Source organism: Schistocerca gregaria, chromosome 2 (assembly GCF_023897955.1).
Source record: "Schistocerca gregaria isolate iqSchGreg1 chromosome 2, iqSchGreg1.2, whole genome shotgun sequence".
Taxonomy (NCBI): Eukaryota; Metazoa; Arthropoda; class Insecta; order Orthoptera; family Acrididae; genus Schistocerca; species Schistocerca gregaria.
Genome location: NC_064921.1, coordinates 740,437,096 through 740,581,274, shown reverse-complemented (window position 1 = coordinate 740,581,274; position 144,179 = coordinate 740,437,096). Strand labels below are relative to the sequence as shown.

General features: G+C 40.0%; 1 protein-coding gene and 1 non-coding gene across 2 annotated transcripts; one reads left to right on the top strand and one right to left on the bottom strand.

Annotated features, from left to right (window-relative positions):
• Positions 1–52,786: 52,786 nt before the first annotated feature.
• Positions 52,787–126,553, top strand: LOC126334910 (uncharacterized). Its single transcript, XM_049997624.1, has 5 exons — positions 52,787–53,079; positions 74,044–74,211; positions 80,312–80,441; positions 107,335–107,425; positions 125,103–126,553. Exons 1-3 carry the CDS (start codon positions 53,013–53,015, stop codon positions 80,437–80,439), a joined length of 363 nt encoding a protein of 120 aa, XP_049853581.1. The 5' UTR covers positions 52,787–53,012; the 3' UTR covers positions 80,440–80,441; positions 107,335–107,425; positions 125,103–126,553.
• A 17,103-nt stretch (positions 126,554–143,656) lies between these two features.
• On the bottom strand, positions 143,657–143,811 carry LOC126337463 (5.8S ribosomal RNA). The gene has a single exon (XR_007565046.1). It is a non-coding gene; the product is annotated as a 5.8S ribosomal RNA (ribosomal RNA).
• Between the last annotated feature and the right edge of the window lie 368 nt (positions 143,812–144,179).

Sequence of the window (144,179 nt, the reverse complement as noted above, 5' to 3'; positions counted from 1 at the left end):
AATTTCCTCAGTAGCGATTCACGAAATGAACGCCTCCTTTCCTGTAGGGACTCCCACCCGAGTTACTGAAGCATTTCCGTAACACTCGCGTGATGATCAAACCTACCAGTAACAAATCTAGTAGCCCGTCTCTGAATTGCTTCTATGTCCTCCCTCAGTCGGACCTGATAGGGATCCCAAACGCTCGAGCAGTGCTCAAGAATAGGTCGTATTAGTGTTTTGTAAGCGGTCTCCTTTACAGATGAACCACATTTCCCAAAATTCTACCAATGAACCGAAGACGACTATCCGCCTTCCCCACAACTGCCATTGCCTTACATTACACCTACCTTCGCCGTTTACAAGAACCTGAAAATTATTTTTGTAGAAAGTCAGAAAGCGTTGGAGAACATACTGACCATAATTTCCTGTCTGCAAGTACACATTACTCATTGTGCTCACTGAAAGAAAAAGTTAAAAAAAATGTTCAAATGTGTGAAATCTTATGGGACGTAACTGCTAAGGTCATCGGTCCCTAAGCTTACACACTACTTAACCTAAATTATCCTAATGACAAACACACACACCCATGCCCGAGGGAGGACTTGAACCTCCGCCGGGACCAGCCGCACAGTCCACGACAGCAGCGCCGAGACCGCTCGGCTAATTCCGCGCGGCAAAGAAAAAGTTCCAAGTTGCTATTTACTCAGCGAAATCGGGAACACTGGTTAAAGTTTTGAGTTTTGACTGATATATGCAGAAAAGCTCACACACACACAAAATATAATAACATTCCTAATAATAATAATAATAATGTCCCTGTCGGCAACAGCGCTATTAATAACTGAGAGGCGACCTCTACGGGAAGTTCCAGGTAAAATGGTCTATCGTCCTGACTTCTAATCACCAAAAGTTAACTGCTCACCTTAAAAATGGAACATAATCTCGCCACGTGCCACGCGATTTTTTCAACATTACGGGCGGCACACAGACAGTTACTTCCGTGAAATCTAAGCGATCCAGGATGGTGTACAGTCCTCGTGAGTTCATTTCTTATTTTCACCGCAAACCCTTTTAAAAGGTGCCTAACTCTGACGTCATCCGAGGCACAGCGCATGCAGGCTTTTGACTGACTAGTGCAATTTGATATCTCGATGCGAAGTTGGGTTGGATTGTTTTGGGGAAAGAGACCAGACAGCGAGGTCATCGGTCTCATCGGATTAGGGAAGGACGGGGAAGGAAGTCAGCCGTGCCCTTTGAAAGGAATAATCCGGGCATTTGCCTGGAGCGATTTAGGGAAATCACGGAAAACCTAAATCAGGATGGCCGGACGCGGGATTGAACCGTCGTCCTCCCGAATGCGAGTCCAGTCGATGCGAAGTGTCTCCCTCCTACTATCTCTCTGGCCATATTTATATATGGGCGCAGCGGAGCGCAAAATGGAACATCTTATATCCACCGCCCTTGGCACAGATAGGAGCATCTCAGTGGCCCCTTTCTCGAACACGTATTAATTAATAACCATGTCGTTTAATATTTTGCAATCTTCTTTTTCTGTATAAACAGAGTTCGTGACTGAAAAAGTTTTAGCTCAACTGCATTTAAACTTTGCCGACTAGAATTTTTAAAACGGAACCGACAATAGAACATGACCTCTGATTTGCCTCTTTAAGATTCCTTGTAAGCGTAGTTATTTACAATTAAGTCGTGAAACTTGGTACAGCTGTATTGTTTAATGAGTGTAATCAAATGATGTAATTTAATCTTTCTATTACAAATTGGCTCTGTGCACTAGGGGACTTAACATCTATGGTCATCAGTCCCCTAGAACTTAGAACTACTTAAACCTAACTGACCTAAGGACAGCACACAACACCCAGTCATCACGAGGCAGAGAAAATCCCTGACCCCGCCGGGAATCGAACCCGGGATCCCGGGCGTGGGAAGCGAGAACGCTACCGCACGACCACGACCTGCGGGCTATTACAAATTCATATGATGCTTAATCTGCCATTAATAAGGACGTTTTTGTTCCAAATTTGTTTTTTAGAATAAAATTTGAAAACCAACGGAGTTAACTTATTGGTGTCCCAGATATATGTTTTTTAGATCAAACTGAGGCTGCATAAGAATTTTCATCTTTCTGAGCCCACAACACGTAGCGTCTACGGTTTTTCGTAAAAACGCCGAATTTGACGAAAATATTGCTCTGGTCAAGATGAGACTTGTAACTTTTGATTGTGACATACCTTTGCACAGTCTGAACATTTTCAGCTTTCTGGCTTCATCATTTAGAGTCACTTATTTTTTTCTTAAAAACGATTATTTTTCCTTACATATTCATTTGACAATTCTGAGACTTCACAGTGTTAACATCAATATACTGAACCAGCCACTGACAAAGTTCAGAAAAGTTATTTTAATTTTTAATTTTACTCTTAGATTATGCCGCCCTTGTGGCCGAGTGGTTCTATGCTCTTTAGTCTGGAGCCGCGCGACCGCTACGGTCGCAGATTCGAATCCTGCGTTGGGCATGAATGTGTGTGATGTCCCTAGCTTAGTTAGGTTTAAGTAATTCTAAGTTCTAGGGGACTGATGACCTCAGATGTTAAGTCCCATAGTGCTCAGAGCCATTTGAACCATTTCTTAGATTGTGGTACAATTCCTTTTATGCACAGGCGCGTTATGATCGCGTGGCGCTGGCAGTAGTGAACTTGGGCAAGTCCCGGTAAGACGCTACGCAAAATTCGAGAAGTTTGCAATGATAAATAAGGGTTGCTAGTATTTTGCGTTGCGTGCGTGTTACACCATATGTTGCTGCGTATGAACTTTAGCTAATATGTTGAATTTTTCTTTGGACTTGAGAGGAGTTCTACTTGCATATCTACCTCCGATCCTACGGTCACAGGTTCGAATCCTGCCTCGGGCATGGATGTGTGTGATGTCCTTAGGTTAGTTAGGTTTAAGTAGTTGTAAGTTCTAGGGGACTGATGACCACAGATGTTAAGTCCCATAGTGCCGAGAGCCATTTGAACCATTTTCTACCTCCGATCTCGAGCAAATTGATCCCATGTAGCGCAATCACTTCCGATCTCACGCCCTTGAGAATGAAATATTCACATCTCCTAAACCTCTCGAGATATCGTAACTAGATTCTGGCGAATGATAACACACAAGGAGGAGGGTATTTTGCTAGCTCGTAAACACACGGAACTTTCTTACCTATGGCGATATATCAGTAGTTATACTTCCTTTTCTTATTTTTATCACTTCACTGACTGTAATTTTTCAAGAGTTGTCGACAACTAGTGAAACAAGAGTTTACTAGTATGAAAATGAAATTTCTTCTCTTATGTTACTGCAATCCGACAATATGAGGTTTTTCGTAAGCTATTGAGCTCTCTGATTGCCAATTACTTGTTTAACGAGGCATTTCGTTTCAGGATTCTGTCGCTATAGCTGCTGTGAGATGAGTTTGTGCAAATTACTCTGTGTTTTGGCAAAGGAAGTACAATTAAACCTGTCAACAAGAGAAATGTGGCCGTTAGTCAAAATGGTGATGCTTCTTCGAATGAGAAAAGGTTAAATGGGTGTGAAATCTTATGGGAGTTAAGTGCTAAGGTCATCAGTCCCTAAGCTTGCACATTACTTAACCTAAATTATCTTAAGGACAAATACACACATCCATGCCCGAGGGAGGACTCGATCCTCCTCCGGGACCAGCCGCACAGTTCATGACTGCAGCGCCTAAGACCGCTCGGCTAATCTCGCGCGGCTAAGAAAAGATTAACAATTCGTACAAAATAAATTGTCAGTTGAATCCTTGTAACCCATCGTATTTTTAACACTGAATGATTGGATTGGAAACTTACCAAAGGGTTTTATTCCTTTTTTTTATCTGAGCAATATTAAATTAATGACGAGCGTTTCCTTCAGATGGAATGATAGGCACATGCTGGTTATTCACCTATGGCTTTGCCAAACTGACAATGTGTGATTCGCGAATAAAATAGTTGTTATTGAGAAAAATAAACAACTGATCTGTCGCACAACACAATGGTCAGTGTATTGTCAGCAACTGAGAATAATGCTCGAGATAGGAATGCGGAAGCTAGGCATATGTGACTTGTGACGGGAGTTCACGTCGTTCGAAAAATGAAAGTAGATCTGCATTTGTCAGCAATACACTTCAACAAATTAAAAATATCTAATCACCACACTCTTCCAGGATAGTCATACTTTCTTAATAATACCGACCATTTTTTTTCATTTGTGTAACCTATTGTATAATTAGTTTATTAATGCTGATAATTTGTATGCAACCATTGAAACGCTTTATTTTGGCACGGCGAGCCAATTAAAACATTGTTATTTGTGAGGGCTTTTCGACTGCTTCTAGCTTGCTGTGAAAATGTCCACAAGTACATAGTATAATGTCTCTTACTGCATCCGTATCCAAGTAACGATAGTGAAACATATATACTTCATATCTTGGACGCTTTATACCGGAAGCACAAAGGGGTCATATCTGTGGAAATTACGCCTTTTAGACTTTTTGGAATAGATCGTAGGATACGTCAGCATAACAGGAAGCAAGTAGATAATCTTGTTTTACTTTTCTGCCGTGCTTCTAGATCGCGTGATTTTATAATATTCCTTACTTCCTTATTCACTACCCTCGCGATGAATTGTCTGTCCCTTCTTTACGACCTGAAAACATTGTGGAGGCAGAAAATGTAATCCCAGTGGATAATGGCTCACCAGTTATTGAAGTGTGCATTGTGCTTGACAAAAGAATAAACAAAACAACTGTACACATATATGTAACCGAAAACTATTATGTACCAACGAAAAGAGATGGAGCGCTTAAACGACGAAAACCGAAACAGTGATAATAAAATTCATTATACATTCCAGACCGTATTTTTCGAATGGGCAATACTTCCACAGCCTATATGCGCCTTGCCGAAGTGAATACAAGATTGCAGTTCAGTTCTTGAGGTTACAATTTGAATCTTTTCGCAATATACTTTCTAACAATAACAAACAAAAAATTCATTGGTTGACATATTTACAATTTTCAGATCTGTATAAGTCTACGTTCGTAACTAATGTGGAGGTACTTTTATCTTACGCAACAGTCCCAATAGTAGCAGTTACATGGATGAACAACAACAATTCTGATGGGCTTAAATTCTGATTTGGACGGCTAGCGGCAAATGAAACTTAAAAAATATTCTAGTTACAAATGTACATGGCATGCATGCGCCCACACACATACACACACACACACACACACACACACACACATTCACACACACACTCCCTTTCACTCAGTCAGGTTCACCCATCCCTTCTCACGCTACAACTGAGTAGTGTGAGTACGGGAGAGCTTCAATTCCGTCATCACAAATGATCGTTTTATCGTTATGAGGCGACAGGCCGATATTACACTGCAGCACAGTGTGCACATCGTCTCCTCTCGATCGTTTACTCGGTTTATGGTATCACATACGGCGAGTGTGCACATCGTCTCCTCTCGATCGATTACTCGGTTTATGGTATCACATGCGGCGAGTGTGCACATCGTCTCCTCTCAGTCGATTACTCGGTTTATGGTATCACATGCGGCGGTTGTGGTGCAGCACTGCGAACATCACTGTACAGGCTCCACAAATAGAGAGGGCTCTCGATGCTATACGACACACTCCCTTAGCGCACCTCTGAGTGGCATATTCCAATGTGAGATATGCATACATTTTTATTGCAGACCTACAAACTCCACAATCGGCGATCCATTCGCCTCATCTTTCATAAGGCCGATGACTTTCTTGTTCTGTGGAACAATGCTGCAAGGATTATCGGCATGTATGAGGACATGTCGAATTCATTACCGTGGTACCTCCTTACTTCATATGGATCACAATTCTTCGCCCAATAGATGAAGCTATCTGTATCCACATAAAGTAATTTAGGATCTGCGACATGAGTTTTTGCAAACTCATCATGAAAGTAGTACTTGTGGAGTTTGGATAGGTGTAGTACGCACACCCTCACATAAATAGGTTTCGTAAACTCTAATGCAGTCTTCGCCATCTCCCACAGCAGAAAAGTTCCTATTGAATATGATGACCTGCTTATAATTTGGTCTGGCAATGTATTTTCTTACACCATAACGCCCACCCCATTCGGTTCTAATGAAAATTTCACATCGTCCCCTGAAATTCTCCACTGTTTTACAGAAAATTGAATTATTCATTAATCCGCAAAAATCTTTCTCAAAGTCACACATTGCGGAATCTCTCTGTCTTGTATTCAAATCAATATACTCCTTTAACCAGCCGGCCGGAGTGGCTGAGCGGTTCTAGGCGCTTCAGTCTGGAACCGCGCGACCGCTAAGGTCGCAGGTTCGAATCCTGCCTCGGTCATGGATGTGTGTGATGTCCTTAGGTTAGTTAGGTTTAAGTAGTTCTAAGTTCTAGGGGACTGATGACCTCAGAAGTTGAGTCCCATAGTGCTCAGAACCATTTGAACCACCCTTCAACCAGGGGGAGTGCTTGAAGGAGATAGCCTGGGTGATTCCAACCAGCACCATACCTACGCTGAGACACTGCTGGAGATTATGAACATCAATAACGTAACTACGCTTATTCCCCAGCATTGTCGTCAGTTTTGAGATGGTGCCTCGCAGAACTAGTTGCTCTGGACACATCGGCAAATTGGCGTGCGCATCGTCCGAATTAATAGGGTATGTGAGTTCTGCCTCTACCACTTACCCTGCACCAGAATCAGCTGCCATACCCCCCATGATTTTTCCACCTAATCCCTTGCATTCGTCTTTGGGCACCCGTCGAAACTCACCAATCGGCAGCAGTTGCTGCACGGCGTGCCCATATAAGTTATTTACCTCCAGGTACAGTATGTAACTCGAATCAAGGGCTACGGTGAGCCTGTCACCCATATTTGGGTTATCTGCCTTGGCATGTCTATGGACACATTGGCAAAGTCCCCCACGGATCCCTCGCTCAAAGACAATAAGCATGTCAGCATCGGTCAATAGTTCGAGGGTGTGCTTCGTTTTCTTGAGCACAGTGTCCCAGGACAGCGCAGGTGCTGTGTAATAAAAGTCAGGCTCCAGAGAATATGTGGTCGTGCATAGACTCCGGAATTTCATGGAAACGTACGCAATCAAGCGCACGTCTATGTTCATGTAAAGCCGTGCATACTCTCCTAATGTGGAGATGTTGAATGCCTCTCAGACGCTCACAGCAAGCTCATACTCTGCGTCCATTATGGCATCGTTTGTAAGGCTCCTGGAGAATGCACTTACATCGGGTAGACATGTTTCATTGAGTTTTGCCACACTATCCAGGTACTCGTATTGAAAAAAAAAAAACCTTCCTAGTCACAAGTTGAAACTTTTCCTCATCAGGAAATGCTGCTCGAGTGATATACATATTGCCCTAGGTAGAATTTCAACGAGTTTCTGGGGTGGCCCTTGTATAAAATGCAGCGAGTCAAGGTAGAGGAGCATAATTCTTGGCATCATTGGTTTGGAGAATGAAATACATTTGTCAGCGCTCTCACATAGGACAGTGACCTGATTTTTCTCCAAGCCGAAATCAGCCAAGTGTCATGTCCGCTTAAATTATTGAAGAAAATGGGTATGTGCCTGATAACTGACACTTCAAACTGAATGTATTGTGAGCTTCAATCAAAATGGCTCTGAGCGCTATGGGACTTAACAGCTGTGGTCATCAGTCCCCTAGAACTTAGAACTACTTAAACCTAACTAACCTAAGGACATCACACACACCCATGCCCGAGGCAGGATTCGAACCTGCGGCCGTAGCTGACGCACGGTTCCGGACTGCGGGCCTAGAACCGCGAGACCACCGCGGCAGGTTATTGTGAGCTTCGCCACAGGATTTCCCCATAAGATGACAGTGGTCGCTGGGAGTAGTTTCCGATTTCCAGTCTAACAGTAGCCCAGAAATATGACAGTCAACCACGTTATCGTACAAATCTTCACTCTCCTTCGATTTGGTCATGGGGACGTTGTCGCTGTAAAGCTTATAATTTTCCCACTAAAGTTTTTCAACCTCAGTGAAACAAACCGCAGGATTATCCCCGACATAAGATTTGTGGCAGTTAAGACTTGAATCATAATGTGATACAATTTGGAACAGAGCCGATTATAGTACTTTTTTTTCTATAAAGATAGTAGGGGGCATTCAAAGTCAGCGTACACCACAAACAGGCATCGTTCGAGACGGTGAGCATTCGTAAACGTTATGAATTTGTTTTCCTCAATAGGCATAATAACACGTACCAGGTACTTGGAAAGGCGATCTACTAGATGCTTTGCTAAAAAATCGATTTTCGAAAAGGTATTGAGGCACCTTAAGAAAATATGCTCTTTACACTTATGTTTACTCAGTGTGGGGGCTAGAAGGCGGGACATGTCTGTGATCCAAACATAATGATGATCGCATTTCTCTTTATTTTTCTCATCTGATAAGAACAGCAAGGTTACATGCATCTTACTGGCAAATTTTGAGAAATGGAGAGGTCCGACGACTATATGCTCGTTCTGCTCATCTGACTTGCGTTTCTCCACGCCGTCAACATGGGCCGTATTGCAGTATTCTGCACCTCAAATTTAGATGTGTCCTGTATCTCGACAGGGAACCCGATACAACCAAAGGTATAACAGTTATGAATATCAAGGTATCTACTGTATTGAGATGTGCGCTATGGATGATCCCAATAATTGTAATTTCTTTCGCAAGCCAGTATTGACTATGCAAAACAAACGAGGTCGGTTTTATTGTCGACATTAAATCATGCCTTCATACCAGTTATACCCTTATGAAGCTCGATGTAGCTGGACCTTCCATTTACGGGATCACACATATACATATGGGTGTGCTTTAGCTGATCCTCTATCTGCTGTCTCAGAAAACAAGTCAGAGTAACACTCCAGGTTGACTCACGAAACCACCCGGTGATTGATATCCTCCACGTTATTACACCATTTGCTCCTTCAAAGATAGTGAAGGCTTATCTCTTCAATGCCAGAGGTCTGTTTGGGAGGGGGAGGAAGGCGGGAGGTGCGACGACAGCTTGGTTCCCAACCTAACGCTCCATTTGATGGCGGGATGCCACTGGTCATTAACAAGCTCGAAGAGAACAGCAAGGAACACTTTCAAAACCCCAGTGTCCTTCTGGTGGATTCTCGATCCTAGAGAACGAGTTTCGTTTCTCAAAGACATCCGCAATCACCGAGTATTTTAATCGCGGTATCATAAAAGAAGGCTGTACACATGGAAGAATCCTGGAGATACTAGAAGGTATCAGATAGATTATATAATGGTAAGACAGAGATTTAGGAACCAGGTTTTAAATTGTAAGACATTTCCAGGGGCAGATGTGGACTCTGTCCACAATCTGTTGGTTATGAACTGTAGATTAAAACTGAAGAAACTGCAAAAAGGTGGGAATTTAAGGAGATGGGACCTGGACTGATTAAACCAGAGGTTGTACAGAATTTCAGGGAGAGCATAAGGGAACAATTGTCACAAATGGGGAAAGAAATACAGTAGAAGAAGAATGGGTAGCTTTGAGGGATGAAGTAGTGAAGGCAGCAGAGGATCAAGTAGGTAAAAAGACGAGGGCTATTATAAATCCTTGGGTAACAGAAGAAATATTGAATTTAATTGATGAAAGGAGAAAATATAAAAATGCAGTAAATGAAGCAGGCAAAAAGGAATACAAACGTCTCAAAAATGAGATCGACAGGAAGTGCAAAATGGCTAAGCAGGGATGGCTAGAGGACAAATGTAAGGATGTAGAGGCTTATGTCACTAGGTCTAAGATAGATACAGCCTACAGGAAAATTAAAGAGACCTTTGGAGAAAAGAGAACCACTTGTTTGAATTTCAAGAGCTCAGATGGAAACCCAGTTCTAAGTAAAGAAGGGAAAGCAGAAAGGTGGAAGGAGAATATACAGGGTCTATACAAGGGCGATGTACTTGAGGACAATATTCTGGAAATGGAAGAGAATGTAGATGAAGACGAAATGGGAGATACGATACTGCGTGGAGAGTTTGACAGAGCACTGAAAGACCTGGATCGAAACAAGACCCCGGGAGTAGACAACATTCCATTAGAACTACTGATGGCCTTGGGAGAGCCAGTCCTGACAAAAGTCTACCATCTGGTGAGCAAGATGTATGAAAGAGGCGAAATACCATCAGACTTCAAGGAGAATATAATAATTCCAATCCCAAAGAAATCAGTTGTAGACAGATGTGAAAATTACCGAACTATCAGTTTAATAAGTTACTGCTGCAAAATACTAAAGAGAATTGTTTACAGACGAATGGAAAAACTGGTAGAAGCGACCTCGGGGAAGATCAGTTTGGATTCCGTAGAAATGTTGGAACACGTGAGGCAATACTGACCGTACGACTTATCTTAGAAGAAAGATTAAGATTAAGGTTTCTAGCATTTGTAGACTTAGAAAAAGCTTTTGCTATATTGACTGGAATACTCTCTTTCAAATTCTAAAGGTGGCAGGTGTAAAATACAGGGAGCGGGAAGCTATTTACAATTTGTTCAGAAACCAGATGGCAGTTGTAAGAGACGAGGGACATGAAAGCTAGCAGCGGTTGGGAAGGGAGTGAGACAGAGTTGTAGCCTCTCCCCGATGTTATTCAGTCTGTATATTGAGCAAGCAGTAAAGGAAACAAAAGAAAGATTCGGAGTAGGTATTAGAATCCATGGAGAAGAAATAAAAATTTTGAGGTTCGCCGATGACATTGTAATTCCGTCAGAGACAACACTGCATCTGGAAGAGCAGTTGAACGGAATTGACGGCGTCTTGAATGGAGGATATAAGATAAACATCAACAAAAGCAAAACGAAGATAATGGAATGTAGTCGAGTTAAGTCGGGTGATGCTGAGGGAATAAGATTAGGAAATGAGACACTTAAAGTAGTAAAGGAGTTTTGCTATTTGGGGAGCAAAATAACTGATCATGGTCGAAGTAGAAAGGATATAAAATGTAGACTGGCAATGGCAAGGAAAGCGTTTCTGAAGAAGAGAAATTTGTTAACATCGAGTATAGATTTAAGTGTCAGGAAACCGTTTCTAAAAGTATTTGTATGGAATGTAGCCATGTATGGAAGTGAAACATGGACAATAAATAGTTTGGACAAGAAGAGAATAGAAGCTTTCGAAATGTGGTGCTACAGAAGAATGCTGAAGATTAGATGGGTAGATCATATAACTAATGAGGAGTTATTGAATAGGATTGGGGAGGAGTCCGCGCGACTGCTACGGTCGCAGCTTCGAATCCTACCTCGGCCATGGATGTGTGTAATGTTCTTAGGTTAGTTAGGTTTAACTAGTTCTAAATTCTAGGGGATTGATGACCTAAGATATTAAGTCCGACAGTGCTGAGAGTCATTTGAACCATTTGAGAAGAGGAGTTTGTTGCACAACTTGACAAGAAGAAGGGATCGGTTGGTAGGACATGATCTGAGGTATCAAGGGATCAGCGTGGAGGGTAAAAATCGTAGACGGAGACCAAGAGATGAATACACTAAACAGATTATGAACGATGTAGGTTTCAGTAGGTACTGGGAGATGAAGAAGCTTGCACAGGATAGAGCAGCATGGAGAGCTGCATCAAAGCAGTCTCAGGACTGAAGACCACAATAACAACATTGCAGCTGATTGACCCCCTACGTCACCCAAGCTTAATCCCACACAGAATGGCTGGCACTTCATCAATTTTATAATCAGCATGCTGTTACAAAGATCGAAAAAAATATTCCTTGTTTATTTCCTCAGCCACGAGAGGCTGTTTCTTATCCAGAATGCGCTGGAATCATATGCTGCCTTTGAAACGTAAGGGTACCTCCTTAATTAACAAGGTCAACGCCTCTTGCTAGAACAGTCTCTAAAATATGCTGGCCACATGTAATCCTGTCAACGACGGAAAATTAGGGGAAAAATTCGTGTAGTCGCAGATTTTTATACAGTACACAGTCGTAGGATAGAGTGTATGAAGACACACTAAAAATTCAGACCCATGGGGTGTGATCGTGGGAGGTGTGGAGGGGGGGGGGGAGCTTTTGAAGATCAGTCTTTTATGTTTTCCTTGAATATCTACTGCATCTAGAAAAATGTTTCCCAGTAAAAAATCAAAGTACATTAAATTTCTTAAAAAAGGTCCCATTTATTTTTTCTCTAAGATTAATAGTTTCCGCGTTAAAGGGGATGGAAAAACCTTAAATTATTAAAAATTGTGTCCTAATGCTATAAAATTAACTTACAAGGGGAGGTCAATAAGTAATGCAAAAAAAATCGGCTACTTTCCGTTGAAAAATGCAGAATTTATTGTGGGACATCGTGGAATGTTCCCGCTTTCCAACCCCCCCCCCCCCCCCCTCCTTTACTCATAGTTTTTTGAAATTCCGATAGGTGGCGGCGCTGATGTTGCCTTCGGCATGACTTCTGTAATGGAGGTGAGTCCCAGGCAGAGAGCTGTCACTGATTTTCTATTAGTGGAAAACCAGAGAATCACAGATATTCATAGGCGCTTGCAGAATGTCTACGGAGACCTTGCAGCAAGCGAAAACACATTGAGTCGTTCGGCGAGGTCGCGCAAACCCATCCGATCTTCCGCGTGCCGGCCGGCCACACACGGCTGAGAGTCCTACAATTTTAGACCGTACGGACACTCTCATTCGAGGTGATCGACGGATCGTAGACACCGCGTTGCTCAACTGGGCGTCTCTGTTGGTAGCTCTGACAAACTCGTCCAGAGTTGGGGTACTCAGAGGCGTGTGCCCGAGGAGTTCCTTGCCGCCTAACAGAAGACCGTAAACAGCAATGAGGGACCGTCTGCGCAGAGTTCCTTGCGCGTTACGTGACTAATCGTGACGATGTTGGTAGCTCTGACAAACTCGTCCAGAGTTGGGGTACTCAGAGGCGTGTGCCCGAGGAGTTCCTTGCCGCCCAACAGAAGATCGTAAACAGCAATGAGGGACCGTCTGCGCAGAGTTCCTTGCGCGTTACGTGACTGATCGTGACGATGATGTCAAACATCGTCACAGGCGATGACGAACCAGACTCAAAACGGTAATCTGTGGAGTGACGCCACACCCCCTCCTCTCTGAAGAGAAAGTTCAAAGCTGCACACTCAGTCGTAATGTAATAGCGATGGTCTTCGGGGACTCTAACAGATTACTCTGTTTGATGTCCTCCATCATGGTGCAACGATCAACTCTGAAGTGTATTGTGCTACCCTCAGGAAACTGTAGAAAATACTTCATCGTCTCAGAAACGTTTCCTTCTCCACAACAACGCAAGGCGTACAGAATTTACACAAAAGGATGGTGTACGCTTTGAGTATGGTAAAATGGCCGCTTTGGAGAAACACTATGAAAAAGCGAAGAACTTTTCTACACTTCAACATTATGATATTACTGATGAATTTAAGTTTTTTGGGAACAAATGTGCTTCTGTAATTATTAATAAAATTGTAACCTATGTGTATCGGGTTAATGTTAGGATTGAAAGGCTAACACTTGATGACAAAGCTAACAAAAAGACATTTGAAGATCAGGGTGCGTTGGAAAGAGTTCGTTTAGCATGTAGTAATAAGATGGGTGCCTTTGATTTGAACCCACAAAGGTCAACCGGTGTACCCTGACGTAAATACACTAGAACGAATAGATTTAAGTTTGTAACGTATTATAAGCCCGATTAAAGTGCCGATTTTTTATTTTTTTCATTTTTTTTCTTCTCGCGCCTGTAGCACGAATCCTAGGGCTAATTTCACGCGCGAATCGTAAGTAAGCAGTGAATTGAACTTATAGGTAAACGTTTCCAGTTGGTATAAGTATAATTAAGTGTTGTTACATTAGTGGAAGTGTTAGTGAAGTGTTAAAGAAGTCGCAGGTTCGAATCCTGCCTCGGGCATGGATGTGTGTTATGTCCTTAGGTTAGTTAGGTTTAAGTAGTTCTAAGTTCTAGGGGACTGATGACCACAGATGTTAAGTCCCATAGTGCTCAGAGCCATTTTTTTGGTTAAAGAAGATTAAACGGGCTAAGAAGTTTATTTTCCTTCTCGCGCCTATAGCACGGATTTTAGGCTTAATTTCACACGCGCGTATCGTAAGACAACATTGACTTAAACTTATATGCAATCACCAGTTTTTTTATTTAGTACTCTTTCAATTTATTTATATCTGTCTTAATAGTTTCTAGGGTCCTGTGTTTACGTTTTAGTCAGTTTTTAAATCAGTTTATACGATTTCTGTTTTTACCATGAGTGAGAAGTGTGTGACATGCCGTAGGATCGTTAGTTCCGGGATATGGTGTGATGGGTGCTGTAGATTCTTTCATTGGGGCGAATGTAGTGGCGTGGGAAATGCGGACATAAATGAGGCTCACCAGTGGTATTGTAGGATCGGCAGTAGAGATAGGAAAATACTGGAACAGGAAGGGAAAATTGCAGCTCTTCAAGCTGACCTAGACAAGGCAAGGGAGGATCTGGACACGTTAAAGAGGGAGGAGGGTGAACAGAGGTGGGAAGTGGCAACAGGTAATAGGGGGAACAGGCAAAGGAGAGCATCAGACAGATTTGTCATAGATCTTGGAAATAGATTTGACCTGTTGCCTCAGTCAGAATCGGATGAGCCTCATGTAGCTGAAGCTGTAGAAAGGACACAACAACCTTTCAAGGACTTGAAAAAGGTAGGGAAATTTGTAAAGAGAAAGAAAGTTCTGTTGTTACGTAGAGGTGTCGGCCAACTACTGCAGGAAAATCTGGGTCCAGAGTACCAGGTCACAAACTTTTTCAGCCTAGTGCAGACCTGGGTCAGGTAACATAGGATGTAGGTTCTTTATGCTAGGATTTCACAAAGGAGGATGCCGTGGTTATATTGGGTGGTCCGGGAAATAGCATTGACAGAGACTCTGAATATTCCATAGAGAGTGACCTGGTGAAGATAGCGTCAGCAACGAAGCATACGAGTGTGGGATTTGTGTCTGTGTTGAGACACCATGATCGGCCTCATTTGAACTCATCCGTAGGGAGGGTGAACTTGGAGTTGGTGTGGCTGCTTAGGACGGATATAGGGTCCCATATTGTTTTGATTCCTGTGGATGCTATCGATAGGTGGGACTACAGAAGACATAGAAAATTACCGGCCCATTTCCCTGCTGTCAGCATTCTCAAAAATAATACAAGCAATTATGAAAGACAGATTAATGAATTATCTGAATAAATACAATCTTTTAAGCAAATCACAGTTTGGTTTTCGAAGTGGCAAAAATACGGAGTCAGCCATAGTAGAATTCACAAAAGTTGTACTTAATGCTCTTGATAAAGATGAGTGTGTCACAGGCATATTTTTGGATCTTTCTAAGGCTTTTGATACAGTCGACCACAAGATTCTATTAAATAAATTAGAAGCATTAGGAATAAGAGGGGTAGCTAATGACTGGTTTCGATCATACCTAACAGATAGGGTACAAAGAGTAGAGATAACACATACTTCAAATAGATCTACACATTTAGTAAAATACTTATCAGAACCAAAACATATTAATATAGGGGTTCCACAAGGTAGCATATTAGGACCAATACTATTCCTGATATACATCAATGACTTTCCCAGTAGTGTTACTCATGGTGAGAAAATTCTCTTCGCTGATGACAGCAATATTATAGTCACTGAGAGAACAAGAGAACTCCTTACCGAGAAAGCAAATGAAACTCTCAAGGAAGTTTACGATTGGTCAATAAGCAACAAATTGACATTAAACATAAAGAAAACTAATGCCATGAACTTTAGTTTGAAGAGGAAAAATGACAATGTTAAATTAAATGTAGATGGCACCGCTATAGACTGTGTAACAAATGCAAAATTTCTAGGAATGAATATTGACTCTCAGCTGAAGTGGTGCGAACACACAAAGGTACTTGCAAACAGAATGTCATCAGCATGTTATGCCCTTAGAATTCTATCATCTGTGTGTAACATGCAGTGTCTTTTAGTTACATATTATTCATATGTACACTCAATTCTTAGCTATGGCATTCTTTTTTGGGGAACAAATCCACAAAATATGAACACAATTTTCAAACTCCAGAAAAGAGCCATAAGAATAATAACCAGAAATAGTAGTCGAACTCATTGTAAAGATCTGTTCCAAACACTGGGAATTTTAACTGCTCCATGTGAACACATTTACCAGTCAGTTGTACACATCAAAAGTAACATTGGCAATTACTGCACAAACAGCTCTGTCCATGCAACAAGAGATAGACTCAACTTACATTTACCAAGAAAAAATAAACATAAAACTCAAAACAGCATTTTCTACCAAGGAATAAAACTGTACAATAAATTACCAAAAGAGATTAAAGAAATTTCAAAAATACACTTATTTAAGAAGGCAGCTAAAAAGTACCTGTTATGCAATACATTTTATACATTGAAGGATTACTTGGATAAAGCAGAGTAGGGGTTTGATAAAAAAATGTTATACAAACAAATAATAATAATAATGATGATTATAAAACATCCAATATTCCACATAACACCTTCACTTTATTATTTTTCTTCTTTTTTCCTTTCTAGAGACACTCTCCCCTCAAGCTATGCATAGCACAATACTAATACCTCTTCCTCTTTCTGAGCTCAACATCTAATTCATTATGAAGGGATGCTGACTCAGTTTTTCAGGATAGCAAATGGGAACTTGCAGTACAGAAAATGGCCCAAGGATCACCTGTGTGTGTGTGTGTGTGTGTGTGTGTGCGTGTGTGTGTGTGTGTGTGTGTGTGTGTGTGTGTGTGTGTGTGTGTATGTAGTGAGTGAAGTGTTATGAAACAATCTGTGCATAGTGTGTGCAGTGACTGATAGTGAAATATGAGTGAATAGTGTGGCATTACATTATTTAATGAGTTATTTGTAAATAAATTATTGTATACCAGGAGTAAAATCTAATGATTGTCTCTAACTAGAAGTCTGTAAATATATGTGTATACGAATTAGCTTATTGTAAATTGATCTAAGCTTGTAAATACTTTGACATGTCCTATATCCTTGTAAAAAGAGATCTACGGATGAATAAAACTACTACTACTACTACTACTACTACACTACACATGGCCTTCACCTCAATAGGAAAGGGAAGGGAAAACTGTTCGGGTTGATTGCAGAAAACTTAAGGGGGGACACTGTCACAAGTGGTAAAATACCAGTGGTCACAGGTGTCAGAGAGATTCCTTTTTTAGCATAGGGAAGGGGGAAAGAAAACGAGCTTTAAGTGAGATTGGCAGACACACTCAGTTTGAGAAAACAGATGAACAGGAGTCAGATTTTAGCATACAGCCTCCATTTAAACAATATTTAACAGAAAGTAATCAGAAACAGCCAGTTCATCTTCGCCAAAGCAGTTATAATCCCATTAGTATGCAGTATCAGCTATCTTTATTACACCAGAACATTCCGGGACTTAGAAATAAAGTTGATGAACTACTCATTTGTATCGATGAAATGAATTTATCTAACCAAATTTACATAATCTGCCTCTCTGAACATCAAGTGACCACTGGTATAGATATGTTTGACATTTCAGGATTTAAGCTAGCTTCCTGCTTCTGCAGAGTAGATATGGATGGAGGAGAAGTTGCCACATTTATTAAATACTGCCATAAATTCAAGAACATAGACATTAATAAATTCTGTTTAGAGCAGCATCTAGAAGCATGTGAAACAGAAGCAGAGGTCCATAACAGATAATATGATAGTAACTATTTACCGATCACCTGCAGGAAATTATAATCTATTCATAAATAATCTAGAAGCTCTTTTGGGTTATTTAACAGGAAGAAACAAAGAAATTTTGATTGCTCGTGACTTTAATACAGATTTTCTAATGCAATCTTCCAGTAAACATTTACTGCAGTTAGTAATGTTTTCTTTCAATCTAACTCACACTGTAAACTTTCCAACTAGGATCACTAAATCCTCAAGGACAGCCATTGATAACATTTTTATAGACAAATCAAAGGAACAAAATCATATCATAAATCCTGTTATAAATGGACTATCAGATCATGACATGCAGCTCCTTGTTTTAGATTTAAATTCTAAGCAGATTGTCAAGACTGCTTAATCTGAGTACAGGAGAGTAGTCAATCAACCAAAAATTGAGTGTTTTAGAAAACTGCTCAAATATATGAACTGGAAAGATGTTTACAGTGCTCATGACATGAATGAAAAATATAACACATGCAAGAACAATGTCAGTACCATGTTTGAAAACTGTTCTCCTCTAAAAGCTACTCAAATTAAACGGAAGTCTATAATAAAACCATGGATTACACAAGGAATAAATATTTCCTGTAAGACAAAAAGGAAAATGTATCTGTAGACCAAGAATAGTTCCAATGGTGATGATTTACCTAAATACAAGGAATACTGTAAAATATTTAAAAAAGTAATTCAGACATCTAAACAAATGCACTACGAGAAGAAGATAGCAATGTCAGGGAACAAAATAAAAACAATATGGGATATAGTGAAAGAGGAGACTGGTAGAACCAGAAAGGAACAGGAGCAAATAGCACTAAGGGTAGATGACACATTAGTAACCGATGGGCATAGTGTGGCAAATCTATTTAACAAGTACTTTATATCCGTTACTGATAGAATGGGATTGTCAGGATCATTAAATAATGCCCTTGAATATCTGAATCTAGCTTTTACAAATAGCTTCAGGTACATGAATATTTCACTCACTTCACAAAAAGAAGTAACTTCCATAATAAAATCTTTAAAAACAAAGTATTCTAGTGGTTGCGATGAAATATCAACAAAGTTAATTAAGGCATGTCCTTGTGAGTTTAGTACAATTCTAAGTTACTTGTGTAACCAGTCAATTATAACTGGGACATTTTCTGACTGGCTAAAATATGCAGATGTTAAGCCTCTATTCAAGAAAGGGGATAAAGAGATCCCATCAAACTACAGACCGATTTCACTTTTGCCAGCATTCTCAAAAATTTTAGAAAAAGTAATGTACAGGCAGCTTCTCAACCATCTGACCATAAATAACATATTATCAAGAACACAGTTTGGATTTCTGAAGGATTCTGATATATTTAAGGCTATTTACACCTACAGTGAAAATGTACTTAATTCATTAAATAACAAGTTACAAGCAGCAGGTATTTTCTGTGATCTGTCAAAGGCATTCGACTGTGTGAACCACAACATCCTTTTAAATAAATTAGAATTCTGTGGTGTCATGGGCAGTGCTGCAAAATGGTTCAAGTCATACCTTGGTAACAGGAAACAAAGGGTGTCAATGCAAGGGACTAGTGAATTAAGTCATCAGTAATCATCAGAATGGGAAGAAATTACATGTGGTATCCCACAAGGATCTACCTTAGGGCCATTGCTTTTTCTTGTGTACATTAATGATCTCTCATCTGTTACACTATCAGAAACAGAGTTCGTTTTTTTGCAGATGACACAAGTATTGCAATAAATGGTATGTCGAGTGTAGTTCTAGAAAGATCTGCTAATGATATCTTCATGGATATTAATAAATGTTTTAAAGCCAAATCACTGATATTAAACTTCAAAAAGACTCACTATATGCAACGCAGAACCTGTAAGAGGTTTCCACCCAGCATATGCATAAAGTATGAAGAAGAGCAGATAGAAGAGCTTGACAGTCTTAAATTCCCTGGATTAGCGGCAACTTGATAATAAATTCAGTTTTGGGGAGCACACCACAGAGCTGCAGAAACGCCTTAACAAATCTGTATTTGCAGTTCGAGTGTTAGCAGACACAGGCGACATAAAAATGAAAAAGCTTGCATACTTTGACTACTTTCATTCCATAATGTCATATGGTATAATATTTTGGGGTAACTCTTCAATTCAAACAAAAGTTTTCAGAGTCCAAAAGCGTGTAATACGTATCATTTGTGGAGTAAATTCACGGACGTCCTGTAGAAACCTCTTCAAAGAACTGTGTATATTAACTACTGCCTCTCAGTATATTTACTCCTTAATGAAATTTGTCCTAAATAATATATCTCTTTTTCCAACAAACAGCTCAGTTCATATATAAAATACCAGGAACAAAAATGATCTGCACAAGAAGTTAAAAGCACTTACTTTAGTTCAAAAAGGGGTCCACTACTCAGGAACACTCATCTTCAATAATTTGCCAACAAACATAAAAAATTTAGTTACAAATAAAGATCAGTTTAAAAGGAGCCTGAAAGACTTACTAGTGGCCAATTCCTACTCCACTGAGGAAATTTGTTGATAGAAACAAATGATGTATTGTATATAGTCAAACTATTAGTATTGTTATTTCAGCTTAAAAAAAATTGAGATGTTCCACATCCACGAGGATCTCCTCAGCACGGATCTATGGAACGAAAAACGAATCTAATCTAATCTAATCAAGGCCTCAAGCAAACTGCGTATCCGAGAGGAGCTCACAAAATTTAATTGGACTGTTCTTGCCCATCCTACAGGCTGGATATGGCACCCTCCGACTTCCCTCTGTGGCCTAATGAGGGATGTTCTACTCGGGAAGCAGCACGAGAATGATGGGAAGACTAGTGATGTAGCAAGGCGTTGGCTCCGGCGTCGGGCAGTAGAGTGGTAACCCACAGGCACACAGGCCCTCTCACTAACGTGGCGCACTGAACGGAGATTATGTTGAGAAACAGGGTTTTGTAGTCAAAGGAGTGCGAAATAAAATGGTATATTGAAATCCTGAATAAAACTGCTTGCTTTCGGAAAAAAAGTGTTGCATTACTTATTGAACATCCCTCGTATATTGTTAAATAACGTGGGAAAAGAACATATATTAAATTTTTAATCCACATCTTAGTGAACTGTATTAAGCGATAAATTGTATTCTGAAGGTCTATGGTCGCAGGTTAGAATCCTGCCTCGGGCATGGATGTGTGTGATGTCCTTAGGTTAGTTAGGTTTAACTAGTTCTAAGTTCTAGGGGACTGATGACCTCAGATGTTAAGTCCCATAGTGCTCAGAGCCATTTTTTGTTCTGAAGGTGTAGTAACTGGGTGGGAAGGCGGGGATGGATGTTAGAAGCGTGAGGGAAGGTAGACAGGCGGATTGTGGTCATGCACTTCTCCCCTTTACAGGTAGAAAGGTATGTGCTAAGATCTGATCAGGGTAGTGCCAGAAAATAAAGTCGGTAGTTGCCAACCGCAAGGTGGGATGAGTATAATACCTTCGAGCAGGAGGATCTTTGATGGTTAAGAGAGCCGCCGGACACAGCCAGTAAAAAATCGAAGTAAAAGTATCATAGATAAAATTATCTTTAAAAGTAAAAGTATCATAGATAAAATTATCTTTAAAAGTGAAGGTATCTAACCAAAAATGTTTCCTTTTTAATTAGTGAAAGTATCAAAAATAAAATTGTTCCAAAATAATTATTCAACAAACCTGCATCTAACTGCGTCTGCGAACTTGTTTCTTGCACTCCTCCATTTTGCCTGTAATGAAACATCTATTTGAATCAGCAATCAAGCTTAAGAGACTAAAGCCGTTTGTGCAATGGCATTAAGATGATACTGAAAAATTAACTTGTGGCCCTGATGTTTACTTGATGAAATTATATCTTGCCTTGACTAATGCTCTAACATGGAAATTAAACGTTTCCAGACACATGTCCACACAACATCTTTTCTTTATTTGTGTGTGAGGAATGTTTCCTGAAAGTTTGGCCGTACCTTTTTGCAACACCCTGTATATTGTTAAAAAAGTCCTACACAAAACTACCATTTCCACCATTTTTGTAGCACGAATCACTCTTACAAAAATTTTTACAAAACGCTTACTGTGTCAAAACTTGGACATACAAATCCTAACCCTGAACACTATCTAATAAAACCCATTTTTAAATCATATATCTTCTCTCATTTACGTGATAAAGTTTGCTCAGTGTAAATTGTGCAGCGCTAATCCTACCTTACAGCTGTCACCACACGTCTGCTTTCTCCGGGCACCTCGCTGCGACTCCCGAGTTCTTCACTGCACGTTCTCTGCTCTCTTAGCCATCAACGATCCTCCTACTCAAAGATATTATACTCATTCCACCTTGCGGTTGGCAACTAACGACTTTATTTTCTGGATCTACCCTGATAAGACCTTAGCACATACCTTGCATAACCCCCTGCTTAGGGCAAATGTAGTTCCAGGTTTCAGGTGAGCACTGGGGGTGCGAGCCACACGTCTTGGCGAGCTGCTCAGCACATTCATTACCCCTTATATCGATGTTGCTCGATATCCACCGGAACCAGACCGGTTCTTGCAGATCCTTTGATGTTCTACGATGTCTTATGGTGTACTGTGCTACCTAATTTGCCCTTTCCCTGAAGCTGCTTCTGCAAGGGACAACAGAGCACTCATGGAGTCGCTGCAAATCAGGACTGTGTCAACTTTTTGCTTTTTTTCGTACAAAATGACGGAAAAAATTCCAACACGAAGAAATAATTACTGTAGAGTAGTGAAATTTCCGGGTTATTGTAAGTAGGCTGTTTAGGTTTTCATGTTGGTAACGCCACGTAGCGCTCTGTATGAAAACCACTGGTTGTGCTATGTGAAGTCTGTTGCTGGTTTTCATTGTTGGAATTTGCTATTTTAGTGTTGGGCAGTTGGCTGATAACAGCGCGTAGCGTTGCGCAGTTGGAGGTGAGCCGACAGCTATGGTGGATGTGGGGAGAGAGATGGCGGAGTTTTGAGAGCGGATGATCTGGACGTGTGTCCATCAGAGACAGTAAATATATATATATATATATATATGACTTTTGAACACTATTAAGGTAAATACATTGTTTGTTTCTATCGAAATCTTTCATTATCTAACTATGCCTATCAGTAGTTAGTGCCTTCAGTAGTTAAAATCTTTTATTCAGCTAGCAGTAATGGTGCACGCTGTTTTGCAGTAGTTCGAGTAACGAAGATTTTTGTGAGGTAAGTGATTCATGAAAGGTATAGGTTATTGTTAGTCAGGGCCATTCTTTTGTAGGGATTATTGAAAGTCAGATTGCGTTGCGCTAAAAATATTGTGTGTGAGTTTACGCAGTCATGTATAATTTTTCTAAGGGGATGTTTCATAATATGTTTAACTGAGGTAACATATTTGAGAAATTAACGTTGCAAGTGCACAATGCTGGTACATTAATAATCAGTGTAACCGCCAGAATGTTCAATGCTTCATGCAAATGTGCATGCACTGTGTCGTGTTGATGCCGGATATCAGTTTGTGGGATGGACTCCCGTGCCTGTTGTACGAGGTACATTAAAGTATTAAGGCCTCCGGTTTTTTTTCTAATTAAATACTCACCCGAAATCGAATAAACTGGCGTTACTTCTCGACGTAATCGCCCTGGAGACGTACACATTTTTCACAACGCTGACGCCATGATTCCATGGCAGCGACGAAGGCTTCTTTAGGAGTCTGTTTTGACCACTGGAAAATCGCTGAGGCAATAGCAGCACGGCTGGTGAATGTGCGGCCACGGAGAGTGTCTTTCATGGTTGGAAAAAGCCAAAAGTCACTAGAAGCCAGGTCAGGTGAGTTGGGAGCATGAGGAATCACTTCAAAGTTGTTATCACGAAGAAACTGTTGCGTAACGTTAGCTCGATGTGCGGGTGCGTTGTCTTGGTGAAACAGCACACGCGCAGCCATTCCCGGTCGTTTTTGTTGCAGTGCAGGAAGGAATTTGTTCTTCAAAAATTTTCGTAGGATGCACCTGTTATCGTAGTGCCCTTTGGAACGCAATGGGTAAGGATTACGCCCTCGCTGTCCCAGAACATGGACACCATCATTTTTTCAGCACTGGCGGTTACCCGAAATTTTTTTGGTGGCGGTGAATCTGTGTGCTTCCATTGAGCTGACTAGAGCTTTGTTTCTGGATTGAGAAATGGCATCCACGTCTCATCCATTGTCACAACCGACGAAAAGAAAGTCCCATTCATGCTGTCGTTGCGCGTCAGCATTGCTTGGCAACATACTACACGGGCAGCCATGTGGTCGTCCTTCAGCATTCGTGGCACCCACCTGGATGACACTTTTCGCATTTTCAGGTCGTCATGCAGGATTGTGTGCACAGAACCCACAGAAATGCCACCTCTGGAGGCGATCTGTTCAACAGTCATTCGGTGATCCACCAAAACAATTCTCTCCACTTTTTCGATCATGTCGTCAGACCGGCTTCTGCGAGCGCGAGGTTGTTTCAGTTTGTTGTCACATGACGTTCTGCCTTCATTAAACTGTCGCACCCATGAACGCACTTTCGACACATCCATAACTCCATCACCACATGTCTTCTTCAACTGTCGATGAACTTCAAATGGTTTCACACCACGCAAATTCAGAAAACGAATGATTGCACGCTGTTCAAGTAAGGAAAACGTCGCCATTTTAAGTATTTAAAACAGTTCTCATTCTCGCCGCTGTCGGTAAAATTCCATCTGCCTACGGTGCTGCCATCTCTTGGACGTATTGACAATGATCGCGGCCTCATTTTAAAACAATGCGCATGTTTCTATCTCTTTCCAGTTCGGAGAAAAAAAATCGGAGGCCTTAGAACTTGAATCCACCTCGTACTTGGTTCGGTCATTACGGGTATGGTTAATGATGGTTCTCGATGACGCTAGACTTGCCGTCCAATGATGTCCCATACATGATGAACTGGAGAAAGATCTGGTGATAGAGCAGGCCACGACAACATGTCGACACTCTGTAGAATATGTTGAATTACAACACTGGTATGTACGCGAGCATTATCCTGTTGGAAAACACCCCCTGGAATCCAGTTCATGATTGACAGCACAACATGTCGAATCATGAGACTGACGTACAAAATTGCAATCAGGGTGCGTGGCATAACCACGAGAGTGATCCTGCTGTCATACGAAATATAACACCAGGTGTAGTTCCAGTTGTAAGTAGGCTGTTTAGGTTTTTATGTTGGTAACGCCACGTAGCGCTCTGTATGAAAATCACTGACTGTGCTGTGTGCAGTCTTTGGCTGCTTTACATTGTTGTAAATTTATAATTATATAGACACCAGTTCTTCAAATTAAATTACATTTCACTGCACACGATTGTGTTGGTCATAGTATATGCACAATATGTGAGAAGTTAAGATAGTTATTGTTTGCACGTGTGTTAATTATTCAGCAAGGGACTGGTTAACAGCATTGCTGGTTCTAAGGACAATTCCAGAAACTGTGAGTGCACAAGTGGTGGTTTATGGACTTGCTATATCGTCTGCAAGACTCTTCGATGGGGATTGTGCACCTGCACAGTCGCAACAGATGGCCGCTGGCCGTCTCTGCAAGGACTACAGTGGGTCTGTACCTTTGATGGCCCACCAATACCATACTGTCTACTAGGACTACAGTGGGTCTGCTCAGTGATGATCTACGTACCAATATTCTTCAACTTCGTCTGACTCTGCTGTGGGTTTGCTCTATTGTGGCCCATTACCGGTCTGCATGTTCAAGAGTCAGCACTGTCTTTCCGGTGGAAGGACAACAGTACTTCTTCAAGACTGCATGGAAATCCACTACTTCTATGTGCATTTTCTTTTACTGCTCTTACTTTGGAAAAAAAAACACTGCAATTTTACTGTGGTGGGTGATCAGGACTGTGAGAAAATTTTACCTTTTGACCAACATTGTATCAATAAGTGTGTGCATTTGATTTCTTTGTTATTGTAATTATGATTTTTTTTTCAAATATGTATTGGCCACTGCCCAAAACAATTTGTAAAATTTTTTGTGGGGAGCATGGGGTCTATGTAAGTAGGCTGATTAGGTTTTTATGTTGGTAACGCCACGTAGCGCTCTGTATGAAAATCACTGACTGTGCTGTGTGCAGTCTTTGGCTGCTCTGCATTGTTGGAAATTTTGCAGTTGTAGTGTTGGGCAGTTGGACGTGAACAGCGCGTAGAGTTTCGCAGTTGGAGGTGAGCCGCCAGCAGTAGTAGATGTGGGGTGTGAGATGACGGAGTTTTGAGAGCGGATGATCTGGACGTGTGTCCATCAGAAAGAGTAAATTTGTAAGACTGGATGTCATGAACTGACATATATCTTATGACTTTTGAACGCTATTAAGGTAAATACATTTTTTGTTCTCTGTCAAAATCTTTCATTTGCTGACTATGCCTATCAGTAGTTAGTGACTTCAGTAGTTAGAATCTTTTATAGCTGGCAGTAGCGGCGCTCGCTGTATTGCAGTAGTTCGAGTAACGAAGATTTTTGTGAGGTAAGTGAGTCATGAAAGTTATAGGTTATTGTTAGTCAGGGCCATTCTTTTGTAGGGATTTTTGAAAGTCAGATTGCGTTGCGCTAAAAATATTGTGTGTCAGTTTAAGCACAGTCATGTATAATTTTTCTAAGGGGACGTTTCATAATATGCTAACTGAGGTAACAAATTTGAGAAATTAACGTTCAAGTGCACAATGCTGGTACATTAATAATCGGTGTAACCGCCAGAATGTTCAATGCTTCATGCAAACGTGCATGCACTGTGTCGTGTTGATGCCGGATATCAGTTTGTGGGATGGACTCCCATGTCTGTTGCACTTGGCTCTGTCAATACGGGTATGGTTAATGCTGGTTCTCGATGACGCTAGACTTGCCGTATAATGATGTCCCATACATTCTGAACTGAAGAAAGATCTGGTGATAGCAGGATCACTCTTGTGGTTGTCCCACGCACCCTGACTGCAATTTTGTACGTCAGTTTCATGATTCGACATGTTGTGCTGTCAATCATGAACTGGATTCCAGGGGGTGTTTTCCAACAGGATAATGCTCGCGTACATACCAGTGTTGTAATACAACATATTCTACAGAGTGTCGACATGTCGTCTTGACCTACTCTGTCATACGAAGTATAACACCAGGTGTAGTTCCAGTGCGTCTAGGCGTCAGAAAGATTGGTTGCACGCACTTGTCTGGCCTCCTTGTAACCGACACACGGTCATCACTGGCATCGAGGCAGAACCGGCTTTCTTCAGAAAACACAAGAGACTCCACTCCGCCCTCCAATAAGCTCTCTTTTGACACTACTGAATTTGAAAACGGCGGTGATTTGGAGTCGGTAAAATTTAGGCTACAGGGCGTCAGACTCGCATCTGTCCTTGAAGGAACTGATTTGTAACAGTTCGTTGTGTCACTGTGGTGCCAACTGCTGCTCGAATTGCTGCTGCTGACGTTGTACGATGCGTCACAGCCACACGCCAAAAACGAAGGTCTTTCATCTCGGTAGCGCCACGTGGCCGACCGGAGCTCGTTCTGCTTGCGACCACTACTGCCAGTAATCATGTAGGGGCTACATACCTGTCAAGTCTTTCCGCAATATCACGTAAAGAACACTCAGCTTCTCGTAGATCTATTACATCACCTCTTTCCAATTTAGTGAACTTTTGATAATGGCCTTAAAGGCATTTTTAATTCACATGAAGTCACTACGTCCAACCTCAAAGGTAACTGACGCTGACGACCATTACAGCAAGTACTGAAAGCAAACCTGATATGCATAGTTCATAGTGCCACTCTTACGCGACTGGAGCAAAATTTAAATAGATGTTATCTTCCGGATGTAGAGACACGCCTACCAACTTACGTTCACATCGCACAACTCCTTCTTGATGTTGGGATTTTTTTGTTGTCAGTGTGGTATGGCCTAGAAAGAAGGATCTACCACGTCCATGTACCTCTGTGTGTATATTTATAAGGGTCTTAAGCTGTGTGATCAAATGGTTCGACTATGCGACTTAACTTCTGAGGTCATCAGTCGCCTAGAACTTAGAACTAATTAAACCTAACTAACCTAAGGACATGACACACATCCATGCCCGAGGCAGGACTCGAACCTGTGAGCGTAGCGGTCGCTCGACTCCAGGCTGTAGCGCCTAGAACCGCACGGCCACTCCGGCCGGCGCTGTGTGATCCTTATAAATGGTTACTAGTAGGTTAAACTTGAAAGACAGGTATTGTATGTGAACTGGCAAACGGAAAAATAGTTAAATGACCACGTTCACAGTACTGATGCTCAGATTTTAATATCGATGAAAGAAATTTGACGATTACTTCCTAGTGAGTACGCTATTAGTATAACCAAATGAGGGAAAGACTTCACTTCGATACAGCTCCAACGTTAGATCTCATGATAGCCGTAGCAATATCAATTCGTCTGGGTTTTTAACAGAGGACAGTGCAGGAAGCGCGCGCATTGCTTTCGGCGAGCGGCTGGCAACAGTTTACGTAAGCGCCTCGATAACCCGCGAGATCTCCCGCCGGTTTGGAGCGAAGTGACCTCAATGACTGGCCTCATCGCCTCTGCCAGTAACCGACGTCGGCTCAATTCACACCTTACCAAAATTTTAAATACGTCACAAAATTCACTTACATACATAAAAAGAATAAAGAGGAAGTAATACACAACTGGCCATTAAAGTTGCTACACCAAGAAGAAATGGGCAGATGACTACCAGGTATTCATTGGACAAAGATATTATACTAGAACTGACATGTGATTACATTTTCACGCAATTTAGGTGCATAGATCCTGAGTAATCAGTACCCAGAACAACCACCTCTGGCCATAGTAACGGCCTTTATACGCCTGAGCATTGAGTCAAACAGAGCGTGTACAGATACAGTTGCCCATGCAGCTTCAACACGATACTACAGTTCATCAAGAGTAGTGACTGGCGTATTGTGACGAGCCAATTGCTCGTCCACCATTGACCAGACGTTTTCAATTGGTGAGAGTTCTGGAGAATGTGCTGGCCAGGGCAGTAGTCGAACATCTGTATCCAGAAAGGCCCGTACAGGACTGGCAACATGCGGTCGTGCATTATCCTGGTGAAATGTAGGGTTTCTCAGGGATTGAATGAAGGGTAGAGTCACGGGTCGTAACACATCTGAAATGAAACGTCCACTGTTCAAACTGCCGTCAATGCGAACAAGAGGTGACCGAGACGTGTAACCAATGGCACCCCATACCATCACGCCGGGTGATATGCTAATATGGCGATGACGAATACACGCTTCCAATGTGCGTTCACCGCAATGTCGCCAAATACGGATGCGACCATCATGATGCTGTAAACAGAACCTGGTTTCGTCCGAAAAAATGACGTTTTGCCATTCGTGTACCCAGGGCCGTCGTTGAGTACACCATCGCAGGCGCTCCTGTCTGTGATGCAGCGTCAAGGGTAACCGCAGCCATGGTCTCCGAGCTCATAGTCCATGCTGCTGCAAACGTCGTCGACCTGTTCGTGCAGATGGTTGTTGTCTTGCAAACGTCCCCATCTGTTGACTCAGGGATCGAGACGTGGCTGCACGATCAGTTACAGCCATGCGGATAAGATGCCTGTTATATCGACTGCTAGTGATACGAGGCCGTTGGGATCCAGCACGGCGTTCCGTATTACCCTCCTGAACCCACCGAGTCCATATACTGCTAACAGTCATTGGATCTCGAACAACGCGAGCAGCAATGTCGCGCTACGATAAACCGCAATCGCGATAGGCTACAATCCGACCTTTATCAAAGTCGTAAACGTGATGGCACACATTTCTCCACCCTACACAAGGCATCACAACAACGCTTCACCAGGCAACGCCGGTCAACTGGTGTTTGTGTATGAGAAATCGGTTGGAAAATTTCCTCATGGCAGCACGTTGTAGGTGTCGCCACCGGTGCCAACCTTGTGTGAATGATCTGAAAAGCTAATCATTTGCATATCACAGCATCTTCTTCCTGTCGGTTAAATTTCGCGTCTGTAGCACATCATCTTCGTGGTGTAGCAATTTTAATGGCCAGTAGTGTATGTTTACCAAAACAGCTTCGGGCTATTACCATTTATGAGCAATTGCACCTCGCTAATATTAGATTGATGCATAAGTTCGTAGCGTTTTTGTTTTGCATGTTGGTATACCGGTTGATATGGGTTTATCTATCGATTGCCATTTTTTATTTGTAGTTCACTGTTGCTAAGTGAGTTTACGTATTGTCATTTTGTCTTTATGAGACAGTGGGGGGAAGGGGGAGGGAATCTGTGTGGGCGCTAGAAAATGGTGTGCCAAATAGAGAAATCGGAACACTTCCGATATATTCTTCTGTTTGAGTTCAGTGGAGGGTGACAGCACGCGAAGCAGCCAGAAACATCTGAGCCTTGTATAAGGATAATGCCATTAGACAGAGCACGACAAGAAAATCGTTTTCTCGTCTTAAGGAGGATTGTTTTGACATTATTGACCCTCCACGTTCAGGAAGGCCTCCGGGGTTTGATGAAGATCTTTTAAAAGCATTAATCCAAAATGATTCACGACACTGTACTCGAGAACTGACAAATGTGACGAACTGTGATCATTCCACCATCTCCCTACTTTTGTATGCAACGGGGAAGGTTCACAAATCGGGTGTGTTGCTACTCTAAGCAAAAATCACAAAAATTAACATGTGGCCATATATGCATCACTGCTTAAGTCATCCATTGGCTCGTGAACAACACCGACCATTCATATCCTGTAACGGCACTGATAACGATAAATGTTGTCCTTGTGCTAATACAGGGAAGAAATAGGAGTGGTTGACCCCAAATAAAGGAGCAACTCCCCGTAAAAAGACCTGCGTCCATCCACAGAAGATAATGGATGCATCTGGTGGATCAGTGACGCTGTGGTGTTCTACGAATTGCTTCCCCGATATGTAATAATCACTGCTGACATTTATTGTCAACAACTGACACGTCTTACCGACGCAATCCAAGAACAAGCACTTTCAATCGGCAATCTTCCATGACCATTTTGTGCACTTTTGCAATGATTTTTGGAGTAGTGACACATCTTGGCCGACCACTGCGTGGATACCAAATATAAATTCATTTGTCCACTTGACAACAGTTGAATATGAAGGAGCTCAGTCCCCCAGTGCATTCTGGAAATCAGCATGAATGTCCTTTGCTTTCATATCTTCCTTTACGAAGTACTTAATCACTGCTCGATTCACGATTTTTTTCCATCTTCGCAAATCACTACGCGGGAACAACAACAGAACCACATCGCCGCCACAGCTCTCTTCCAAAAGCACTCACATGGCACGTGTATACAGGCAACAGTCCAATGAATATCACGTCAACAACTAGTTGCGCTAGGTCTGATCTCTCGTGGATATTCAGAGAACTTTTCAAACCACCCTCGTACTATGCGTTCCAATCATGTAAAAGTCAGACGCATTGTTAAAAGTTTCTGACTCTAGGTAAACGAGCAATTCCTTTGCAATATACTAACAGCATCAGGATGGATGACACTGAAGTTGGTGAAACGTTTAACCGATTAGCTGCACTCAGTTATAACAGCTGTCTTTAATCTCACGCTAAATTTGTCTCAACATGTGAACTAAATTGCCTTACTCATTTGCTTAAAATTCCACCTCGAATATTACACCAAGAAACAATTATTACTACTTTTATAATACGAGTGGCGATCAGGAAATTCTGATCAAGTTACTTAAAACATGTAACACTATTTTCGTCTTGTCGGGTGACATAGTGTCATACAACATACAGAATGACTGCGAAGATAATGCAAAAAAAAGAAAAAACATCAATGTACACCGCAAGACGAAAAAAGACACACACGATTAAGGAATAGTCCGAATTGGACGAAAATGGGCAGCAGTGATGTACATGTACAAGCAAATAATTGATTACAATATCAGAATAATTACATGATTTATAAATAGAAGGATCTTCACAATTTGAGCAAGTCAAAAAAGCGTTTGTCCACCTCAGGCCTTTATGCATGCAGTTGTTCTGTTTAGCATTGATTGATAGAGTTGTTGGATGTCTGTCCAATTGGCGCATTAGATCGTCAAAGTACTGAACTGGTTGGACAGCCCTTCCCATAATCCTCCAAATGTTCTCAGTTGGGGAGAGAGATCCAGTGATCTTGCTGGCCAAGGTAGAGTTTGCCAAACATGAACAACCGCAAAAAAAAGACTCTCGCCATGTGCAGGTAAACGTTATCTTGCTGAAATGTAAGCCCAGGATGACTTAGCATGAACGCCAAAAAAGTAGAGCACTGAATATCGTCGACGTACCGCTGTGACAACCAAAGAGGTCCTGTTGCGAAAAGAAACGGCACTCCAGCCTACCTCTCTTGGTTGATACGCCGTATGGCAGGCGACAGCCAGGTTGGTATACCACCGCTGTCTGGGGCGTGTCCAGGCACGTCTTCGTTCTGGGATCTCATTGACTAGCGTAGGATTGTCTTCAGTGATGAGCCCCGCCTTGAACTGCGCCCTATGACCTCACAACAACGGTTCCTGATTATGCGTCCGCACAGCAACTGTCGATGGTTTCATTGACCTGGCGTAGCCTGGCAACGCATGGACCCACCTTCGGTCGCTCGTAGACACGCATTGGTCCATCAGCAGTCGAATCAGACAACAACTTTTTTTTATTATTACTATGTACAAATGAAATGAGTACAAGATTGTGCATAACAAGATCTTCAAAGAAAACTATGTGTTTGATAGACAAAGATGTACAGTGACTTTATAGATCAATTTATAGTTAGAAGACATGAAGAATTTGAACAACTCCAATACAATGTGAGACCTGAGTTTCTCCTGGCGTATACGCCAGGGGGAACTCAGGTTTCACATTGTTTACCTCTACGAGGATGAAATGTGTCGGTGTTTACGTAACTCCAATTCAGACGAATTATCTTTGTAAACGTTTAAACACCTAGATAACTTGTAAGCCCACATAAGACTTTAAGCACGGTTACCTACGTATATAAAAGGCCATGTCCTGACTGATTTATCATCCCCCCAACCCAGACCACTAAGGATAGAAACATGAAATCTAGCGACGGTGTTGATCTTATAATGTAGGCGTCGTCTAAGAAGGGACTTTCCGAAATTCTACCCCTAAGGGGGTGAAATATGCGATGAAAGGAATTTTTGGAAATATGCGGGCAATTTTTAATCTAGAACTACTAAAATTAGTATTCGGTTTATCAGTAAGAAATAAAAAATATGGTTTCAATTCTTTTGATTTTTTTAAAAAATAGACCAAGAGATGAATACACTAAGCAGATTCAGAAGGATGTAGGCTGCAGTAGGTACTGGGAGATGAATAAGCTTCCACAGGATAGAGTAGCATGGAGAGCTGCATCAAACCAGTCTCAGGACTAAAGACGACAACAACAACAAGAAACCATTTTAAAGAACTACTACAGCATTTTTAAAGCCACATCTATGAAAATAGGTATTTGACTTCTTGGTTAGAAATAAAAAGAAACGTGTTTCTGTGTTTTCGGAAACTCGCACACATCAGAAAGTGCAACAGAGGATTTTTATAAAATTATTTCATTATGAAAGTATTCTCGAAGCTAAATCCATGAAAATCTGGTCTGAAGTAAATTCGGAACAGATGTTCTTCTCTGATATTAATTAGCGTGAAAAGTTTAGGTTTCGCAAATTGTGAACATCATAAAAATTCTATTAAAGAAAAAAAATCTGTGCAGACCATACTGTATATATGGGCGAAGGAGCGCGTGCTAAGCTACTAATCTGCAAATATGTAACCTAGCATTTGTTACTTAATCGTGTAAAGAGTTAGACAACACAACAGGTTCAAATATATTGTAATGCCCCATGCTCCGATTTTTGATTGGCCCTTTTTGCGGTGAGTGGCGCCCAATTTGGGAGGGAGAGAATTTAAAGCACATTAAATGAACCAAACAGACCACTTCAGCTATTAAGTTCTCAGCACGCGCTAAAAAGTTATATCATTTTTGTTATCATTAGCTTATTTGACATCTAAGTTATCTTTCACTGATATACTACCATGGTTATAAGGTCTCTAATGATCAAACATTTGCATTCCATATTCCACAAAGTGTGGCTACTTAATAAAGGCCGATACAAATATGTTATGTTGAGAGATGATAACCCCTGCTGGTTGAATGCTTGAAGTGTATGTTGTAAGCGTGATAACTCTAAACATTCAGAGGGGCAATGGAGGGTTTCCTTTTAAACTTATTATCTTACTGACGTCCGCAGTGAGCTATCTTTTGAAGGTGGGTAAAGTACCACTAAATATATCTGATAAGATGTGTCATAATTTATAAACCAGTGACCACGTTTGTAATTCCAGTAGGCAAGTAAGCTGGGAGAATCTTTCAGAACTCTAACACATGTTAAAACAGCGTCGATGAGAAAAAGATACAGACGATTTCACTTATCTTGGCACTTTCACTTTGTCTTTCCCTTATGTTAACTTTTACGGAACAGATGTAAGCTGAAATGAGTTCAATTTTTCTGGATTGATAATTGTCTATTTCACCATAATTAGTCGAGTTCTGTCGCGAGTAGGTCGCGGATGTGAGTAGAAATGAATAAGATTGCGTAAGATGAACATGTAGGAAAGCAACCTACCGTCAGCCAGGGCGCTGGGAAGTAGGAGAGGTAGCGTTTTTGTGGCAAGGGACGCTGGAGCTACACGACCAGCTACGCCAGAATGTTCTGGAAGGACGACAGGACACGGGAGACGCGCGTGACCCCATCAGACGAGCATATATATGAGCAGGTCCGCTGGTACTGCTAGAGAGAGAGAGCAAACAATCGACACGACATGGCATCCAGGCAGGAGTACCCCAAGGAAGCATTCTAGGGCCCTTACTGTTTAACCTCTACATTAACGACCTCCCAGCTACACACAATACGACGCTGGCAATCTACGCGGATGGCACCGCCATCCTTGCGCAAGATTGGAAGCCGTCTAACATTAATTCACGACTACAGACTGCACTCAGAACGGCGGAGCCTTGGCTGGTGAAATGGCGTGTTAGAGTAAACGTCGACAAGTGCGAGGCCGTTCTGTTCACTAGAAGACCGAAGCAACTGCGCAAACATCAGCACTGCATCCCCAATAACGCTACACACACGCCCAATACGTTTCCGCGAGAAGGTCAAATACCTCGGTATCTGGCTGGACAGGAAACTACTCTGGGGGGGGGGGGGGGGGGGGACCACATTCAGCACGTGACTGATGAAGCAAACGCGAGGCTCAAACAACTCTACCCTATGCTTAACAGGAATAGGACACTGAATAGGTGGGTGTCTAGGTCCATGTACATGACCCCTGATGACGTACGCAGTCCCTGTCTGGGGATACGCTGCGCCAACTCGCCTGCGCCGTCTGCAGCTCATACAGAACAAAGTACTCAAAATCATAAGCAACGCTCTGTGCTACACACGCATCGCGGACCTTTACCGGGAATACCGACTAGATACTATCTTGCAGGTATTCCAAAAAATCTCCACACGACTGTCCAATAACACGAGACACTCGCACAACCCGTTTATCCTTTCTCTCGGTAACTACGACCACAACCATAGATGGAAGCATAACAGACCAAAGACACTACTGGCTAGGAACTAAACATCTGTGGTCCACAGCACGCTAACACGACAGTACTGGCGAGCCCCTGCAACACAGCTACTACTGGTAACCCCAGATGTTCGACCAGCCGAAAAACAGGCAACCGCAGGGAAACCGTACTGTACACAGGACGCAAACCTACCACACACACCCCCTACACTGAGAGCCGATCTATGACCGATCGCCCACTAATGTACAACGACCTTGAACTGTTGCAGGGACGCAGCAACTGCAGCAAGCCTCGCAACGAGCTTTAGCAACGAGCTCCAGCAACGACAAAGGTAACGAACGATGCACGATACCTCGCACTAACATTACCACACCTTGCATGCACTGTGCAGATAGCAAGCCACTACTGCCCTTACTACCCGTCCTACTGTCGCAGAGGTTTTTTTCCCTTTCGTCCATTTTCTATCTCCTGATGGACCATGTTAATGAGTAATCTTATCCAGACGCATGGATAACATCACAGCCCGCATCCTGTGACTCCTGATTCAAAAACTAACATGTTATACGGAGGTGACAGTAGAACTTTTGGTTTGGTCATCACGTTGGTGTGGGCGTGGAGGGGCCCCATCCTATTTTAAAAAAAAAAAAAAAAAAAGCTGCTGGAGAGATTCCTTCCACAACTGCCTCAGACGCTAGACTTGAGTTATTCTGCCCTCGGGGCGGGACTTAGTTTCTTGTGGCACTTATGTGCACAGGGCACAGGCAGGATTGCCCAACTTACATTCAATGTGTTTGTGCCCTTTAGGGTTCGACAGTGGTCTTATCCTACCTGGTGTCTCATCTCAGTTATTTCATCAGAAGTATACGTCCTTTATCCCACTGAGTTCCCTTATCTGCAAAGAATTTCCAGCTTGTTTCCCAGCACCAGGACTTCGAGTTGGACGAGGCACCTAATTACTGGATTTAGCGTCTAGCTCGAATCCTGATCCGCTCGCAGGAAACTACAGACGCGAGAGTTCATTATTTCACAAGTACATCCATCCTTTTTTCCATACCATTTATTCAATGTATATTGTATTGTTGAATGTGTTTTAGGAGAGCCTGGCGGTGGACTGTTCATAGTTGGACGACCAAACACTGTCAGTGTTCTTTCGTTAACTGCTTTACAATAGAAAATCAGAACCCACCTCCTTGGATATTTTATCGATCATTTTTGTTGCTGTATGTAACATTTTATTGTGAGAATCCCGTGGGTCTGATCAGTTACCATTTCCGAACAATATCACCGGGCAACCCAATTGAAAGAAAATTTTCCGATGATGTACCATAGTAAGGTAATGTTTCAGTTAAAGCAAGAGAAGTCTTAATGAACTGTATTGCGTGGTCTGTCTACAGAAATTGTCCGTCATCAGTGTGGGTTACCTTCATGTCGCGACTGTTAAGTTGGGCAAAATCACGTACCTTGTTAACTACTAATTAATTCAGCCCCTTTAAGAAAATTTCTCGGTGCATATCTCATTGAGAGACAGGAGGTAACGGCACAAACCGTCAGAAATAAAACAGGGTTCTGACCACTGCAGAATATCTCTGAATACCAACTGAACTGACACGAAGTATTTCAGCATGTCGTGGCCGATGACGCGAAAATTTCTATCATCGAAAAGCGTTTGGAAGGATCAGCACTCAGACTAGCATAAGTCTTACCCCTACCAAATCATCGCGAACAGTGTTACAAGAAAAAGATGGCCGCTACCCCTCCAAGCCCTTGGAGCACTCCTCCCCCGAAAATCCAAGCCTCGGAGCACTCCTCCCCCGAAAATCCAAGCCTCAATGTAAATTACTTCATACTTCCAATGTAAATTACTTCATACTATCATCAGCCTCTCTTACAACGTCTTACGTAACTAAAAATCTGTATGCGCTACGAGTTGTGTTCTAAAAATCTAAACAAAATTGATACCTCATTCTTCAATCTACATGTAGCTGTTAGCCCACAAATTAATTTTAAACAACACAAACTTTTACCAGCGGTGATCAAAAAGGTTTATGATCTTTGTACCTTTACTAATTACAGTACAGATATTTGAGGCACCTCTATCTTACAGGAATCTATCTGCTCTTTCCACTGCCACAATCAGAATTAACATTGCTGTGATCAGTTTCGAGTGAAGAGTAAAACTATTCAAATTTATAAACAGTTAATTAAATATTACAATTACAAGCATAAATCTTACAAACTTAATGTTGTACGAGGGGTGTTCATTGAGTAATGCACCACTTTTTTTTAAAAAAAAGTCGGTTGGTTTTATTCAGGGTTCGAGTAAGCCATATTATTATGCCCCACACTTGGCTACAAAACTTTTTTTTTCCAACATAATCTCCGGTCAGTTCGACAGCCTTATGCCACCTTATTGGGAGGTGGTGCATGCCCGTACGTACCACTCTACTGATCGACGTCGGAGCCAACGTCTTGCTTCATCCATAATAACCTCCCCTTCATCTATGTACCGCTTCCTGCAGAATTCATACTTCATTGGGTCAAACAGATGGAAGCTCTTTATGGTCTTCTTCATGGTCTGATGAAGAACCTCGAGGACACGCATCTTTGAGTAGTTCAACTTTTGGACGAGTGTGTCAGCGCTGCCAACAGAAACGTCGAGTTGTGCAGCGTCGTGTTTGACTGTGATAAGTCGATCACCTCGAATGAGAGTGTTCACACTTTCCAACACTGCAGGAGATCGGATGAGATCGGATGGATTTGCGCGACCCTGTTACGATGATGACAGACGCCTCACCCAACGAATCGCCGTGCATTTGTTCACTGCCAGGTCTCTTAGACAGTCTGAAGACGCCTATGAATAGCTGAGATGCTGTGGTTTCCCGCCAAAAGAAACTCAGTGACAGCTCTTTGCTTGGAACACACCTCCGTTACAGGTCATTTTGAAGGATAGTCGTGAGTGTTAAAGCGCCGCTATTCATGCACCGGCTCCTGATCGTATTATCAACGGTCAGATTAACGACGAGGGTCGGTACGCCGACCAGCCTGCATCTAGTTTTTAGGCAGTTTCTGACATCTTACCACACTCCTGGAAATTGAAATAAGAACACCGTGAATTCATTGTCCCAGGAAGGGGAAACTTTATTGACACATTCCTGGGGTCAGATACATCACATGATCACACTGACAGAACCACAGGCACATAGACACAGGCAACAGAGCATGCACAATGTCGGCACTAGTATAGTGTATATCCACCTTTCGCAGCAATGCAGGCTGCTATTCTCCCATGGAGACGATCGTAGAGATGCTGGATGTAGTCCTGTGGAAAGGCTTGCCATGCCATTTCCACCTGGCGCCTCAGTTGGACCAGCGTTCGTGCTGGACGTGCAGACCGCGTGAGACGACGCTTCATCCAGTCCCAAACATGCTCAATGGGGGACAGATCCGGAGATCTTGCTGGCCAGGGTAGTTGACTTACACCTTCTAGAGCACGTTGGGTGGCACGGGATACATGCGGACGTGCATTGTCCTGTTGGAACAGCAAGTTCCCTTGCCGGTCTAGGAATGGTAGAACGATGGGTTCGATGACGGTTTGGATGTACCGTGCACTATTCAGTGTCCCCTCGACGATCACCAGAGGTGTACGGCCAGTGTAGGAGATCGCTCCCCCCACCATGATGCCGGGTTTTGGCCCTGTGTGCCTCGGTCGTATGCAGTCCTGATTGTGGCGCTCACCTGCACGGCGCCAAACACGCATACGACCATCATTGGCACCAAGGCAGAAGCGACTCTCATCTCTGAAGACGACACGTCTCCATTCGGCCCTCCATTCACGCCTGTCGCGACACCACTGGAGGCGGGCTGCACGATGTTGGGGCGTGAGCGGAAGACGGCCTAACGGTGTGCGGGACCGTAGCCCAGCTTCATGGAGACGGTTGCGAATGGTCCTCGCCGATACCCCAGGAGCAACAGTGTCCCTAATTTGCTGGGAAGTGGCGGTGCGGTCCCCTACGGCACTGCGTAGGATCCTACGGTCTTGGCGTGCATCCGTGCGTCGTTGCGGTCCGGTCCCAGGTCGACGGGCACGTGCACCTTCCGCCGACCACTGGCGACAACATCGATGTACTGTGGAGATCTCACGCCCCACGTGTTGAGCAATTCGGCGGTACGTCCACTCGGCCTCCCACATGCCCACTATACGCCCTCGCTCATACGGTTCACGTCCACGCTGTCGCGGCATGCTACCAGTGTTAAAGACTGCGATGGAGCTCCGTATGCCACGGCAAACTGGCTGACACTGACGGCGGCGGTGCACAAATGCTGCGCAGCTAGCGCCATTCGACGGCCAACACCGCGGTTCCTGGTGTGTCCGCTGTGCCGTGCGTGTGATCATTGCTTGTACAGCCCTCTCGCAGTGTCCGGAGCAAGTATGGTGGGTCTGACACACCGGTGTCAATGTGTTCTTTTTTCCATTTCCAGGAGTGTAGATGAATACTTTGCCAGTATCGAAAGTCCACCTCAGTTATACGACTCGAAAATATTTAAAAAACTTTCTACCGCCGCACGCAGACAATTGGGATACTCATATTCAGTCCAAGAGGGCGGGGGGAAGGGGCGGTGTGGCGACAGGAAGGGCATCCGTCCACCCTTTAGATTAACCACGCCAAATCCTTTGGTAACCATGCCGATGCGGGGCAAAGGCACCATAATCAAAATATAAGGGCTCACTTGTCTAAATTGCAGTAGTCTCCATGCGTTAAATAAAAACCTTCCCGAACACTATCTCTGCTGTAGCCGTCCAGCTCTGGAATACCTGCCCTACCTCCCGCACGCAATTCAATGGCCTGTTCCTTTTAAGATGAAACTGAAGTACTTCCTTCTGTCACCCTCCCTAGCGTTTCCCCAAAAATTAATGCATATGGCCAGTTTGTCCTCTGTCAAACAGTAAATCTAATGCTCTTATATTTTTCCAGTTCCGTTCGCTTCTATTTTCCTTTCTCTAAGGGTCACGCCACTTTTTTCTCGTATCTTCATTAACTACGTGTTATCACGTTCCTCTTTCATCCCAGTCCAACGCTGCTCGCACTCGTTGGTCAAGCCTACTTTCCTATAATTTGTATTTATGGTTGCACTTATCATGAACTATTGCAAACTGTGTGTTTTTATTTGCACTACTATAAGTTCGAGAGGTATATTCTGTATTGCGACTTATGCTTGTCACAATACACTGTTAAGCCAAAACATTCTGACCACTGTCCACCGCGACGCTGATTTATGCTTGGTGGCGTTGCGGACATATGACGCAATAACAAAAGCATGTAGGCGGGGCAGACACGGACGGGGGATCACCCTAGCAAAGATATGGGCTGCAAATGGGGAAATCCATTGAAATATGCGACTTTGAAAGGGGCAAATTGTTATTACGCAGAACCTGTGAACGAGTATCTGGAAAACGGCGAAGCTGGTCGAATGTTCACGTGCTGCTGTCGTGGGCGTCAACGGAAAGAGGTAGGACAGTAAAACTACTATTAGACGCAAAATGATTGGACATCCACGACTCTTTACAGAACGTGGGGTTCGTAGGCTTGTCTGCTCTGTAAAGTAGGGTAGATGGTGATCTGTGGCATCTCTGCCGAAAGAGCACATTGCTGTTTCGAAACACACCGTTCATCGTACATTGTTGTTCATGGAGCACCACAGTAGACCACCCCTATGTGCTCACATGTTGACCCAACGACATCATCAATTACGACTGCAGTGGGCACGGAACCATTGGGATTCGACCGGTCGTCTCCACAAACGCCGTCATCGAGGTGAACGGTGCTTCTAAACATGCAGAGCGCCACGACCGCAGGCTGGTAGGAGCAGTATTGTGGTATGGGTGATATTCTCCTGCGCTTGCAAGGGACCTGTGGTAGTAATCGAAGACACGCTGACAGCCGCGAGCTATCTGCAACCTTCATGCTTGATGTCTTCCCGGACAGGGACGTCATCTTTCAGCAGTATAATTGTCCGTGTCTCAGAGCCAGAACCGAGCAACAGTGGTTTGAAAATGATTGTAGTGAACTCACGTTGATGTCTCGGCGGCAACCAAAGGGGCCCTGTTATGTAAAGAAATGGCGCTCCACACCATCAGGCACACACGGAAAGGTTAAGAACTGTGACCGTGTGAGTAGCACCCTGTAACTGTTTGATTAAAATACAGCTTGAACGGTATTCATTTCAATTAAAATAGACGATAGAATAACCGACTGGATACTCATTAACTCGGAACAAAAAAACGTACAAACATATTTTTATTTATTCCTTTTACCCAGGCAATATTAGGGCCATCACTCTCTCTCTTCTTACATCTAATCAAGCATTCTACTTTTTTTTTTTACATTCTGTATACACTGATGAGCCAAAACATTATGACCACCTCCTTAATAGCTTGTTTGTCCGTCTTTGGATCGAAATACAGGGTGAGCACAAAGTCTTGCCCTGATTATAACAATTTATTACAGAATAACCGTTTGACATAATAATTTACATTTGATGCCGTTACATAGGTTAGTGTTGCTGACATAATAATTTACATTTGATGCCGTTACATAGGTTAGTGTTGCTACCCTTGGTAGCTCGGAGAGTGTCAAGACGGTATTCCAGTTCCTGCCAGGTGTTTCGTAACATGTATTCTGTCACAGTTCCCACAGCAGCTTGTATCCTAGCCTTCACTTTGTTGACGTCAGCAATTGGCGTGACAGAGGCTCTGTCCTTGATATAGCCCCAGAAAAAAAAGTCAAGGGGCGTAATGTCTGAAGAGCGGGGTGGCCAGGGTGTTGGACCGTTCCTTCCAATCCACCGATCCAGAAATATTTGATCCAGGAAAACATGCACTATCAAAGTCCAGTGGGAGGGGGGAGGGGGGGGGTGTTCTCCTTCTTGCTGGAAAATGAAAATTACTCATGATTGATATTCTTCTAACTGTGGGGCAATGAACTGCTGCAAAACGTCTAAGTAAATATTAGCGGTAATAGATTTTTCCGCGGACCGTCCAAAACCCTTGTTATGCATGAGGCCGCACCAAACATTCACTTTTTCGCTGACTCGCTGTAACTTTACAGGACTCTGAACCCCAAATACGGACATTATGCCTACTTACTATTCCACTGACATGAAAGGTGGATTCATCGGTAAAGCATATGTGATTTAAGGTATCGTTAGCGCCATCAATCCTATTGAGAATCTCACTTGCAAATTCAGCACGTGTCAGCAAATCATCGTGTCAGAAAATCATTCGGTTGCAAGACCTGCACAATCTGCACCTTTTAAGCATGCAACCTAAGCCTTTCATGAAGAATCTTCACCACACTTGCTTGCGGTATTTGAAGTTCACGTGATGTTTGATGAGTTGATTTTGACGGACTCCGTTGAAACGATTGCCGAATGCGATCAACAGTTGCATCATTCACACGAGCGAGGCCTGCCACTTCGAGGACGATCTTCAACGTTGCCTGTTTCGATAAACTTTGCATACCATCGATTTATTGATTTAACGTCAGGAGGGCTGCGTCCATAAGAAGCCCGAAATTGACGCTGAACACTGATGGGCGATTTCGTTTCGTGAAACCAAAGCACACATTGCGCTTTCTTCTGCTTCGACGCCATTTCGCCAGTAACTAACGTTACCTAACAGACCGCGTCGTTGTTGTCGAGCACTAGCGCCATCTATTGGTCACAACAACTAGTAACAATAACCTATGTAACGGCACCAAATGTAACTTACGATGTCAAACGGTTATTCTGTTATAAATTTTTATAATCAGGGCAAGAGTTTGTGCTCAACCTGTTCATCTCTGATTCTGAATATCAGGGATCTGATAGTTTCTTGATAGGTTTGTGCAGGTATGTGGCATTAGATGTCTACGCACAGGTCATGTTATTCGCCTAAATAATGGGCTTTTGTATGAAGCATATATTCTTGGAGTACCTTACACCGTTTGACTGTGTGAAACACGTAGACCTTAAGCTAGATGTGTATTATACATGTATTTTATTGCTTCTGAGATGTGAGTGATTTCACAAACATATTAAAAGATATACTGGAATGCTGTTTATTAGACATCGGTGTATTTCATTTTCACATATATTGTACATGTCAGCAATTCGTGCTATATTCTATAAAATCTAGCTAAGTATAAGATCACTTTGATGAAATTCTTCTCTTTCGATAGTATAGTCTATCTTCTGTAACACTTGTTGGCTCAACAGTATTACTGTCGGTTCAAATGGTTCAGATGCCTCAGAGCACTATGGGACTTAACATCTGTGGTCAACAGTTCCCTAGAACTTAGAACTACTCAAACCCAACCAACCTAAGGACATCACTCACATCCATGCCCGAGGCAGGATTCGAAAAAAAATGGCTCTGAGCACTATGGGACAACATCTGTGGTCATCAGTCCCCTAGAACTTAGAGCTACTTAAACCTAACTAACCTAAGGTCACCACACACGTCCATGCCGGAGGCAGAATTCGAACATGCGACCGTAGCGGTCACGCGGTTCCAGACTGAAGCGCCTAGAATCACACGGCCACATCGGTGGGCGCAAGATTCGAACCTGTGACTGTAGCGGTCGCGCGGTTCCAGACTGAAGCGCCTTGAACCGCACAGCCACAGCACCCGGCATTACTGTCGCTTAGCCACATACACTCCTGGAAATGGAAAAAAGAACACATTGACACCGGTGTGTCAGACCCACCATACTTGCTCCGGACACTGCGAGAGGGCTGTACAAGCAATGATCACACGCACGGCACAGCGGACACACCAGGAACCGCGGTGTTGGCCGTCGAATGGCGCTAGCTGCGCAGCATTTGTGCACCGCCGCCGTCAGTGTCAGCCAGTTTGCCGTGGCATACGGAGCTCCATCGCAGTCTTTAACACTGGTAGCTTGCCGCGACAGCGGAACGTGAACCGTATGTGCAGTTGACGGACTTTGAGCGAGGGCGTATAGTGGGCATGCGGGCGGCCGGGTGGAGGTACCGCCGAATAGCTCAACACGTGGGGCGTGAGGTCTCCACAGTACATCGATGTTGTCGCCAGTGGTCGGCGGTAGGTGCACGTGCCCGTCGACCTGGGACCGGACCGCAGCGACACACGGATGCACGCCAAGACCGTAGGATCCTACGCAGTGCCGTAGGGAACCGCACCGCCACTTCCCAGCAAATTAGGGACACTGTTGCTCCTGGGGTATCGGCGAGGACCATTCGCAACCGTCTCCATGAAGCTGGGCTACGGTCCCGCACACCGTTAGGCCGTCTTCCGCTCACGCCCCAACATCGTGCAGCCCGCCTCCAGTGGTGTCGCGACAGGCGTGAATGGAGGGCCGAATGGAGACGTGTCGTCTTCAGAGATGAGAGTCGCTTCTGCCTTGGTGCCAATGATGGTCGTATGCGTGTTTGGCGCCGTGCAGGTGAGCGCCACAATCAGGACTGCATACGACCGAGGCACACAGGGCCAACACCCGGCATCATGGTGTGGGGAGCGATCTCCTACACTGGCCGTACACCTCTGGTGATCGTCGAGGGGACACTGAATAGTGCACGGTACATCCAAACCGTCATCGAACCCATCGTTCTACCATTCCTAGACCGGCAAGGGAACTTGCTGTTCCAACAGGACAATGCACGTCCGCATGTATCCCGTGCCACCCAACGTGCTCTAGAAGGTGTAAGTCAACTACCCTGGCCAGCAAGATCTCCGGATCTGTCCCCCATTGAGCATGTTTGGGACTGGATGAAGCGTCGTCTCACGCGGTCTGCACGTCCAGCACGAACGCTGGTCCAACTGAGGCGCCAGGTGGAAATGGCATGGCAAGACGTTCCACAGGACTACATCCAGCATCTCTACGATCGTCTCCATGGGAGAATAGCAGCCTGCATTGCTGCGAAAGGTGGATATACACTGTACTAGTGCCGACATTGTGCATGCTCTGTTGCCTGTGTCTATGTGCCTGTGGTTCTGCCAGTGTGATCATGTGATGTATCTGACCCCAGGAATGTGTCAATAAAGTTTCCCCTTCCTGGGACAATGAATTCACGGTGTTCTTATTTCAATTTCCAGGAGTGTATATACTGGTTGGTTATCATAGCCACTGATTGAGCTGGCTGCATCTGGCTCCCACACCTCGAGTTATGACAAAAGACTTTGGGAGCACTAAATTTTCTGTTTACATTTTCTATTTACAATTTGTACAGAAACCAGATGGCAGTCATAAGAGTCGAGGGACATAAAAGGGAAGCAGTGGTTGGGAAGGGAGTAAGACAGGGTTGTAGCCTCTCCCCGATGTTATTCAATCTGCATATTGAGCAAGCAGTAAAGGAAACAAAAGAAAAATTCGGGGTTGGTATTAAAATCCATGGAGAAGAAATAAAAACTTTGAGGTTCGCCGATGACATTGTAATTCTATCAGAGGCAGCATAGGCCTTGGAAGAGCAGTTGAATGGAATGGACAGTGTCTTGAGAGGAGTATATAAAATGAACATCAACAAAAGCAAAACGAGGATAATGGAATGCAGTTGAATTAAATCGGGTGATGCCGAGGGAATTAGATTAGGAAATGAGACACTTAAAGTAGTAAAGGAGTTTTGCTATTTGGGGAGCAAAATAACTGATGATGGTCGAAATAGAGAGGATATTAAATGTAGACTGGCAATGGCAAGGAAAGCGTTTCTGAAGAAGAGAAATTTGTTAACATCGAGTATAGATTTAAGTGTCAGGAAGTCTTTTCTGAAAGTATTTGTATGGAGTGTAGCCATGTATGGAAGTGGAACACGGACGATAAATAGTTTGGACAAGAAGAGAATAGAAGCTTTCGAAATGCGGTGCTACAGAAGAATGCTGAAGATTAGATGGGTAGATCACATAACATGAGGAAGTATTGAATAGGATTGGGGAGAAGAGAAGTTTGTGGCACAACTTGACCAGATGAATGGATCGGTTGGTAGGACATGTTCTGAGGCATCAAGGGATCACCAATTTAGTATTGGAGGGCAGCGTGGAGGGTAAAAATCGTAGAGGGAGACCAAGAGATGAATACACTAAGAAGATTCAAAAGGATGTTGGTTGCAGTTGGTACTGGGAGATGAAGAAGCTTGCACAGGATAGAGTAGCATGGAGAGCTGCATCAAACCAGTCTCAGGACTGAAGACAACAACAACAACGGTCAGTAATATTGTTATATTTTTCTGTGTTTAAAATACAGTCGTACCTTTCTCCAGTCGTAGCTTTGGATGTAATTCCCTGACATTCTGTACTTCTTGTCTTTATAATTTTTTTTCTATTTTACGAAGAGGTAATACTGATTGTTTGTTTGTTACAAGTGTATTGTTATGAATATAATTTATCTCACTTACATAATGTAAACTTACAAAAAATCATTACATTAACATCCTTTGTCTTGTTAGAGTCACGTCTGTATTATATTAGTTGGATGATAGCGCACGTGGTGGTCAGCATTCTCGTTTAGCCAGTTGGCTTACAGCTGCCACACAAACACTGCCTTGTTTCTGTTATGAACATAAGACGCGATATCTTGTTTACGTCCACTCATGGGCGATGAATGTAACTATCATAGCTGCCGATCGTTCATACACAAGCGTGGCAATATGAGCGATGTAACAATATTTTATTATTGATTGTCGTTGTCAATTTGCATAACCAACTGCGATTTTTCATTGTAGGTACGGTATTTGATATCTCTCATCATATATTTTTGCATGTTTTTATTATGTCACGACTTAATATTTTTATCGTTATGGCTATACGATTTTTTTACTTAACTAGAGCGACTTATCCCTAAGAATACAACGATGTGTAATGATTGTCACACACTGAACATTTTAGACTGGCATGTATTGCGTAATGGAAATTCAACTATTGAATACATTTTGAATGTATTTTAGATCTGACGATGGCTCGCCCGTGAGCCGGAAACGGTACTCAATAAAGAAAATTTTCGATCTTGACGTAGAAATTTTATCCACACATGTTTTAACGCCCAGAGAAGCTTTAAAAGTAGGAAACGAATGCAAACTCTGGGAGGCAACAAGGAAGCAGAGTTTGCCTCATATTTGCCGTCAAGGTAATAATCAATAAAGGAAGAATAAAATGGGTGTCTGGACACTGAGGACAATCAGCTATCGTATTTGCAGAGGAGGCCACAGCGGCGGAATGACAGTGGAAACTCGGCAGCTTCTGTATAGAGGCTCATATCTGGGCTGGTGGGTAGCGCACAAGTGCCCAAACAGATTGCACGGTACTGAATTATATTAAAGCGACGTCAGACGGCTGGTTGTGCAGATGAATATACGATGCAACCACAGTTCAGTTTTGATCGAACTAAGAATCGATACAAACGAAGAAGGACGACCAGGTTTGCTCTACATGAGTTGTCACTTGGAACGCACAGGACATTCAGAGAATGGTCACAGCGAGCTGCCATGTAGAATGTACGAAAGGACCAACATAGTCTTCTGTCAGGTATTAACGCCAGGAATTTCGGGGCTTCGATGAATGTGAGAGCAGCGAAACCGAGATGTTAGGACGGTCGGAGAAATTCGTTTCGCCGCCGGAAATTCATATCCGTCGGATGCCTGACGCGTAGAGATGGTTGAGACAACGCTGGATTCGCTGCTGGAGTGGACAGGTCCGCCGATAGCTGCGACAGACTGCGAAATCGTCGACGAAGAGACAGCCTGAGGCGCCCGGCGGGACACAGTCAATAACAGGGTTGATTGTTGCAGCAAGTAAAGTTACGCTCAACACGGAGCCCTGAATGAAAAGAATCAACAAAGCAGCGCCCACGCGTTCATTAAAAACCCGATCTTTGAAAAAATCACTGATAAAGTGGGGCAGGCGGCCTCGGTAGCCCAATCTGTGTGATGTGTGGAGGATTTCTGTCCTCTAATTAGTGTCACACGCCTTTTCCCAATTAAAAAAATATGACTGCAGTCTGACACTCAGGCAGAAAGTTGTCCACGATTTGGATCGACAGCCCCTTCTAACAGCCGTGTACCGCAAGTCTCTAGAGGAACGGAAGGTTCCAAATGATTGGAAAAGTGCACAGGTAGTCCCAGTCTTCAAGAAGGGTCGTCGAGCAGATGCGAAAAACTATAGACCTATGTCTCTGACGTCGATCTGTTGTAGAATTTTAGATGATGTTTTTTGCTCAAGTATCATTTGGTTTCTGGAAACCCAGAATATAACCCGTAGGAATCAACATGGATTCCGGAAACAGCGATCGTGTGAGACCCAACTCGCTTTATTTGTTCATGAGACCAGAAAATATTAGATACAGGCTCCCAGGTAGATGCTATTTTCCTTGACTTCCGGAAGGCGTTCGATACAGTTCCGCACTGTCGCTTGATAAACAAAGTAAGAGCCTGCGGAATATCAGACCGGCTGTGTGGCTGGATTGAAGAATTTTTAGCGAACAGCACACAGCATGTTGTTCTCAATGGAGAGACGTCTACAGACGTTAAAGTAACCTGTGGCGTGCCACAGGGGAGTGTTAACGGGACCATTGCTTTTCACCATATATTTAAATGACCTAGTAGATAGTGTCGGAAGTTCCATGCGGCTTTTCGCGGATGATGCTGTAGTATACAGAGAAGTTGCAGCATTAGAAAATTGTAGCGAAATGTAGGAAGATCTGCAGCGGATAGGCATTTGGTGCGGGGAGTGACAACTGACCCTTAACATAGAAAAATGTAACGTATTGCGAATACGTAGAAAGAAGGATCCTTTATTGTATGATTATATAATAGCGGAACAAACACTGGTAGCAGTTACTCCTGTAAAATATCTGGGAGTATGCGTGCGGAACGATTTGAATTGGAATGATCATACAAAATTAATTGTTGGTAAGGCGAGTATCAGGTTGAGATTCATTGGAAGAGTCCTTAGAAAATGTAGTTCATCAACAAAGGAGGTGGCTTAGAAAACACTCGTTCGACCTATACTTGAGTATTGCTTATCAGTGTGGGATCCGTCCCAGGTCGGGCTGACAGAGGAGATAGAGAAGATCCAAAGAAGAGCGGCGCGTTTGGTCACAGGGTTATTTGGTAACCGTGATAGCGTTACGGAGATGTTTAGCAAACTCAAGTGGCAGACTCTGCAAGAGAGGCGCTCTGCATCGCGGTGTAGCTTGCTGTCCAGGTTTCGAGAGGGTGCGTTTCTGGATGAGGTATCGAATATATTGCTTCCCCCTACTTATACCCCCAGAGGAGATCACGAATGTAAAATCAGAGAGATTCGAGCGTGCACGGAGGCTTTCTGGCAGTCGTTCTTCCCGCGAACCATACGCGACTGGAACCGGAAAGAGAGGTAATGACAGTGGCACTTAAAGTGTCCTCCGCCACACACCGGTGGCTGGCTTGCGGAGTATAAATGTAGATGTAGATGTAGATGAGCAGACGTTCGACTGCAGAGCGTTGCCTACGAAAGCCACATTGAACATTTGCCAGTAATTTCTGTGACTAAGGCAACCACACTAGCCGCTTAGTCACCATCCGTTCCATCACTTTGCAGACACTGCTGGTGACGCAAATGGGGCGGTAGCTGGAAGGATGGTGCCTGTCGTTACCGGACTTAGGTATGGGATTACAGTGGCCTCGCAACCAAAGTGTAGGAAATGTTCCGTTCTTACAAATTGTAGGTATCGAGAAAAAGTGATATTTGGCTCACGACTAGTTAGCCAGCCCTTCGAACTGTACAGCAGTGGTCGCCAAACCTTTTTACTCAAGAATCAATACTGACATGGCAGGGCAGCACCTATGGCCGCAAATCTGCCGATATTATAGGTGACCAACATAAATTAGTATCTTATGAGACCCTAACAGACTAGCAAGAGTTTGGGCGCGATAAGTTGACCAAAGGCCGCTAAGTACAGGTAGTTAAAAGTCGGCGCAACTCGGAACAACTCGTGTCTACTGCTCTCTGTTCCGCACTGCTGCCACCCTCAGCGACCCCAACGCTGTGACACTGTAATCGCCTTCCGAAGAGTTTTGGTGTTGTCCGTGTGAACGAATGGTCAACTGATTAATAACAGTGATAGAACTTGTATTTAAATGAATTATGTAATACGAGACAGGATCAGCATTGTTTGCCAAATGTTTTGAATGTCATTTTTCTTCTACTAATTGCGATGTATTACAATACCCGTAATTTAATTTCATCTTCGTTGCTACAAATACGAACCACATTTGAAGTGAACATCTTTTAAAGCACAGTCACGAATCCATGTTCTTTTTTTACTAAGTATTTTTTTTACTGACATGTAAACTGCACGTTTAAGAAGCTGTATATTAGTTAACGTTTCTGCATTCGGCTGGTAATTGTTAGATACTTCTGAGAATCGCGGTGAGCACGAATACTGTATTCAGGCAGCATGCGGCCCACACACCACAGATTGACGATTACTGCTGTATAGCCTTCACAGACATACTGTTTTATGAATGCATTGCAGTCGGGCGTCTGCCTTGATCCCTCAAAGTATTGGGGACCAGATCTCTGCTGCGTCAGTAAAAGTGCGGATTTCCTTCTGTACAACGTGTGTCATCTTACGTTTCTTGTAATTACACTGGAGTGACATGTCATAGGATAGCAATATGCACATATACGCAAATGGCGGTAGTATCGCGTACATAAGGCTTGAAAGAGCAGTGCATCGATGGAGCTGTCATTTGTACTCAAGGGATTCGTGTGGAAAGGCTTCTGAAGTGATTATTGCCGTTTGACGTGAATTAACAGACTTTGAGTGCGGAATGGTAGCTGGAACTAGACAAATGGGATACGCCATTTCGGAAATCATTAGGGAGTTCAATATTCTGAGATGCAGTGTCAAGAGTGTGCCGGGAACACCAAATGTGAGGCACTACATCTCACCACGGACAACGCACTGGCAATGGCCTTCACTTAACGACCAAGAGCAGTGGCGTTTGCGGAGAATTGCCAGCGCTGACAGATAAGCAACAGTGCGTGGAAAAACCGCAGGTATCCGTGTGGGACATACGACGAATGTATCCATTATCTCAGTGCGGCGAAATCTGGCGTTGATGGGCTATGGCAGCAGACGACCGAAACGAGTGCCTTTGCTAACAGCAAGACATCGCCTGCAGTGCCTCTACTTGGCTCGTGACCCTATCAAATCAAATGGTTCTGAGCACTATGGGACTTAACATCTGAGGTCATCAGTCCCCTAGAACTTAGAACTACTTAAACCTAACTAACCTAAGGACATCACACACATCCATGCCAGAGGCAGGATTCGAACCTGCGACCGTAGCAGCAGCGCGGACATCACACACATCCATGCCAGAGGCAGGATTCGAACCTGCGACCGTAGCAGCAGCGCGGTTCCGGACTGATGCGCCTAGAACCGCTCGGCCACATCGGCCGGCGTGACGCTATCATTTAGGCCCTAGACGACTGGAAATGCGAGGCCTGGTGAGATGAATCCCGATTTCAGTTATTAAGAGCTCATGATAGGGTTCGAATGTGGTGCTGACCCCACGAAGCCGTGGACCTAAGTTGTCAACAAGGCACTGTGCAAGCTGGTGGTGACTCTAAATCGTGTGGGCTGTGTTTACATGGCATAGATTTGGTTCTCTGCATGTTCGGTTACTTTGAGACCATTTGCAATCATTCATGGACTTCATGTTCCCAATCAACAATGGAATTTTTATGGATGAAAATGCGTCACGTCACTGGGCCACAATTGTTTGCGATTGGTTTCAAGAACATTCTGGACAGTTGGAGCAAGTGATTTGGCCACGCGTCGAACATGCATTGGACATAATCGAGAGGTTAATTCGTGCACAAAATCCTGCACCGGTAAAACTTTCGCAGTTATGGACGGCTATGAAGGCAGCATGGCTCAATATTTCTGTAGGGGACTTCCACGACTTGTTGAGTCCATGCCGCGTCAATTTGCTGTCCTACAGCAGGCAAAAGGAGCTCTGGCACGATATTAGGAGGTATACCATGACTTTAGTCACCTCAGTGTAAGTTTAAAACAACGTAACATTTTTCTTAAAATGGTTTTATCAGAAGCCCATGCCTGAGGGAGTGAAATGCTTTTAAAATGGTCTTATCGGGAGCCCAAGGAAAGGCAGTTAATATCTGAGGGAAGACGAGGGGCCAAATGATACGTCGCTTTGTGTGGGGAAGATGCTCTCGAGGCGACCCTGGCCGCACGAGATTACAGGCAGCGGTTGGCGCTCTCGTGCTGCAGATCGCCGGGCGCCGTCATCGGCCCAGTACCGAGGGGGTCTATCTGTTGGCCCGCTATCTCGTCCGCGAGGCCGTGCCGTGCGTCACGCACACCGGCCCATAAGAGCTGGCCGGCGGCGCTGGACACCGGCTCAGTCGCTGCGCAGATCCGTCCGCCGCCGCTGCTGCCGTGTCCTCTTCCGCCGCCGCCATTGTCGCCGCCGTCTCCGTCACGGAAGGCTGCCGCCCCTGTATGATCTCGAGCCCCGCTGCCGCTCGGCTTGCCGCCGTCCACCTGTTGCTCTTCGACTCGTGTCTCGGTGAGTGAGTGACCTCAACGGCTGGTGAATGTTTCTCTGCGATCGACCGGGCAAACAACCGAGTGCTGCGTCGTTCTTGGCGTGCTGTGTTTTGGGCAGTGATCTCTCCATCGACAGGGTATCGAACTGCGGCAGTCTGATTAGTAACGGAGAACGCGCGTCTGTAGCACAGAACTTCGGTGTGCCTGTAGATTCGTGTTGTCTGCATCATACATCGTGTTATAGTTAGGCAAAAATTTACTGATCGGTCTGTGGTATTATTTGCTTATTTCTGGTGTCGTTGACTGGACCACGACACTACCAAATCAGCGCAAGTCTGCAGTACTCCAACAGAAGACGCCCGCAAAACAAGAATAATTAATTCCTTCATTTAACTTACGAATTTCAAAATCTTTCTTCAAGTTTAGATCCTCCAAATGATAACAGAAAATGTTGTTGTTGTTGTGGTCGTCAGTCCTGAGACTGGTTTGATGCAGCTCTCCATGCTACTCTATCCTGTGCCAGCTTCTTCATCTCCAAGTACGTACTGCAGCCCACATCCTTCTGAATCTGCTTAGTGTATTCATCTCTTGGTCTCCCTCTACGATTTTTAACCTCCACTCTGACCTCCAATACTAAATTGGTGATCCCTTGATGCCTCAGAACATGTCCTACCAACCGATCCCTTCTTCTGGTCAATTTGTGCCACAAACTTCTCCCCAATCCTATTCAATACTTCCTCATTAGTTACGTGATCTATCCACCTAATCTCCAGCATTCTTCTGTAGCACCACATTTCGAAAGCTTCTATTCTTTTCTTGTCCAAACTATTTATCGTCCATGTTTCACTTCCATACATGGCTACACTCCAAACAAATACTTTCAGAAACGACTTCCTGATACATAAATCTATATTCGATGTTAACAAATTTCTCTTCTTCAGAAACGCTTTCCTTGCCATTGCCAGTCTACATTTTATATCCTCTCTACTTCGACCATCATCAGCTATTTTGATCCCCAAATAGCAAATCTCCTTTACTACTTTAAGTTTCTCATTTCCCAATCTAATTCCCTCAGCATCACCCGACTTAATTCGACTACATTCCATAATCCTCGTTTTGCTTTTGTTGATATTCATCTTATATCCTCCTTTCAAGACACTATCCATTCCGTTCAACTGCTCTTCCAAGTCCTTTGCTGTCTCTGACAGAATTACAATGTCATCGGCGAACCTCAAAGTTTTTATTTCTTCTCCATGGATTTTAATACGTACTTCGAATTTTTCATTTGTTTCCTTCACTGCTTGCTCAATATACAAATTGAATAACATCAGGGAGAGACTACAACCCTGTCTCACTCCCTTCCCAACCACTGCTTCCCTTTCATGTCCCTCGACTCTTGTAACTGCCATCTGGTATCTGTACAAATTGTAAATAGAAAATGTAAACAGAAAATGTAGTGCTCCCAAAGTCTTTTGTTTGCTAGTACGAGGGACACTCAATAATTAAAGTGGCAATTTGATGTAGAAAAAACTGTGTATTTTTACGAAATGAGACTTTTACTACATCTTAACATAAACCCCAACAAACTCTCTGATTTCTTCGTTGTTTCTGAACTATTTTATACAGGGGACAGGCAAAATGATGTGAATACCTATACTTTATTGATAAGGGGGCTGTATCCTCATTTGCCCGTAGTACAGCTAAGATTCTTCTTGGAATTCTGGCATAATGGTGGTATAGTCTCCAGTGGGATATTATGCCACTCCTCGATCAGAACCTCTTCTGACTCTTGTAATGACTAGGGAGGCGGAAATCTGCTCCGGAGTCTGCACTCCAGTACTGCCGACAAGGGTTCGATAATATCAAAGTCCGGGGACTGTGCTGGCCAAAGAAGACGCTGCAGTTCAGTTGCATGCTCCTCATACCACGATTATACTGTCCTGGCTGTGTGAATGGGTGCATTATCGTCCTGATATATGGCATCATTGTTGGGGAACAACATTTGAATCATGGGATGCACCTGATCACCTAAAACGTTCACACAATCTTTGGCTGTATCACGGCGTTTTAGGGTAATGATGGGACCAGCAGGATACCATGAGGTGGCTGCCCACACCATCAAACTTCCACCTCCATGCTTAAACATTGGAATCACGCAATCAGCACTGTAGGCTTTTCTGGCGTTCTCCAGACGTAAACCCGGCCCGATGTAGTAAATAACGTAAACGTTGACTCGTCGGACCATATGATATGTTTCCACTGATCAGCCGTCCAAGATTTATGCTCCTGACACCATGTTTTACGCTTCTTTGCGTTGGTTACCGTCACTAATGATTTAGGTATTCGCTTTATAGATTTCTCAGTGCACAGTGTTGATAGGTAGGGACCGGCCGGAGTGGCCGTGCGGTTCTAGGCGCTACAGTCTGGAACCGAGCGACCGCTACGGTCGCAGGTTCGAATCTTGCCTCGGGCATGGATGTGTGTGATGTCCTTAGGTTAGTTAGGTTTAATTAGTTCTAAGTTCTAGCCTACTGATGACCTCAGAAGTTAAGTCGCATAGTGCTCAGAGCCATTTGAACCATTTGATAGGTACGGAGCCTCGAAGATGGCTATTGAGCTCTGCAGTCGCTTTAGGCGCCATAGTTTTGTGTTGTTTTGACACAATTCGTGTCAGCGCACGACGATTTCTTGTCATTTAGTTTTGATTTGCACCCACTATTACATTTAGGCTGGCATGACATTTGAAACAGTTGCTCTTGAAACATTCAATAAGTTGGCTGTCTTGATTACTGACGCTCCAGCTAATGGGACCCCCACAATCTGCCCTCTTTGGAACTCTGTTAGGTCTTTGATTGCACGTCTACCTAGGCCCCTGAACGCAAATACGAAGCTGCACTACTCGTAAACAACCTGCACTGATGATTTGTCCGTACTGAACAAGCACAGTCCAGCGCGACGCGTGCCTTACTTGCGTAGTTGACCGTCAAATACAACCATCCCATTACTACAACTGTTCACATTATTTTGCCTATCCCCTGTACCTAATGCCCCCGTGAGTGGACCAAACAAATGGAAATCTTCTCTAGAAAAGGGTCACCTTCCCTTTCATACCATTCTTTCAAAGTGTGTACACATTTTGAGTCTTGTTACCTTGATTCGTTGCGTTAATTCTTTCGGGACCCGCCTTGCACTCATTTTGCTGTTCTTCGGTTTGTTGCTGATAACGTTACCAACCGTACCAATACTTAATGCACCTGTTTTTGCTGCATCTTCAACTGTAATACGTCAGTCTTTACGAATAATGTCGTCAATGCGAACTTCAAGCGAAGGAGTTGACACTTCAAGTGACCATCGAGGTTGCTGTCCATCGGTTACTAACGTTCGGCTGTTTCTCAACTGTTCTACCCACTTCTAAAAATTGTCGGACGATATCACTGAATATTGGTCAACTAACGTGGAAATTTCAAGCTGACATGCCATTATTAAAGGAAATATTGGCGTTAGAAACCAAATAGTTATTAACCGTCATCTGTTCTCCTCTCATCCCAGAAACGCCAACCTAAAATCATGAAAGTACAAAGTCCGTTCTACGAACTGTTTCACTTCTATTATAAACCTGTCTCTTTAATCATTGAATTCCCTTTATCTTTACTGTGTTCATATTTCAGGATACTCACAGATATTTCCAATGCTGTTCACGAACTCGGTTATCTGCCATCATACATACGTATCCCCAGGTATCAACAATAGAAGGAGCGAGTTTTCAGTGAGAGTGTAACCGAAGTTACTGACGGAAAATTACGTGGATTAAAGAGCTACAGGAAGAAGCCGTAAATTTTGAAACTAGTATCGCTGAAATATCCAAGGTTAAATCTCTACATCTACATCTACATGGATACTCTGCAAATCACATATAAGTGCCTGGAAGAGGGTTCATCGAACCACCTTCACAATTCTCTATTATTCCGATCTCGTATAGCGCGCGAGAAGAATGAACACTTCTTTCCGTTCGAGCTCTGATTTCCCTTATTTTATCTTTGTGATTTTTCCTCCCTATGTAAGTCGGTGTCAACAAAATATTTTCGCATTCGGAAGAGAAAGGTGGTGATTGGAATTTCGTGGGAAGATTCAGTCGCAACGAAAAACGTCTTTCTTTTAATGGTGTCCATCCCAAATTCTGTACCATTTCTGTGACACTCTCTCCCATATTTCGCGTAATATAAAATGTGCTGCCTTTCTTTGAACTTCTCCGATGTACTCAGTCAGTCCTATCTGGTAAGGATCCCACACCGCGCAACAGTATTCTAAAAGAGGACGGACAAGCGTAGTGTAGGCTGTCTCCTTAGTAGGTCTGTTAAATTTTCTGCCAATAAAACGCAGTCTTTGGTTAGCCTTCCCCACAACATTTTCTGTGTGTTCCTTCCAATTTAAATTGTTCGTAATTGTAATACCTAGGTATTTAGTTGAATTTGCGGCTTTTAGATTAGACTGATTTATTGTGTAACCGAAGTTTAACGCGTTCCTTTTAGCACTCATGAGGATGACCTCACACTTTTCGTTATTTGAGGTCAACTGTCAAGTGCAGGTAACCTTCATGAATATCGGTATTTAATGTCATATCGGAAAAACGAATTACCGCATTTGCAGTCCATGTGTCTATAGCATTGAGAGGTTTTATGCTCGATTTCGAAACTATACTAGTGGAAATGTACAACAAAAAGCGAAAAAGTACTTATACGCTGACTTGGTGCGATGCGGCTCTTCCTAACATTTTACAATTGCTCTGTGAATATTTGTATACGCTCTTTCTATGGTCTTGTTATTTTTGAACGGAATTTTTATGTTTATTTGGATGGCCATCTTCAACAGTAGTTGACATATAACAGGTGCTTGCTTTTTCCTATCTTAAAAGTGCTGCTGTTTAAGAGAATGTAGCACCAGGCGCATTTTGCTTTTATTGATATAGCATCTTCAAAGGTGATTCGCGTTTGCTACTCCATTTTTACATATTTTGAAGTCGAGACCTTTTACCCTAGTTGTTAGCAGTGGTTTCAGTCGAAAAAAGTGTTTGCAGGTTCATCCTTCGCGTTTTTTTCGAATTTTAGTAAACCGATTTTGTGTGTGGTTTCGCTTGTTTTGCATTCAGCGATCTCTTTCTGTGTGCTGAATGCAAAATTGGCGAAATCACATTAAAATTTCTATGTAGACAGTTAGTGTGAAGGTTTACATAAGTGAACTCAAGGAACGCAAATGCAGCAAAAGAAAAAGTACGTTACTAAAAGCCGAAAAAAAGCAATGATGGAAACAACTGTCGTCTTCCAAACATGTAAAACAAAAGAGTAATAAACGCCAATCAATAACATCGAAACGCGTCTGGTGTAACACACTCTTAAATTGCGTTACTGCTTAAGAGAAAAAAATGATACATTTGTTTTTATTTCTCTTCTGCAAACAATACAGCAACGAGTCCATAAAACAGTAAGAGAATACAGGGTGTCCAGTCACAGAGATAAATGCCAACACCGTTTCTTCCAACGGAACTTTAATGACTGCTATTCAGGTACCATTAGTGTCCAGTAAATTAGAGGATTTCAAGCAGCTAACGCGTGTGTCCTCGGCGCTCAGGTGTATTTGTCATAAATTAGTTTACGGTACGAAAACAGAATGTATCTGAGAAATGCCTACAGTGAAACATGCAAATGCGGCATTCAGCGACACTGGGTCCACCAGAGACATCCGTAATTTCATGTACGTCTGTGCAATTACCCATACCATATAGCATAATGATGGAACTGTAGTTTGGTACAAAACCATCCAGACATTAAATAGTTATTTGAAGCGATTTTGTCTTTGAAATGTATAATACTTCAGTGAGATGTGTGAATGGCAGCACATAATTCACTGGCCTCGATCCCACGTGACTCAACTATGGAAATGATAGTATCACATTGTTAGCGAGGAGGCTTTATCTGGAACTGATTCGTGCAAATCTTTGTATCCGACGCCACTCTGCATGACTAGAACGTTTTTGTGACGAAGGTGACACAAAATGATTAAGATGACACAAAAAATCCAGCCTCTGGTCAAATAATATCTCCGTTCCGGTCGGGAATCGAGCCAGGGACTCTGAAATCTAGACACAGCGATGCTTGTCACTTTTTTTAAAAAAATTAAGTAACTTTATTGATAAAACTCTATGACATTGCAGTCCATGAAGATTTACAGTTCTTGTTTCACATACAATACACAGCACATCAATAAGTGTAGCAACAGTGGTAAAGATATCTTCCTCGCATGACAAATAGTGAAGCAAAATTTAATTTCATTACGAACACCTTGATACAAATTCAGGCTGCCTTTCCAGTAGCCTGCCTGAGTGGCCGTCCGGTTCTAGGCGCTACAGTCTAGAGCCGAGCAACCGCTACGGTCGCAAGTTCGACTCCTGCCTCGGGCATGGATGTGTGCGATGTCCTTAGGTTAATTAGGTTTAATTAGTTCTAAGTTCTAGGCGACTGATGACCTCAGAAGTTAAGTCGCATAGTGCTCAGAGCCATTTGAACCTTTCCAGTAATTTCTATTCCTTAGTGCACGACAAAACTGCAGACTGGACTGTTTCCTCCTGAATCAAATTCCAGAACTTTTATGTTGGCACTTCAAGTCCATTTCATGCACTGAGATGGCCCCTTATCAACCAACATTTAATGAATGTCCAGAGGCCAATCTTACTAGAAAAAAAAATTAAAAAAGAGCGTCCTCTTTTACAACAAATTTCATCCGACTCCATGTTTTCCACAAAGAATCGTGAGCATGTTTGCAAAATTCTTTTTGAAGTTCAGAACACGTTTTATTAGACAGAAGATTTCTTCCGTGTAAACTTGAAATGTGATGATGTCTTCACCATTTCTGTTTATAACATAATTTACACATTTTCTGAGAATCCACACCACACTATTGGTTTTCGTCTGTGTGTAGAACTCCGAATCGGACCAGAGGAGTATGTGGTTTAGTTGTTGCCGAGCTTCTTGCGAGGAACGCTGTGCTCTTACGGACCCATTCCTGTTTCATTAACTGTCCGCAGCAAGTGAATCATGTCGCAGCATATCCACCAGACCACCTATAAGACAGTCCTACTGAGTTTTTAATTTGCTACAACTGTACCATTCACGACTTTATACCGCGTTGGATGAAATGGTAAGCTTGGGTGCCTCAGCTTTTAGCCATCTGTCTTCTTCCTTACATCAACCAAGCTTTTAGTCGTTAAAACGATATTTCGTAAAACGTTTACGCCTAAATAACTCACTTCAAAATTAGACTCTCTGGTGTGGTTCGGCTTAAAGTTTAACTTGCCTACATTTATTGGCAGTTGCACACTTGCTGTACATTGTTGAATAGCTACGAAGTGACAAGGTGTGTGATTCCTTGTTAATGATCATGATGGTTCTTGTTATGGATAATGTGTTCGCCTTCCTACTGATGTCCGTTGATTCCACGCCTTCCATCTATCTTCACTTTGTGAAGATGGCACAGTTTAAGTTGAAGATATTGCCTTTCCTCACATACCTACTGGAATGTTACATTATTCTTCTGGTTTTCATTTTTGGCATCGGTAATACCGCTAGGGCACGAGCTGTGAACGGTTGAGTATTGGCACTGGCAGGCGACCACTGTTCGATACGGTCAACAGTTTTCGATCGTAGGTATCTGCTCCTGTGAGCAAAGTCTCTGACTCGTGCTAGTGCAGCAGTCCTACACGAGGAGATGGCCGTGAAGAATCCCAGTAGCGCGAAAGCGTTTCTGCAGTAGGATTTGTCCGGAGACGGGATGAGTGGTGGTAGCATTCTGTTGCTGATTACCAGGCTCAGCTGCAATTTCCTGCGTTTAACTCCACAATTGCTCATAGAGAGATCCTCGTCGACGTCGACATCATCAAAGACAGAGCACTCAGCAAGTCAAATAAGAATAGGGAAGGAAATGCATAGTGACACTGATTTTCCTCTCTCTCTTTTATTATTTTAATCTATTCCAACACTCGCTTCAAACCAAGGAAAAAGGTTAATTTAAATTTCCGTGCATGTTTTTGATCTGTGTTCTGTCAGGGGTGACTTCCTTGTCAGATTGCCCCAGTTTCGAAGCGTGTGGAACTCGCTTTTCGCTGACTCCAGTTAGCTACTTCACGTTCAAAATTAACTGTCCGAGAAGCACGTGACTTTTGCCTTCGTAGATGTGGCAGAGGAATGAGCTGCACAGCTGTGACGAGACTACAGTCGGTTTTCAAGATTTTTGAGGTGTGACCCTTCCAGGATGTCAGAGTTCGCAGGGTCGCACATTTCTGTTAGCCCCTTTTGATTAAATTAATAAAGAAATAATATAGAGCACAATTAAAAAGAAGGGGCTCCCCACTTCTATTAGTAAAAGTGACAAGAAATGTTTCTAAAATTTTATTTATTTTTTTCTTGTTTGTAAAGCCGAATTTAATGTATGTGCTATTACGTATTTAATATATTTACTATAATGAAAGGTCTTCTGTATTTGGACAATGTCACAATACGACAGAAAAAGAGAATAACGTATAAAAAGGAATTTACCTTCTGAGCAAAGTAGGCAAGGAGGTGAACATGACAGTATTCCCAAAGATAACTTTAAGAAAAGACCCAATAAACGGAAGAATGGAGAACATGTCAATTTTCTGAGAAGGTAGCAGAACTTGAAAATACAAGCAAGACAATAAACAATTAGAATGAAACACGACACAGACAATAATGCGAATGAATTTTTGCAGAATAATAGCTGTCCCTGCGGTGGGTCACTTACAACTGACAAGAAAGTGAATCTAGACAGATAAGATGAGCTTTGTTACAACTACGAAAGTTTGTACTAGAGCTGCCAGAGTAAGGAACAGCAGCACTAGGAAGCAACTGAAAGTATTAAAGGGAGGAAACAAAATCGAGAAAGAGAAAATGGAGCGAACATCTCAACAGAACGAGCTGTAAAGATAACGTCACATAACTACAACTTTAAAAAAAAAAAAAAAAAAAAAAAAAAAAAAAAAAAAAAAAATTGAGTCCAGTAGACCAAAGAAGTCTGGGAAGGCCAAGGAAGAGATGGGCACAGTAACAGGTGATATACAGTAGGTAGAGGTGAAGAAGGCTGATGAGACATGAAACTGTTATTTCTTCTCCTGATCCTCCAATGACTGCACTGTAGACATTACATCAAACTCTTATGAAAAACATTGTCTAGTGTTGCGGGTGTGTAACAAAGGTCGGATTAAGAAAAACCGTTTTAGCTGCATGCTGTGTTCAGCCAGTGGAAGACAAACAAGCCTGAGTTGACTGTGAGACAAGAAACAGAAATCATAATTTATGAACAGCTTACTTTTGTAGACGTTTAAGAGTCAACTGCTCAATCTTGAAAAACTGTCATCCTCGAATTTCACTACTCTCTGCAGTGACCTGAACATGACACTGGTCCAGATACGACTACCAGCACTTTTGACTAGAAGTGTGCCCCTTGTCCTCTTGCTCTGACTTGACATGAATCTGGGACGACCCAGAGTTATGTGATAAGAGCAGCTCGTGCTGATGACACACAATGGCAGTTTGCGTCATCTTGCAGCCTCACTGTGTGTTTTCATACCGACCACTGCAATGATTCTCTTTTGTGATTCAGAACATCAGGTACTGGCACTTGCAAAACTTGGCAGTGAAGTGGAAAGTGAAGGTTCGGCTCCTTTATAAGTTTAGACCTCTATGTACAGATACTGTAACCGCAATCTAAGCCAAGAATTCAGTTTGCAAGCTATAACCTGGCATGAGTGCCAGAGTGCTCAGCCTGCCTGCACATTTCCCTCACTGACATGTCGTGCTGTTGAATTTTGTGTAGGAGGAAGAGGGGGGAAAATGCAAATTCACAGCATTTAAGTGGCAATGCAGTGACAGTGCATACCATTTGGTTTTTTATTTAACAATTCCCAACAACTAGATAACAGAAAACAAATTTTCAGTATTATTTAATTATTTTAGACACACTGAAGATTTAATTTTTATCTGGTACAAACAGTCAGCGTACGGACAGACACAGAAAATTTTACAAGTTTTTGCAATTAGGCTGGCATGTAAATGAGACTTACTCAGTTTTCATAATGGAAAAAAGGTTTTGATTGTAATATTGTAATACCTTTGCAACCTCATAATGGAAACACGTGAACTCTATCTGAAAGAAACAATGTACACAACAAGACATACTGGTGTTGGGCTTGTGTCTGTTCTGAGGTGCTTTGATCAGCCTCATTTAATCTCTTCTGTTAGGAGAGTTAACTTAGAGGTGCAATGGCTGGTTGGATCAGGTATGGGGTCTCACATTGGTGTGCTTCCTGTTGATTCTATTAGCAAGTGAGACTATACTAGGCATGGCCTTCACCTCAGCAGGAAAGGGTAGGGAAAACTCTCCAGGCTAATAGTAGATAGCTAAAATGGGGGCACTAGCACATGTGGTAAAGTACCAGTGGTTGCAAGTTACAGAGGGAGGGCAGAAACAAAAGATGTTCAGAGACAGGTTGAAAATGACATTCATATTGATAAAACAGGCAGCCAGGAAGCAAATTTTAATGTACACAATTTATGCACACAACCTCTGATTCCTCCCCCCCATGAACCATGGACCTTGCCGTTGGTGGGGAGGCTTGCGTGCCTCAGCGATACAGATAGCCGTACCGTAGGTGCAACCACAATGGAGGGGTATCTGTTGAGAGGCCAGACAAACGTGTGGTTCCTGAAGAGGGGCAGCAGCCTTTTCAGTAGTTGCAAGGGCAACAGTCTGGATGATTGACTGATCTGGCCTTGTAACAATAACCAAAACGGCCTTGCTGTGCTGGTACTGCGAACGGCTGAAAGCAAGGGAAATCTACGGCCGTAATTTTTCCCGAGGGCATGCAGCTTTACTGCGTGATAAAATGATGATGGCGTCCTCTTGGGTAAAATATTCCGGAGGTAAAATAGTCCCCCATTCAGATCTCCGGGCGGGGACTACTCAAGAGAATGTTGTTATCATCAGAAAGAAAACTGGCGTTCTACGGATCGGAGCGTGGAATGTCAGATCCCTTAATCGGGCAGGTAGGTTAGAAAATTTAAAAAGGGAAATGGATAGGATGAAGTTAGATATAGTGGGAATTAGTGAAGTGCGGTGGCAGGAGGAACAAGACTTCTGGTCAGGTGACTACAGGGTTATAAATACAAAATAAAATAGGGGTAATGCAGGAGTAGGTTTAATAATGAATAGGAAAATAGGAATGCGGGTAAGCTACTACAAACAGCATAGTGAACGCATTATTGTGGCCAAGATAGATACGAAGCCGACACCTACTACAGTAGTACAAGTTTATATGCCAACTAGCTCTGCAGATGACGAAGAAATTGAAGAAATGTATGATGAAATAAAAGAAATTATTCAGATAGTAAAGGGTGATGAAAATTTAATAGTCATGGGTGACTGGAATTCGGCAGTAGGAAAAGGGAGAGAAGGAAACATAGTAGGTGAATATGGATTGGGGCTAAGAAATGAAAGAGGAACCCACCTGGTAGAATTTTGCACAGAGCACAACTTACTCATAGCTAATACTTGGTTTAAGAATCATGAAAGAAGGTTGTATACATGGAAGAACCCTGGAGATACTAAAAGGTATCAGATAGATTATATAATGGTAAGACAGAGGTTTAGGAATCAGGTTTTAAATTGTAAGACATTTCCAGGGGCAGATGTGGACTCTGACCGCAATCTATTGGTTATGACCTGTAGATTAAAACTTAAGAAACTGCAAAAAGGAGGGAACTTAAGGAGATATGATCTGGATAAACTGGAAGAACCAGAGGTTGTACAGAGTTTCAGGTAGAGCGTAAGGGAACAATTGACAGGAATGGGGGAAAGAAATACAGTAGAAGAAGAATGGGTAACTTTGAGGGATGAAGTAGTGAAGGCAGCAGATAATCAAGTAGGTAAAAAGACAAGGGATAGTAGAAATCCTTGGGTAACAGAAGAAATATTCAATTTAATTGATGAAAGGAGAAAATATAAAAATGCAGTAAATGAAGCAGGCAAAAAGGAATACAAACGTCTCAAAAATGAGATCGAGAGGAAGTGCAAAATGGCTAAGCAGAGATGGCTAGAAGACAAATGTAGGGATGTAGAGGCTTATCTCACTAGGGGTAAGATAGATACTGCCTACAGGAAAATAAAAGAGACCTTTGGAGAAAAGAGAACCACTTGTATGAACATCAAGAGCTCAGATGGAAACCCAGTTCTAAGCAAAGAAGGGAAAGCAGAAAGGTGGAAGGAGTATATAGAGGGTCTATACAAGGGCGATGTACTTGAGGACAATATTATGGAAATGGAAGAGGATGTGGATGAAGATGAAATGGGAGATACGATACTGCGTGAAGAGTTTGACAGAGCACTGAAAGACCTGAGTCGAAACAAGGCCCCCGGAGTAAACAACATTCCATTGGAACTACTGACGGCCTTGGGAGAGCCAGTCCTGACAAAACTCTACCATCTGGTGAACAAGATGTATGAAACAGGCGAAATACCCGCAGACTTCAAGAAGAACATAATAATTCCAATCCCAAGGAAAGCAGGTGTTGACAGATGTGAAAATTACTGAACAATCAGTTTAATAAGCCACAGCTGCAAAATACTAACACGAATTCTTTACAAACGAATGGAAAAACTAGTAGAAGCCGACCTCGGGGAAGATCAATTTGGAATCTGTAGAATTCTTGAGGCAATACTGACCTTACGACTTATCTTAGAAGAAAGATTAAGGAAAGGCAAACCTATGTTTCTAGCATTTGTAGACTTAGAGAAAGCTTTTGACAATGTTGACTGGAATACTCTCTTCCAAATTCTAAAGGTGGCAGGGATAAAATACAGGGAGCGAAAGGCTATTTACAATTTGTACAGAAACCAGATGGCAGTTATAAGAGTCGAGGGACATGAAAGGGAAGCAGTTGTTGGGAAGGGAGTAAGACAGGGTTGTAGCCTCTCCCTGATGTTATTCAATCTCTATATAGAGCAAGCAGTAAAGGAAACAAAAGAAAAATTCGGGGTAGGTATTAAAATCCATGCAGAAGAAATAAAAACTTTGAGGTTCGCCGATGACATCGTAATTCTGTCAGAGACAGCAAAGGACTTGGAAGAGCAGTTGAATGGAATGGATAGTGTCTTGAAAGGAGGATATAAGATTAACATCAACAAAAGCAAAACGAGGATAATGGAATGTAGTCGAATTAAGTCGGGTGATGCTGAGGGAATTAGATTAGGAAATGAGACACTTAAAGTAGTAAAGGAGTTTTGCTATTTAGGAAGTAAAATAACTGATGATGGTTGAAGTGGAGAGGATATAAAATGTAGACTGGCAATGGCAAGGAAAGCATTTCTGAAGAAGAGAAATTTGTTAACATCGAGTATAGATTTAAGTGTCAGGAAGTCATTTCTGAAAGTATTTGTATGGAGTGTAGCCATGTATGAATGTGAAACATGGACGATAAATAGTTTGGACAAGAAGAGAATAGAAGCTTTCGAAATGTGGTGCTGAAGATTAGATGGGTAGATCACATAACTAATGAGGAAGTATTGAATAGGATTGGGGAGAAGAGAAGTTTGTGGCACAACTTGACCAGAAGAAGCGATCGGTTGGTAGGACATGTTCTGAGGCATCAAGGGATCACCAATTTAGTGTTGGAGGGCAGTGTGGAGGTTAAAAGTCGTAGAGGGGGACCAAGAGATGAATACACTAAGCAGATTCAGAAGGATGTAGGTTGCACTAGGTACTGGGAGATGAAGAAGCTTGCACAAGATAGAGTAGTATGGAGAGCTGCATCAAACCAGTCTCAGGACTGAAGACCACAACAACAACAACCTCTGGTTGAAACTAGACAAACTCAAATATTGCCAGAAGTCATGGGATACCCCTTAATACTGTGCCGGACCTCTTTTTGCCTGGAGTAGTGCAGCAACTCTATATGGCATGGACTCAACGAGATATTGGTAGTCCCCTGGAGAAATATCAGGCCATGCTGCCTCTATAACCATCTATAATTGCAAAAGTGTTGCCAATGCAGAATTTTGTGCATGAACTAGCTTCTTGATGATGTCCCATAAATGTTTGATGCAATTCATCTTGGGTGATCTGGGTGGCCAAATCATTTGCTTGAATTTTTCAGAATGTTATTCAAACCAATCATGAAGAACTTTGGCCTGATGTCATGCCATCATTACTTGGGAAGATGAAGTCCATGAATGGCTGCAAATGGTCTCCAAGTGGCGGAACATAACCATTTGCAATCAATGATTGGTTCAGCTGGATGGGAGGATCCAGTCCTTTCCATGTAAACACAGCCTACACCATTATGGCACCACCACCAACTTGCACAGTCGACTGTCGGTTGACCCAAAAGAAGCACTACAGGCAATGTTGTGCTATTAGCAAAGGCACTCAGGTCAGTTGTCTGCTGCCACAGTCCATTGAGTCACTTTTCATCGCACTGTCCTAACAGGTATGTTCGTCATGCATCCCACAATGATTACTGTGGTTAATTCATGCAGTGTTGCTTGTTTGTTCGCAATGACCACTCTGCACAAAAGCCACTGTTCTGGCTTGTTAAATGAAGCCCGTCGGCACTGCGTTGTCTGTGGTGAGAAGTAATGCCTGAAATTAGGTATTCTCGGCACACTCTTGCCACTGTGGATTTCAGAATATTGAATTCCCTTACAATTCCCCAAATGAAATATCTCATGCATCTAGCTTCCACTACCACACTGTGTTCAAAGTCTGTTAATTCCTGTCATGGAGCCATAATCACTTCAGACACCTTATCACATGAATCACTTAAGTACAAATGGAACCTCTGCCAAAGCACTGCCCTTTTATACTTGATGTATGCAATACTACCACTATCTGCACATATACATGACTTCTGTCACCTATGTGTAATGTCATTTCATAGCAAACTTGCATTATCCGTTGGTTATGCAACTGCATAATAGATATTGAGAATATTCCCATTCAGGTTTAAAGGCTTGTGATGATAAGAGTGCTAGCCTGTCTCTTTTTGTGCAAGCAGCCACTGGATCCATGAACATTCTTCATAATGTAAACAAATAGCAAAGTGTAAACAGCACTGACAACACGATTCTGCCAAAATGAAAAGAGCTGTGCCAACTGAAAAATGCCATGCCATGATAGTAAATGAAATGTAATGCTGTACTGGGTACTTCTGAGAAGGACCAAACAGAGCTGAGACAGGCCGAACCTTAACCCACATGTGGCCCGCACATATGGCACACGCCCAGATTGGCACATCATGGCCACCCCGATCTAGGTAATCTCCTATCACTTTTTACATCTAAGTTCACGCTCCCAGCTAGAGGGTGTTTCCTCCTGTGCACACCAGGCAAAAACTTAGTCAATGCCACCAGACATCATCTTAACACCGTTTAACACAGACTCTGACCTTGACAATGATGTCAATTCAGCAAAGAAGAGAGCCCACAAGTTTCCCCAGTTGTGCAGCATCCATCTCAGGCCATGTATTGATAATTAGATCCCATAGTGTTACCAAATTTCAGGGGTGTTGATTGCTCTATTTCACCCACTGTTCCAAAAATCCCTAAACATTGTCTATGGGATTATGACCAGCTGATTTAGTGGGTCAATCAAGGTGTGATAGGGTGCCTAGAACCGCTCGGCCACAACAGCCGGCCATAAATAGAATATTGTAATAAAAAAATACTTACACTGTCCATTACGCAACACTCAGTGCGACACAAAAAGTTGTGAGGCATTTAGCTATAAAGTTTTTTGAGCATTTACTGAACATATTAGATTACATCCAGAGTGAGGAAATTCTTAAGGTATAACACCATGCTACACAACACATATTTACAAGAAAATGAGATATGCTAATACACCTGCACACCCTAGTGAAAGGGTCATAATTTTTTTGAAAAAGTCAGTAAAATCATAAACACGTTTTCATTTAAAACTTAATAATAAACTTGACACAATATATGTAAATTTACTATACACTGATGTGCATATGATAATTATTTGGCTATTGTAGCCATGCCTCGCCAGAGACAACCACATTAATGCACTGAAGATGTTCAGAAGTCATGTTTTACATTATTCTCACATTATTTGATGCTATTAACAATATAAACACATTGTATTAATAAAATTATTATTAATATATACACATCAGTGGTCCTACTAAGGAATTCATCAATGGAGTAGAAAGAGTTGGCCAATAACAAATTCTTTAGACTCCTGTTAACCTAAAACATTACTAAAAGGGGCATTCAATAACTAATGGAACACATTTTTTCCTGAAAGCATTTATTCAGGATTCTAATACAAATATTATTCCCCTCTCTTCTGGTGACAATGCCCTATTTTTTAACATAATCTTCGTTCAGAGCAATGCACTTACGCCACCTTATTTGAAGGCCTTGTATGCCCACATTGTACCATGCAAATGGTCGACGTTGGAGCCAACATCTCACTGCACTGATCACCTCACCATCATCCAGGTACTGCTACCCATAGATAGTTTCCTCGATTAGGCTAAACAGATGGAAGTCGGAAGGTGCAAGAACCAGGCTATAGAGTTGATGAGGAATAAGAGTCCAATGAAGTTTTGTGAGCTGCTCTTGGGCGCACAGACTTCTATGAGGCTCTGTGTTGTCAAGGAGAAGAAGTCCGTTTGTGTTTTTGTGGTGACGAACACGCTAATGTCATTTCTCCAATTTCCCAAGCGTTGCACAACACACTTCATAGTTGATTGTTGGACCATGAGGGAGGACATCAAATCAAATAACCTCTTCAGAGTCCCATTAGATGGTTTCCATGACTTTACTGGCTGAGGGCTCGGCTTTGAACGTTTTCTTTGGAGGAGAGGTGGTGTTGTGCCACTCCATGGATTGCCATTTTATTTCTGGTTCAAAATGATCAACTCATGTTTCAATGCCTATGATGATGCCCAACAAAAAAATTGTCAAGAGTGGCCGCATATGTCCAAGCAGTTCTGCACAGATGGGCCTGTGTTCCTGTTTATCATCTTCTTTTAGATGGGGATGAACCCAGTAGGCACACTCTGTTGAGCACCCCTTCTATTGGAAGAATGTGTTGGCACTACCAATACAGACATCCAGTTGATCAGCAAGGTGTTTGATTGTGACCCATTGATTTCCTCAAATGAGAGTGCCCATACATTCCAATATTGCAGGAGTCACAACTGTGTGCAGCTTGTCAGCATGTGGGTTAGGGTTGGGTTGTTTGGGGGAAGAGACCAAACTGCGAGGTCATCGGTCTCGTCAGATTAGGGAAGGACGGGGAAGGAAGCCGGCCGTGCTCTTTCAAAGGAACCATCCTGGCATTTGCCTGGAGCAATTTAGCGAAATCATGGAAAACCTAAATAAGGATGGCCAGATGCGGGATTGAACCATCGCCCTCCCGAATGTGAGTACAGTGTGCTAACCACTCAGCATGTAAGAGATCAGACAGGTTTGCATGACCTTGTTGTGATGATGACAGATGCCTCACCCAATGACTCACTGTGCCTTTGTTCAGTGCCAAGTCTCCTTAGGCATTCTGCCAGCACCTATGAATATCTGCTTGGAACACCTCTGTCACAGACACCATTTTGAAGGCTACATATAGCACTGCCACCTATTTAAACTTTATGAAACTATAGGGGTTGAAGCGGCGATATCCCATAAAAACTTCTGCATTTTTTCAACTGAAACTGACCGAGAAAAAAATGTGTTGTTTTACTTATTGAAAGATCTTCATAATAATGTTGTCACTATAGATTACAACACATTACATGAACATGGTATATTGCTGTAACATCTGGCATGCGCATGGTGAGAGATTATCTTATAGCACACAGCAGCTGTTACTTAAAATAAACATTAAATAAATAATTGGCAAGATAATAACAATAGTTTCAGCAGTTTCCAGGAAGTGTGACAGTATAGGTAGTTCTAAGCTGCTGCTGTATGAATGAATGTTTCCTCACTGTGCCCAGCCTCAGCAGCTGTGACAATTAGGGTAGCCCTCACATAGGGACAGTGCTATCTGATCGCTCCTGGGCTCCAGACTAAACACATTACATTCCAATGATGCTCAGTCCACATGTCAGTATTAATACTGTTGCCAACACTGACCCATCACTGCCATTTTCCCCTCTTGTAGTATACCAGCCTGGCAATAGCCAAAGTTTGGAAACACTGTAATCTTGAAATAAAGATTACATTGAAATCATTTTTAAGACCACTTCTCTCTTTTTTGTTTTTTTAGCTTCCTCAACTTTTCAGGTGGGGTCTGAAACTCCATAACTGCCAATCTGTTTATGCCCATGTATCAATTACTGGTCTTGTACGCTATTGGCAATAAATCATTGGAAACAATAACAACCTTAAAATACCTAGGAGTAACCATCCAGTGTGACCTAAAGTGGAATGGCCCCATAAAACCAAGAGCATTATTTCAAAAGTTTTGCACACTGTAAGATAGCATTGAAGAAAATAATTTATTTTATGAAATACTGTTACAGGCCTTCAATTTTCTTGCTTATGACAGCTTCCCAACTTTTTGACAGCTTCTGTATACCAGATAGGGCACCTTCATTGTGACACAGTAAGCTACATCAGTTGTATCAAAAAGTTTTCCGCAGAGTTATTCCTTCAATTTGAGAAACAAACCAAAGGCTAATGGGCTCATATCTGGACTGTATGGTGGGTATGGATATATTCCCTATCCATATTTGTTGAGTATTTATGTCATCAGTAGGGCAAAATGCGGTCTTGCATCACTGAGCAAAATGAGAACACCAACTGCAAGCATGTCAGGCCTTCTTTGAGGAAATTTCAGGCACAAAACATTTTGCAGAAACAACTTATAGTGTGTGTGTATTACAGACATCCTCTGGAGCAACCTATTTGTAGCTATGACTCCATCCATGTCATACACAAAGATCATCATCAGTTTCACCTTTGACTGTTGGTGGCACAATTTTTTGGGCATTTAGAGTCAGAACTTTCCTATTGTGATGATAGAGACTTCAGTTCTGGCTCAAAAGCTCATATCCAAGTTTCATCAAGTGCAAGAATTCTTTTGAGTATCTGTTCTCCTTCTGGTCGATAACATTGAAGCATTCTTCTACAATTCTTCTGTGACCTACTTTCTGCTCTTCACTCAGGTCATATGGAATCCATCTGGCAGCAACTTTTCTGATCTTTAACTTTTCTCTTATGGTTCTGTAAACTGAAGTGATAGATATTCTGGCACCATTTGCAGTTTCCTCTCTCAAAATATCATTAACTATAACCTGACACGTGTAATCTGTTGCAGTTGGTGGCCTTCCACTTCTTGGATTGTCCTCAGTGCTTGCCTCACCTTCATGGAAGTGAGCAGACCACTGTGATACTGAGCTACTATCCACTATAATATAGCCACATACCTCTGTCAAAGTGTTATAAATTTCCATTGGGTTCTTTCCATATAGGGATTGATTTTGCTGTAGGAACACTGGTCATTATGTGTAATATAACCTGACTCAGTTTCAGCTTACATTACTCATGACAGAGCCATGGGAATCAGCAAACACACATACATGCATCATGCCTAAAATTCTCGCTCACAACTGACATGGATTTTATCTTGATCACGCCACTGTAACAGTTGCATGTGCACAATGTGCAGAACTTTTGAAATGACCCTTATTATTGTAGGGAAAGCACATGCTAGGCTGGGATTTATTCGAAAAATCTTAAGGACATGTAAGCAAAACATCTGGTCATCCAGTTCTTCAGTATAGTTAATCATCAATCTGGGACAGTTTAATGATTAGAAGAGAGAGAGAGAGAGAGAGAAGTTCCAACATAAGTCCATGTTCCATCACAGAATCTCTAATGCATAATGGAAATGCTCTGCAGATTCCACGGGCAGATGCCATGAAATAGGCACCATGCATTATGGAGGGGTTCACTGTACAAGTTCTGAGAGCATATGTTCCAAGACAATCTGAACAACAAATTACTTCCAACCAAATTTCTCTTGCGAAGCGACTACAAAGAAAAAAATCAGAGCAATTGTTCCTTTCCTACACCATCTGCACATGGAACAGTAGAGGGGGAAATGACAGTGCTATCAGAAGTACCCTCCACAACTCACAGTAAGGCAGCTTGCAGAAGATGGAAATAGAAGTACTATAATTCAATCAAAATATTCTCTTTGGCAACATGACAAAGGTTCCATATTATGTTGATATTCAGGCACCCTCAGTACAGCACAGTCCTGCAAGTTAACTAGGTCACCAGGACTTTCTTATACTTTCAATAAGTAAAACAAGAAATTTGATTTCTAACTGGGGTTTTATTTTATGATATACCATTCAGAAACACTATATTATTGTCTTCATATTTCTTCAGATCAAATTCTGAAGTGGAAAATTCTTAGTCACTTAGACTGAATAATCTACCACTAAATTGAGTGTTACTGAGCCACAGTTTCAGTTAATTTAGCTGCAGCAGTACTTAGTAGTTATTCAACTTAATTTTAAATTATATTGTATTGATTTAGTGCTATTCTCATATCTAAAATTAATACGAAGTGAATGTATGTAAAGTGTCCTGGGAGTCTTTTATGATGACAGAAGTGAAAAAAATATTCTCACTTTTAGGGCTGCATAAATTCAAATTATTTTGCATATATGTGTAAAATGTAAGATAGTATGCGATCAGCAATTTGGACATTGTAGCTCGCACTCACTGTTTTTGTTTCTCTTCATGTGCAAGAAACATATGGTCATCATTTATGTTTATGTAATATCCAAGCTATTAATTAGAAATATTAAAATTTTTAAGAGTAGTCTTTGTTTTATTTGAATGTTAAATGAGAACTGCACTGTTAATTTTCATGTTCCAGCATGCCACAAGATGTCAGCCTTCCCACAAGGCATGCACGCTGCATACAAAGTGCGCAGCAACTTGCAGAAGTACGAGTCAATGACCAAGGCAGATCGACAGTCATCATTCAGCAGCTCTAGTACAGATAACTCAGGCAGCGGGAACTACCCTCACATGGGAAATAAATGTAAATATTCTTAACTTTAAAATACATAAGAAAATAATTATGTAAAATAGAAAGCAGTGGACTGATAGTGCCATTGATTATTGAATGTTATATTGAACTACTGTATCATATCAGAAACTCTGGTAACATATAAGGTAGTAGCATTACATTACATTACATTTTTATTGGTCCTTTTGAGCATTTGTTGTACAAGGTATACAATATGATATCGGACAAGTCATTGTGATTTACAATACATGTTTTTAAATCATACAAGAATATTTACGTTTATTAGGGGTTAATATAATCATAACTGAAGGTTCAGCTTCCATACATTATTTTTTTTTAAGAAATAGATTTTTATGTTGCAAGATATTCATCTATACTATAACAACATTTTTGCAATAAATATTTATGGACAGCAGTTTTAAATTTTGAAGTGTCTTTTTTTGTTTTAATATTCGTAGGTAGCTTATTGTATAGTCTGTTTTCTGTTTGCAGTGGATTAGATTCGATTAGATTAGATTAATACTTGTTCCATAGATCATGAATACGACACTTCGTAATGATGTGGAACGTGTCAGGTTAAAGAAAGATGTCTGTACAAGATATTACATTACACAAAATATTGCATGACACTAATGCTTAAGTTAGTTTTTTTTCCCTCCCTTAATTTATATCTAAAACTTCAGCCAATGAGTATAAGGGGTTGTCATCTAGAAATTCTTTTAATTTATTTTTAAATGTTGGTTGACTATCTGTCAGGCTTTTGATGCTGTTTGGTAGGTGACCAAAGACTTTTGTGGCAGAAAAATTTACCCCCTTCTGTGTCAAAGTCAGATTTAACCCTGCATAGTGAAGATCATCCTTTCTCCTGGTGTTATAGCTATGCACACTGCTATTACTCTTGAACTGGGCTGGATTATTAACAACAAATTTCATAAGTGAATATATATACTGTGAGGTTACTGTGAGGATCCCTAGATCCTTAAATAGATGTCTGCAGGATGACCAGGGTCCATTCTGTTTTAATGTTGTGTGTGCATGTTGAATATGTATGTCCTGCTTTCTCCTTGTGTTATACAGGTGGATACTCTGGTTAGTTGACACCAGACTGTTGCTATTTTCTAAGACTTTCCTTACAAATATGATTACTTGTAAAATGTACAGACATGGTAGTGGAAGAATATGTAGGTTCTTGAATAAAAGCTTGCATAAGCTTCTTGATGCAGCATTTTCTATGGCTCTTACAATTCTCTTTTGGTATATAAAACAACTTTTGCTAGCAGATGTGTTTCCCCATAAGATTATGCCATATCACAGTAAGGATTCTGCCTGGGTGAAGTATACATCTTTTAGTGTCTCTTTCGATGTGCAGTCAGAAATAATTTTGATAGTATAGCAAATGGTATATAATTTATTTGTAATGTATTTTGTATGTTGGACCCATCTTAGATCTTCTTGGATCCATATCCCAAGAAATTTTGTAGAGCTTACATTTTCAAGGGTTGTAGTAAACAACTCTATGTCTGGTGCTGGTGGACATTTATTTTGCACTGTGTGTATATGCATTGTAACTGTTTTTCTGTGTTTATTACTAAGTTGTTTCCAGTCTGTAATGTGAATGGTACAAATTTTCTTCTTTGGTCCATCCATTTTTTATCACATTTGTGTCATCTGCAAATTTTATGTAATTATGGCATGGGATAGTTGGTTCCAAGTCATTTACAAAGAGTAGAAACAGAACTGGTCCTAGAATGGAGCCTTGTGGTGCACCATACTTGATGCTCTGCCTTTCTGAGCAGTAGGACTTTATCTTGTTCCCTTCTCCTTTACTCTCTGTTTTGGAGATGTGATTTTATACATTCATAGGCCGGGCCTCTAATACCTACAGATTCAAGTTTCTGAAGCAAGATGTTGTAACTGATGACATAGAATGCTTTAGAGGTGTCTAGAAATATGGCTGAGATATGTTCTTTATTGTCTATTGCATTTAAGGCTTCATTTAGGAATGCAAAGATAGATGTCTCAGTAGATTTAGGTTTTTGGAATCCATGTTATTTGAGAAATAATTATTTTTTTCTATGAAACTGATTAGTCTTTTATAGTAGATTTTTCAATTATTTTGGAAAAACCAGACAATTTAGAAGCCAAAACCAGGAAATACTTGTATTTTACATATCATCAAATGGCTAGAAAGGTTTAAGTAGGTTATGCATACGTCATTAGACACTGATTATCTGTAGTCACTTTTATTCTATCTGGCAGCACTGATCAAGAACAAAAGTTGTTCATGTGTAGCTGTGTGGCATTTCTCACAGCAAAGTCCTCAAAAAAATTCAAAGGTCATGTTTCATTAACCACTGAATGCTTGTTCTAAGACACAAATACATTCAGTGATTTAAATGTAGTAAATGGTTTATCTGGTCACAATGGTTAAATATTACAATAAAATATTGTGAAGTATTAAATACGCATCATAACAGAAAAGCTGAGTATGGAAGCAACATAACCAATGAATCAGTCATTGTTTTCCATGAAAAACTATGGGAAGGACACAGGGAAGATATCTCTGTGACCCACACTGTAGACTAAAAATTAACTTTTGCATAACAATGTTTCATCAGTATTTCAGTTGTTCTTCCTGTAAAAATAGGGGGCAGCAGCAGGAGAGGGGTAGGGTAAAACAAAACAGAAGCACAGACAAGGGATGGACTACATAGAGGTGTTAAGTTTATTGTGATGGGAGGAGGAAGCTCTGTCTAATTCAGAGAACAAGTTGCAACAAAGAACTGTAATACCCTTACCACAAGTATTGTACAACTCTTTAGTCTATTACCAGTACCAAAAAAGCAACACAGTAACACTTGACAGAAACAAATGAAAAACTTCAGGAATACGTAAAAACAATCAGGACAATTATTAAAAAATAAATAAACAAAAACAATGAGGCAAATTAAACCAATTTCCTACATAATAGCTGTGGCAGGAATGAAAATACACTAAAATAATTGGACACCAGTTTCAAGGATTACTACCTCACTGTGGCAGCAAGTATTGCACCTACTGTTCTACAATAACATAGAGATGCATTAGTTTTACAAGCAGTCACTGTTTACACCAGCCATCAACAATAGTTTCAAAAATATAATCTCCAAGTAGGTAGAGAAAAATTTTATCACTACAAATGGTAATTCTTCAGGCTATGATGGTGGTTCTAGTATATTATTAGATCATATGTTTATTTGATATGACTGCCCTTAAGTACTTTCTGTAATGAGTTTATGACTCATGATATTTTCCCTGACAGACTCAGATATGAAATGGTTATACAAATCCATAAAAGTGGAGCTAAGAAAATCATTTCTAATCAACACCCATTTAATTTCTATCAGTGTTTTAAAAATGTTCACTTAAATTATCCACCATCAAGTCCAGATTCATGTCCTATAGCATAACCTGTTAAATGCCTTTCAATCTGTTTATGTGATATATTCTTCACAGCCTAAGCCATATGTTTTCTTGCAAATGGAGTACTGGTGAATTAAACAACATAAAAACATCATGTCAGTATATTGTGAACATTGCCAAGGGCTCTGATTGTGAGAGCCATAAAATTCTCTTTCACGAACTGAAATATTTTTAGATGCATGACACCTCTTTCATATGTCAGGAGACTTACATCCATTTTAGAGATCAGAGGTTCAGACTATATGGCCAGTACTTAATTTCAGAAGGCAAAATTCCAGTTCTAATAGACACATTTAAAAGTGAAAAAATATACAGTGTTCTAGCAGGTACATTTTCCACAAAAGCATAGTGTGGAGGGAAGGAAGTGTTTGACATGGAAGTGTCACAGCTTCAAAAGGGAGGTATTGTTGTTTATTGCCCATTTTTGTAAAATGTTTCATCTGAACTTCAGTTTGGAGAATGACTCTGGAGGAAAATGCTGCAGAACTGCATGCTGCACTATTGGTGCAACTAGGAGGACTGTGTCGATCTATGGTAGATAGTACTTCATCATGTCCAAATGATCAACAAGGCACCCTCCCATCCCTTCACACACTGTTGTGTGTGAGGAAGGTGGACCAGGGGACACCTGAAATGGAATATGGAAGAAAGACATTGGATTTTCTTGACCAATAAATGCAGGATTTGTCTGGCACCTCATGATTGTCATACAAGAGCATGGAATGAGCTGGTATGAATGCATGTCTCAGGCTTGCAGTCCCACAGTTTCAGCAGGGAGGTGGATTAGTCATGTATAGGACTGACAGGAACTTACCTCACACAACTGACAGATTGCCAAGGAATATCCATGCATATTACTATGTATCTGGTGGAGCAAGGCATATTTTGATTTCACATTTTGTGCACTTTCAAATAGATTGCCTTTATCTTGTTTATTGTTTTTGTATTTCACAGTAAAGTTTTTCCCCCTCTATAATGTTTATTCTTTCACATTAACAGAATCTTCCGTCTGTTCTTGGTAGAACAATATTACAATAAATGAAAAGCACCAGTTTACTTCTCTTCCAATGTTCTTTGCAAACATTGTAACTTCTTTGGTGATAATACTCAGTAAATGTCTGAAGGTGGTTTTGTAAGACAAAAACCGGTTAACAATAAAAGTAATGTTGTAGAATAAAAGCAAACTGGTGCTTTTCATTTATTTATTCTTTCATTTGCTTCTCCCTTTAAATCTAAGCTTACAAATTTTTGCAGATGTGAAGTGGAGAAAAACCTTTTTTGAACAATTTTATTTATAATTCCTATGACAGTCTAAGGTAGTAGACTATCACTAGTCATAATGTGTTATTAACACTCTTTGCAGAAGTTACCCAGCATTGGCTTCTGCTGTTAATGTACCCATTCCACATCCCTGAAGCATCTCCTCCATGGTGGGATTTATGGAACACAGAAAAGTGAATACAACAGCATTTATGAACCTAAATGTTACATGTTCTGAAAATGTTTTAAATATCTGTTACATACATGAAATGTTTGACTAACCAGTGTATTTGCATGTGTATAAAGATCTTACCTAGCCACATGCATTTTCCTACAATTAATGCACAGTTAGAAAGTTGCTGTTTAATATAATTTTCTTGATTCAAAGTATACTTTAGAATGAGTTTTAATTTTATTACAATTATCATAGATTACTTAATAGATTAGGCAACAAACGGACAGGCATTTAACAAATGAGAATGGCAGTAACTTACTGAAGCACACACATCCTCCCACCCCCCACCCCCTCCCATTGTCTCATTTATTGTCACCTTACACTGACCATATTACGATTGAAATTTTTACTAACATTAGGGATCAAACACAACCCATTTTAATTTTTTTGAATGGATAGATAAAAAAATCTACTCACCAAGTGGCAGCAGAACACACACATAAAAGACTGTTGTGACCGGCAAGCTTTCATAGCCAGTGGCTCCTTCTTCATGGAGAAGGGTTGAAGGGTAAGGAAGAAGGGTCAAGGAAAAGGACTGGAAAGGTCTAGGAAATAGAGTAGATTTTGCAAAAGCCACTCATAACCGCAGGTCAGGGGAGGGTTACCATATGAGATGAGAAGGAAAGACTGATTGTTGGCAGGTCTTTCCTTCTCATCCCATACTGGTCAACAATGTCTTTCCTTCTCATCTCATACGGTAAGTCTCCTCTGACCCGTGGTTCTGGGTGGCTTTCGCAAAATCTACCCCATTTCTTAGACATCTCCTGTCCTTTTCCTTCACCCTTCTTCCTTCCCCTTCAACCCTTATGCCTGAAGAAGGAGCCACTGGCTCTGAAAGTTTGGCAATCACAACAATCTTTTATGTGTATCTTCCGCTGCCACTTGGTGAGTAGATTTTTTATCTATCCATTTACGTAATTTTATCAATATTTGATTGTTTTTGTTATTTCAATCCCTTTTAAGTAGCATGTAAATGATCACAAAGATAATTCATCAAATTCACATGTGCTTCATTTGTGTAAAATGTGCTCACTGTCTTCATAACTGTAATGACTCAAGTTAAAATGAATTGAACCATGCTTTATAAAATGCTGCATGGCATTTCAGTCTGAATTTGTGACGATGTAGTGTCATTTAAAATGTTTTATTTTTCAGTTATGGAAGAGTTGCCCACTAAATATAATGACAAGTTGATGAAGAGTATCTGGGGTTTCTATAACAGATATTCTGTTCACAACCTGAAGACAATTGAGGATGGAAATGCCAGCAAGAGCCAGCAGTAATTGTAAGTATTCCTTATTGTATACAACATAAATAACACTACAAATATAGACTGAAAACTTTGGTTTCATTGCTGATATGTAGTTGATACTAAGTTATTAGATGCTCATACACACCATTCTATGGAGTGTTGTGTACAACACAGTCAGTCACTATTTCTGAACAACAGTTCATGGGAACAAATAGAACACATCAACTGAATACCACTGAATGTGGCAACTTTTGTGAATGCACCTTTCAACCTTATTAAGATGATAGCTGGAAGCAGTTTTCACATAATTAATTACCTCTTGTTTTCTTTTTTATGCTACAAAACCTTACAGAAATTATTAGATCATTTCAACAGTCATTAACTTATAGAGTAATGAGATATGATATATGTTGTGGAAGTTCATCCACACAAGCCACCTTTTCATTTATTTGACAAACTATATCAAGAAAACCAGTTGAGGTACTGCCATCTTACATGTGTAAAGTAAGCTATTAAAAAATTTAAGTGACAAAATATTGGCATATGATGTTGTCTATAGCTTGTCAAAAGCATTTGATTGTGTAGTTTACAGCATTGTGTTAAAGAAGCTCAAATATTATGGGGTCAAGGATCTTGTTAGTAACAAGTTTCCATCCTATCTAACTAAGAGGAAGCAGACTGCTGCACTAAGAAACTCAGCATCTACATAACAATCACCACGCATGTACCATAGAGCCACAAAACTCATTATTGGTAATTATTTTCCATAATATATCCAAGAAGGAGAAAAAGTTCCCATTGCTGAAAATACCAGTATTATAAACAAACCCATTGGGGTAACTTCAATATTTGAGAATGTAATAGTATTTTCTTGATAAAAGTGGTTCTCTGCAAATTCTGACCATGATTACATCATTAGAGATAATGCACGAGGTTAAAACAATAAATGAAACAATTCTAAATTCTTAGATGTTTATACTGATAACAACCTGAACTGGAAGTCACATGTTACTCATCTTATTAAATGTCTTAGCTCTCCATCTACATCTATGTGACTGCTTTCAGACTACTTCACCACCATTCCAATTGAAACAGTGCATGGGACAAAGAAAACACACAGATATTTCCATGGGAGCTCTGATTTCTTTTATTTTCTTACAATGGCCATTTCTCCCTATGTAGATGGGCGCTGACAAAATATTTTTGCATCTGGAGGTGAAATTTGGTGATTGATATTTCATGAAAAGATTTCATCACAAAGAAAAATGCCTTTATTTTAATGATTGCCACACCAACACACACATCATATTCATGACCCCTCTCCCCTGTTCCACAATAATGCAGAATTAGCTTCCCTTCTTTGAACATTTTCAACCCCCTGTCAGTGCTATCTGATATGGATTGCATACCACGCAGCAATACTCCAGAAGCTGATGGGCAAGTGTAGTGTAGGCAGTCTGTTTAGCAGACTTGTTGCATCTTCTGTTCCATCAGTAACACTCTTTGGTTACATTATGGATAATATAACATTTTGGAAATAAAAGTGTTGAAAAACTGACTTACTTTTCCCTGTTTTCATTCACTACTATCTTATGGCATAATATTCTGGGATAATGTGATACTGAGCATAAAAGTGTTTATTGCACAGAAATGTGTAAGGAGACTAATATATGCTGTCCACTCTGCAACTTCTTGTAGACAGCTGTTTAGACAGTTGGTCATGCTGACAACACCTGTACACTGTACAAATATTTAGTCTCACATGAAGCTTATTGTTGACAAACAATCACAGTTTGAAAACAAGCATAACAATCTTAAATATAATAAAAGACAGAGAAATGGTTTACATTTTTAAGCACTCAGTATTAGTGTTGTGCAGGAAGTAGTCACTTATTCACTCAAAAAAAATTCTTTGACAACCCATCAGTGATGGAAAGAAGAATTTTTGAATGTATAATAAGAATGCTATTTATCCATTCTAAACTCTATTTGAAGAAGCCTCAGAAGGCCCAATGATGGTGTCCAACTCCTGTGTCATCCTCTTTGGCTAGGTGCCACTGAGTGGGAATATGGAGGGCATGTGGTCAGCACACTACTCTCCCGGCCATCGTGAGTTTTTGTTTCCAGAGCCGTTACTTCTCAGTCATATTTGATCCTCAGTTGGCCTCACGAGGGCTGAGTGCAACCTACTTGCCAACCACACTTGGCAGAACTGGATGGTTAGCCATACAAGTGCCAGCTAGCCAAGCCTGACAATGCTTAACTCTGGTGAGCAGACAGGAACCAGTGTTTTGCTGTGGCAAGGCTGTTGGCAAGTTTATACGTTCACCCACCAAATATTACAAGTATTAAAAAATAACACATCATCAGTTGGTATTTTTGTGAACTTTCTTTGTGCCTGATTGTGTAAAAATGTCGCTCTCTCAGAAAAACATAGTTTTAATGGAACTGCTGGCTTTACAAACAACTGGCGTGAATCATACTTAACAAAGAGAATGCCAAACATTGTGCTGAATAATTCAAATGATATTAGAAGAGTAGGAAATTTTAATGATGAGATGAATCACAAAAGGAGTGCATAAGGCACAATTTTGGGTCCTTTCAACTTCTTATACATGCGAATAATGTTCCACTTAACACCTGACAAAAACAATTGGGACTGCAGACAATATTAGTGTAATAATAAATCCCACTGGAGATAAAGCAACAGAAGAAATTATTAATGATGTTTTTCAAAACATTATTCAGAGGGTCTCTGCAAATGGGCTCTCCCTAAATTTTAAGGAAAACACTATATTCTATTCTGTAAAACAAAGTCATACCAGCGACAGATGTAGCACATGAACAAGTCAAGGAATAATGTACAGTGCTCCACATTTTTGAATGAACGTATCTATGTAAACCTGAACTGGAAGAAGCATTTTACAGAGATTCTCAACAATTAAATTTGGCTACTTTTTCTCTTCATGTAATTACTAGTCTTAGAAGCAAACAATTCAACCTCCTGACATATACTTCACATTTCTAGTCAATAATGTCTTATGTAATAATTTCCAGGAGTAACTCTTCAATTAGAAAGAAAGTACTGATTTGCACAAAAGTGAGCAGTAAATAATAATATGTGGTGTTCACACAAAGTCATCATTTAGGTACCTCTTCTTAAATATTTTATCTGCACCATCACAGTACATATTTTCACACGTGAAATCCATCAGAAATAATCCATTACAATTTGAGAAAAGTAGTTATCTTTAGACCTACAACACTAGATGACAAAACCATTTTTACCCATTATTAAAGCTGTCAGTGATCCATAAAGGAGTTCAATACACAGTAACAAAAAATTATTAGTAGTTTGCCTAATAACATAAAATGTCTTGAAAGGTAGCAAAGTTAGTTTTAAATCTAGCCTTCAAAGAAAAAAAGTGAACTGTTGGGTTGCTGTATAATTTCATAGTGTTTAAACCTACGTTTAAATAAACAAAATAGGTACACATAAGAGAGACTTTAATCATCAATAATATATTCTCTTTCACTATCAGCAACAGTCTGCAATGCTTGGGTAACTTCAATTCTGTGGCTGTGGAAATAACATGGTTTTGAGTTGAAGAACTTGTTGAGCCATGTTAGGAGAGCATTTTAATCTGGAAAGGAAGTTCCTTGAAGGTTGTTCAATAGAGAATAGAAAATGTGGAAATCTGAGCGCACAAGATTAGGTGAATAAGGTGGGTGTAGAATGACTTCCCAACCAAACCCCTGTGTAGTGCTTTTAGTCAGTCTACTAGGATGTGGGTGGGCCTTATTGTTGAGTAGCATCACTTCACACAGTCTTCTTGGTTCTTATCTTGGATTGCATCTGCAAGATGTCTCAATTGCTGACAATGTCAGCAGTGATGGTTACACCTCGTGGAAGTAAATCATAGTACACCACACAGTCACTTTTCCACTATATGCTTAACATTATCTTTTGTGGATGGGTGCAGATCTTTGTACAGGCAGTTGCTGCTTTGTTTGGGCTCAGCCATTCCTTTCTTATCCTTATGTTATCCTAAAGACACCATTTCTCATCACCAGTAATGATACAAGATAGGAATGGTTGGTGTTCTTCACAAGCCAATTTATGGCAAGAAAGCAGATATGTAACCCACTGATTTTTATCGTTCTGGCTTAGAGAATATGGTACCGACACATCCAAATTTTGACTTTTCCCCATTGTAAGCAAATGTCAAATGATGATGAAATGATCACAGTTCATTACATTTGCCAGTTCTCGTGTACACTGATGAGTATCATTGTGGATTAATGTATGTGAACAATCTTTATCAAGCCCAGAAGGTCTTCCTGAATGTGGAGAGTCACTAATGTCAAAAGATACTCTTCAAAACAAGAAAACCATGTTCTTTCCATGTTCTGTCCAATGACTTTATCCCCAAACATGCAGCAACTGCATCTGGCTGCTTCCGCTGCTGCCACCCCTCCCTCTATTGAACTCGAGCAGAAGAATTTGTTAGAAATGTTCCAATTTCTCCAGTTGGCACTCCATTTTCTAGTGTCCACAGCTCCACTCTTTATATCCATATGACAAAACAACAATATGTAAACTCAAATAACAACATTGAACTACAAATAAAAAATGACAATTGGTCAATAAACTGATACCAACTAGAATACCAAAATGCAAAACAAAATCACTAAAAACTTATGCACCAACCTAATAGTTTTTAAGTGTAGGTGATTGAGTTAGTGTTAACACTAATCATGTATGCACATTCTGCCAACTGACTCGTTCTACATCATTTTGATAAATAATTGTTCAAATGACGTATTGAACATGAAATGAACTAACTAACTGACTCTCACTGAAAGTACGTTGCACCATAAGTGTTTTTAAGAATTATTTGATTGTAGTACATTTTCAAATTTTGAAACTCATTTACAGTGTTGAGAAGTTATTATGGATGATAGTAGAAAGAAAATGGTAACAGTTGCTACCAGTTTTCACACTATGTACTCATCAATATCTCAAAATAAAAATCACACAAAATGGGTCAAAAATGGGTTGTTGAAAAGTAACAATTCAGATATATGGACCTGATTCAGAGTAATGGGCATTTCTTTGCCAATCCTGAAAGTTCATGTTTGTAATACCTGCAAAATAATGGACAAAACACAGTTTTGGATGATATGTTATGGCAGTGTCTTCTGTGAACCTGTACTTAGTGGTTGTGTCAAACTTTTGATGAAAAATTTAGAGCAATGCTATATGTTTTTCCTTGAAGCTCAACAAGACACCAAAGAAAACTTTTGGAATGCTTAAGGAAGCATTCAGGTACGATTGCCTTTCCAAATTGCAATCAAACAGGTGGCCCAACATATTTACAGGAAGTTGGGAGGAGGTCGTCAATGAGGCTCATGCTGGATGCCCATCAACATCATGAATGGATGGCCATATGTGACCTGTTTGTGCCAGTTACTGAATTCAGACCATCAAATGAGTGTTCACTTGTAATCGGAATTATTGGACTTACTGACACAGGTTGTTAATTTCCTTGTATCAGAAGACTTGGCCATGTGGCAAATTTGTGCAAAACTTGCGCCTAGGGTTTTCACCAACGTGCAAAAGCAGCAACAAATGGGAGTGTATGAAGAACTCAAGCAACTCTGTGAAAATGATCCCAATTTCCTGGACAACATAATCACTGAAGATGAGAACGGGGCTTTTGGTATGATCCAGAGTCAAAGAGGCAGAGAGTATAATGGCACAAGATGTCCTCAGCATGCCAGAAGAAGGCAAGCTACAGATGAAGTCCATGCTATTTTTTTTATTTTTTTTATTTTTCATTTTTATGCAAAGGGGATAGTGCACCATGAGTTCATACCCCTGCCCAGATTGCTAATGTTCAATTTTAAAAGCAAGTGCTCCAGAGACTGAATCACAGGGTTGTCCGCATCTGAAAGGAGTTCACGCTTCGTTGAAACTGCACCATGAAAACACACCAGCTCTCACTTCCTTTACTGTTATGGCTTACCCGAGCTGGAGCAGTGTGACAATGGTGCCACAACTGCCCTACAGTCCCAACCAGGCCCTGGTAGACATTTTTTTGTTTGCTCGTCTGAAAAGGGACATTAAAGGAAAACATCTCAAGTTGGTGGACCTGAACAGCATCCCAGCTGAGGAGTTCCAGAAAGCTATGATGTGTGGAAATTGTGCTGGCAAAAATGCATTGCTGCAGAAGGGTTATTTTTCACATTAAGTTGAAGAAACTATCAGATAATTTTTTTAAAAAAAAGCAATGGAGCAACACATTACTTTATTGACAAAACCAGTCCCAAACTGTCCAGTCATATTACTGTAACCACTCATAAAAAGTCTGAATAACCACATTATTGGAGTGCAGATCACTGTAAGATATGCAAAAAGAGTCAGTGAGATCCTGGAAGGTACTGACATGGATGAGGAACCATGTCAACTCCAGTGCAGTGGCCAGCTGTGCTACGTTTCTCAGTTGAAGATCCATGGCACAAACAGTTGGACAGGGGAGTATGGTAAACTCACCCTGACACTCTTTGAATTTCACATGTAGACTGCAAGCTATGTGACATGTTGCATTGTCTTGCTGGAAGTTGCCACTGTGATCAGGAAAAACGAAGTGCACATAGGGGTGGACATGACCCTCAAGTGTAGATGCATACTCTAGATGATCTGTTATACCTTCCAGAATGGTGAGATCACCCAGGAAATGGCATAAAAACATTCCTCAGACCATGACATTTGGAGGATGTTTTCTTTAAAATGTTTCACACAGTACATGACAACAGCCCTCTGTCCAATGGAGCATAAAATATGATTCATCCAAAGAGGCCACCTGTCACCATTCACAGGCAGGTACACATTGCACTGGTGTAGCCAAATTTTTTTATCAATGACAAATTTATGGAAAATTTACAACAATGTAATTTTTTATATTTTTTATTGTTTTCTGCCCCCCCCCCCCCCCCCCATGAACCATGGACCTTGCTGTTGGTGGGGAGGCTTGCGTGCCTCAGCGATACAGATAGCCATGCTGTAGGTGCAACTACAACGGAGGGGTATCTGTTGAGAGGCCAGACAAACATGTGGTTCCTGAAGAGGGGCAGCAGCCTTTTCAGTAGCTGCAGGGGCAACAGTCTGGATGATTGACTGATCTGGCCTTGTAACAATAACCAAAACGGCCTTGCTGTACTGGTACTGTAAATGACTGAAAGCAAGGGGAAACTACAGCTGTAATTTTTCCTGAGGGCATGCAGCTTTACTGTATGGCATGGAGAGCTGCATCAAACCAGTCTCAGAACTGAAGACCACAACAACAACAACAATTGTTTTCTGCCAACCGAGCACTTTTTTTCCTTCACTCGTGCCTTTTTAAATAATTAAATGAGATGTATGTACAAAAAAATTTATTGACGCATTTGTTACATTTTATTTATTTGTCATGTGCACTTATATTTTGCATCTGATATTGAAATAAACTGTCAACAATACTGATTACTACTACTAGTACTACTACTACTACTACTACTACTACCACCACCAGTGCAGCATAAATGGGTGTTGACAAGGAAACACTCAAAAATGTACAAGCAGACAGTGTTTCCTGATGTGACTGCCACTATGTGGTGCAGTGAGTAACTGTCTTTTGTTGACTTTTTTGTGATTCTTTTGTTTACGGCCATGATGGGGCATTGTCATCAACACATGAACTTGAGTGGCATTCAATAAATTACAGGACCCTGAAGACCTGTGCTTACTTCCACGGAAACTGCAAGGAACTTTACCTGTTGTCAATGAGGTGCCAACTGTAATTTATATGTCCATGAGATGCTATGTACTCAGGCTATGTTAACTATGTGTATCACTTGTACAATGTTTGGCCATGAGGTACAGTATGGTAAACTCACCCTGACACTCTTTGAGTTGCACATGTACATTGCAAGCTATGTGATATGTTGCATTGTCTTGCTGGTAGTTGCCACAGTGCTCAGGAAAAACAAATTGCATATAGGGGTGAACATGGCCCCCAAGCATAGATGCATACTTGTGATGATCTGTTGTGCCTTCCAGAATGGTGAGATCACTTAGGAAATGGCATGAAAACATTCCTCAGACCATGACACTTGCAAGGTGTTTTCTGTAAAACATTTCATGCCGTACATGACGACAAAACCTCTGTCCAATGGAGCATAGAATGTGATCTATCCAAAAACGTCACCTGCCAGCAGCCTTGAATGGGGAAATAGCCATGTTGTTGTTAACTACAGGTAAACAGTAAAAGGTGAATGATGCATTTCTAACAAACTAGCAGTGCTGGAACCATTAGGAGGTAACCACTATCTGATTTGGAAGAGACAAATGCCTTGTAAAATATACCCATTAATACCACAGCAACTAATCTGGTAGCTCCTGTACTGTGAAAAAGGACTGAGTGTTCGTGCATGTTTCTGTTAACAATGTGAAAGCCCCTACTAAACTGAAAACAGGAATGATGAAACTTCCTTGAGTATGGGTAGGTTGTGGTTAGTGAGTGACCAAAGACAAACATTAGGTAAAGTGAGACACTGAATAAGATGCAAACACTTGGTGAAATGGCTAACAGACTTATCTAGCAATATCGTAAACCAAATAGCACCACATTTTGTTAGAGAGTAACTTAGTGGATTTTCACAGAAACACGTCTAAATGGTGGAGTCCTTCTCATACAGTATTAGGAAGATTAATGCACAAACATATGAACTGATGCAGAATTCATAGACTGACAAGAGTCATTCTGTCAGAAGTGGAGAATAGGGCTTTGGATGTATTTGTGAAGTGCATTTTTGCTGAGATGTCAAGAAGATCCAGGATAGAGAACCCAGATGATTTCTGCTCCTACTAAAATCACCACACAGCTCTGGGGTAAAGTGTTATAGATGTGTACATATGAGTGTCTCATTCATCATATGGAATTCCCAGTAGAACAAAGGACTGAAAAAATATATGCAAAGATGGAGTGCTGCTTGTTAGGAACTTTAGATAGTAGGGAACATAAATTTTTGGTTGACACAGGTGCTCTCGTGTCAGTCTTGTCTGGACCTCCTGTGTAGAGACAGACAGGTCTCCATGATATTTGTTACATAGGATGAGTGACAATGATCAACATCATTGGGGACAACACTGTTTAGTTTTCATGGAGGAATTAAGAGATTTCATGAGGATATGGAAGTGTTGCCACATGTTGATGAGAGTACTGTGCGATCCTAAGACCTGACTTATTTGATAGACATCATGCAAAAATTTACCTTAGAGAGTACACAGTTGAGCTCAGAGGGTCACTGTTTCCACGAGGTGCAACAACTGCAAATGTAACAATGTCTACCAATTGTGAAGGCGGCAACAAATAAACTGCAGACCCTTGTACTCTAGATCTGTTCACATTATAGTATATCACAAGGAACAGGGAAGTTGGTCTGGGTTATTGTAAGTACAGACATACCAAAGGTAATATTATGTGTTGTAAGCCACTGGAGAGCAAAGAGGTGTTTTATATGCAGAAGTGTAGCGCATGTCAGTGAAATGGTAGTAGATTTTTGGTTCCAGTCAGTTTTGATAATTTTGGCACAGATGGGGTGAGTTTGCCAAAGAGTTTACAGATTGCTAATTTAGATGTCCTAGAGGAGGATGACACAGATAGGTCAAGTGAGGATCTTTGGCATAAACAAACTATCAATGTATCTGCATTACATTGGAAAGTAAAGTACTTACATAGAAATGATAGGAAGACAATGGAAGCCTTGTTATTGCAGTTTACTGATTTATTTAATCCAAGTGGTTCTATACCAGTGACACCGGTCATGCAGCACAGAATACCAACAGAGAACAATGGTCCAGTCTATTGAAAACCGTACAGAGACTTGAGAAGTGTGCAATCACTGATGGGAGAATTTGGTAATAAACAACTGTGTGATGGGATTATTAAACATAGTGACAGCCTGTGGAAAGCAGCCATCATCATGATCCTAAAAACGAAGTCACTGAATGGCTTTAAGAAACACAAACTTTGCTGTGATTACAATAACCTAATGCAAGAATTGCTAGCAATGTGTATTCCATACCATACATAACAGAGACTCTGGATGGCTTAGATCAGTGCAGATATTTTTCGACAATGTATTTGAAGAGTGGATATCATCAGCTAGAAGCAGCACAAGAGGAGCAGCTGAAGATCACTTTTAGTGTCCTCTGGTGCTGTTTCCAGGACTCTTGAATGCTGTTTGGACTTAAGAATTCACCAGCTACTTTCCAAAGACTAGGGCTATCACCAAATTTTTAGATTAAATGGTTGTTTTATACACTGACTGTCTTTGCCTGGTTTATTAAGGGGTATTTGGAGCTTATTGTTTGCTTTTTACTATGTATCACATGTTTTAGATGGCTTGTTTTCTTTGTTGGTAAATTATGCTAAGGGATATAACAAAGTTGCTTTCATTGTAGGTTGTGGTTGTGTTGTTCATTCCCTGTAGACTCACCTTTAGAAGGAGGGAGCAGAAGGTAAAAAACTGCAAGAAAATGGGTACAGGCCAAGTGTGGGAAGTATTGGTAAGTTCAGAACAAAGAGAAGCCTATCTTCTGATGTCACTGGAAGACTTACAGGGTTGTCAGAAGAAAAATATTATGATCTGCCCAAGTAGAGAGGTACAGACTCATGCACAGGCATTTGAATTTTCTTGGGGAAAATGGAAGCAACTAAATGTGAAAGGGAATTGTTAGCCTTGCACTGTCATTTCCAGAAAGTGGGCACACACTGGATCTACTGAATGTTTTCGCCAGAAATAGTAACCATAAATTGTTACAAAAAGGGGAAACTGAAGGGGATGGTCAGAATGGAATTGCAGGACAGTGTAATATTAATAAACAGTATGACTTGTGACATAACTATGTCCACCGGTATGACTACAATTAAGTGATAACAACCCATGTAATATTAACTGGAGAAACTGCTGGAGGTGCTGCCAACTCAAAACCTAATGTTCCTGAATAATACCCTGAACTCACACATCCTTCACTCACTAGATGAACCTGGAGAGACACAAAAAGATCAAATGACAGCAGAGCAAATACTTCAGCACATCCAGGAATATCTTGATAAGTAACGTAAATACATTACAATTATTAGTGTTACATCTTCTAGTGCTACAGTGGTTCTGATTGCAACTTTTGTAATCTACTTTCACTTTAGATGAGGATCTGTAAACTGCTCAGAGTTACCTGCACACCAGATACCTGTCTGCTGGTTTGTTAATAGAGCTAAGCATTAATAAGTGATTATATGTAAATTAGTAAGTAAATTTGTAAATTTATGACAGACTGTCAGCTAAAATGACATGTTCAATGGGCTTAATGTAGAGTGTAATGTTATAGGATTAAGGGTCAACCTATGAGATGTGTGGTTCAGCTCCTTGAGTGCAGAACAACAACCAAACCACACAGTGTATAGTTATTGATGTCAAATATATATGATCAGAATGTTTAAGAGATATTCCAAGCAGGAAAATCTAAGGCTAATTTTCTAAAGGAAGGGGGAATTGTCATACCAGAGAATAGTATTGTAGGCAGATATTAAATAAATTGTTGAAGTTTATCTCTGGCAATTCCATAGGCCAGGCAGAATGCCAGCAAGTGAGAAACACTGATGAAGTAGCTGCAAATGTGGAAGCTACTGCAACCCTCAGGACAAGCTGAGTGCTCAAGCAAGCAGGTGGGGAAAACTGACATCATGATGACATAGAGATAACATCATAATGTGGCTTGCTCAAAGTGTCACAAGAAAGCTCAGATATAATGCAAAAGTAACTATTCAGTTACTCACACAGCAGAAAAGGACATCTGAAAGATGAAGTTGTGACATCCTGATGTGACCAAGAGCGGTGATGAGCTCAGAGAACTATAGCACAATTGGACATCCCTGCCTGAGAATAATGTCATCAGCATAACTCAATGAGTACTTATACCCTCACTTCCACAGTTTAGTTCTCAGTTGTGATTGAGTGTTACAACTACTACTATAAAGCTGTTTCTGCTCTGCTCTGTCTGAGATCTACTGAGATGACAGTTTTGGATAGAACATCAGTGACAGAGCATCTTGAGTTCCTGCTCCTAATAAGGCGAGTACACATTCATTTGTTACATATTTTTATGAGTGTCAAAAAGGAGCAACTTATTTTCATTCATCTGTGTAGTTACTATTTTATTTTTGCAATTTATTGCATGTTTGAGTGTTTACTAGGCACAATCTTTTTTCAATAACAGTGTAGCAGAACAACTTAGTGTTGTTAGACTGTTAGTGACAGAGCACCTCCAGTTCCTGGCGAGTACACCATTCATGTGTTATATATTTTGACGAGCTTCAAACAGGAGTGACTTCAGTAATGGATATGAACTGTGATTGCTGTGTACAGATGCGAGCTGAGTTGGTGACCCTTTGCTCACTGATCCAGGCGGTGTTAGCTCCCATCACACAGCTTGAGGCTGCTGTCCAGGTCATCACAGTAGTGGGTTCAGACACAGGGATGCAAGGGACGTCAAGCACATCCGACATGTCCACCGATCAATCCACTGCTGTGGCCAACCCGGGAACTGCCTACACTGAGGTTGATCCCTCATCCGTGATCGAGTGGGAGATAATTCCAAAGTCTGACAGGCAGCAAAAGACTTCCTGACAGGCCAATCATAGCGCCTCACCTGTTTGTTTGGTTTTGGGCATTATCTGTGGCTGACAAAGTCTCTAAGCTGGATGCAGCCGTCCACCCTCTTCCAGAGGAAGCTTTTCGGCCTGCATCATTTGGGCATTCACAGAGGGTGGGTTTGCTGGTAGTTGGGAGCTCCAACATTAGGCGCATAATGCGGCCTCTTACGAACATGGCTGTCAAGGAGAAGGAAGCCAGTGTGTACTCAGTGTGCATACCGGGGGAATCATTCCAGATGTGGAAAGAGTGCTTTCGAATGCCATGAAGAGTACAGGGTGCAGCCAACTGCAGTTGGTGGCTAATGTTGGTACCAATGACATGTGTAACTTTGGATTGGAGGAGATTCTCTCTGGTTTCGGGCAGCTAGCAGAAATGGTAAAGACTGCCAGTCTTGCTTGCGAGATTACCATCTGCAGCATCATTGATAGAACTCACTGGTCCTTTGGTGCAGAGGTGAGTGCAGGGTCTGAATCAGAGGCTCAGGCAGTTATGTGACCATGTACACTGCAGATTCCTTGACTTGCATCATTGGGTGGCGGGTTTCTGGGTTCCACTTAATAGGTAAGGAGTCCACTACACACAGGAAAAGGCTACTTGGGTACTGGGGGCTGTGTGGAAGGGAGTGAGCAGTTTTTTTTAGGTTAGAGGGTCCCAGGAAAACACAGAAAGGGCATCCATCTGAAAGGGGGCAGGCAAAATACAGCAAGATAGTTGTAGAAACAAGTTGTAAATTTTCATAGCTGTGTTGGGGAAGAACTCAAGCTCCAAGCTCTAATAGAAAGCACTGAAGCTCAAATAGTTATAAGTATGGAAAGCTGGCTAAAGCCGGTTGGTGGTGGAGTAGTTTACCTTGGAGTGAAATTGAAGTAGATACTTCCTCAAAATAGTATGGGTAGAGGTTATACTTGATAATCAGGCTAAACTATTTACTGGATCATTTTACTGACCCCCTGATTTCAAAGATATAGTTGCTGAACAGATCAAAGAAAACTCAAGTCTCATTTCAAGTAAGTAACCCACTCATACAATTATAGTCAATGGTGACTTGAATCTACCCCCGAAATGCTGGAAAAATTATATGTTTAATGCCAGCAACAGGCATAAAAATATCATCGAAAATTCTACTGAACGCTTTCTCAGAAAATTATTTTGAACAATTAGTTCATGAGCCCACTCAAAGCATAAATGGTTGTGAAAGCATATTTGACCTCTTAGCAACAAATAATCCTGGACAAATAGGTAGTATCATGAAAAATACAGGGAATAGTGACCACAAGGCAGTTGCTGCTAGACTGAATACTGCAACACTCACAACCATCAAAAAGAAACACAAAGTACACCTATTTAAAAAAAGCTCATAAAACTACACCTAACACCTTTTTAACTGACAGTCTCCATTCCTGATCTGATCATGTAAGCATAGATAAGATGTGGAGTGATTTCAAAGAGATAGTATTGACAGCAATTGAGAGATATATACTACATAAATTAATAAGTGATGGTACTGATCCCTCATGGTACACAAAATGGGTCAGATCGCTGTTGCAGAAGCAACGAAAAAAGCATGTCAAATTTAAAAGAATGAAAAATCCCAAAGATTGGCAAAGTTTTACATAAGTTCAGTATTTCAATGCGAGATGCTATTAACAATTTCCACAATGAAACTGTCTCAGAATCTGGCAGAAAATCCAAAGAGATTCCAGTCATACATAAAGCACACCAGTGGCAAGATGCAACCAGTACCTTCACTGCATGAGAACAATGGTGAAGTCACTGATGACAGTGCCACTGAAGCAGAGTTATTAAATACAGTTTTCCGAAACTCCTTCACCAAAGAATATTCCTGAATTCCAATCAAGAATAACTGCCAAGATGAGAAACAAAGAAGTACATATCCTCGGTATAGCAAAGCAGCCTAAATCACTTAATAAAGGCAAGGCCTCTGGTCCAGATTTTATACCAGTTAGGTTCCATTCAGAGTATGCTGATACAGTAACTCCATATTTAGCAATTACATGCAACCACTCACTCGCAGAAAGATCCCTACCTAAAGACTGGAAAATTGCTCAAGTCACATCAATACCCAAAAAGGGAAATAGGAGTAATCCACTGAATTACAGGCCCATATCACTAACATCAATTTGCAGTAGGGTTTTGGAACATTTACTGTGTTCGAAAATCATGAATTACCTCAAAGAAAAAAATTTATTTACACATAGTCAGCACGGATTCAGAAAATATTGTTCTTGTGAAACACAACCAGCTCTTTATACTCATGAAGTAATGAGTGCTATCGAAAGGGAATGTCAAACTGATTCCATATTTTTAGATTTCCAGAAGGCTTTCAACACTGTTCCTCATAAGCATCTTCTGTCCAAACAGCATGCCTATGGAATACTGCCTCATTTGTGCTACTGGATTTGTGATACCTTGTCAGAAAGGTCACAGTTCATAGTAATAGATGGAAAGTCATTGAGTAAAACAGAAGTAATATCTAGCGTTCCCCAAGGAAGCGTTTTAGGCCCTCTATTGTTCCTAATCTATGTTATTGACATAGGAGACGATCTGGATAGACCTCTTAGATCGTTTGCAGATGATGCTGTCATTTACCATCTTGTAAAGTCATCAGATGACCAAACCGAATTGCAAAATGATTTAGATAAGATATCTGTGTGGTGTGAAAGGTGGCAATTGACCATGAATCAAGAAAGGTGTGAAATTATTCACATGAGTACTAAAAGAAATCAGCTAAACTTCGATTAAGTGATTAGTCACACAAATCTGAATCCTGTAAATTCAATGGAACACTTAGGGATTACAATTACAAATAACCTAAAGTGGAACAATTACAGGGATACTGTTGTGGCTAGAGCATATCAAAGACTGCGATTCACTGGCAGAACACCTCGAAGTGAAGGTGGAACAGGTCTACTACAGAGACTGCTGACACCATGCTGCGCCCCCCCCCCCCCCCCCTATTCTGGAGTATTGTTGTGTGGTGTGGGATCCACATCAGGTGGGACCGACAGATGTCATCAAAAAAGTTCAAAGAAGGGCAGCTTGTTTCTTGTTTTGTATTATCGCGAAAAAGGGGAGAGAGTACCAGAGACATGATACGTGAATTGGAGTGGCAATCATTAAAACAAAGGCATTTTTCATTGTGACGGGATCTTCTCATGAAATTTCAATCACCAATTTTCTCCTCCAATTGTGAAAACATTCTTTTGGCACCCACCTACATAGGGAGAAATGATCATCACAATAAAATAAGAGAAATCGGGTCTCACACGGGAAAATTTAAGTGTTCGCTTTTCCCACACACTGTTTGAGAGTGGAATGGTAGAGAGACAGCTTGAAGGTGGTTCATCAAACCCTCTGCCAGGTATGTTATTGTGAATAGCAGAATAATCATGTAGACATAGATGCAAACTACAATATACAATGCAATTGCCAACTAGACCTGATGAACTCTGCTGCTGCCTCATTCTCGCCATCACTGATGGGAAGTCTTTGGTGCCTTACAACACTAGGGCCTGTACAGGCCTCACTGATGGATCTTGGCAAGCTGATAAGCTACATCGTTCCTGGGGAGCAGAGTAATTGTTGCTCCCTGTCTTGCAGACAGACCACGACATAGCTCTCCATGACTACGGCCATCTCATTCAGAGCTGTTGGCAATCTTTCTGGGGAACAGTGTGCATTGTAAAGGAGAGTGCTTGGTAATTCAGTGAGAGGGTTGCAGGGCACTGAATAGCACTGGCTGTGTTGCAGTGCTACAAAGTCAGCAACCATCCCTGATGTAGCAGCCATTACTCGAGTGCTCTTTGGCTTACCTGGCTGCCAGCAATATAGGGAAGACAATGCTGTACTTTTTGTTAATATAATGTATAAACTGACAGTAACGTTACCTTGATGCTTTCATGCTTTTGACACATCCTCAATATCACATTCTGCATGACATTATCCTGATGACTGTAGACGCTGTGGTCCAGCTGTCTATAGCTCTAATGAATTCTGCTACTAATGACTTCACACTGAGAGATACAACAAAATATTGCTAACATACTCCACCATAAAGAAATTCAGTATGCTTTCTGGGCAATGGTTCAAATAGAATCTTATGAAAACCTGATGTTAAATTAAATTTGATATAGTCAGAAGGGTTTTCAATTTATGTTTGTAATTGTATAAAGGCTGGTCTCTTCCTCTGTACAAAAATTTAATCAGATATCTAGAATCCAAAACTAGCATCTCTCCTCAATCCTGCTTTGACGCAATCACAAGTAGATTATGTGAACTAACACTTCTTTCAATATTACCATATGTTTCCATTTTTTGTAACTCATTCTCATTAGCTATAGGTTCCCAATATGGTTTTGTGGAAAATGGTTAATGCTACTTTAATTGTCGAGTACACTAATATCCTTTGACTTCTCCTGGACTGTTGTTAAAACATCACTGTATTCACACAATAAAGATTTCAATTCACGTTTTGTTTGTCTGTAAGTCCTGTTTCAGAGATTTTTGCATCTACAAGTTTCTTATATTCTGCTGCATTTGTGTCTAACTGTAGTATACCTCTATCTACAAGTTATCCTTCTTTTGGAAATTTAATGCTCATAATCTTATTGAGATAACAACTTACATTTGGTTTAATAAAACTGCCCATTTGGTGATGTTATGGAAAGTTTCTGTTCTCCCTAGTCAAACCCTACACTCACAGCTCTTATCCAAAATATTCTTAGTATAAAGTCTTCACTAAGTTCAGATATAATTAAACATCCATATGCAAAGGTAACTTCTTCAATAGTAAAAGTGAGTGTAGTTTGATATTTTACTACCCTATTGTGTCTTCCTGTTGCATCTTTTATTTGTAAACCAACTAAATATATTATCTTTTTCACATCTCAGTTCACCTCACTATCTGTGACTATTAGTCGTCTGCCTTCCCAAAAATCAATCAATACTTTGATAAATGGACTGCATACTTAACCACATTTTTCAGAACTAATAGCTTCATGTAATATATCACCATCAATTTCTTTGAAACTATGACCTCCAGGTCTAGTGTCACATCTACTATCATCATTACATCATATGCTTTCATTATACACTCCTGGAAATGGAAAAAAGAACACATTGACACCGGTGTGTCAGACCCACCATACTTGCTCCGGACACTGCGAGAGGGCTGAACAAGCAATGATCACATGCACGGCACAGCGGACACACCAGGAACCGCGGTGTTGGCCGTCGAATGGCGCTAGCTGCGCAGCATTTGTGCACCGCTGCCGTCAGTGTCAGCCAGTTTGCTGTGGCATACGGAGCTCCATCGCAGTCTTTAACACTGGTAGCATGCCGCAGCGTGGATGTGAACCGTATGTGCAGTTGACGGACTTTGAGCGAGGGCGTATAGTGGGCATGCGGGAGGCCGGGTGGACGTACCACCGAATTGCTCAACGCGATCTCCTACCCTGTACGTACAACTCTGGTGATCGTCGAGGGGACACTGAATAGTGCACGGTACATCCAAACCGTCATCGAACCCATCGTTCTACCATTCCTAGACCGGCAAGGAAACTTGCTGTTCCAACAGGACAATGCACGTCCGCATGTATCCCGTGCCACCCAACGTGCTCTAGAAGGTGTAAGTCAATTACCCTGACCAGCAAGATCTTCGGATCTGTCCCCCATTGAGCATGTTTGGGACTGGATGAAGCGTCGTCTCACGCGGTCTGCACATCCAGCACGAACGCTAGTCCAACTGAGGCGCCAGGTGGAAATGGCATGGCAAGCCGTTCCCACAGGACTACATCCAGCATCTCTACGATCATCTCCATGGGAGAATAGCAGCCTGCATTGCTGCGAAAGGTGGATATACACTGTACTAGTGCTGACATTGTGCATGCTCTCTTGCCTGTGTCTATGTGCCTGTGGTTCTGTCAGTGTGATCATGTGATGTATCTGACCCCAGGAATGTGTCAATAAAGTTTCCCCTTCCTGGGACAATGAATTCACGGTGTTCTTATTTCAATTTCCAGGAGTGTATTAACATAAACATCATCATTATTACCATTCTTACCAACAATTTTATCAGTACAACTAATTTTGTCTGTTTCACACTGTTCACCACCATGACATTTTCAGATGTGCACTTAATCTTATTCCATCAACAAGAATACACAGTATCACACAAGCTGATAACCATTTGCCTGAAATTCTTAACTTGATTAATAGCATCAGTATTTGACCACAGGTCACAAAGAAATAATCCACCTTTACCCATTTCATCAGATAACTTACCTTCACTTTTGTATTTGGTAACTAGAATATCATCATAATCTACACACGGTCTTTTACAAGAAATTAAATTACAGTACTCACTAGCTGTCAACACTATCATTAATGTTACTTAAACCTTTGGCAGGGTATTTGGATATCTCTACAACTCTTTTACAGTTACTATATCGTCATCTGTTCCGAATGCTTCCATGTCCTCTTTGAAACATAGAATATATTTCTCCTCTTTATCAGGTATCTCTGAATCACCATAGACTTCATATCATTATTATCACAGTTATCATCAGTATCTTCATCCCTCACTCTTTCAGCAATTTTTGTACTTAAGTTTTCAATTAACACAGTGGTCACATCTTTATTATCTGGTTCTTTCATTAGCTCTTTAATTCCTAAGTAACAATTTAAATTAGTAAGCATCTCATTTTCTGACAAGTGACAAGCTGCTAACCATTCATGAACCCTGATAAGTCAAATATGTCATCTTCTTCATACTTCTCTTAATTAGATGTGTGTTTATTATCCTTATCTGCAGCTTCCCATTTGATTCATTTAAAACTTTCTTTTTCAACAGACATTACATTAATAAGGTAGTATACACTTTTAAAATAATTACTGATTACTTCACTTGAATCTTTATGTTCTACATTCCTGTTGGTCTATTTATTACTATTCATCCACCCCTAAATTGCAGACCACAAATGGAGTGACTATTAGTTTCTCACCATCTGGTTTGTTTTAATGTTTTTGCCTCTGCATGTCATTGTGTCTATGGCAATTCCTGTTTGTGTTGTCAAATCCTATACTCCTGCTTTTATTCCAGTCGTTTGTCTGGTGTCTACATGAATGAAAGTTATTACCGTCATTTGTTTTCTTCTTTCATGATTAGCATCTCCTAAATATTGATTCCCTCCCCTCTGCTGGTAATTGTGACATTGTTCACTCATTTTGTCCACAATTCTGTCTAATTAATTCATAGTGTTATCTGGCCCATACACGACATCCCATTGAATTTCAGCTGGCAGTGGTCTTTTAAATAATATATCTGTGTCATTTCATCAAATGGTTTGTCTAAATGAGTTAATTTCTTTATTTGACTTTTGCAAAATTGTATTATGCTACCACGTCTTTCCCTGAAATGTGGTACACTCAAAAATTCACTTTTCAGCTTAGCTTGTACAGTTTCAGACCAGAACTTACTGAAATTTTTTGAAAACATGCAGGTGACATATCTACAGATGAATTTTGATTTGCCCCTGACCAAGCTTCCACTTCCAAAAAAATTTTAAACAACTTGGTTTTCGTACTGTCACTCACACTAGGTACAAAATTTTCTTTATAATTTTGTAAAAAGTTAACTGGGTGTAAACTGCCTTCACCTGAAAAGTTTTTCACAGGAATATTAGCCATGGTACATGAGCTACTGAAAAGATTTCTGCTAACTATATCATTTCTTAAATGTTCAAGTTTTTTTGGAAAATCACAAAAATAGAATTTTCCAAATTAGATACATTGTTGGTGTTCACTATTTCATTAGAGTTTATTTGACTAACTATTTTAACATTCTCATCAAAATTACTTTCATCAATAGCTAATTGTGTTCCTACACTTGAGATACAAGATTTTAAAATTTAGTCCATTTTTTGATTTCAGTACAAACATTTTTTCTGTATCTTTGGCTTGTTTGATTTTATTACTCAGCTTTCATTGTGCTTTCTCACTTTTGTTTCTGCAGCCAAAACTCTGGTTTCCAAACCATTATTTTCTATGCAAGGTTATGAATCACCTGTGAGAATGACTGTTCAAGACTTGCAACTTTCTGGTTCACATGCTGTTCAAGATTAACAATTGAGTGATTAACTCATATAATTGATTCTCTTATATTCTGGAACTGTTACTCCTTTTAGATTCAATGCTGTTTCATAAACTGAACTATTTCTGCTAACATATTTTTTACATTGTTTATCCCTCTGTTTGACTAAATCAAACAGTTCATTGTCTTGCTTAATTGTTCTGGTAGTTATGTAGTTGGTGCACCAGTCTGCTTCAGCTTTCTCAAGCTGTTTTCAAAAGCTGGGCAGTGGGTCATTTAATTATTAAACTGGACACAAGGTGTTTCCTGTTTATTTCAAAAAGGCCATGTCGTTTCCTCATTACTGATGTATATCAGCCACAATTTATAAAGACACAACGTTGCCAGGCATCAAAGGATAACGAGCTACTAACTTCCACCACTAACATCTCTCTGACTGACAAAGCACTTTCCCTTTCTTTGTACACAAAAATAGACTGCATTCCGGTATTTCGGTAATGCTACATTTGCTAGTCAATTCAACAATTTTGTTTTAATAACTTTGATTCTTGCAATTATACAATTGTTTGGTAAGTTGTGTTTAGCTTTTATAATAAAACAGATAACTAAAAACATAAGAAGAATTATTTTTATGTATTTAATTAAGATAATCAAATCGGTCATTAGTCATTAATCAATATGTAGAACTAATAGATGTGTTTTAGAAATATAAATGCAGTTGTGCAAAACTGACTTTTGCTTGCATGCACTAATAAACAGTTAAATATAGTTATAACCCTTTCTGCTTTCCCTCTGAACGTAATATGAAAATTGTAGAGAACTTATTTTACAGAGATTTGGCATTTTTCTGTTATGTTATAAAACTGGTTTAATTACAATTTGGATTATATCTCCTTGCACTGATAGTCATCAGCAGATCCAGATCTATGTTATTTCTGAATGAGAGTTTGAGATATGACATAAAAATTTTTTAAAAAATGTCAATTTTTCAAAAATATGTTCATTTTCCAAAGAGTTTGATATGTAAAACATACATGTTCAAGGAAATGTAAGATATGCTACTTGGTCTTAATTGTGCCAAAGTGCCAAGTTCATGTCAATTTTTGAACTCAGATTTGAAGAGATGTTTCCCAAAACTCTTTGTCAAATTAAAACTACAAAGAGAAATCAATGGGTGACTACAGGTATCAAAAAATCCTCAGAAACTCTTAGATATCTCAACTCCATAAAAAATAATCAATCTAACCCAGAAGTTCTGCAATTACACAAAAAGTGCAGGAAAATATACAGAAAGGTGTTGCTCGCTGCACAAAAACTTTCAAACAACAAAATATTACTTGAAGCTGAAAACAAGAGCAAAGCAGCCTGGAACATCGTCAAACAGGAAACATCTAACTCTGCTAAGAAGGACCTCAATTCACATATTAAAAACAAAGATGTACCAGTAGGTAACCCTAAAAAATTTGCTGATTTTGTAAACTCATATTTCAGTAGTATTGCAAAAAAATTACAGCCGAAATTTCCAGATACGTATGATTTACCTACTCAGAACCAGCCAACAAACTCAATGGTGGTCTTGCCAACTACAGAAAGGGAAGTGGCACTAGTAGTACACCAACTAAAAAATAAAACCTCAGTAGGACTTGATGAGATCACATTCTGTGTAATTAAAGAATGTATAGACTCCATAAAGGGCCGATTAACAGACATAATTAATGAATCTTTCGAATCTGGATACTTTCCGGAGTATCTAAAACAAGCAAAAGTTATACTTGTCCTTAAAAAAGGAGATGTGGAAAATGTAGAGAACTACAGGCTGATTTCTGTACTGTCTATCATTTCTAAAATAATAGAAATACTAGTCAAAAAGAGACTGCTAAATTACCTGAATAAATATAACCTTCTTTCCATTGACCAATTTGGTTTTCAGCCCAGAAAAGGCACACAATCTGCTATAGCACAGTTCACTAAAGTAATTTTAGAAGCACTGGACAAAGGTGAAAATGTAAGTGGTATCTTTTTAGACTTGTCCATGGCCTTTGATACAGTTGACCACAAAATCTTACTTCATAAATTAGGGCAAATAGGAATAAGAGGTGTGACAAAGAAGTGTTTCAAATCATACTTGGAAAACAAAGTTCAACGAGTTGAGATATCACAAGTTTCAAACAATTCCCTTGTAAAACACCCGTCTAACCCAGAAAAATGTGAATATAGGCCTCCCACAGGGAAATGTATTAGGCCCAATATTGTTTCTTATATACATTAACGACTTCCCACAAAGTATCAGACATGGAGAAAAAATACTTTTTGCTGATGACAGCAACATAGTAATAACAGGTGAAAATACAACACAACTGTCAGAAAGAGCAAACGAGGCTCTCAGTGATGTCCACAACTGGTCATTATAAAATAAAGTAACCATAAATGTAAAGAAAACTAACTATATTAACTTCCAATTGAACAAAAAACACAATGCCACTACAATAAAAGTTAATAATAATGGATTAGAATGTGTAACATGTACCAAATTCTTAGGGATGAATGTAGACAGCCAATTGAAATGGACAAACCATGTCAACATTTTGGCAAAGAAATTATCCACAGCATGCTATGCTCTTAGAACCCTTGCACCGGTATGCAATACCTGTCTTAAAATAACATATTACGGATATCTACACTCAGTCCTCAGCTATGGGATCATGTTTTGGGGAACAAGAGCCAGTAACATACAAACTGTGTTCAAAGTACAAAAAAGAGCCATAAGGATAATAACAAACAGCAACAACAGGGCCCACTTCTTAGAATTTTTTAGAAAGCTAGGCATTCTAATTGTTTCTTGTGAGTATATCTTTCAGAACATAATGTTCATTAAGAAAAATCTCAACATGTACAACACAAACAGCCTAATACATGACCATGAAACAAGAGCTTGTCACCACCACCAAGATAGAAAGAACAAGGCAAAGACACGAAAAAGTATATTTTATAATGGGATAAAACTGTATAACAAATTACCACAAGAAATTAAAGAAATAAATGAGCCCCTCACTTTCAGACAAGAGCTTAAAACCTTTTTAGTAAGTAAAAGTTGTTATACTGGAAAAGAATATTTAACATAGATGTAGATTATTAGCAACATATGACATTATCACCAAAATATGTAATTATAAATGTGTGTATGACTAGTTATAAAAACTACACGAAATATGAGAAACCTGTTTCATTGTAAATGTAAATGTGTGCTCATGTGTTGTAAACTGACGACATCCATACAACATTTATTGTTCCATGAATGAATAAATAAATAAACAAGATGGTAAACATTTCTTCAATTCTTAGGTCCCAAAATTGTTCCTCTCTCTGATTTTGCTACAGCTTTACACAGCATACTTACCTTTCTGCAAAAGAATCTATTACCTCATCAAAGTTAGTCAAACATTTTTCTACATACAAAATAAAAATGTCATTGTCTAATACAGAAAAAGCAGTTAATATGAATTGATGAATTGTACCCAAGACTGGTGTGGTTTCTCGATTTGATTATGGGTATTTTGTCACTATCGGCTACATAAAATGAAACAAAAACAAATAAGTGAGACTGTCTTGGCACAAATGGTCATTTTTATCTACCTCATTTGCATAAATAACACAACAGAATATAATTCCCAAAGTACCAATATCAAATGCCTATTAGGCCTACTACGAGAAAAAGTTTTAGGTTAGGGAATAGTTTTACAGTTTGCAGCTTCATGTTTGTCCCCTTTCTAGTTAGTGGTGTCACTTTTGCCATTTTCAGATTTTTTGGGGAATATCCCACTCATGAATGATGAATTGAAAATATCTTTCATTAAAAGATATTAGTGAATAAGTATTCAGCAGGGACTGATTTTATCATCAAAGCAAATGTAACCTCTTTTGTAGGACCATTAGTCCTACAAAAGAGGTTACATTTGCTTTGATGATAAAATCAGTACCTGCTGAATACTTATTCACTAACCTTTTTATAATGACAGACAATTCCTCAGGTGTTGTAGGAGACATAAATAGGGTTCTTGTAAGAATTTTTGTATCTGACTGGAGTGCATTGCTGTCTGGTTGTGAGTTGTAATGTTTGGTAATCAGAAGGTGTGCTACATTAGAAAAGTAGTTGTTAAATTTAGTAGCCATTACTGTGTGGATGATTATTTTATTGTTGTTTTCATGACGTTCTATATTTTTGTGGGCTAATGATGTAGTACCTGATTCTCTTTTGATGATACTCCAGGTTACTTTAATCTTATTCCTGGAGTTTTTTATTTGTTTGTCAATTTCCATTTTCCTTTTGTTATAACTTGTCTAAGTATTTGTTTGTATTGTTTAAAGTAGTTGATAAATACAGGATTTATGGATTGCTTTGAGTATTCATGTAAGTTACTTTTATTCTGACATGATCTTTTTATTCCTGTTGTGATCCATTTATTTGATTTGTCTACAGAATTTATAAGTGATGTTTGTTTAGGAAATGCTATTTCAAAAAAATGTTTGTCTGTGGCCATACATTTATCAAAATTGTCATCTGTGTTGTTTGAACTGTAAATGTCAGTCCAGATTTCTCTTCTCAAGAGAGAACAAAAGTAATCTATGTTTTCATTGTTAAACATCCTGACGATAGCTCTAGTTTTCTGGGCTTTTGTGTTTCCTGGAATAGCGGTTGTTAGTATTTGGGCACTGTGATCACTAAAACCAGTGTTTGCAGTCTGTGTGTTGCACGTATATTTATCTGTATGTACAAACACCTGATCTATGGTTGTTGCAGATGTAGTTGTTATACGAGTTGGGTTAGTTATAGTTGGTTTTCTTTGATTTCATCTTTGAATTTACTGTGTTTGGAGAAATCAACATTGAAATCTCTACATATGATATTTTTTTGAGGGTGCTGAAATCCTCTGACAGCTCTTCCATATGATTATAAAAAACTTGTTTTATCGCCATCTGGTGACCTATATACACAGATGATTACAGCATTTCTAGTTGGCAGTTCTACTATTGACAGTTCTATGTCTCTTTCTTTAGATAAGCTGTCAAATTTGGTCATGTGAGTGAAGTCTCTATATTCTTCAACATATATGAAGCTACCACCATGCCTGAGTACTTCTCTGCAAAAAGATATTCGATTCTTTAACTGTAGAATTTCTTAATGCCAGCAATAAAAGTAACAGATCTTCATCTTCACAATTATCACATTTACTCCACCCTTCTACATGATTATCCTTCAAAGAAAATAGTCAGAGACACAAAGCAACATGTGCATAATATAAAACCAGTCACATATAACAGCAGCCCCATGTAATTCACTAACAAGAACAAATATTATACACATATCAAAGTGATTCTTTTACACAAAAAATGACATACTTATCTACAACCTTTGCTTTGAAATTGATCTGAAATTCATAATTAACAATTTCAATGTCATTGACTTCAAACAGAAAAAAAAGTTCTTTGAAAGATATTAGGACTAATATTCCTATAATTAAAATTATAAGAAATGTGAAATAATACTTTTGAATTAATTTGTATTGTGCAACAAATTTTATTCAGTTTATCAGATAATCCTTTCCTTAAATCTATTGACAATAACGGTATGTAGTTAAAGATGAACCTTTGATCAATCCCATTACAGTATTAACTGATAAAGAGAAATGTTTATTGCAGCAACCTACAATCAATAAATAATTTTCAGTTGTATAGGACATTCATATTACAAACTAGTGTTATGAAAATCAAATACACTGTAGAGCTGTCATTGTATTAAAATGGAAATGAAGTTTTTGTCACATATGCATTGCAATTTTGGTGAAACAATAACCTGATAAGATACTTCTGTCAACATAATCTTTCAAGATTCTAACTCATGGCCACAATTTTCTTTATTTCTTTCTTTTTTTTAAAAAACAAGAAATGGTGACATGTGTGAAATGTTCTGTTTGTACATAACACATTCTCTAGTTCTTTTCTCTGCATGTGTGTCTCAAAGAAAATAGAAATTGATACTTCTTGGATATATCTTGACAGAATGACTGCTGGCTCTGGAGGGCAATGGGCAGGCAGCCCCCAGCTCTCTAGTAATGGTGACACTATGTGGTTCACACAATGGACTTACTGTGTAAGTAAATAGCATATTTAATCAAGAAAAATATGTACTTGCAATATCAAAGATTGTAATTGTTCTACGAAGGTGCAACACAATAATCTGTTCACTATTGTCATTAAATGAGTAATTTCAAGCTTGATGTTATTCATATAAAGGCGTAGATACTGGTAATGAATGGTGATTAGTAAATGAACATTTTAGATTTTATAGATAAAATCCCCCCCCATGAACCATGGACCTTGCCGCTGGTGGGGAGGCTTGCATGCCTCAGCAATACAGATGGCCGTACCGTAGGTGCAACCACAACGGAGGGGTATCTGTTGAGAGCCCAGACAAACATGTGATTCCTGAAGAGGGGCAGCAGCCTTTTCAGTAGCTGCAGGGGCAACAGTCTGGATGATTGACTGATCTGGCCTTGTAACAATAACCAAAATGGCCTTGCTGTACTGGTACTGCAAAGGACTGAAAGCAAGGGGAAACTACAGCCGTAATTTTTCCCGAGGGCATGAAGCTTTACTGTGTGGTTAAATGATGATGGCGTCCTCTTGGGTAAAATATTCCGGAGGTAAAATAGTACCCCATTCGGATCTCTGGGCGGGGACTACTCAAGAGGACGTTGTTATCAGGAGAAAGAAAACTGGCATTCTACGGATCGGAGCGTGGAATGTCAGATCCCTTAATCGGGCAGGTAGGTTAGAAAATTTAAAAAGGGAAATGGATAGGATAAAGTTAGATATAGTGGGAATTAGTGAAGTTTGGTGGCAGGAGGAACAAGTCTTTTGGTCAGGTGAATACTGCGTTATAAATACAAAATCAAATAGGGGTAATGCACGAGTAGGTTTAATAATGAATTAAAAAAATAGGAGTGCAGGTAAGCTACTACAAACAGCATAGTGAACGCATTATTGTGGCCAAGATAGTCACGAAGCCCACGCCTACTACAGTAGTACAAGTTTATATGCCAACTAGTTCTGCAGATGATGAAATGTATGATGAAATAAAAGAAATTATTCAGATAGTGAAGGGAGACGAAAATTTAATAGTCATGGGTGACTCGAATTCAAGTGGAGGAAAAGGGAGAGAAGGAAACAGAGTAGGTGAATAAGGATTAGGGCTAAGAAATGAAAGAGGAAGCCGTCTGTTAGAATTTTGCACAGAGTATAACTTAATCATAGCTAACACTTGGTTCAAGAATCACAAAAGAAGATTGTATACATGGAAGAATCCTGGAGATACTAAAAGGTATCAGGTAGATTATGTAAAGGTAAGACAGAGATTTAGGAACCAGGTTTTAAATTGTAAGACATTTACAGGGGCAGATGTGGACTCTGACCACAATCTATTGGTTATGAACTGCAAATTAAAATTGAAGAAACTGCAAAAAGGTGGAAATTTAAGAGGATGGGACCTGGATAAACTGACTAAACCAGAGGTTGTGCAGAGTTTCAGGGAGAGCATACGGGAACAATTGACAGCAGTGGGGGAAAGAAGTACAGTAGAAGAAGAATGGGTAGCTCTGAGGGATGAAGTAGTGAAGGCAGCAGAGGATCAAGTAGGTAAAAAGACGAGGGCAAGTAGAAATCTTTGGGTAACAGAAGAAATATTGAATTTAAATAATTAATGGAAAATCTTATATAAAGATGTGAAACAAATACTAACAAAGAGATAGAGGGGCTGGCCAGTACTTACCTCAGCTCAGTACAGCCGATAGATACACAAAAAACAACCGAAAATTTAAGTTCCTAGCTTCCGGAATAAATGTTCCTTCATCAGGGAGGAGAGAGGGGAAAGAAAGGGAAGAAAGGAAAGTGGATTTAGTTGCTCACAACCCAGGTTATGAAGCAACAGGGAAAGGAAAACAGGGAGGGTAGCAAGGATCCTTGCTACCCTCCCCGTTTTCCTTTCCCCGCTGCTTCATAACCTGGGTTGTGAGTAACTAAATCCACTTTCCTTTCTTCCCTTTCTTTCCCCTCTCTCCTCCCTGATGAAGAAATATTGAATTTAATTGAAGAAAGGAGGAAACATAAAAATGCAGTAAATGAAGCATGCAAAAAGGAATACAAACGTCTCAAAAATGAGATCAACAGGAAGTGCAAAATGGCTAAGCAGGGATGGCTAGAGGACAAATGTAAGGATGTAGAGGCTTATCTCACTAGGAGTAAGATAGATACTGCCTACAGGAAAATTAAAGAGACCTTTGGAGAAAAGAGAACCACTTGTATGAACATCAAGAGCTCAGATGGAAGCCCAGTTCTAAGCAAAGAAGGGAAAGCAGAAAGGTGGAAGGAGTATATAGAGGGTCTATACAAGGGTGATGTACTTGAGGACAATATTATGGAAATGGAAGAGGATGTAGATGAAAATGAAATGGGAGATATGATACTGCGTGAAGAGTTTGACAGAGCACTGAAAGACCTGAGCTGAAACAATGCCTCGGAAGTAGACAACATTCCATTAGAACTACTGACGGCCTTGGGACAAAACTCTACCATCTGATAAGCAAGATGTATGAGACAGGTGATGTACCCTCAGACTTCAAGAAGAATATAATAATTCAAATCCCAAAGAAAGCAGGTGTTGACAGATGTGAAAATTACCGAACTAACAGTTTAATAAGTCACAGGTGCAAAATACTAACGCGAATTCCTTACAGACAAATGGAAAAACTAGTAGAAGCCGACCTCGAGGAAGATCAGTTTGGATTCCGTAAAAATGTTGGAACATGTGAGGCAATACTGATGTTGACTGGAATACTCACTTTCAAATTCTAATGGTGGCAGGGGTAGAATACAGGGAGCGAAAGGCTATTTACAATTTGTACAGAAACCAGGTGGCAGTTATAAGAATTGAGGGGCATGGAAGGGAAGCAGTGGTTGGGAAGGGAGTGAGACAGGGTTGTAGCCTCTCCCAATGTTATTCAATCTGTATATTGAGGAAGCAGTAAAGGAAACAAAAGAAAAATTCGGATTAGTTATTAAAATCCATGGAGAAGAAATAAAAACTTTGAGGTTCGCCAATGACATTGTAATTCTGTCAGAGACAGCAAAGGACTTGGACGAGCAGTTGAACGGAATGGACAGTGTCTTGAAAGGAGGATATAAGATGAACATCAACAAAAGCAAAATGAGGATAATGGAATGTAGTCAAATTAAGTTGGGTGATGCTGAGGGAATTAGATTAGGAAACGAGACACTTAAAGTAGTAAAGGAGTTTTGCTATTTGGGGAGCAAAATAACTGATGATGGTCGAAGTAGAGAGGATACAAAATGTAGACTGGCAATGGCAAGGAAAGCATTTCTGAAGAAGGGAAATTTGTTAACATCGAGTATAAATTTAAGTGTCAGGAAGTCTTTTCTGAAAGTGTTTGTATGGAGTGTAGCCATGTATGGAAGTGAAACATGGACAATAAATAGTTTGGACAGAAAGAGAATAGAAGCTTTTGAAATGTGGTGCTACAGAAGAATGCTGAAGATTAGATGGGTAGATCACATAACCAATGAGGAGGTATTGAATAGAATTGGGGAGAAGAGGAGTTTGTGGCACAACTTGACGAGAAGAAGGGACCGGTTGGTAGGACATGTTCTGAGGCATCAAGGGATCACAAATTTAGCATTGGGGGGCAGCGTGGAGGGTAAAAATCATAGAGGGAGACCAAGAGATGAATACACTAAGCAGATTCAGAAGGATGTAGGTTGCAGTAGGTGCTGGGAGATGAAGAAACTTGCACAGGATAGGGAAGACCACAACAACAACAGATAAAACCTTCTCTGTCATGTTCTTTCTGTATAATAAGCCATACTATAGATGTCCACATCACTGCTAGATCCTCCAATGTATTGTGACCAACATTTTTATTGCATTTTCAAGAGAACTCTGAATTGTAAATTCTGAAACCTATTTGCACATTAACAGTTAATAATAATATTGTAATATCATTGCAGTGTGGCCCATTATTTATAGTGGGTTATAACTGCTTCCTTTGCTTTTTAAATTCTAGCTTTATCATAGAAATGAATCATCTGTTAACTTTTCCTAGACATTCTCAAGCCAAGGAGAGCTCTTGAATATAGCATTTACAAACAAATACATACAGATCTTTATTTACAGGCCTTTAAATACAAATTTATGCAACAACACAACTATGTGCTAAGAACACTTTACCATAAGACAACTGAACCATATGCCGAACAGAAACTATTCAGTGTGTTTCTGTAAGAGCACGAAAAACTTTAACAGGACATAGAGGATGCTCTGCTGAACAATTTGAGGTAGGGAACCTGGATTCGGAGAAGCCAGCTGAAGCAAATAATAGGAATAAAATCACAGTACTGTGTACTTTTTTATTTACATAATTACAGTCAACTGCAAATATCATCATTGACACAATGAGTGTACCATTTGTACTGTATTTTACAAAATGTGCTGAAACTGATGGCCATCAACCTCAATGCAAGCATGACAGTGGCAAACAAGATTCTGATGCACCCTGACAAATATCCCTGGTGTGTTTCGAATCAGATCACAGGCAGATACAGTTCTGGTAGCTGATTCCAACTCCGTATCCACTGGAGTATCATAACAAGGGGATTCAGGCCAGGTGACCGTGCAGGCCATGGAATAAGACCTCCCCTTCCAGTGAGGCAACCAGGAAATACTTCCAAGCAATTAGGCTCATTCTCCTTATTTCCTTGCAGGAAATAAAGAATATACATATAAATAAACAGCACAGTGTGTGTAAACTTGTGAGAATGTTAGTTTAAATAAGCTGAAAGACAGTAATGCTAGACAAAGTGACAGACAAGTTTACTTCTTTATCTCCTTAAGCTGGTTTCCCTGACCCTAGGTTCCCTTCCTCAAATTGTTCAGTGGAGCACTCTCTATGTCCTGCTACATTTTTGCACACATTTATGGAAACATCCTGTATATTGGTTTCTGTCGACCACAGACAGTTTTTGTCAGAATTGACACCCAAAATCTGGGTGTATTCTCTATAGGGAATTCATCCAGGGAAGGAAGGAAATGGTTGATGATGAGAAGCCAAAATCTAGTGCATATTTACGTTACACTAGGAAATATCAACTGATTTTAACACATCATTAGAAAATCATATCATTAGAATATCACACTCTGCTGCAGAGTGAAAATCTCATTCAGAAAATCATATGATTAAGTGATCAAATGAACAATGACTTGAGTCATATCTCAAATGTCCAATGGAATTTTGCTCCATAATAATTCATTATTAAGAAAGATAGTCTTCATTAAACAAAACCATGCCCTAAGAATAATATGTGGAATGATTGCATCATGATCATTTGGTAGATAACAGTTTAAGAAGTCAGGTTTGTAACAACAGCATCTCAGATGTCTAAAGATATTTGAAGAGCTCTCTGTACATGCTGTAACAAATCCAAGAAGAGCAGTGGGTACATTCATCACTTGCTTAGGCTTTAGGAATTCACTCTATAAGAGGTGCTTCATGGGAGTGGACCATGCATTCTGTGAGTGAGAATTTTACAAAAACAGTGATTCAGTGACTGCAGTGACTGCATGATGTAAATGACGCTTCAAGTGTTCCCCTCTTCTGAAAATGGATGAAAACGTTTGAGGAGACCAATTCAACACTTACCAACCTGAAATCCTGGTAACGCAGGTCATCAAGAATGGGGAAATCCATTGAGAGCGTAAATTGGTCTGTTCGTGATGATCCTAACTTCTCTATTTATAAGTGTGCTAGTTCTTTAAATGTGCGTAGATCACCACTGTACCAAATTCTGAAAAGAGACCTTAAACTGCACCCTCACAAAATCCAACTGGTGCAAGAATTAAAGCCTCAGGATGCTGGACACTGGCTGCAGTTTGCTAATGATGTGACTGAATGCCATTAATTTAACATCATCTTGTTTTCTGATGAGGCTCATTTTCACTTGAACAGTCACATCAATAAGCAAAATTGTCACTTATGGAGTGCAAAAAATCCTAAACAGAAACACAAGAAACCCCCTCATTTGCCAAAAGTTACTGTAGATGCTGTGATGTTGACTTGAGGAATGTCTGATTCATACTTTTTTGAGGACAAGAGTGATCATGCAGTTGCAGTGAATTCGGATCATTATGTGACAACATTTAATGATGTTTTGGTGCCTGAATTGGAAAAATTTCCCAGTTATAACCAAAGAACATGGTTTCAGCAAGACAGAGCCACAACATAAATGTCCAATGCACCTACACTGTGAGTTTGTGAAATTTTCCCTGCTAAACTGATCTCCAGGAAGGGTGACAAAATTGGTCACCACACAGTCCAAATTTGGGCCTCATGGATTTTTTATTATGTCAGATCTAAACTGTATGTCAATAATCCAACTTCTCTGAAGCAAGTGAAAGGAAATTTCTGAAGTGAAGTGGCAGCCATCCTAGTTTCTATATGCTGAGCCAAAATGCAAAATCTGTTCATCATTTAAATGGGTGCCATAGGCATGCTCCCTTGAAGTTAAATGGCATTATTTTCAAGCTGTATATTTCAATAATAAATATTCTGTCAATAGACCTCAACCTCTATTTTATTTTGACACATCAAATATAAACTTTCTTTTGAGATAACCTTTCTTCACTCATAAAATTTGTTCTAAAATATCAGTTACATTTAAGAAGTAGTAGTGTCTACATCTACAGATGCTTCTACAACTGTAGTGACAACAAAAGAAACAAATACTTTTCATGGTTTTAAAGTCATGTTTTGCGTCAGAATAATGCTACAATTAAAATCCTTAATCATTTACGTAATGGTATAAAATTCCTGACAGGCGGTGAAGCTTGAATTGAAAGTCAGCTAAAAAGGTTCCAAGTTTGTTGGAGCTGTCATTTTCCACAAAATCTATGAAAAAGGTAAAGCTGTAATCAAACTAGAGGACAGATTGAATACCGCAGTGCTTTACTAGTAATGGTTGCATCACAGGTGGTAAGCATTGCCATTGAACTGACTTTCCCAGCCTGTTATAAGGGTGCTTTACAATGTAACATGGGCTCTGAAACACAATGTAACTCAGTATTTTCCAAAAGGTATATAAAGGCACTTATCTGTAAATAAACCATGCTTTTCTTCTGAACAGCTCGTGCTTCTCCAAAGATGATTACTTTTTTAGAAGTTTTATACTTAGTTATCTTATTGATTTTTTTCCTCAAGTTATGTAAACCCAGCGGTAAATGGCCAGATTCAACAACATTTAAATAAAAATTACTTAAACAGCCTGCAAACTGACTTTTTCCATGTTGTTACAGTACATAATAGAAAAGAGGAGCAGCAACAGCACACACTCCTCTTGTGTTTGTCAATGTTCCTCAGTGACATAACCAATTCTGGGTTAACACAACTGTTAGCCATGTGAACAAAGAGCTGAGGGAATTGCTTTAGACTGAAACAAAGCCTCATATATGTGCTGTGGTTCTTGCTGCAACTGGGAAATGGGGATATACACTCCTGGAAATGGAAAAAAGAACACATTGACACCGGTGTGTCAGACCCACCATACTTGCTCCGGATACTGCGAGAGAGCTGTACAAGCAATGATCACACGCACGGCACAGCGGACACACCAGGAACAGCGGTGTTGGCCGTCGAATGGCGCTAGCTACGCAGCATTTGTGCACTGCCGCCGTCAGTGTCAGCCAGTTTCCTGTGGCATACGGAGCTCCATCGCAGTCTTTAACACTGGTAGCATGCCGTGACAGCGTGGACGTGAACCATATGTGCAGTTGACGGACTTTGAGCGAGGGCGTATAGTGGGCATGCGGGAGGCCGGGTGGACGTTCCACCGAATTGCTCAACACGAGGGGCGTGAGGTCTCCACAGTACATCGATGTTGTCGCCAGTGGTCGGCAGAAGGTGCACATGCCCGTCGACCTGGGACCGGACCACAGTGAGCATGGATTCACGCCAAGACCGTAGGATCCTACGCAGTGCCGTAGGGGACCGCACCGCCACTTCCCAGCAAATTACGGACACTGTTGCTCCTAGGGTATCGGCGAGGACCATTCGCAACCGTCTCCATGAAGCTGGGCTACGGTCCCGCACACCGTTAGGCCGTCTTCCGCTCACGCCCCAACATCGTGCAGCCCGCCTCCAGTGGTGTCGCAACAGGTGTGAATGGAGGGACGAATGGAGACATGTCGTCTTCAGCGATGAGAGTCGCTTCTGCCTTGGTGCCAATGACGGTCGTATGCGTGTTTGGCGCCGTGCAGGTGAGCGCCACAATCAGGACTGCATATGACCGAGGCACACAGGGCCAACACCCGGCATCATGGTGTGAGGAGCGATCTCCTACACTGGCCATACACCTCTGGTGATCATCGAGGGGACACTGAATAGTGCACGGTACATCCAAACCGTCATCGAACCCATCGTTCTACCATTCCTAGACCGGCAAGGGAACTTGCTGTTCCAACAGGACAATGCACGTCCGCATCTATCCCGTGCCACCCAACGTGCTCTAGAAGGTGTAAGTCAATTACCCTGACCAGCAAGATCTCCGGATCTGTCCCCCATTGGGCATGTTTGGGACTGGATGAAGCGTCGTCTCACGCGGTCTGCACCTCCAGTACGAACGCTAGTCCAACTGAGGAGCCAGGTGGAAATGGCATGGCAAGCCGTTCCCACAGGACTACATCCAGCATCTCTACGATCGTCTCCATGGGAGAATAGCAGCCTGCATTGCTACGAAAGGTGGATATACACTGTACTAGTGCTGACATTGTGCATGCTCTGTTGCCTGTGTCTATGTGCCTGTGGTTCTGTCAGTGTGACCAGGTGATGTATCTGACCGCAGGAATGTGTCAATAAAGTTTCCCCTTCCTGGGACAATGAATTCACGGTGTTCTTATTTCAATTTCCAGGAGTGTATTAACATAAACATCATCGTTATTACCATTCTTACCAACAATTTTATCAGTACAACTAATTTTGTCTGTTTCACACTGTTCACCACCATGACATTTTCAGATGTGCACTTAATTTTATTCCATCAACAAGAATACACAGTATCACACAAGCTGATAACCATTTGCCTGAAATTCTTAACTTGATTAATAGCATCAGTATTTGACCACAGGTCACAAAGAAATAATCCACCTTTACCCATTTCATCAGATAACTTACCTTCACTTTTGTATTTGGTAACTAGAATATCATCATAATCTACACGCGGTCTTTTACAAGAAATTAAATTACAGTACTCACTAGCTGCCAACACTATCATTAATGTTACTTAAACCTTTGGCAGGGTATTTGGATATCTCTACAACTCTTTTACAGTTACTATATCGTCATCTGTTCCGAATGCTTCCATGTCCTCTTTGAAACATAGAATATATTTCTCCTCTTTATCAGGTATCTCTGAATCACCATAGACTTCATATCATTATTATCACAGTTATCATCAGTATCTTCATCCCTCACTCTTTCAGCAATTTTTGTACTTAAGTTTTCAATTAACACAGTGGTCACATCTTTATTATCTGGTTCTTTCATTAGCTCTTTAATTCCTAAGTAACAATTTAAATTAGTAAGCATCTCATTTTCTGACAAGTGACAAGCTGCTAACCATTCATGAACCCTGATAAGTCAAATATGTCATCTTCTTCATACTTCTCTTAATTAGATGTGTGTTTATTATCCTTATCTGCAGCTTCCCATTTGATTCATTTAAAACTTTCTTTTTCAACAGACATTACATTAATAAGGTAGTATACACTTTTAAAATAATTACTGATTACTTCACTTGAATCTTTATGTTCTACATTCCTGTTGGTCTATTTATTACTATTCATCCACCCCTAAATTGCAGACCACAAATGGAGTGACTATTAGTTTCTCACCATCTGGTTTGTTTTAATGTTTTTGCCTCTGCATGTCATTGTGTCTATGGCAATTCCTGTTTGTGTTGTCAAATCCTATACTCCTGCTTTTATTCCAGTCGTTTGTCTGGTGTCTACATGAATGAAAGTTATTACCGTCATTTGTTTTCTTCTTTCATGATTAGCATCTCCTAAATATTGATTCCCTCCCCTCTGCTGGTAATTGTGACATTGTTCACTCATTTTGTCCACAATTCTGTCTAATTAATTCATAGTGTTATCTGGCCCATACACGACATCCCATTGAATTTCAGCTGGCAGTGGTCTTTTAAATAATATATCTGTGTCATTTCATCAAATGGTTTGTCTAAATGAGTTAATTTCTTTATTTGACTTTTGCAAAATTGTATTATGCTACCACGTCTTTCCCTGAAATGTGGTACACTCAAAAATTCACTTTTCAGCTTAGCTTGTACAGTTTCAGACCAGAACTTACTGAAATTTTTTGAAAACATGCAGGTGACATATCTACAGATGAATTTTGATTTGCCCCTGACCAAGCTTCCACTTCCAAAAAAATTTTAAACAACTTGGTTTTCGTACTGTCACTCACACTAGGTACAAAATTTTCTTTATAATTTTGTAAAAAGTTAACTGGGTGTAAACTGCCTTCACCTGAAAAGTTTTTCACAGGAATATTAGCCATGGTACATGAGCTACTGAAAAGATTTCTGCTAACTATATCATTTCTTAAATGTTCAAGTTTTTTTGGAAAATCACAAAAATAGAATTTTCCAAATTTGATACGTTGTTGGTGTTCACTATTTCATTAGAGTTTATTTGACTAACTATTTTAACATTCTCATCAAAATTACTTTCATCAATAGCTAATTGTGTTCCTACACTTGAGATACAAGATTTTAAAATTTAGTCCATGTTTTGATTTCAGTACAAACATTTTTTCTGTATCTTTGGCTTGTTTGATTTTATTACTCAGCTTTCATTGTGCTTTCTCACTTTTGTTTCTGCAGCCAAAACTCTGGTTTCCAAACCATTATTTTCTGTGCAAGGTTATGAATCACATGTGAGAATGACTGTTCAAGACTTGCAACTTTCTGGTTCACATGCTGTTCAAGATTAACAATTGAGTGATTAACTCATATAATTGATTCTCTTATATTCTGGAACTGTTACTCCTTTTAGATTCAATGCTGTTTCATAAACTGAACTATTTCTGCTAACATATTTTTTACATTGTTTATCCCTCTGTTTGACTAAATCAAACAGTTCATTGTCTTGCTTAATTGTTCTGGTAGTTATGTAGTTGGTGCACCAGTCTGCTTCAGCTTTCTCAAGCTGTTTTCAAAAGCTGGGCAGTGGGTCATTTAATTATTAAACTGGACACAAGGTGTTTCCTGTTTATTTCAAAAAGGCCATGTCGTTTCCTCATTACTGATGTATATCAGCCACAATTTATAAAGACACAACGTTGCCAGGCATCAAAGGATAACGAGCTACTAACTTCCACCACTAACATCTCTCTGACTGACAAAGCACTTTCCCTTTCTTTGTACACAAAAATAGACTGCATTCCGGTATTTCGGTAATGCTACATTTGCTAGTCAATTCAACAATTTTGTTTTAATAACTTTGATTCTTGCAATTATACAATTGTTTGGTAAGTTGTGTTTAGCTTTTATAATAAAACAGATAACTAAAAACATAAGAAGAATTATTTTTATGTATTTAATTAAGATAATCAAATCGGTCATTAGTCATTAATCAATATGTAGAACTAATAGATGTGTTTTAGAAATATAAATGCAGTTGTGCAAAACTGACTTTTGCTTGCATGCACTAATAAACAGTTAAATATAGTTATAACCCTTTCTGCTTTCCCTCTGAACGTAATATGAAAATTGTAGAGAACTAATTTTACAGAGAAAGCAATAGAAGAGTTAAATGATACTTTCCAGAGCTATTAAATGGTTCTATGAAAATGGAAAAACACTATGTTCAGTTCTGTGCAACAAATAGTTATACCAACAACTGGTGTAGCACATGAACAGGAGGCAGTGTGTGGGGTAGAATGCTCCAAATTTTTTGGGTGTACATATTGATGAAAACTTGAACTGAAAGATGCACATTACGGGCATCTCAAAAAATTTTCATCTACGTTCAGTTCTGTACAACAAATAGTCATACCAACAACTGGTGTAGCACATGAACAGGACACAGTGTGTTGGGTAGAACGCTCACAAATTTTTTGGGTGTACATATTGATGAAAACTTGAACCGGAAGAAGCACATTACTGGGATTCTCAAAAAAGTTTCATCTACTTTTGCTCTTCATACAATTACTAATCTTGGAAATGAATACATCAACCTCCTAGTATATTTTACATATTTCCACTCAATAATGCCATATGGAATAATTTTCTGAGGTAACTCATCACTTAAAAGGGAAGCACTGACAAAAAAGCAAGCAGTGAGAGTAATATGTGCTATGCACCCATGGACGTCATGTAGGTACCTCTTCAAAGAACTAGGCATTGCACTGTCACAATGCATATTTTTGCTAATGAAATTTGTCATATATAATCCATCACAGTTTGAGAAGAACAATGATGTACATACACTGGAGGGAAAAATGATCGCTAATATCCATTCTTTAAGCTGTCAGAGGTTCAGAGATGGGTTCAATATGCAAGAAAAAAATTTTTGACCATTTGTTCAATTATGTATGAGGGTGAGTCAAATGATAACCTTAAATTTGTAATTACAAATCGAAATCTTGTGCTGTTATACTGTAAGTTGGTAAGCGTGCTACAAACAGCGTGCAGAATGGCCTGTAGGTGGGAGCATAGTGCAGATGCACACATACTGTCACAATATCAGTATAAAGATGGCCGCTCCACTTGTGACTTAGACCAGGGCAGATCAGCCTTCTGTTATTCGGTTTTTGAGTAGCGAAGGTGTGAAATCTATTGAAATTCATCGGCGAATGAAGGTTCAGTACAGTGATGCATGTTTACCAGAGCAGCAAGTCTACGGATGGAGTAGAAAGTTTGCAAATGGTGTGACTTCAGTGGAAGATGCTCCTTGTCCAGGTCTGTTGACTCAACAGAACATTGCAGTAGTTGAAGCCATAGTGAAGAAAAACCGCTGAGTGACACTGAATGACATTGCAGCATGTTTATAGGTTAGTCATGGGTCAGCACACCACATTGTGCATGATATGCTCCAGTTCCACCAAGTGTCTGCAATATGGGTGCCACAGCAGCTGACTCCTGAAATGAAAGAACAATTTGTTGATGCTTGTGAAGAACTTCTTCAGTGCTTTGAACAAGAAGGTGGTAGCTTCCTTGCAAGAATCATTACTGGGGATGAAACCTGGGTTCACTTCCAACAACCGGAAACTAAGAGAGCGAGCAAGGAATGGCGCAATTCCTCATCACCAAAACCAAAGAAGTTTCGAAGAGAATCATCAGCAGGGAAGGATATGCTGATTCTCTTTTGGGAGAAAAAAGGTGTCATTTTGGAGCATTACATGCCTAGAGGGACCACTGTCACCAGCGCATCATACACAGATCTCCTAAAAAATCATCTGCGGCCTGCAATCAAACCAAAGTGACGTGGATTGCCATCAGGAGGTGTCCTTTTGCAACATGAGAATGCAAGGCCCCACACTGCCTATACAACAGTTGCAACAACCACAGACTTGCATTTTGAGTGCCTTCCTCATCCACCTTACTCACCAGACCTTGCCCCAAGTGATATCCATATGTTTGGACCACTCAAAGATGCAGTGGGGAGAAAGAAGTTCCATTCTGATGAAGAGGTACACCATGTGGTGCATGAGTGGTTGCATGGACTACGAAAAGATTTTTTTTCTAAAGGGATTTATGCACTTTGTAAGTGCTAGAGGACTTGCATTGAGCATGGGGGAGATTAAGTTTGCCAGCCGCTTTGGCCGAGTGGTTCTAGGCGCTTCAGTCCGGAACCACGCGACTGTTACGGTCGCAGGTTCAAATCCTGCCTTGGGCATGGATGTGTGTGATGTACATAGGTTAGTTAGCTTTAAGTAGTTCTAAGTTCTAGGGGACTGATGACCTCAGATGGTAAGTCCCATAGTGCTCAGAGACATTTGAAGCATTTGAGATTATGTTGAGAAGTGATACAGCTTTGTACCACTTCTGCACAATAAATAATATTTTAAAAAATATTTAAGGTTTTCATTTGACTCACTCTCATCAAATGTCTTGACAGGTGGTGAAACTAGTTTTAAATCTAATTAAAATCCTATCTCTTGGACAGCCCCTTTTATTCTATTGATGCATTTCAAACTAAATAACTGGTTTTTAAGTGTAGTTGCATGATTATGAATAAAATGACAATGCATCCATTAATGTTAATACTATTCATGAATACATATCCTGTAAATTGACTTGTTCCACATAATTTCAATAAAAGAATAATTCAAATGGTCTATGGAACTCGTAATTAACTATTGCCCAAATGACTCCCATACTACAAATTGACTTGTTCCATGTTGTTACAGTATATTGTGCAAATGACTCCTGTAACTAGAATAGAAATCATATTGCAATAAACCTCAAATAAATTGCCTGTTTTGTGGGTCTTCTGATGAGACTTTCAAACGATATTGATGATGTCCTAACAGAAACTAGCTTCTTCAGTGAACAATTTCAAGGCAATTAATCAACAGTTAACAGTATTCAAATCACAAAATTGTTGTTATTTCAGTGGTATTTGTGGCTCAAAATAGATGAAAATTGCACAAAAACCTGCTGATGTAACATTAGCCTCAACTTTTCTTTGTTGAATTGCAACAAATTTACTAACCCCTTCACTTATAATCCCTTGTGTGACTCAGATAGCGTACTTGGGCCCAGTGCAATTATCATGACCCTTGCCCATGGTACATCAGTGGGACGAAATGTAAACTGCATGGGCCTGGCAGTCATAACTTGAGACATGCCCAACTACACACAACACAGGCCAGGCTTGTGACAGATTCTCATTATCTTTTTGAATTGCACTCAGTTACGTGTCATTGTAGTTCACATTCACACGTCAAAGTAAATATTTGGATGACAACAGTGAGTTATTTTGATAATTCTGCTACCAACTGTAGAATAATGACATCATATGTCCTGTATGAAGAAATACAGGTGATTAGTTATTGAGAATGATACCACTGATGGTCAACTACCAAAGCTCTGGATTTGGAAATAATTATGAAAGTCTGAAACTAAGGAGTTATGTAATGACTCATGGCATAAAATAGGTAAACTTACATCACATAGGAGTAAATAAAAGAGAACTAGATATATTTAATATAGCACTTGGTAACATTTTCTGGGAGAATATTGTAACTGAGACTCACTCATATGCTGAACAAATACGAACAAATTCAAACAGAATGCAAAGAATAGACAACAAATGATTTCCTGTGTATCGTATAAAATTAAAAGATATTTTGCACTGTCCGTAATAATGGTGCAGAGCAAAAACAAGAATTCAACTGAATTGGTCAAAGGGGGCTGATATAGAAACACCCATATGTAGAAGAACAATGCAACTAAAGTCTATATATGTAAGTTACAAGATGTCTGCACTTTGCAAATGATGATCTGGGTGCCAATATAGACAAACTGAGAAAAATAAGACCCGTCATCAAGTATCTGAGTCAAAAACTTGAATGAAGTGTATGCATGAAATATAAGGGATTCATACATTACAAACAATTAAGTCCATAAAAAGGCATGATTTGGTATTAAATTTTGTAAATTCTGTGAGCCAGATTCAGGTTATTGCTATGGCTTTAAAATATATATAGGCTATGATAAGATAAATTGTGATGATAGTGCCACTGAAGTGTTGGCTAAGGGCTACCACAGTCAACAGACTTCAGTGGCACTATCATCACAATTTACCTTATCATGGCCTATATGTATTTTAAAGCCATAGCAATAACTTGAGAACACAATTTCTATCTAGAGAATTGATACCCATCACCAAAATTATTTACGACACTATTGCACAATTATAAAACAAATGTCATTGAACATGTGAACAGAAAGAATATGTCAAAAGCTTTCTGTAAATTAAAATTAAAGATGGGAGAATACAGAATGAGGAGCTGCAATTGAATACTCACTGTAAAATGGAAACGTAAGCAATATATTTGTATAATGATGACAAAACACAAAACAGTAGGAATGATTACACAATAATCCAATCATACTATTAAGCTGAGTTGTATTATTGAGTAAAACTAGAGAATGACTGAAATTGATCACCAAGTTGAAATAACAGCATGCTTCCCAGTCATGAAAAAAAAAAATGGTTTTATCTGTTAAATATTGGTCTTTTCAATCTGTACATTTTGTGCAACAAAATAAATAATGGGGAATAAACAAAGTTACATTGATTATAGGATTGAAATAAACAAATTATTTCTGAAGAAGATACCTAAACCAGATCGTAAAGGACAAGAACGAATATCATATGGAGTTATATTAGAGAGCATGAACATGAAAAATTGGGCCCCTTTTCCTAAGCATGGTGATCCAACGGGATAAAATTCAAGGAAATCAAGTTCGTGTGAAAAATAAAAAAACTTAGTGAAAAAACATGGGAATGCAAGAGAGGCAAAGTTCCATTAAATGTACCCACATGTTTCAAACAATATCACATCTTTGAAGATTATTGATTTGTGTTGTTGATTTTTGTAAGTGTGCTAATTATGTGAATTGTGAATGTAGTCAGGAATTGGAGATAAATTGTACAGATTTATATTATATGGTACTGATTGAAATAAATCTTTTGTGGTACTTCTAACACAGTTATTATATGATGTTATTATTACTTATCAAATATTTCACAGAATTAAATCAGTTGGATCTTACACACGTACTCACATTCCACAAGTGGTGTGTGATTGGTACAATGTCAGGCCAATCCGTAAGTGCTGTGCAATTGGTACAATGTTGGATCGATTTGCTGAACAGTGGAATGGCTTGAAGGCTGGGCAATCATGTTTGCATTTTGGCCCCAGGCCACTGGAACTTAAATCGTAGATTAGGGTGTTATTGCTTCAACATGAGAGTAATGACATCACTCACAGCATGCCCCGTCATAGTCACGCCTGTACTGCAGCCAGAGGTGGTCAAACCACATACTAATCACATTAAGCAATTGTCAAAATATGTGTGCAAATCTGTTAAGCTGGAAAAAACGAAGAACATTTTTGTCTACCATAATGCACATTGCAATTGTTTAAGTTCTGTATTTTATATTGTCTCTACTTTACTGTCATCTGTTTGTACTCTTTTGTGGCAAAATAAATGCAGCCTTGCATAATTCCTGTTTGTTGCTTTAATTTTGGACACTAGTGTATAAGAAATGTTTCAGAATATATCATGAAGTATTAATTAATTCTATTTCCATAAACTTAGACAGTTATGACCGTAATGAGTAAGTATTGTGTAAAGTGGAGTGATTGATTTATTCAGTACATTTTAAAAATTATAACAATTATGCAATCATTTTTAAAAGAATTATTTCAGTTCCTTGCAGCTATTTTATGATTCCTCCTGATTTTTAAAGAATAATGTGGTATGCAAGGTACAACAGACTGCCTATGTGTCGTAGTTAAAGAAAATATTTTTCCGTGTGGTCTCTGCATTGCAATTTCCATAAAATGTACTTATCTAAATTCCTTAAAAGCCTGTGCCTGTTCAATATTTTCTATGATCCTTTGAACTGAGAGAAAATAACTGATGAAATGTTATTATTCTGTTTCATACATTAGCAGGTAGCTGACACCAGAGGAGGTCCTGTCTCCACAGTTTGCATTACTTCAGTATAATTTTGAGGGAAATTAATTAATTTTTGTTAAACATGAAACACATCTGTAATAATGTGGATCACTAGTCTTCCATTAACTATGTGTGTAGTTGTGTAGATAATTTCCCAAGAAATATATTTTAAAGTAATAATAGAAGTTCCAAATGAAAAGATTGGAAGAATGTGATATTTTACTTATGTGTTATAATTTTTTAAGAAAATATAATCAATGTCATATATTTATAGGTAACAATGTAAAATAATTTATGTTAAAGAAAATAAAAAATAACAATGTTGTGATACTATTGCATTAAAATGAATGCTAAATAAACAGTTTCTACTGAAAATATAACCCAGGAGACACAACTTTAGCATTACTTTTTACCTACTTACAGACAGTGACTATCCGATTTATGCAATAACTATGATACTGAAAATCTGAGAAAAGACAAATAGTTAGCGTATTTTTTCATATATCACACCATCAGGCATTACGTACTGATGGAAAGAGAAAACAAATATGATACAGTGTGAAAATAACTACAAAGAAGAGCACCTCTAAACAGGGCTCCAATAAGGACAAGGTATAAGAAAATCCTAGTTACCAAATATCAGTATTCTGTATGATTACAACTACTGCTCATTGAATTATCTGCAGAGAAAAATTCAGCCTCACTTTGCTCACGGTATATGTCTCTTGCAGAAATATCTTTTGGAGTTGCAATGTAACCACTTTGCTGGGGATAAATGTTGTCAACAGAATATAATTCAAAGTAAATGTCCGCGACTGCTACGGTCGCAGGTTCGAATCCTGCCTCGGGCATGGATGTGTGTGATGTCCTTAGGTTAGTTAGGTTTAAGTAGTTCTAAGTTCTAGGGGACTAATGACCTATGCAGTTAAGCCCCATAGTGCTCAGAGCCATTTTTTAAAGTAAATGTCTTTACAAAATATTAATTTTGAAGACTGTAGCTGAAATATAATATGTTCTTGAAATGTGTTGGGTGCAATTCAGTTTGTTCAAAATAATAAATGTTGACCACAACTTATCATCATTTTGTTGCTTCACTGCAGATGATGTTTCCTATAAGAGTCATAAGTGAAAATAGGTCAGAGAACACTATGATTCTCGAAAGACGTGAAAAGTTATTAGGGCTTCTGCTCAAAATCTTACATCATACTGGGCCTCCCACACACAATTTCTTACTAGTCTTCTATACTCTTGCTAACAATTGATGTATTGTTGCTTATACTAAATTTGCCAATTGCAATTACAGAAATTGTTGATAATTACAAAAAATGTAATCATCTGATGGTTACAATTAAAATGCATGGAATGTGATACAAAGATGATTATGTATCTCTTGTGTTCATAGTAAAATAATTGGAATGATGCAATAAACAATACTCATTACATTTTTGTTACTTACACTGAAACTACATTATCCCAAGCATTCCCACCATGTTTCCTGTTGCAGATATGAGTACATTATTCTTTTACTGTGAAGAGAATTTCAATTTCTAATACAGCATCCCAAATACACATTTGGTTTATGTTGTTAATCTGATTTTGTTTTGTGAATTACAGTAATTACAAGGTATTTAGATATATTATGTTAGCCAACAATGTAGCTAGCTGACATTATGATAAATAGAGTTGTTACACATTTCAAACATTAAAATAACCATATGTGTGATATCTCTTTTGTAACTCGATTGTTCGTAAATCAAGCAGACATATTTAAAGGCCACTGCTTGTGTCTGTGTATGTATGGATGGATATGCGTGTGTGTGTGTGTGTGTGTGTGTGTGTGTGTGTGTGTGTGTGTGTGTGTGTGTGTGTGTGCGCGAGTATATACCTATCCTTTTTTCCCCGTAAGGTAAGTCTTTCCGCCCCCGGGATTGGAATGACTCCTTACCCTCTCCCTTAAAACCCACATCCTTTCATCTTTCCTTTTCCTTCCCTCTTTCCTGACGAAGCAGCCGCCGGTTGCGAAAGCTCGAAATTGTGTGTGTGTTTGTGTGTTTTATTCATTGTGCCTATCTACCGGCGCTTTCCCGCTTGGTAAGTCTTGGAATCTTTGTTTTTAATATATTTTTCCCATGTGGAAGTTTCTTTCTATTTTATTTACATCATCAAAAATAAAGTAATTTACATATGAATAAAAAGATGGATTGCTACTTACCGTACATGTGATACGTTAAGCTGCAGGCAGGCACTATTAAAAGACATTTACACATAACATCAGCTTTTGGCCACAGCCTTCATTAGAAAAAAAAGAGAAACGCACATCACTCATTCACATAAGTAAGCATGCTTCACGCACATATAACTGCCAACTTCACAGGTCGGACCAGAATGGAATCAGCAGTCTGGAGGGATAGTGAAAGGAAAGGGACTGCAGTGTTCAGATGGAGAGAGAAAGGAGTGCTGTCTGGTGGAGTGTGCAGGGACTACCTGTCAAGAGGTGCAGCATTGGGAGACTGTAGGGCAGAGAGTCGGAGAAAAGGGAGCGAAAAAGGAGTGGGGAAAGACAGGCAGGTGTGTTGGCAGAGGGAGGCAAACAAGGAAGGTGGGAGGTGAGAATAAGGAGGAGTTGATGTGACAGAGGGGGTGGAAACTGTTGAGTGGAGGGTTTGGGAACAGTTTGTTGCCACAGGTTGAGGCTAGGATAGTTTTCGGAGTGGAGAATGCGTGGTAAGGATAACTACCATCTGGACAGTTTAGAAAAGCCAGTAGTGGAGGCAGGATCCAGATGACTTGGATAGTAAAGCAGCCACTGAAATCAAGCATATTATGTTCAGCTGTATGTTGTTCCACAGGGTGGTCTACTTTGCTCTTGACCAGTGGTGTAGCGTGAGGGGAGACTTTTAGACTTAGTCTCCCCTGTATTCGTGCTTAAAAAAGATGCAACAGTAATTCATAACAAAAATATAAACAACTTTCTACTGAGAGCACTAAATGTGCGAAGACATCAGTTTTGTACCCTGAGTATTCGTGTATATGCCTGCTTGAGACTCAACTGCTCTCAGACTCCGCCTCCCTTCCCTTACCTGGCTGTGTTAGTGGCATTCTCGTCTTCCCTACACTTCCCCTTCCACGAAGGCCAGTGTGCTGCACTTGCTATCAGGTATCGAGACTAGTCTCTGCCGCTTCTATGCTGGCTTTTAACACGGAGCCAGCCGGAGTGTCCAGGCGGTTCTAGGCGCTACAGTCTGTAACTGCGTGACCACTACGGTCGCAGATTCGAATCCTGCCTTAGGCATGGATGTGTGTGATGTCCTTAGGTTAGTTCGCTTTAAGTAGTTCTAAGTTCTAGGGGACGGATGACCTCATCAGTCCATAGTGCTCAGAGCCATTATTTTAACATGGAAGTAAACAGTCGCACAGTTTGTGTTCATAGTCATTCTTGTGTGATTTTAGTGCATATTTTCGTTGTGTCGCCAGCATGAGTGAGCCAGAAATTGTACACCTTATAGAATTTTTATTAAAAACGCCTTTTTATGGATTAAAGTATGAAAAAAAGTCCAAATTGAAGGACAAACGACCTACTCCTATACTCAGCGTAGTTTTAAGTGAAGCCGAACAGCCTGGTACGAAAAGTATGCTTGGCTGACTGCAAATGCAGTTAATAACAGATTATATATGTCTTCTGTTTGGTGGTGAAAAGGAATGATGCAATGAGGGCATTTGTACAATAAAGAACTTTGACAGGAAAGCACAAAAGCATGTAGAACATAGAATCATTTGACATATTGGGCAAAAGTAGAATTGAACACGTCCTTTCTGAAGCCTTTCTGATAGCAATAAAATACAACAAACAAGTTGCATCCAGCAGGAGAGGATTGGCTCGTATTATTCAAGCAATTGTAGTTCTTTGTAAACAAGAACTAGCCTTTTGCGGTCATCGAGAAGACGAATCCTCCAGCAACAACGGTAACTATCTGGAATTGTTGGAGACCATGTGTCATCATCTTCAACCTTTAAAGGAACTTCTCCAGATATACAGAATGATGTAATAGAAATGATAACTTTGGCAGTTAATGAGAAAAAAAAATCTGAAATTCAGAACTGCAATTTCATTTCAGTTCAGGCTGATGAAACATTAGACGTGTCATGCAACAGTCAAATGATTATAATATTCAGGTACTGTATTGCAGACAAAACTGAGGAAAGATTCACTGGATTTTACAATGTTTCTGGTGATAAAACTGATAAAGGTTTGTCAAACATTATTCGTGCAATATTGAAAGAATGGAATGTAGAATGAAAAGTGGTTAAACATATGATGGCGCTTCAGTAATAGCGGCCGGAGAAAGAGGACTACAACAATTGGTGAAGCAGTTCTGTCCCTATGCGTTGTTTATTCACTGTTAAGCACACCAACTGAATTTGGTACTGTTACATGCCTCCAAAATCATATGACAACTGCGCCTGTTTATAAGTGATCTTACTGCATTCCATTCGTTTTTCAGCAAATCATCAAAACGAACTGTATTGCTAACTGAGAAAGGATTTAAACTGCCACCTGCGAGCAACACTCGCTGGAACTTTCGTTCCAGGGTAGTTTCAAGAACTTCTAGTCATTTCTCAGGGCTATATAGTGTTTTTAATTATATATTTGATGATACAGATTCTCAGTGGGACCCAGAATCTTTGAGCTCTGCTGTGGGAATGAAACGACGTATGGATGATCCTACGTTTGTTTACTTGCTTTGCTTCTACCGAGGGTGCTTGGTTTATGTTGATCATCTCTTTAATGTTCTTCAGTCAAACTCTATCAGCATAATTACTTGCCACGACGAAATAAGAACTGTTTTGAGAAACTTACGACAATTAAGAACGGAAACATTTATTTGTTTATTTATTTATTTAGTCCTTCAAATCCTATATGTATAGAATATATACAAGGATATTGGACATGGTTAGGTATTCACAAGATAAAAATACAGTTTGTTTTGCAATGCTAAGGACTAGATAGTCAGGTAATTTAGCACAGATTCTTAAATACAACAAACATCACAGGATATTGGACATGGTTAGGTATTTACAAGATAAAAATACAGTTTGTATTGCAAAGCTAAGGACTAGATAGTCAGGTTATTTAGCACAGATTCTTAAATACAACAAACATCACAGGTAACATACAAAGCAGAATATTAGTAATGCATATTTATTTTTGTTGTTTGGCTTTTATATATTCTGTCAGACTGTAAAAGCAATGATCAATCAAATATGCCTTTACTTCAGCCTTAAAACTACAGAGTTTACCTATTGATTTAATATGTTTAGGTAGATTATTGAAAATCTTTATCCCAGTATGTAGTGTGCCTTTTTGGCACAATGATGTTCTCACCTGTTTCACATGAAGGTCAGATTTTTGCCTTGTATTGTGTGCATGTATATCTTCATTTTTTAATAAGATATCTGCGTGTCTATCAATATATTGTTTGATGAAAACTGATGTGTCGTAGATAAAAATGCAGGGAAGAGGAAGAACTGACAGTTTTTTGAATATGGGTCTGCACGATTTCATATTGTTCACCCCTTCAATAATTCTTAGTATTCTCTTTTGCATCCTGAAAAGTTTAATATTTGTTATTGTATTACCCCAGAAGATTATGCCATATTTAATTACAGAATGCACATAGGAGTAGTATACATTTAATAGGCTGGCTTTGCTGCAACACGTTTTTAAGATCCGTATCATGTAACAGGTTTTGCTTAGTTTTCTTTGCAAATATTCAATATGTACCTCCCATTTTGTGTTGTTCCGGTGCCAGAGTCCCAGAAATTTAGTGCTGTTAACACTTTCAAGAACTCTGTCCCTAAGTTCTATTTCTATGTTTGGGTGGTGTCTTCCTTTTACATTATAGAAGTTCAGTGCTACTGTCTTTTCTTTGTTTATAATTAGCTTGTTGTATCTGAACCACTGTTCTACACTGTTCATTGTTTGTATAGCGGAGTCTTTTAGTTTTTCTTCTGTTTTACCACTAATAAGGAAGCTTGTATCGTCTGCAAATTGGAGGGTAGTTTGGCAATACTTGTTGTACATAAGATCATTGACATAGAGGAGAAACAGGATGGGTTCTAATACTGATCCTTGAGGGACACCATATTTCACATTTTCATATCCTGAATAGAAGTAGCTGATTTTGTTATGGTCAGTATATTGCACTTCAACCACCTGTTTGCGACCACATAGGTATGTCTTGAGCCACTCATTGGATATACCTCTAATTCCTAACTGGTCAAGCTTCTGCAGTAGGGCATTATGGTCAATGACGTCAAAAGCTTTAGATAAATCAAGACATATGCCTGTCACAAACTCACTTGCATCCAGTTTAGCATAGATTTCATTAAGAAATTCAAATATTGCACTTTCAGTTGAATAGCCTTTCCTGAAGCCATGTTGTGAAGGAGATAGAATTTTATTTTTATTTAGGAAATCAGACAATCTCTTATAAAAAAGTTTTTCTAAAATTTTAGAAAATACAGGCAGTAGGGCTATTGGTCTATAATTTGAAACACATTCTGGATTTCCTTTTTTGAAGAGTGGTTTCAGCTTTGCTGTTTTCAGGCATGAGGGGAAGGTTCCTGATGCCAGTGAGCTGTTGCACAAATGTGTCAAGGGTTCAGCTAAGGCAAGACAGCATTTTTTAATAATTGCATCTGGTATTCCATCAATTCCACATGAGTACCCTGTTTTCAAGGTTTTTATAACTGATAAAATTTCTTCAGAATTTGTGGGTGAAAGGAACAAAGATGTAGACACATTTCTCACACTATTGCATGGTGGAGGTGATATTTTGTTGTGTTCTTCCAGTCCACTCACCAACTGTTCACTTACGTTTGCAAAATATTTGTTGAAGGTCCCTGCAAGTTCTGTTGGGCAAGAAATCATTTGTCCTTCATAACATAAGTTCATATTTTTATATTGTTTAGTTTCACTTGTTGTTTGATTTTTTATAACTTCCCATATAGCTTTAGATTTGTTTTTTGAATTGTCATGTATTTGTCATTTGCCATTGTTTTAGCTTTTCTTACAACATTTTTGAGGATCCTCTTGTAATTATTCAGGTACAAATGAAATCCAGGAGGCATGTTCTGTGTCTTTGCTATAGTGTGTAATCTTCTTTTCTCTGCACAAGATATTCTAATACCTGTTGTAATCCATTTGCTCTTTTTGAAGTTAGGTTGACATTTTTGCCTTTTTAATGGAAATGCAGCTTCAAAGTATGACATGAAGATTTCCATGAATTTTTCAATCTTTTTGTTAGTATTTTCACAAGTATACACTTCATACCAAGTTTCTTCACTTAGTCTCAGTACAAAAATGTTTATTTGTTTGTTAGTGAATTTCCTTGCTTCTTTTACAAGATCTTCTTTCTCAGTTGTTTCACTTGGGGTGTGCAAAGTAATAAACTGTGCATAGTGATCACTGAAGCCAGTATTAAGATTTCCGGCCCAGAAATTGTTATTTACGTTTGTGTTTATTAATATCTGATCAATTGTTGTACTAGTTGTTAGTGTAACTCTTGTAGGAGAGTCAATGGTGGTTTTTATGTTATATGTTTCCAGTAGGGTCATCAAGCTTTGCTGGTCTTTTGAGATTTCTTGAAAATCTATATTAAAATTTCCATATATGATCACTGTTTTGTTGAAGTTTTTTATAGTGTTTAAAGCTGCTTCTAGTTGGTGACAGAAATCATTTAAGTTCCCATCAGGGCTCCTATATACACATATGATTATTAATTTTAATGCAGAGAGTTCAACTGCGGATACTTCAAAAATTTTCTCTTCAGCTAACAGTTCAATGGGTTTTATGTTAAAATAATCAATGCCACTTTTAACAAATATACATGACCCTCCATGACTGGATGTAATTCTACAAAATGATGAAGAAAGATTGAAGTCTGCAAGTTTTGTGACTGACATTGCATCTTTAGGCAGCCAGTGTTCGGTCATACACACTACAGAAATGTTTTTTAGCTCATCAGTACATAAAATTTCAACTTCACTTAATTTGTTTAGCAATGATTGGACATTTTGATGAATCAGCATGAAATTAAAGGGTTTGTTAGGCTTTGGCATATTTAATTGATCACTTAACTTTACCTTGTCAATAAAAAATCATTCAGGTGTGCTGGAAGTACTGCTTTTCTTTTCCCGACTGCATATATTCTTCTATTATCATCTGCAGCACAATTTTCTTCTGTGTCTGGCTCCCCTGGTAGTTGTTCAGCTGTTGCTCTTACTGTTGATAATATTGCTGCTGGTGATAGAGTTGGGTCTGCAATTGGTAGAGCTGTTACTGCATTCACTGTGCCTGGATATTGGAGGCACCTAGTTCCTTCTTTTGTTGTTGGTGTTGGTGAGTGAGGTTTTGCTGGCGTTGTTTCCTTCGACTATTTGGGGGGCCAATCCACGATGATTTTTCTTTTGAGTGTTTGATGCCTCTTGGTGATAATTTCTTCGATTTTTCCGACGAGCAGTTTTTTCCCAATGTTGTTAACGTGCAATCCATGTAATGTGTGGAATCTGCGCCCAATATTATTAACATTTACGAGTTCTACATTCGTTGATGAATGCATTAAATGCTGCTTGTGTTTGAATGGCAACTTATCATTCTGTGACAGTCAAAAGACATCTCTCAGTGCACTAACTTACGAGATACTGGATTTGCAAATTGTTCAAATGGAAAGAAGGTTTCTCCAAATTCAGTTTGTTGAACTTTTCAACGAAAAGTGTTTCCTGAACTATGAAAAAGAATTACCAAAGATGAAACTGCTTCAATTATTAGAACAGTATTCTTTTTTCAAACAAGAACAACTTGAAAATGAACTGTGTAACATAAACGCTGACGAGAAACACACTTATCTCCAAGAATCCTCTTAAAGTACATTGTCAACAATGATTTAGACTCTGTGTATGAAGAAACTTCGAAATTCCTGCGTTTGGTTTTGACCCTACACGCAACTACAGCAAGCAGTGAACAAAGCATGAGTGCTCTTAAACGAGTGAAGAATTATTCTTTACTCCGTGAGAAGTTGAAAATGCACATCGAGTGAAGAATTATTTAAGGAATTCAATGTCCGATATCCGGCTGTAGTTTTTGAGCACGTTAGCCATAGAAAGACACTACCTGGAGAGCTATCCAGTGATCAGATCTTTGTAGACCGAGTTATAGACATATTCGTGGAAAGAAAAGACAGGCGCATTGCACTTGTGTACAAGAAAATATATTTATTTATTTATTTATTTATTTCATGTTCCGTAGATCTCGTATTGTGAGCACATCACATGAGATGTGGAACGAGTCAAACATACAAAACAACAAACATACAAAAAGATACAAAACAGTCTTCATTATATATATATAAATGTTCTCCATAACTCCATATAGTTGATACAAAGTTTAGAGGAAAAACAGATGTTGTACATATAACAGCAGATTTCTTTGAGTGTTAATACAAAATTTAATGTTTTAATTTGGAGAAAAATTGCAAGCACTTTTCTTTGTTAGCAAGATGGATAATTCTATCTAAATGCTATTTCCCTTTTTGCATCATAAAACTCTTCTAATGTATAAACAGACATATTTAACAAATATTCCTTTAGTTTTGCTTTAAAATGATATTCATTTTCTCTTAAACATTTTATCTGGTCAGGGAGATGGTTAAAAATTTTTGTTCCTGACCATTTGACACCTCCCTGAACAATTGTCAGGTTCTTAAGTTCACAATGGGGATTTTCTTTCCCTCTTGTATTATATTTGTGATAGTTTTTTTTTTTTGATGGAAATTGTGCTGGGTTCTTAATTACAAAACACATCAGCGAATATTTGTACTGGGATACAGTGGTCATTATTTGCAGCTTTTTGAAAAGGTTACGGCACGATGTCCTAGGGGGCACTCTGCACATAATTCTAATAGCCCTTTTCTGGGCCACAAAAATTTTCTTTGCCAAAGCTAAATTACCCCAGAAGATACTTTCGTAACACATAACGGATCGAAAATACCCATCGTATGCGGACTTCATAGTGGTTAAATCTCCAATGGAAGACATCATTCTGATAGCATACATAGCCAAGCTCAATTTTTTTAGGGTCTGTTGTATATGGAAGGACCAGTTCATTTTGCTATCAATATGTACTCCAAGAAATTTAGACACATCCATTCTTTCTATTGGTTGATTTCCACATGTTACATTTATTTCTCTCACTTTTCTTGTTTTTGTATGGAACTGGATAAAATTTGTCTTACTTGAGTTTAGAGAGAGACCATTAACACTGAACCAGTTAATCACTTCAGAGAGTATGTAGTTAACTGACTTGTCGAAATTAACATCTGATTTTCCACTCATGAAGATGGTGGTATCGTCAGCAAAAAGAATAAATTTGCAAGGCAGGCTCGCACCTAATGGTAAATCATTTATAAACATCAATAAACAACAGTGGCCGCAGAATAGAGCCTTGAGGCACACCACAACTAATAGAAGTCCATTCAGACTGAGCGGGGGTATCCCTTGACTCGTCTGAACTGTTTAAATTTACTTTCTGTTTTCTTTCCTGAAGATAAGATTGCAACCAGTTACCTGTGACACCCCTTATTCCAAGTAGTTCGGCTTTCTGCATGAGAATGTGGTGATCTACACAATCAAATGCCTTTGATAAGTCGCAGGAAACACCAATTGCTATCATTTTTTTGATTTAGACATTCAAGTAATTCATTTGTAAGTGCATACACTGCATCCTCAGTTGAACAACCCCTTTGAAAGTCAAACTGGCTGTTGTTGATAAATCTGTTCATTATGAGGTGTTCAGTAATTTTATTGTGCATTAATTTTTCTAGAATTTTAGAGAAAGTTGTTAACAGTGAAATAGGGCGGTAGTTAGTGAACTCAGCTCTATCACGCTTCTTGTGTAGGGGCTTCACAATGGCATACTTGAGTCTTTCAGGAAAAATGCCTTGTTGAAATGAAGCATCAAAAATATGGCACAGAATATCACTAATCCATTTACATGAAAATTTCAATAAATTATTGGATACATTATCTACTCCTCCAGAGTTCTTACACTTTAAAGACCAGATGACTGTTTGAATTTCCTCTATAGTGATAGGATTAATGTTCATTTCTGGTAATATGTTGGAGTATGCATCCTGACATAAAGTCATAGCTTCCTCAACAGAGGGCCTACAGCCTATTTCTTGGGTCACTGACAGGAAATGTCTGTTAAAAATTTCAGCCACACTTTTTTGAATTTCTATTAAGTTACCCCCATGCCTGATTTTTAGGTCATCTGTGTTGCTTGTTTTAGTCTTTGTCTCACTTTTTATAATGTTCCAGATTGTTTTCATTTTATTGTTATATTTATCTATTTTCTCCTTATAGAAAAGGGCTTTTGACTTCTGTATTACTTTCTTTAAAATTTTGCAGTACAATCTATAACGATTCCATTTTTGTGTATCATTAGTTGTTCTGACTTTAGCATAAATTTCTTTCTTAGTTCTGCATGACTGTTTAAGACCTTCTGTGATCCAAGGCTTACTTATGGAATTTGGATTAATATTTTTGACCCATTTCTTTGGAAAGGATTCTTCGGAAAGGGCAGAAAAATCATTTATAAAATAGTTAAATTTGTCATTAGCATTATCAATGTTGTAAATATACGACCAGTCCATTAGCTGCAACTTACAGTTGAAGGATACTTGGTGCAACTTACAGTTGAAGGATTTTTTTACCTCTTTGTTCATTATTCTTATACATTTCCACTGGGGAGATACTTAAACAAGAGGGTTAACACTGTAAAGAGTGATTAATTGACCATTATCAGTCAGACAGTCTACATTAAAATCACCTAAGGCTACAATATCCTATGTTTTTGAAAATAAAACTGACAATACCTGGTCCATGAGACTAAAAAACATTTTTATATTTCCTGATGGTGCCCTGTAAACAGCCAGGACTATTAATGAATTGAGATTAGTTTTTATTTCAGTGGAACATGCGTCAAAATGTTGGTCCATACAGTATTTTGTAATGTCAATTACTTTGTAGTCAACATTTTCTTTAACATATATTGCCACTCCCCCCATTTCTTTATTTACACTATGGTACTGGGTTGCTAACTTGTAACTTGGTAAAAAGGGCATGCTGCAGTTGCTAGTAACATGGTGCTCAGTGAAGCACAATATCTGGGCATTATTTATACAGTCTTTCTCATTAATGTTGATAAGCAATTGGTCTATTTTGTTAGGGAGGCTTCTCACATTTTGATGAAAAATTGATAACCCTACCTTCTTTATTTTTTCATGCTGTTTTTTCTTGACTGAGATTCCAGAGGACTCTGCCTAAAGTCATGTGGTAGTGAACATTTGACACTGTTTAGGGTATTGGCTTTTTCTTCTTCAGGCCTGCACATAAAAAATCATTGAAACGGGAAGGCGGCACGACATTTCTTCCACTAGACATCATTCTATCTGTTATGGTTGTCTTCTCATTTGTGGTTGCTGGTGATACTGTTGGCTGCCTAGGTGATTCTGTCATCGCTGGGACTGATGCTCCTGTTAATGTAGCTTTTGTTGACTTCACCTTTTCAGGTACACCTACTGCTTCTGTCACTGTTCTCTCTGTTGGCATCTTAGCAGGAGTTGTATTTACAGTACCATTGCTTTTGAAGTGGTAATCAACCGATACTGATAGCTGCTCGACTGTTTTTGGATACATCATTGGGATGGCTGTATTGTGAAGACTGTTATCTTGCAAACAGAGTCTTTCTAGTGCACATACAATTTTTTTACTGAGTAACCTTTTGCCACTTCTGCTCAGACGCATTCCATGTTTTCTGTAGTTGCACCTTTGAAGGAAGTCCACACTAAGAAAATGTGAATTTGGGTACATTTTGCAGATCTTGTGGAACTGCCTGTTTGCCTTTTTAATTTCGAAATTTAATCCTTTTCTTGTACTAAATTGTTCACTTCAGATTTTTCTACAGCTGCGGTGTTTGCATCTGAATGTAAGTTCTCACAGCCAGTACAACTTAAGTAGTCTGGAAATCGAGTTTTTAGAGTCTCATCATTGTATATGCGTTTCTTATATTGGCTGTTTTTCTTCTCTAGTTCCTCACATCTGTTATGTAAATTCGATTCGATTTGATACTGCCTCAACTTCGTTTTCTGATGTTATTACTGAGCCAAAATAAATAAAGCTATCTATTCTTTCAAAGTTGTACCCTTCTAACTGTAGATCATCTGTGTTTTTTCTCTCTCTCTCTCTCTCTCTCTGTTACCATACATTAAGATTTTTGTCTCACCAATTTCTAAACCAACATTCTTGGCAGCGGCTTCAAAATTTTTGACCGGTGATGTGAGTGCCTCCGTACTTCTAGCACTGATTACTACTTATCTGCATAGGCTAAGATTTGCAAAAGCCTATTGTAAATATTGCCTCCTGGGTTTGTGGTTATTGATCTTACTGCATTCTCTAATACCAGGTTGAATAGTACTAGGGATAGTGGATCTCCTTGTCTTAGTCCTTCTTCTGTTGGGAACGATCTCAACAGACATCCCTGAACTTTAACCTGGCTTTTACTCTTTTCCTGGGTCATCTTAGTTAATTTTATTAGCTTCTTAGGAAACTTGAATGTCTGCATTGTTTCCCACATTGCTGATCTTTTAACTCTGTCATAGGTCTGTTTCAAGTCTATAAAGAGATGTTCTAATCTTATATTATATTCATAAGTCTTCTCCAGCATCATATGTGTTGTAAAGATATGGTCAGCTGTAGACCTCCCATTTCTAAAACCTGCCTGGTACTCTCCTAGATCTTTTCTGTTCTTCTACTTACTCTCCTTGTTATATCCATAGAAAGGATTTTGTAGATGATACTAATCCGAGATATTCCTCAGTAATTCTTCACACTGCATACATGATCCTTTCTTATGTATAGGGCAGATTATAAAGGCACACTTGCATGCCGTGCGTGAGTTTCCTCGCAAACGCGAAATCTTAGTTAAATAATTAATCTCTGACAAATAAATAAAGCCTATGGCACAGAACTGCAGCGCTATGCCGCTGATAAAACAAAATACAATTACGACAATCTTATGTTTCTTCAAGAAGAAGGGGTTGAGCAGAAGAACTGGTGCGGGCAGCACGTATATTTTATTAACTGGCACACCGCCATATTTGATGTTATATAGTGGTGGACAGGAAATCGCGTATCTGTTAGAAATCACAGTGATTGAGAAGTCACAGATATCACAATAACAAATTTACAAAATCTAACTGCGATTTCAGTCACAGTTAGCAGTCGCAAGTAGCATTTCACATTACACGCCGTGAGCCATCTGTTGGCCGAATTCCATACTGCTTTCTGCGATTTCAGTGTCGAATCGCAACTAAGAGTCTCAAGTAGCAATTAAAAAGCGCAGTTAACAGTGCCATCTGTTGGCCAAAGTTCGTACTACGCTCATGTCTGCGACATGCTATCGAGTCTAACTGCGATTTCCATGACAAGTCTCAACTAAGAGTCGCAAGTAGCAACTAAAAAGCGCAGTTAGCAGTGCCATCTGTTGAGCAAAACTCATACTATGCTATTCGCTACCGAGTCAAACTGCGATTTCCGTGACAAATCGCAACTAAGAGTCACAAGTAGCAACTAAAAAGCGCAGTTAACTTTCTTTTCCTAGTGCCATCTGTTGAACGACGTACGTACTTCGTTATGAGAGCCTTGTGCCTCACGAGATCGGTGTGTGCATATGAAGGACTTATTTCATTAGTGGTACAAGTCCATTTTTGTTCATTTTGAGATACGGAGTCGTAAAGTTAAATGAGCGCTGAAAAATCTACAGTTGAGATACCAGAAATATTCAAGCATATGGCTTCTTGCTAGAAATGAACCTTTATTCATGTTTGTATGGATCATTAATTTTAGAAGCATTATAGACAGAAAAGTGGAGGTAATGGACTTGTACCACTATTGAAATAAGCCCTTCACATTATATGACGACATGCACATTCAGCATCAGTTATGGTTGGTCAAACACAGCTGTGACTCTGAATGTATTATATTAATAAGAAGCAACATTGCCTTTTTCTACTGAAAATATCAAGTAACGTAACAAATGTGATTCTGCTTCAAATATGACAATTTATGGTAATACTCCACATGCCTACAGGACTTTGCAATGTTAACACAGCAGAACTCAGATATCTGTATAAGTGTAGTGAAATGAAAACAGCATTATTGAGTCATATGAATGCCTCCCTTTTATTCCGGCACAGTTGAAGACTCGGGATAAAAGTTTTGCACCTGGTGTTCTACATAGCAACTTCACACACACGAACTTTTTGCCGACACTACTATCACCTACATATGTAAGCTTTTCCTGTGTTACTTTAAAGTACTGCACTTAAGCTATTCCTGATTTAACTGGAAGATATGTACTTCCCACTTTCATATCAACAGCCTCAAAATGCATATTGTAGACTTCGTGATATGTTACAGGTCAGTGTCACACCAAGATTGTGGAGAAGGGGGGGGGGCGGCATGTCACTCTCCAACTAGTGTTTACCAGTAAATAAGTGGCCGAAAATTACGGGTATAGGACGGCTTAAACATGTGGAAAATGAGATTTTTCATTATTCACTCACTGTATTTAACATTTATTATTCCTTTAAAATCGCATAACAACTTCAATAAAACATAGTTTAATCAATCATCTGCACACTTATTTCACTATTTTGTCACTTTTAAACTGCAAATCCTCTAAGAGCTGTCTTGAATCTTCACGAGTCTCTCTCAACAGCCTTGATGTGGATAGTTACGTCCAGCAACCAAAAATGGTTCAAATGGCTCTGAGAACTATGGGACTCAACTGCTGCAGTCGTCAGTCCCCTAGAACTTAGAACTACTTAAACCTAACTAACCTAAGGACATCACACACATCCATGCCCGAGGCAGGATTCGAACCTGCGACCGTAGCAGTCGCACGGTTCCTGACTGCGCGCCTAGAACCGCGAGACCACCGCGGCCGGCGTACAGCAACCAGTAATCAAGAGTCAGAACTGTGTCTGCAAAATCACAAGGATTATTAAACAATATTTGCTGTCACTAATTACAAGCAATATAATTGACAGAGTAGATTGCTGATATTTGCTGTAATGAAAGCCACTCAATGGGGTATATTTCACATTTGCAAGAACGATCTCACTGAAGTAATTAAGTCCATCGAAACACTTAGAAACTAACCTCTCGGCTGACGAAAACGTTCTAAAGGCAAAGTGGTAATTTCTCCAGATCTGTTGAGTTCTCAATTTACTGAGTGACTGAAATGTAGTTCGGGTACCTGTGAACATAACAATATGTTACAATTCATTTTCTAAACACGAACTATTACGCTACTGTATTGCTACTTACATATTAATTACACTATTAATATTTTCACAGTTGTTTCTTTAATACATAATTAAAGCCAATGGAAGAACAAACGTAAAACTTACTTACCAATGACAGGTTTGTTGAGATGCAATTTTCTGTGTGGGCAGATCTAACTTTTTCATACTGTGGTAAGTCGAAGAAATCGCAGGAGTCACAGAAATCGCAGAAGTAGCAGAAGTCACAGAAATCGCGGAAGTAGCAGAAATCGCAGAAATAGCAGTGGCGGAGGGATACGCGGCCTACGTTCCTTAACTGCGACTCTTAACTGCGACAAATCACAGTTAAGAATAGCAGATACTGAAAAGTAGCGTTCACAGAAATCACTGATAGCGGAAAATCACAGTTTAGCCCATCACTAATGTTATATAAGAACACTGCGAGTTCCAATCTTACTAGGCACTCGATTCTGTAAAGAATTTATATTTATGAAAGTAAGTTCAATTATGTAACTGTAAGCTTATTCGCTGAATATATCTGATTTAACTAACTGTGTAAACTTTTTTATGTTTAGTAGACAGTCACCTCTGTACGATGCATTGACATGGCTGGCAAATTATTCTAATATTGAGATTTAGATTTTGAGTCGGCACCTACCGCAGCAGTCCTTGGAAACGATTTAAATGCGAAGTCCGATTATTTGAGTCTTATTTCACGGTCACCTACGAATAACATTGCATTTACGAAAAAGCCATTGTCAAGCGTCTGATGCCAAATAATTAAACGTCCACGTTCCAGATAAGCAAATATCAATTACAACCAATCACTATAATACATAAGTAACAATTAATATTTTATTTCATTTATTCATTTTATATTGGCGACTGCGTGTCGGACTTGTTATTTTCTCATTCGTTACATTGTTCTCTTTGTTTCATGTGAAAAATCAACTTTTTGGACCTGGACTTGAGCTTCCAGCAAAATGAGATAAGATGCAGCATCTTTGCATTGGCAGGCTTGATCAGACACATAATTCGGTGCATTAGCTTTTCAGTAGATTCTGTATTATTTCTTTCGCGCGTAACAGTTTTCAGTGATAAATTTCATTCTCAGTGCTGTTCCTTAAACAATAACTTCTCCAACAATACCATTACACGAGTGTACAGTATGGCCGACTTCTGTACGATACGTTGTAATATGGCCAGCAATCATTGACAATAATCCCATATTCAGTTTACATTTTTCAATTAACGAACAGCCATTGTAGCAACGAGCGATTCATGTTCAACTGCATTTTATTTTAAAACCAGTGTCAAACTTTATTTTCTTGAAACATATATTACGTGTGGCATGGTCATAACTAGAAAACAATACGCAAAGATGGAACAGCAAGGACATACTATCCAGACGCAATCCGACTCGGATGCGAGACAAATGTTTGAAAATGACTTTACGACAGCAACCGGTAGTGACGATTCATCAAATATTGACGCAAGTGTTAACGGAAATTTTGATAATAGGCCGTCCACCACAAAAGTTTCAAAGTCTCAGTCAGAGCCCATGTTAATACATGACATCACATCTAATGACGCGGCGGGGGCAGTGACCTTGCAAACAGTAAACATTGCCAACATGTTACAAATGCTAATGAAACAAAACGCAGAAAATATGGCAACCTTAAAGACACAATATGACGAAAATAAATCTGATCTCATAGCAATCAAGACATGTAATGACACTTTATGTAAACGTGTAAATGAAATATCGTGTGACGAGGGCCTCCCGTCGGGTAGACCGTTCGCCTGGTGAAAGTCTTTCGATTTGACGCCACTTCGGCGACTTGCGCGTCGATGGAGATGAAATGATGATGATTAGTACAACACAACACCCAGTCCCTGAGCGGAGAAAATCTCCGACCCAGTCAGGAATCGAATCTGGGCCCTTTGGATTGACGATCTGTCACGTTGACCACGAACATGTGTTCGTTGCATCTGCTCGGGGCGGACGTCGTAAGACATCCATTTATGTTCGTTGTTGATCGATTGACTCAGTTTTTTTTATTACAGAGGGCACGTAACCCTCTGACCGAACACGCTGAGCTACCGTGCCGGCTATATTTATATTTATATTTATACGTAGCCGACCCTCAGCCAGACTTGGCCCGGGAACGGAATCCATGGACCGCAGTGTGCGTTCGAAACGTCGATGTTCATGTGTCCTGCAGTTCACATGTCGACGCGCAATTTGCTGCGTTCTTCATCGACCCACGAGCCGAGTGATCCACCGTCCTGGGTGAAGACCACTCAGCTACCGGGGGCGGACATGTAAAAGTGTGGAACTTGTAGACGCCACACTGACCAAACAAATGACTGAACTCAGTGCGAAATTTTCCAAGCTTAATACGATATAAGAAAAGACTACAAATGACGTAGCACTTTTACAGACACAAGTAAAAAACCTTAATGACACGTGTGAAGTTCTTACTGGACAAATTCAAACATATCCTACAGTACATGACTACCTTGAAAAACGAATTACTGACGTGCAGAATAAATTTGACATGTTGAACAACACCTGACTGACAGATTACAATCTGATGCCACAGCTCATTTTCAAAATATTAATAAAGAATTTCATGATTGGGTAGAGAACAAAGACAAACA

What these genes read in the sequence shown, in the direction of transcription:
- LOC126334910 (XM_049997624.1), top strand. Translation starts at nt 53,013, where the DNA reads ATGATCTCGAGCCCCGCTGCCGCTCGGCTTGCCGCCGTCCACCTGTTG. An exon ending in GCTCTTCGACTCGTGTCTCG is followed by an intron (nt 53,080 to 74,043) that starts GTGAGTGAGTGA and finishes TTCATGTTCCAG; the next exon opens with CATGCCACAAGATGTCAGCC. An exon ending in CCCTCACATGGGAAATAAAT is followed by an intron (nt 74,212 to 80,311) that starts GTAAATATTCTT and finishes TTTATTTTTCAG; the next exon opens with TTATGGAAGAGTTGCCCACT.